Source organism: Spermophilus citellus (genome assembly GCF_964194105.1).
Source record: "Spermophilus citellus genome assembly, chromosome: 4".
NCBI classification, from domain to species: domain Eukaryota; kingdom Metazoa; phylum Chordata; class Mammalia; order Rodentia; family Sciuridae; genus Spermophilus; species Spermophilus citellus.
In genome coordinates this window covers 13,963,423-14,106,313 of record NC_138185.1, presented here as the reverse complement: position 1 = coordinate 14,106,313, position 142,891 = coordinate 13,963,423, and the positions used below count along the sequence as shown (strand labels likewise).

General features: G+C 49.1%; 2 protein-coding genes across 7 annotated transcripts; both read right to left on the bottom strand.

Moving 5' to 3' along the window:
• Positions 1-32,561: 32,561 nt before the first annotated feature.
• Positions 32,562-49,526, bottom strand: NPEPL1 (aminopeptidase like 1). The gene is made up of 12 exons (XM_081291055.1): positions 49,280-49,526; positions 48,650-48,835; positions 48,057-48,227; positions 45,433-45,522; positions 44,934-45,015; positions 43,315-43,457; positions 37,452-37,529; positions 35,045-35,145; positions 34,458-34,581; positions 33,960-34,136; positions 33,348-33,458; positions 32,562-32,812 (listed from the first exon to the last, which is right to left on the bottom strand). The coding sequence occupies exons 1-12, from the start codon at positions 49,427-49,429 to the stop codon at positions 32,654-32,656; spliced, it is 1,572 nt and encodes a 523-aa protein (XP_081147181.1). The 5' UTR covers positions 49,430-49,526; the 3' UTR covers positions 32,562-32,653.
• Positions 49,527-58,812: 9,286 nt separating this feature from the next.
• On the bottom strand, positions 58,813-83,970 carry STX16 (syntaxin 16). Of its 6 annotated transcripts, none has more exons than XM_081290693.1 (9): positions 82,800-83,970; positions 75,244-75,255; positions 68,666-68,773; positions 67,967-68,107; positions 66,879-67,044; positions 65,779-65,870; positions 65,127-65,270; positions 63,872-63,952; positions 58,813-61,692 (listed from the first exon to the last, which is right to left on the bottom strand). In XM_081290693.1, exons 1-9 carry the CDS (start codon positions 82,929-82,931, stop codon positions 61,588-61,590), a joined length of 981 nt encoding a protein of 326 aa, XP_081146819.1. In that variant the 5' UTR covers positions 82,932-83,970; the 3' UTR covers positions 58,813-61,587. The 6 variants fall into 6 exon arrangements, with proteins under 6 accessions (XP_081146819.1, XP_081146821.1, XP_081146824.1 ...); XM_081290695.1 differs by having other exon boundaries at positions 82,851-83,970; XM_081290698.1 differs by lacking the exon at positions 75,244-75,255 and adding an exon at positions 68,896-69,011 and having other exon boundaries at positions 82,851-83,938.
• Positions 83,971-142,891: the final 58,921 nt, after the last annotated feature.

Genomic DNA, 142,891 nt, shown 5'->3' with positions numbered 1-142,891 from the left:
TAGCTTGGCATTGCCTCCTCTCCACCTGGCTCCCCCGTGCCCCCAGCATGGGCTTTGCTGGCCGAAGTCCTTGTTCTGAGCCTCCTAGAAAGTCTCACCAGCCCTCAGGTGCTATCCGCAGAGCCCTGGGGCTGTAGTGAGTCTTTTTGCAGTCATGTCCAGGCACTGCCTGCCCCGCTCTGTCATGGCACATCTCTGTGTGCCCCTGTGTCCGTGGCCTCAGTAAGACCCTTATTTTCCCTTGTCTGAGGAGTAAGTCTTCCTTACCTCCGGCCCCTCCTCAGTCTACTCTTGATCCCTGGCTCATCCCAAACCTTCTCTCGTCACCCATTGGGTTCTCCAACGGCTTTGCCAACCCCTTCAAATGGAATCTCAACTCTCAGCCTGGAAGGGAGGTCCTTGGTAAACTGACAGGCTTTCAAGCACTCTGAGCTCCAGTGCTCTTTGAATTCCCCATGATGTAACTTGGACCTGGAATGTGCGTGCTCCAGGCTTCTCGGCCTATTCTTACAGAGTTTCCACTCATCTGGAGACCTAATCCAGCTGTACAGCCTGAAGCTGCCTCTGACCTGCCACATCCTTGAAGTGACTAAGCCCTAGGTGCTGGGCCCTGACTCTGCCTTCCTTGGGGCTTCTCCGGTCTCCCCTCCTGTGGTTACAGGAGGATGGAACATGCTGGATCTCTCTTTGGGTCTCTGCAGTCTAGGCCAAGGTCTAGGGTCTAGTACACAGCAGGCTCAGCCTCTGCTGGTAGACTTGCTAAACAAATCAATGCCGTCTTCATTGATCATGTGGGAATAAATCTTAGACCATCCCTAATGACTGCAAATTCCAGATGGGAAGACTGTGGAATCAAAATTCATGAGGTCTTTTTAAAAAATTTAGAATGCTCTTTGATGCAAATGTAATCGATTGGTCATCAAAGGTTTTAAAAAATGATGTCCTTGAGGTCTAGGGAGGTCACCGAGATGGTAATGCATAGTTGCTGTGGGCTGACCAGGGGGGGGGGTAGACACAGGCAGAAAGATGAGAAGGGCCGGCCTGGGAAAGAGGCCTGGAATGGTAGCTTCCCCTACAGATAGTGGGCTGTCAATGTCAAGTGGCCCCCAACACCAACAGCATCCCACCTGCTCTATACCGGCCATTCAAAGAACCAAGAAAACTGCAGCTCCAGCAGAAAAGCTCCCTTCAAGATGTTGCCAACTAGCAATCTGTTCCTTAAAAGGCAAGAATGATCTGTAACCCAGCTTCGGCACCAGCACATTTTTCTTGTTCAATTCGGCAGCCCAAATTGCTGTACTTGGGTTAGCAAGTTAAGCTAAAAGGTGTTATGTTAGACACTCTAGGAGAGAAAGCAATTGGTTCTTTGAATTTGATTACTTGTTTGAAAATACTTTACTCAATAGAGAAATTGTGAGCAATTGAGCTTTTTTGCAAATCACATATATTTTTTTAAATGCATCTAGGGAGTGCCCGTTAAATGGAAAACCTTGTGGCTGAGTGCTTTGGGAAAGTGAAAAATTGCTCCCTGTGCAGAGTTTGGAAAAATGGACTTTTTTTTTTTTTAACCTATTGGTTTTAGTCAAGGCAGGTCCACATCCGCCCCGTCCAAGGCTGTCAGACAGTTTTTCCCAGGCTCAGGTCCGTCTCTTCCTCCCCTCAGGATGCCTCAGGATGATGGGCTGGAGCGTCCTCTGACGGGGACCCTTCACACCTGTTGCAGCTGCCTTTGCCTTCACCAGGGAGCCACTGCCAGGACTAGGTGCTCTGCCACTCAATAGTCCCTCTGGACCCTGTGTCCTCTCAGGGGCTTTCCCCATCTTATCTTTCTTCTTGGGTCATGCTTTAGAACCAAGGGATGGACATGGCGGAGGAGCCGTGGAGCAGAAGGCTTAACATTGTCACCTCCAGCACCCAAACTCTGGATTTTGGAGAGTGATCTTGCACATAGTAGGTCCATAGTAAATTCTTGTGGGTTTATCCCAGGGACTCTGGCAATGTGTGCTTCTTTTTTTTAATTTCCATTTTTTTCTTTTTCTTTTATATTTGCATTGTAGATATGATTTAGCACCAGCTCTGGAGCTTTCTGACTTCAGTGCAACATTTGTAAACTTGATGACAGCCTGTCCATGAAATTAATTAGAGCAAAAGTTAAGTATCAGTCCATGGACTCTGCCACAACATTTTCACAAGGCCATCAGGATGAACTATTCCCCCTGGGGCAGTCACTGCTCCCTCCTGCTCCTGAGAGCTCTGACGGGGAGGAGAGAAAACCTCCTGGCTCTGGGTCCTTCTTCGGGATCACCAAAAGTGACCCGGAGACAGGTAGCCTCCCACAATTTGGCTTCTTTTGAGTTCAGATACTCAGCCTCACAGTTAAAAAGAAATATTTGTGTTGAAAAACACCATCAACAGCAATAACCGCCATTATAAAGAAGATTTTAACCCACTGGAAGTAACACACATTGAAGTCTATGCTGCATTTTTTGATGTAAGTAGATTCTCCTAATTACAAATGAAACAGGCCTGTTTTGATTTACTGCTGATACCCGAGTTCAGTAAAATTTGATTTCCTTGAAAGCATTTCTAAAACTTGACTTTTAGTTCTTATCACTGCACAGTAGAGGATTCCATTTGGAGAATCCATGGGCTCCATCTCCCATGGGCTTCATCTTATAGGGCCCCTTTGGAGGCCAGGCCAGGCCTTGTCCCAGACTGCAAAGAGAGGGAGACTGGAGTTACATTTCCCATCTCCAGTTTGTTCTACATCAGGAAAGAACACTCTGTGGTACACACACGGTCTCTTCTCAGTCATTGTGCATGGCAGACATTACCAACCCACCCAGGCCCTCTTCCCAAGAGGCCAGGTGACAGAGTCATGCCCAAGTTTGTTCTCAAGATGAAACCCACTTGTTCTCTTTGCCTCAAGCCTTTGGGGCTCCTGTCTCTGTCTGCAGGGGAGGTTTTGAGGTACATTACAGACAGGTTTGACAGAGAACCATAGTCACAAGAGTCTGCGTGGGTTCCTTCGTTTGATGTGGAGCTGGGCTGGCTTTTCAACGGTCGAGACAGCTGTGGCTTGAATGTCAGAACTTTACCTACATGGCTGGCCCTCCTCAGTTCACATTGACTAGCAAAATATGTTTTTCTGCTTAAAGAATAGAGAGAGTGAAGTTGGAAAGACCATTGAGTCCAACACTCTAATTTTACAAACAGGCAAACCAAGAAGGCCTGGATTTGAGGCAGAATTGCAGACTCAAGCCCCACACCTGGCCCCTCCTGCACAAGGAAACAAGGATTCTCCCTGGATCAGTCCATACTCGCTGCCAGTGTTCCTGTGGTGGATGTGCATGGACACATTGCCCTTACCCGGGCTGGGGTTGGCTCCCTACCTCTGCCCCTCCAGTCTTGTAGCCTTCTAATGGCTTCTAAAAAGAAGCAGTAGCAGCCGGCCCTGAGGGTCTCTCTTGGCACCAGGTTACATATCCGGCAGCAGAACTTGTGCCTCTGGAGTCCGTGAAATGGAGCAGCGCTGCCTGAACAGAAGCAAAGCAACCCTGCATAGGACTGCACAACCTGCAGTTCACTTCTTGGGTTTGGAAAGCCTCCACTCTCCCTGAAGTTTGATAATCTATCAACATTAAAAGGATGGAACTTTGGATGACCTTTCCCTCTTGCCAAAAGAAACAAAGCCATTTTTGAGCACTTTCAGCATAAAAAAGACAATCTCTTAGGATCACTATCCAGTGACTCACTTGTGAGAAGGGGCTGGCTGGGAGAGCCATCTTAATCTGCCTGCCATGCATCAAATTGATTTAGCAGGCAACAAATGTCAGGAGAAATTAAAAAGGGAGTAATCACTCAAAGAAATTAAAAAAGGTTGACCAGTGTTCAGCAGCATCATATAGGGGCCAGCTTCTGCATTCATGGTGGTTTCTGAGGTTTTATTTTCTTTTAATCTCTGTCAGCGACCAAATAATCCCTTATATTTGTGAAGCACATCAGCATGTACAAAAGCACTTTTCTGAGCATTGACTTTTATTAGGAATGTGTGCACATGTGTGTTCATTAACATTTGCAATGACTTGTCCTGTCCCCTCTCTTCTTTAAACCACTGTCATGATCGAATATTTTTCACAGTTTGGATTCTTTCCCTGGATTGCAAAGTGATGTGCTGGCAACATAGGGAAAGGCCATTTTCTCTGCTGCCCATAACCAAGATTGAAAAAGAGGGTGGCTATGTCCTCTGTGGCCTCTACAGTTACCCAGGCTGGCCTCCTTCTGCTCCACCAGGAGGTACATCAACCCCCAAGAGAGAACCAAAAATTTTATGTTCATGCCCTATGTGACATCATTTACTAGTTCTTTATCATTTTTAATTACAAGGAGAAGTTGGAGCAACTGTCTCATTTGTCCAGATGTGGAAACTGAGATTTCCCATTGCCGCTAGAGTCTCTTCCTTGCCCAAGGATATCACATGGAAAGAAACTGGCAAATAAAATGTCCTCACTATTTTGTTCTCAGTTTGAGGGTTATTAGCCTGTTTTTCATTACCATAATTAAACGCCTGAGGCTGGGTGCCTTTCTAAGTGAAGAGCAAATAATTATGGAAGTATGCCCTTCTCCCCTCAGCCAGCCTCAGGGACAGCTCCTTCTCCTCTTGCCCCATGTTGCACAAATCTGTCCCACATCACCTCTCTGGCCTTCCCAGACATCCTGTATGCTCCTTTGCTGTTCTCCTTTCTTCTCATGGAAGGCTGGAGGGCCATGATCTAGGCTGAGGCTCGAGGCGTCAGTTTGTCCAATGCCATCTCACAGAAAACTGTGGGTCAAATTGATTTAGCAGGCAACAAATGTCAGGAAACTAAAGAGAGAGTAATCACTCGAAGACATTTTAAAAAGGTTGATCAGCCTTTATAACTATCACATGGGAGTTATCCCTCTTTTCTGAAAGGTAGACTGCAGAAGGGTCAGCTCTTGGCCAGGTCCTCCTGGCCAGGTCTCATCTGGCTTGCTCCTGTGTCCTTTTGCTTTTGCTAAGCACTCACTGGCCACTCCTCTGCACAAGTGCAGTTCTAGGCACTAGGAGTGTCCAGTGAGTGCCACTAACCCTCTGCTCTGAGGGTACAGAGGGTTAATCTCAAGATTGGACTGGCCAATCTTGAGATTAAGAATGGAGAGTGATCACACAATCTTCTACCCTGTTCACTTCCTGTGGCCCAATGCGCCCTTTGGTGTAGGAGTGACCTCTGGTCAACACATTTTAGAATATTGTTAGTTTTTGCTCTAACAATACCAGGCCCTTTAGGAGTGGGCTCTGTGGCAGCCAGAGAAGGAGGTAGCCCCCAGGCTCAGTTCTATCTATCAGCCCCTCTGTTTTGCAAGGTCTGCCTCCTAAAATGGTGTCAGAGCCTCAAGCTGGACCCCAGGCCTGGGGAGGCTGTGCACACTTTTGGCTGATGCTCCTCCTCCTGCCATCTGTAGGATCTAGTACCTCCCATCCCCACCCTCCTGCTGGCTAAGGGATAGGCGTGAGATGGTGGAAGCTGTGCAGGGATGGGGGTGTTGGGCAGAAACTCCTCAGGCCACTTCTCACTGCCTACTTCCTCCCTCCAGGACTTGGAGCTGTGGGAGCAGCTGCTGCCTGACCAGGTTCATTGTGACAGGATGATAAAAAGCAAGAGGCAGAGAAGAAAAGCAAGCAGAATGGCTTTAGGTGGTGAGTGACCACCCAGCAAGGCAGGCCTAGCTGAATCCCCACTCCCAGGAGTTGTAGTTACAACTGCCAGCCCACTCCAGGCGCTCTAGAAGTGGCAGAGGTGCAAGGCACAGAGGCAGGCTGAACCCACTTGACCTGGGCCCAAAGATCTGGCCCCATCCGGGAGACTCACATTAGTCCCAAATTGACTGCAGAGCCCAGAAAAGTGTAGGCCATTGAGGCCCTCAGATCTCTGCACTGGGAGGTGACCTGTTGGTCCTTGTTCCTAAGTCCATCACACACTCCCTCCCAACCCATGCATGGCTGCTTGTCCCCACCCCATTAGGCCTTCCTTTCTGGGGTTCTAGAACTTGCACTTTGGGATCAGGGACACTATAGAGCAAGTTGCTAGCCTGGGCCAACACATTGACAAATACCACACGGAGCCAGTTTCCTCCATCCCCGGTCTGGGGTGGAGGAAGGGAATCAGCTAGGGGAGGGAAGGGTGGTCCCAATCAAAATACCTTCCAGAAGAAAAGTCAAGGGGAGGCCTGTATCATTGTGTATTACCAGAGGTTCCCAAGACCCAGGATCCGGAGAAGACAGACGGAGTCTACTCAGGAAATTCCCATTCAACCCAAAGCCATTCAGCAAAAAGAATGGGAGAAACAGCTGGAGAAAGCCAGGAAGCTGGTCGTTAAAGGGTAATTAAGGGACCCTCATTCAGTAGCAGTGGCCTGGGAGAGCCAGGGAGGAAGCTGAGGAGGTGGTGGTGCCCCTCCCCCACCTGCTCAGACAAACTCTGGGCTGCAGGCAGAGCTGTTAGGAACAGCAGCGCCACATGGAGACTGGATCCATGTACTCCTGCATGGAAGACATGGGTGCACACCACAGGACTGGAGCTGGCCCATGTGGGAGCCAAGTCCCACAGAGGTCTGCTACTTACTTGCTGGTCCATACCTGGGACTGCAGGAGATCCTGGAGCTTTGCTTTTGCCCAAGAATTTTTCACTTCATGCTTTGGTCTCTCCTTTTTATCTACCCAATCCTTCATCTGCCTAACAACCTTTGTCTCTATACAACCAAGCCTCCTTCCATCTTTTCATGCTTCACTTATTCCATTCTTCCTTTTCCCCTTCATATCGTCCATCATGTCTTGGTCCAATCACCCTTCCTTCCTTCTTTCATCCACCCATCCACCTATCCATCCACCCATGAACCCATCCATCCATTCACCCACCCCCACCTCCCCACCTACCCCCGTCCTGCCCATCCATAGGATCCACTGTCTATCACATATAATCAACATGTACTTTGTGCTTCTCAGATAACTGCTGCTTCACATCTATAGCATTTTCTCTCACAGTCACAGGGTTAGGGATAGGGTTAGGCTGGGGCTCAGGACCACTATTTAGTAGGTGAAGAATCTGAGACTCAGAAGTAGAGGGCTTCCTGATCATTACAGGTTGAACCCTAGACCCTGTACCTGTCCTATTGTGCCACTCTCTTCTCTAGTCTGCACCCATCTTGCCTTAGGTGAGACCCTCAAGAATTTGTGGTTGTGTTGGAGATGGAGCATTTGGTCACCATGGCCAGTGCTCATGGAGCTGGAGATTCATCAGGGAGCCAGCCATTCACCTGGAGACATAGAGTAGCTTCCCCTATGTTCTTTGCAAATGTAGATTTGGAAGGAAGTAGACATGTGTGCTGTCCCCAGTTACCCCATCTGTCAAACCAGGGAGTCAGCCATGACATCCTTCCAGATCCTTCCAACTGGCACTGAGGTGTGTTCCAAACAGGAGGGTGGCCACAATACTCCCCGGCCCTTACAGGACACTGAAGAACTGCCACCCCACCCACCAGTTCTTCCACAGCTCCCCCACCCCAGCCAGCCAGGATGTGGCACATATGTCCTCCGGTTCCCAGGGTAGGTGCTGGGATTTCACATGGGTGCTAGGCCTTTGGAGTGAGTGAGAGGCCCTGGCTCTCACGTCTTTCCTCAAACTGCCAAGCTCAGCACTTTGTTTCCTGGGAACCACTGCCCAGGACTCTGGATTCGTGGAAATGCAATTTCCCTCTGCTGTTGGGGGCGGGGCGGCCATCAGTTATCCCTAATAACTGGGCAGACGACAGCATAGCACTGCCCTCGGCCGTCTTAATAGCACAGAGTGGTCACTCTCTCTCTTTTTAGAATAGCAATTCCACTGACTCCATTACCGAAATGGCTCTTGCCTTCCGTGCCCTGTCCAAGTTGCTCTGTCGTTGTTTTATTGCTTCTCTGAAAAATCTACTAATTAAGGTGAAAGCCGGATACAAACAGGGCTGGGGCTGTGGTGCAAAGGACAGAGCCTTCACTAAGCTGGCTATAGGCTCTGCTCAAGGCCCTGCTGCCACGGCCTCCTCTGTCTAGGACTGGCAAGGCCTGGGCCCTCCCCCCCCCAAGAACCCAGATGCCCATCAGCTTGGGTGGGACTGGAAGGAAGGACCCTTGCTCTAGTCTGTGCTCAACGGTTAGGGGAGGGGCAGTGGCAGTAGATGACCAGGGGCCCTCCAGCGAGGGCCTCAGGGAGCAGAATCCTGCCTATATGGAAGGGTCAAAGACAACCTCAGCCCTCCAGGGACTGAGAACTTAGCTGCACACAGGACATACATGGGGACAACAAACCACTCTCCCAGGTCCTAGAGACCTGGGGCGGCAGGTAGATAACCATCCACTGGGGCAGGGTGGGAGTCAGGAGGGATTTCTGGAGTCCAGAGACATTAGAACAAAGACTTGAAGGCCAGGTCAAGGGAGAGGCAGAGACAGGCACGCTCGCGAGACAGAGGACGGGCAGAGAGAGCAGTAAGTGAGGGCAGCTCAGCCCCTCGGGGCCTCACCCACATTTCTGCCCAGGAAGAGAGATGGCAGCCACCTAGCAGGGGCCTCAGCTCCTCTGTGCCCTCCTTCCTGCCGCCTCCCAAGACAAGGTCTCCCTTGACCTTCAGAAGAAGATTTAGGGCCAATCTTAACAACGAATCGGTCACCAAGCAGCAGACAGCTGAAGAGTAAGATTTTACCTCTGCCTTGTGGCTTTGGCCCCTTTGTCTTGCATGGATGAAGGAAAAGAAAGAAACTCACTTTTTCCAGTTAAGTCCAGAGGCCACCTGCAAATCAGATCATTAGGGAAATGGTGGCTTTATTTATTTTTTTCTTCCTTTCACCCCTAAGTGACAATTATTCTTGATAGAATAACACAGTTTTTCTCTCATCTTTGGGGTCCCAGACAGGTGAGTCCCACCATGCCCTGGTGGCCCGCTAGGGCTGGAGCGATCATTCATCCTGGGCTCTGTGGGATGTTTAATCCCAACAGTGTGGCTCAGATCTGGCACCTGGGGAAACACCTCTGTTTTGCCCTTGTCTGCCTCAGATCAAGTGTGGCTACCCAAACCCCACCCTTGGCAATTTCCTGACTAAACACTTTAACCTTCTCAAACTCAACTTGTCCCCAAGTGAATGAAAAGCTGACATCAGGGTTTACGTGGCCTTTCCAGAGCAAGCTTTGGAGAGGATTTGGAGGTTGGCAAGAAGAACTAGAATGTTCCTCTATGTGTAAAAAGCCAGACAGTGCTGTGACTCATGAGAGCTCCAGAGTCGGCCCCTGCCCACATCTCCTCACAGCCCTCTCCAGCTACCTGTGCTCCTGGAAGTCTTACTACATCCCCGCCTGGATGTGTTTCAAAAGTCATCCTACTGCCTGCCTTTGAAATGGGGATCAAGTAGACACAACCTTCCTCCGTCTTCTTATCCCTCTTCTCTTTCCCAAAACAATCCTATGCTGAGAGTATCCACTGTTTCACTATGGTTGCTTTTCCAGGGTTAATTTGGTCTTTTAAAATTGTATACAAGTCTCGGGGAGAAAGCACCCAGGAAAACAATACCACAGCATACATGTGTGCGCACCCGAGCGCAGGTGCTCTGGGCTTGCTGCCTTCCGACAGCACAGACACAGAAGTGTGTCTACCACGCAAACCAAGAAACGAGCCTTGCCCAGGCCATCCTGCCCGTGCTGTGGCCCCAACTCCCCAGGGAAGCAGGTGTCCTGACTTCCAACAGCAAGGACCAGGTGTCCCTTTTTTTTTAAATCAGTTGCTCTGTTTTGCTTGTTTCAGGAGACAGAACACCAGAATAAAACAAATAGCATTTGTTTTATTTCCAATTACATGGCTAGAAAGAACATGTTTTAAAAATGGACTTTCTAAAGGGGCAAACAATATGTTACTTTTCCAAAAATGTTTTGGCATTATGTTAATAGACTTTTTGTTTATTATCTTTTTGCTTTTTGATTTATTTTGTTTCGTTGCAGATTTTTTTTTTTTAGGAGCAAATTTGGAACATTCAATGGAGTGTATGAGGCTGTAATTACGTTAACTGGAGGCTGAAAAACAATGTGTGTATCGTGATTACTTCTTTAGGGAAGCAAAATTTACATGCAGGAAATTTACAGATAAGTGTACAATTTTATGAGTTTTGAGTAATGTAAATACCCACGTAACCACCACCCTAATGAAGACAGACAGAATTTCTATTCCCCCAGAAAGATCCCCTGTGCCTCTTCCAGTCCCTGCTTGCTAGGCTGGACCATTCTAATTGTAACCACCATCTATCCAGGAACTGACCTTGAACTTTATACCTATGAAGTCAGAGAAGATGTATTCATTTGTGCAAAATAACGTTTTCGAGATTCATCTGTGTGTGGTGTGGTTTTCTGTTTTTTCCTTTCCGTGCCAAGGGGTATCTCGTTGTATAAACACACACGGCCATTTCCTTTCCATCTAGGAAGAGATGCTTAGCTTGTGCCTGTTTTTGTGCACACACGTTCTCTTTTCTCTTGGGTAAACAGCTGGGATGAGCACCATTTTATGGCATGACCACGCTCTTTTGCATTGTTTCCAGCAATGCAGGACAATTCCTGGCGCTCCACGCCCGGTGGGCACCAGCATTTTGAAGTTCAACCGGATGAGCACCAAGTGGTATCTCCTTGTGCTTTCAGTTTGCAGGTCCCTGATAACAAGTGACACTGACCAACTTTAAATGGGCTTCCTGTCCATTTGTACATCTTTTGTCAAGTGTCTATTCAAATCTTGTTCTGGTACTTGTTTGCTATTTCGTGTATTATTGAATTGTAGGAGTTCTTTAAACACTCCAGATGTGAGGTCTCTGTTGGATGGAAGGATTGCGAATCTTTTCTCTCAGACAATGACTTACCTTGTCATATTTTTAATGTTGATTTTCTGTGAGCGAAAGTTTTTAAGCTTGTTGAAGTCAAATTTGTCAACATTTCTTTTTGTGATTAGTGCTTTTGGGGTCCTTTCTAAGAAATTTTTACCTGCCTTAAATTCGTGGAGATAAGATATTCTTCTATGTATTCTGCAAGAAGCTTTCTGTTCTAGATTTTATATTAGGTCTGTATCCATCTAACTCAAATTAATTTTTATGTGCAGTATGAAGTAGGATTCAAGGCTCATTTTTAAAAAACACATTTTCCTCATTTTTTCCAGTCCATTAGCTTAAAAGATGTTTCTTTCTCATCAAGTTGCCTTCACACCTTTATTAAAAAAAAAAAAAGCAATTGACTGAATATATATGAATCTGCTTTTGGATTCTCCATTAAATTCCTTTGGTCCCCTTGTCTATGATTTTATCTGCACCACACTTTCCTGATTGTACCTTTGCTTACATTCTGAAATCAGTGAGTTCTCCAACTTTGTAGTTTATTTTCAAGATCGTTTCTGCTATTCTGAAAGCTTTGCATTTCCATTTTTTAAAAAAACATTTTTTTTTGGTGGTACTGGGAATCAAACCCTAAGGCACTCCACTACTGAACTACATCCTCAGTTCTTTTTATTTTTTATTTTGAGACAGAGTGTCACTAAACTGCCCAGCCTGGCCTCAAATTTATGATCCTCTTGCCTCAGCCTCCCACATCTCTGGGATTACAGGTGGGTACCACCATATCCAGCTTCCATTTACGTTTTAGAAATCATTTGTCAATTCTATAAACCTCTTACTGGTATTTGGATTGGATTGGGAGTGTGCTGAAATTATATACATATAAAACAAACAAACAAACATGTAGTCCTGTCTGGGGAGAACTTGCATCTTAACAACGTGTTTCTCCAAAGCATGTTCATGCCTTGTCTACTACTTACAGAGATCTCTAATTTCTCTTAGCAATATGTTCTACTTTTCTATATACTGATCTTGTGCATCTTTAAAGTTATTTCTAAGTAGTTTATGGTTTTGATGCTGTTAGAAATGAAATTGTCCTAAATTTTTATTTCCAATTATTTGCTGTTAGAATAAAAAATGCAATTGATTTTATATTTATTCTTACATTTAATGTTTTCATGCAAACAGCCATGTCATCTAAAAGTATAAGGAGGTTTATTCTTTCTTATCTATCTGAATGCCTTTTGCTTTTCTTGACTTATTGCACTAGAATGTTCATATAGTAGTGAAGAATGATGGTGAGGACAGACATTCTTGCCTTGTTCCCAATCATAGGAACAAAAGACTTCCATGTTTCACCTATAAACATGGTTTACTAGGATTTTAATAAACATCCCTTAACAGGCTGAAGGAATTTTTTAGAGCCCAAGTTTGCTGAGAGTTTTGGTCATGAATGGGCATTTGAAATCATGCATGGATCATGAAGTCAAACATTTTGCTGTGTCTTTTGAAATGATCCTCTGTTTTTGCCCATTTATTTTGTTGGTAAATTATATTGGTTGGTTTTTTATTATCAATTTTTTTAATTTTCATAGCAATGTGACTTAAAGCAAGTCTTTCTAGCAATAGAATAAAAGCTATTTAAGTTTTGGGAAATAACTCTTCTTCCCATTTGAACTTTCGGCACATTAACAGAATCAAACAATAAAAATCAAAGGACACAGGGCTGGGGCTGGGGCTCAGAGGTAGAGCACTTGCCTAGCATGTGTGAGGCTCTGAGTTCGTTGGATCCTCAGCACAACATAAAGTAAAATAAAGATATTGTATCCACCTATAACTAAAAATAAATATTTAAAAAAATCAAAGGGCATAATGCTGGACACATGACATTATGCATTTATCAAACCCTCCCAAAGTTGAACAATACAAAGATTGAAACCTAAATATCAGTTGGTTTTTAAATGTTATGCCACACTTGAATTCCTTGGGTGGGAAACATTTACTAATGATACAGTATCATTTTAGATATCACTGGATCCAACTTGCTAATGTTATATTAGGGAATTTTTGTTTTTGTTTCATGAGGCCAGATATCTTGTGATTTTCTGTACGTCAGTTTTCTTTATCTGGGTTTTACTGGTTTTTCCAAGGTGACCTGAGCAGTATTTCCTCTGTTTTCTGGAACTGTTTGTGTTAGAATTGTACTATTTTTCTCTTTGTTGTTTGATACTACTCAACAGTAAAGCGCTTGGGGCCTGAAATTTCCTTGTGGGAAGGATTCAATAAAAATTCAGTCTCTTTAATAGACATTGGACCACTCTGAATCTCTTGTCAGTTTTGGTAAGTTGTTTTTTTCAAGGAATTTTCTTGATCTAAATGATTGAATTTATTGGCATAGAGTCTCTTACATTCCCTTATTATCCTTTCAGTGTCTATAACATCTAAAATATATCTATCTCCTCTTTAATTTTTTATATTGATAATTTGTGGACTTTTCCCTTTTTTCTTAATCAATCCTACCAGGGATTTTTACAGAGATTTATTGAAGCACTCTTGGCATATAATAAACTGCACATATATAAAGTATACAGTTTGATAAATGCTGACATATGGTGACTGCTGACAACTGCGAAACTGTCACCACTCAAGATAATTCACCCACAAAAAGTTCACTCACGTCTCACGAAAATTTCATTCTCCCTCCACCCCCGTTTCCATCCAGCCGTCGATCTGTACTCTGCAACTAGAGGTGTGCGTTCTCTAGGTACTTTGGCTGTTCTGGAAATTTCCGTAGATCAATTTATGTACTGTGTAGTATATTATTTGATCAGGCTTCTACTCGCCATAGTGATTCTGGGATGCATCCATATTATTTCAGATATCACAAGTTCTTTCTTACGACTGCAGAGTTGCAGTTGAAGAGATACCCACAAGTGTTTCATTTGCCTGGTCTTGGAGGCTGGCATTGTTCCCAGCTTTTGCCCATTAGAAATAAAACTGATGTGAACACTCATGTGTGGATAAATGCTTTCATTTCTCTTGAGTGATTACCCAGTAGCGGGATGATTGGATTGCATGGTAGATTTTTGTTTAACTTTTAAAAAAAATCCTATCCAACTGTTTCCAAAGTAATTGTAAACTTTCATATGGTCATACAGTGGACGAGGATTCCAGCTGCTCTACATCTTCTCCTGCATGTCATGGACAGCTTAAAATTTTTTAGCCACTCTATCAGATGTGTAATGGTATCATGTTACAATTTTAATTTGCAATGACCTGCGGACAAAAGATATTGAGCGGCTTTTCGTGGGCTTATTTGGCACCTAAATATGTTTTTCAGAGAAGTGTCCACTCAAATATTTAGGTGGAGCTCTAAGTTCTCTGCTTTATTATTGACGGAGTGCACAGGTTTGTGTGTTGTGGAGAACAGTGCTCTTGCAGTTATGCGTTCTGCAGATATTTTCTCCCAGGTTGTGGGTTCCCTTTGCCATTTTTTTTTATTTCGTTCTTTGATTTTTAAAAGTTTTTTTAATTTTATTTTTAATTGAAAAATAACTGTTGTATATACTTCTGGGGTTCAATGTGATGTCACAACACATGTGCATGACGTTGAACTGTGGAGTCAGGCTGATTGACATAGCCACTATCTCACACATTCATCATTTCTTTGTGGTAACAATGTCCAAAATCTACTCTTAGCAATTTTGAAATCTATAACCTATTTCTATTAACCATAGTCTCCATGCTGTGCTGTAGATGACTAGAGCCTTTTTCTCCATCTAACTGGAGCTTTGGGCCCCACCCCCGCCACTGTGAGCACCTCCCTCCTCCGCACCCACTCACCCACTCTCCAACCCCCGGGGTCCCCCTTTCTGCTTGTCACTGCTGTGCGTTTGAATCGTGCCTGGGCTCTCCCTGTATCCTCCAGCAAGCAGAATGTGTGTCCCTGCCTCCCTTTGCCCGCATTCTAATGGGATTATTTATTTTCTACTGTTGAAAATTCTCCATGTATACTAGTCCTTTGTCAAATATGTGATTTGTCTATATATTCTCATAGCTGGTCTTTTTATTCTCTCAACATGGTCTTTGACAGGGCAAACATTTTACATCTGGACAAGTTTCAATTTCATCGATATTTTTCTTATTTGAATATGCTTTGGGTATCAAGTCTAAGGACTCTGCTCAGATCCTAAAAATTTTTTTTCCTGTGTTTTTCTAAAAGTCTTTGCTTGTTTGATCTGAAGCCTCTAATCCACTTTGAGTTAATTTTTGAAAAGCAGTGTAAGATTTAGGTAGATGATCACTTTTTTGCCCATGGATAATCAATTGCTCCAACACCCATTGTCAGAAAAGCTACAGGCTGGCTCCACTGAACAGCTTTCGTGCCATTGTTAATGTCGGGTTTGGGCCAGTTTTATTTGTACACCCTGCCTTTAATGGGCATTTGGACTGCTGCCAGTTTGACCACTCTGATGAGCAATACTTCTGTAAACACTATAATGCATAAAAATCATTTGTGGGCACATTTGCATGGCCCCCTTCTGGGTTCTCTGTTCTGCTGCATTGGTCTGTGCTTGTCCCCTACCAATTACATACTGCCTTGTGACTGCAGCTATAGTGCAGACCTCAATATTGGGCAGAATGATTTCTTGCACTTTATTTTTCTTTGTTATTGTAGCTTTTCTCAGGTGGGTACCTTTCCATATACATTTTAGAATAAGCTTATCTACGTGTTTAAAATCTTGCTGGTATTTTGGTAAGAATTCCAGGGATCGGGGCTAGGGGTGTAGCTCAGTGGCACAGTATGTACTTAGCATCTACTCAGCCCTGGGTTTAATCCTGAGCACCAAAAACCAAACACAAACCCAAAACTATTATGTCCATTAATATGGTATGTCTCTCCATCTAATTAGGTCTCTGGTGTCTTCCCTCCGCTATAATACTTTTCAGCATATTCTCCACGTGTTTTGTTATCCGGATCCTTTTCTTTCTTTCTTTCTTTCTTTCTTTCTTTCTTTCTTTCTTTCTTTCTTTCTTTCTTTCTTTCTTTCTTTCTTTCTTTCTTTCTTTCTCTCTCTCTCTCTCTCTCTCTCTCTCCCTCCCTCCCTCCCCCTCCCTCTTTCTTTCTTTCTTTCTTCTCTCTCTCTCTCTCTCTCTCTCTCTCTCTCTCTCTCTCTCTCTCTCTTTCTTTCTTTCTTTCTTTCCCTTGCTTTACTGCAGTGGCTGGAACTTCCAGGACTCGGTTGCAGAAGACTGGTGAGAGTGGATGCCTTTGCTGTTGTCTTAAACTTGAGAAGGAAGTGTTCTGCCTGTACCATAAATTATGAAGTTGGCTCAAGATCTTTATAGTTGCTCACTGTTCGTTTGAAGAAGTTCCCTTCTATTCCTAATTCACTTAAAAAATTTTGTGATGGGCACTGAATTTTGTCAAAGCCTTTTCCTGTACCTGTTGAGAAGATCACATGTCTTCTGTTCAATAGCCTGTAAATGCTAATTTCAATTTGATAGAGTTGATTCAGCCGTTTTGAATTCCCAGGATAAATTCCTCTTGATCATCTTTACATATACTTACATACACATGCACACAGACACACATGTGTGCATGCGTTTTTAGAAATATGCACATATACATGTTTATATTTACTATATGTATTTTTAAATATACATATTTTAATTTTTTTTTGCAATTTGTAAGTGCTTCGTTGAAGATATTTGTGTCTATTGTTTGCATCTACTGTTCTGGAATTTGATGCTCCTGTAATGTGCTGGTCTGGTTTTGGTCTGGGGTAATGCAGGCTTCATCAAATGCATTTGGGAGTTCAGTCTCTCATATTTTCTGGAGGAGCTAGCCTGGAATTGCATTTCTTGTTCCTCAGATGTTTGATAGAATTCATCACCAAAGCAACCTGGGCCTGGAGTTGTGTTTGTGACAAAATTTTAAAGTACAAATTCAGTTCCAAATTCTTCAAATTCAATTTCCTTAATAGTTATAGCGGTATTCAGGTTATAAATTGCATCTTGAGTTTCTGTGGTTTGTGTCTTTTAGGGAATTTATACATTCCATCTCAGTTGCTGAATTTATTGACAAAAAGTTCACAGTATTCACTCATCATCCTTTTCACATCTATATAATCTTTAGTGGTATTCTCTAATTCTTTCCCCACTTTTGCATAACCAGGAATTGAATCCAAGGGCACTCTTATCACTGAGCTATATTCCCAGCCTCCACCTTTTTTTTTTTTTTTTGAGGCAGTTCCTCCCATGTTGGTGAGGCTGGCCTCAAGCTTATGATCCTCCTGCCTCAGCCTCCTGAGTGGCCCTGATTATAGGTGTGCCCCACCACACCTGGCCCCTCTCTAATTCTGATGGTGATAATTTATATCTTTATTTTCTCCCTGAAAAAAAATCTGGCCAGAGATTTATCAATTCTATTGATATAATAAAAATATTAGCTCTTGCTTTGAGGGGTATTTCTACATTAATTTTCTGTTTTCTCTAGTACGTGGGGTTTTCCTATGTTTCTAACACAAGCATTTAATGTTTGACATTTCCTTTTAAGCTTTAACTGCATCTGGCCAACTTAAGTCATGTTTTAATTCTTATTTAGTTGAAATGTTTTATCTTTCATCTTGTAGTTTCTTCTGTAACCCATGGATTATTTAAAAGGATTCCCTTTAGTTTTCACATATTTGGGGAATTTCCAAATATTTTTATTACTAATTTCAAAATTAAGGACCATTGTACTCAGAGAACATTTTTTTTTCCTATTTCAATCCTTTTATGTTTAATGAAGATAGTTTTATGGTCCAGACTATGAGCTATCTCAAATGTTTCGTATGCCCTTGAAAGGGAGGTGTATTCTGCTGTTATTGTTGATGTTGTTGTCCAAGTTCTCTGTGGCTTAACTGACTTTATATCTACTTGTTGTATCAATTATGGAGAAATGGGGTTTTTGTTTTGTTTTGTGGTGCTGGGATTGAACCCAGGGCCATGCAAGGCAAGCCTTCTACCAAGAGCCACATCCCCAGGCCGAGGGATGGATATGGAGAACTGCGACTTCATGGCTTTTGAAGCAAGATGATTCTGTGCACAAATATTTGGGGTGACTTGGTCCTCTCAAGGAATTGCCCTTTGTTGTTATAAAATGACCCTCCTTATCCTGGTAGCATCTTTTGCTCTTAACCCATGTGATCTTTTTTTTAAATATTTATTTATTTATTAGGTGTAGATGGACACAACACAATGCCTTTATTTTTATGTGGTGCTGAGGACCCAACCCGGGTCCCGCCCGCGCTAGGCCAGCGCTCTACCGCTGAGCCACAATACCAGCCCCTCCATGTGATCTTATACTCACGTTGCAGCCCCTAGTTTTTCCTGGTGTTGGTACTGTGACCTCTCTGTCCTTTACCCTTGCTCCCGCCTTTGAAGTGGATTCTCGTGGACAGTGTGGAGCTGGGTATTGTTTCTGTATTCAAGCTTCCAACCGCCTCTTATTTTTAACTTGCGTGTTTGGACTACTTACATGTTTTTAGATTCCTAATTTATTTTTCCTTTGTCTTTCCCTCTTTTTTTGTGCCTGGAGAGAGTTTCGAGGCCACAGCATGGTGAGTGGGAAGACAAAGAGTCCAGGATCTCTGTGGGCCGACAGGCTGAGTGTGGAGGTTAGGGAGGCCGGGATGGTGAGAGCATGTGAGTTGGAGTTTCCTACTGAACCGTTCACTTAAAATAGAACCCTTCCCATAGAAGGGTTCTCTTCTCCCCTCCACACCATCCTCTACCCCATGGTTGTCGAATGGTCCACGTATGCCTCTGTCATACACCCACAGTACAATATTCTAAGTTTTGGTTAAACAGCCAGTTATGGTTGTTTTTTTTAAAAAAAATACATTTATTTTTATGTGGTGCTGAGGATGGAACCCAGGGCCTTGCCCGTGTCAGGAGAAGGCTCTACCGCTGAGCACAACCCCAGCCCCCAAAGGACAAAACATTTTAAGCCACCTGTGTGTCTACCATCTTGTCTGCCTTTGGGACCTTCCCTCAGCCTTGGTCTCGCCCATTGTCGTCACCTCCAGCCAGATCACACTTTCAGAAAACCCTGTAAGGCAGGTCCGAGGCCGTGAATTCTGTTTTTGTTGTCGTGGTTACTTTCAACATCCAGAAATGTCCCTGATTTATATTCACGGCTGTTCTCTTATCTCCTGGTCTTTGTTGCTCCTGAGGACATAGTGCTGCTGGCATCACTGTCCCCCGATGGTGACATGTCTCTCACCTTTAGCTGCTTTCCACATCTCTTCATTTTGGCATTTCAGCAACACCCCTGAGTTTCGCTTGTTTCCGTCCCAGTTGTTTGGATGATCATTTTGGACCTCCCAATTCTGGGAAGTTTCTGGCTATTTTTTCTTCCACCTTTTTTCCCCCTGTTCTTTTCTCTCCCTTTAATTATATATATGCTAATCCAATTGCAATTGTCTGGCTGGTTGCTAAGGCTCCTCTCATTCTCTCGGGTTTCTCTTCTGTGTCACGCTGTTCACCTTTAACTCCACCGACCCTTTCTTTTGTTGTCTGGGCCATGGAAGTCCATTCAGTGAATTTTCCATGTGGAGATGTTTTTTCACAGCTTTTCAGCTCTGTAGCTTCCATTTACATCTTTTTTAAAATTTTAAGCTGTGGTAAAACACACATATGAGATATACCATCTTACCACGTGTAGGTGCAATCTGAGTGGCGGTGAGCACATTCACGCCGCTGTGCTGCTAACACCACCATCCACCCACCACCCACCCACAGAGGTTTTTTTTTTTTTTCATCTTGCAAAACCAAAACTGTGTTAAACATGAGCTCTCACCCCTCTCCCTCCCATTCTCTTTCTGTCTCTGTGAACCTAACTGCTTTAGGCCCCTGACATAAGTGGAATCCTAGTGGCGTTGGTACTGTTGTGATTTATTTATGTCACTTAGCATCTTGTGCTCAAGGTTCATGCATATTGAAGCATGTGCAGAATCCCTTCCTCTTTAGGCTGCCCGTACACACACTGCAAGCACATATCACATTTTATCGGTCCATTCCCCTGTTGGTGGACAAGTGAGTTGCTTTCATCTTTTGGCCATGACAAGCAAGGCTGCGACGAACACGAGTGTGACACTGATTTTTAAAATTTGCATTTCAAATGCTGTTGTTAATACATAAAAATCAACCCATTTATGTCTGTTGGCTTTGGGTCCTGTAACCTTTGTAAAATCATTTGGCATGCTAGGGGCTTTTCCATGAACTCCAACAGACATCAGAGTTTTCTATGTAAACAGTCTTGTCAGCTGCCATAAGCACAGTTTTATTTCTTCCTTGTTAATTCTGTTGCATTTCTTTGTCATGCTTTAGAGAGTCTCTGGGGGCTTTCAGCATGGGGCTGGGTAGAAGTGAGGAGGAGATGCCCTTGCTCTGCTTCTGATCTTGCGGGGAACTCGGTGTCAGCTCTGGTTTGTGTGCTGGTTCTCTGCAGGTTAAGGAAGCACCTTGTGGTTTGCTGGGGTGTTGAATTTTGTCAAGTGCTTTCCTCTCACATGAAGAAACGACCATATGATTTTTCTTCTGTTTGCTAATGTGGAGAGTCGAGGTGATCTATTTTCTATGAACCAGCCTTGCATTCCAAAGATAAACCCCACTGGTCATGATGGGCTACATTTTCATGTATTGTGAGGTTTTTTTTTTAACTACTATTTTCTTGAGGATTTTTTTTTTGCACATATATTCATGGGGTGTGTTGATTTTTAGTCTTCTATTCTTCTGATGTTTTGGGTTTTGGTATCAGACTGATGCTGGCCTCATGAAGAGGGCTAGAAAGTGTTCAATTCTGTGGAGGATCTTGAGTAGAATTGATATTATCACTTCCTTAAATGCTTAGTAGGATTTGCCTGGGAAATCATCTGGGCCTGGAGCTTTGTGGAAGGTCTTAAAACTAAGAATGTGATTTCTTTAGTAGATGCAGCCACATTTAGGTTATCGCTTTCTTTCTGAGTAAAGTTTGTGACGTTGTATCTTTCAATAGACTGGTCCAGGGCTGGGGATGTGGCTCAAGCGGTAGCGCGCTCACCTGGCATGCGTGCGGCCCGGGTTCGATCCTCAGCACCACATACCAACAAAGATGTTGTGTCCGCCGAGAACTAAAAAATAAATATTAAAAATTCTCTCTCTCTCTCTCTCCTCTCTCACTCTCTCTTTAAAAAAAAAAAAAAATAGACTGGTCCATTTAACACAAACTGTGAATTTTTGGCCATAGAGTTGTTTGTACTGTCACCTTATACTTATTAATATTTGTATGTAGCATCTGTGGTAATATCCTCATTTTCATTTATGATATTTATAATCTGAAACATCTCTTTCTTTTAGTTAGGATGCCAGAGTCAGAGAGTTCCCAGGAGTATAGATTTTTTTTTTTCCAAAGAGCTACCTTTGGGGTGAATATATTTTTCTGTTTTCAATTATACTAATTTCTGCTCTTTATTATTTCTTTCCTTCTGTTTTCTTTGGGTTTAATTAGCTCTTGTTTCCAGTTTCTTAAAATGGAAGCCGAGGTTGTTAATTTGGTATTTCCTCTTTGGTCCATCAGTTGCTAGAGGTGCGTTGTTTAACTTCCAAATATTAGTGGACTTTCCAGATATCTTTCTGTGTTTTATCCCTCGTCCAAGTCCATAAAAATATGCATTTTTATAATCTATATGCATTTTATAATTTATAGTTAACTTTTAATGGCACAGAATGTGGTGTCCTTTGGGGAGTGTTCCATGTGCACTTGGAAAGAGTACACATTCTCTTTGTTCTGTCACAGGCGAATGTAAGTGTAAAAAGTCCTCAAGAAAATAGTCAAAGAGCAGAGCTGGCGTGGTTGATGAACGGCGATGAGGTTTAGCTGGTTGTGTTCAGCTCTTCTCTGTCGTTGCTGATTTTCTGCCTACTTATTCTATTGATTACTAAGAAAAAAGTGAAGCTCCAAATATAATTGTGTGTTTCTTCCTTTAATTCTGTTTTTGTCTTGTGTCATTTAAAGCTCTCTCATTGGAGAAAACACTGAGGGCTGCTATGTCTCCTCAGCAAACCGCTTATCTTGTCATTGTGGAATGGCCCTGCCTGTAACTGGTGATTTTCTTGGTTCTGAAGGATATTAACATAGCCCACTTCTGCTTTGCTTTGATAACTATCTGCTTGGCCTATCTTGTCTGCTCTCTGACTTTAATCCATCAAGACAAGAGGCCAGCAAACTTTTTCCACAAAGGGCCAGCAAGTAAGTATTTTTGGCTTTGTGAACCACATTTGATCTCAGCTGCCTCCTCCTTCTCTTCACAACCTTTAAAACATGTAACATCCATTTTTTAAAAACAGGTTGTGGGCTCAATTTGGCCTTTGCATCATAGTTGACTAATCCCTAATCTACACAAATAAATTTGAAGTGCATATTCTATAGACAGCATCTGTTAGGTCTTATTTTTTTTTTTCAATCCAATGTGATTATCTTTGTTTTTTACTTTTTAAAATTTTGTTCTTTTTAGATATACATGACAGTAGAGTGTATTTTGAAGTATTATACATACATGGAGTATAACTTTTCTAATTCTTTGTTTTTTAATTGCCATATTTAGACCATTTGTGTTTAATATGATCATTGATGTAGTTGGATTTAGGTCTACTATTTTATTTTTTCTATCTTTCTCATTTTTCTCTGTTACTTTTTCTATCTCTTTTTAAATTGTTTGAATTTTTTTAGTGTTGCATTGATTCATTCTATCTGCTTTGTCTTTTTTGCTTTATCTCTTTGCATTACCTGTTAATTGTTGCTTTAAGGATCATATGTATATGTAGATTTTTGGAATGTATTTAGAGTTAGTATTTTACCATTGCATATAAAACATAGAAGTCTTATAACTAAATAATTATCTTTATGTTGTTTATGTCATATTTCACCTTCTCCAAGTTGTAATCATCATGTGTATGACATTTACGTACATTGATCTTTCGTGACAATATTATAATGCTTACTTTTTACAGTTTATACGTGTTTGAAGGTACTGTAGAGAAGAAAAGTAGTCCATTATTGCTTATCCAGATATTTACCCTTTCCCGTGATGCTTCTTTTGTTCCTGAAGCTCCGGGTTTTATTTTGGGATAATGTTCCCTTTGTGTGGATAACATCCTCCATATGTTTTTTAGAGAAGATTCCCCACGGTCATAAATGGTTTTCATGCTTTTCTTCCAAGTATGTCTTTATTTTGCTTTTCCTCATGGAAGAGATGTTTGCTAGCTATAGAATTCTAAGTTGACAGTTCTTTTGTTTCGTATGTTTATAGGTGTTTTTTCCTAGTCTTGACAACCATTGTTTCTGATAAGATATCTTCAGTCATTGTTCCCCCCACCTCGTAAAGTGTCCTTTTCCTCTGGCTTGTTCTTTTTTTTTTTTTTTTATTGGATGTTCACAACATTACAAAGCTCTTGACAAATCATATTTCATACATTAGAATCAAGTGGGTTATGAACTCCCATTTTTACCCCAAATACAGATTGCAGAATCACATCGGTTACACATCACATTTTTACATACTGCCATATTAGTGACTGTTGTATTCTGCTACCTTTCCTATCCTCTATTATCCCCCCTCCCCTCCCCTCCCATCTTCTCTCTCTACCCCATCTACTGTAATTCATTTCCCTCCATGTTTGTTATCCCATTCCCCTCATAACCTCTTATACGTAATTCTTTTCTGGCTTGTTCTTTACCTTTGTTTTCCCATGGTTTGATCATGATGTGTCTGCAAGTGGTTTCTTTGCATTTATCTGTTGGAGGTTTGAAGGGCCTCTAAGCTTTTCAAACCTACCAATCTATGTCTTTTACATATCTGGGAATGTTTAGCCATTATTCTTTCAGAACTTTTTTCCTGTACCACTCTCCCTTTTCTTTCAGGGATTTCCATGACGAGATAGGTATTTAGGTATCGCCCCAGAAATTCCTGAGGTGCTGGTCTCCCCCTCAGTCTTCACCTGGGATCTCTGCTGCTATCCAGTCGGCCTCTTCCCTTTGTCTCTTCCCTGTTTCTCTGGGCGCCTACCCAGGGAATTCTTATTTCAGGTAGTTAAAGAAATTTGCAAAGTTAATATAGAGCATTTCTGTGTGCTCCTCACCCAGCTTTCCCTCAGGTGAGCATCTGTGCCACCGTGTACCAGGGTATATTTGTCAAAACCAAGAAGCCCACGTTGCTGTTGCTACTGATTACCTCCAGACTGTCACCAGGTTTACACCTGGGGCCTCCCTCCCTGCTTTTCTAGGGTACCACATCACTTTTAGTGATTCCTTTTTATAATTTCTTTTTCTTTCTCAAACATTGATTTTTTTTTCTATTTCATTACTTTATTTTTTATTTGTTTTAATTAGTTATACATAAAAGTAGAATGCTTTTATGCACTTTGATGTATCATACATAGGTGGGATATAATTTCTCATTTTTCTGAGTGTACATGTTGCACATTGGTCATGCAGTCACATTTATACATACAGTAATAATGTTTCATTCTACTATCTTTCCTATCCCCACATCCCCTTCCCTCCCCTCCCATCACATCCCTCTAACTAATCTAAGGTAACTCTATTTTTCCCTAGTGCCCCCCCCCACACCTTATTGTGGATTAGCATCTGCATATTAGAGAAAATATTTGGCCTTTGTTTTTTGTGGGATTGGCTTATTTCCCTTACCTTGATAGTCTCCAGCTCTGTCCATTTACTGGCAAACTCCATAATTTTGCTCTTCTTTAAAGCTGAGTAATATTTCATTGAGTATATATACCACATTTTCTTTATTCATCTATTGAGGGACACCTAAGTTGGTTCCATAGTCTAGCTACTGTGAATTGAGCTGCTAAAAAAATTGATGTGGCTGTGTCACTGTAGTATGCTGATTTAAGTCCTTTGGGTATAAACCAAGGAGTAGGATAGCTGGATCAAATGGTGGTTCCATTCCCAATTTTCTGAGGCATTTCCATACTGCTTTCCATAGTGGTTGCATCAATTTGCAGTCCCACAAGCAATGTATGAGTGTGCCTTTTCCCCCACATCCTCACCCACATTTGTTGTTGCCTCTATTTTTGATGATTGCCGTTCTGACAGGAGTGAGATGAAATCTTAGTTTTGATTTGCATTTTCTAATTGCCAGGGATGTTGAACACTTTTTCATATATTTGTTGATCAATTGTATTCCTTCTTCTGTGAAGTGTCTATTCAGTTCCTTAGCCCATTTATTGATTGGGTTATTTGGGGTTTTTTGTGTGTGTGTGTGTGTGTGTATTAAGTTTTTGAGTTCTTTATTTATCCTAGAGATTAATGCTTTACTGGAGATGGATGTGGTAAAGATTTTCTCCCAATCTGTAGGCTCTCTCCTCACATACTACAGAGCTGTAGTAACAAAAATGGCATGGTATTGGCACCAACATAGACTTGTAGACCAATGGTTCAGAATAGAGGACACAGAGAAAAACCCACATAAATATGGTTATGTCATACTAGACAAAGGTGCCAAAAACATTCACTGGAGAAAAGATAGTCTATTCAATAAATGGTGCTGGCAAAGCTGGAAATCCATATGTAGCAAAATGAAATTAAACCTCTATCTCTCACCCTGCATAAAAATCAATTCAAAGTGGATCAAAGTCTTAGGCACTAGAACAGAGATCCTGCGCCTAATAGAAGAAAAGATAGGCCCAAATCTTCACTACGTTGGCCTCAGATCTGACTTCCTTAACAAGACTCCCAAAGCACGAGAAGTAAAATCAAGAATCAATAAATGGGATGGATTTGAATTAAGAAGGTTTATCTCAAACATTGATTTTTATTTTCCATTTATTTCAAGGTTCTTCAGTGCTATCTCATTAAGGGTGATTATAATAGCTGCTTTAATGTCCTTATCTGATCATTCCAGCACCTGGATCACCTCGGAGTTGCCATCTTTTGATCGATTTTCCCTTGAGAATTGCTCAAGTTCTCCTGGTTCTGGGTATGCCAAGGGATATCGAGTTTTTATCCTGGACATTTTGTTTGTTTTGTTATGTTAGAAGACTGGGTGGTGTTCCTATGCTCTCCCTCCCCTTCCTTCTCCCCTTCCTCCTCCTTCTCCTCCTTCTATTGAGTAGGCCACAGGTCCAGCCAGGTCTCTTCTCCTTCTGTGGGGAGTGACCCAGGGTCAAGCCAGCACCTGGAGCTTTGGCCATGCTGTTTCATGTGCCACCCAGGGGTTTGCCTGCATCTGGAGTGGTGGTATGTGTGACGTCACCTGTCCCAGCAGCTGAATTCCATGCCCTCCTGCCGCCTGCATCCCTCTGTGGACCTCCAGCCAGCCTGCAAGGCCTGGGGCACTTCAGCAACGTGGCTGTCCCCTCAAGCTTCCCTGCCAGGCTGGGGCCCCCGCAGCTCCCGCAGCAGCACTAGCTGGTGCCTTTGGTGCTGGTTTTGTGTTGGTTGAGAGTCTGTCCCTTCTGTCTGGGTCTTTCCATGGCACTGGCCCTCCTAGCCTCCTGATAGGTGGACATTAGTACCATTTTCTCTATTTTTACCAGTGAAAGAGCTGAAGCTGGGAATGGTTAAGTCACTGGGCATAGTGGCACGCCGAGGGGCATGGCCAGGTCAGAGCTGTTGCTGGGTGGCAAAGCCACGTCTCACATCTTCACTGCAGTCGTGGGGAGCTGTGTTTTCAGGGTCAGATGCCCGGGAACCTCAGCCTGGGAACCGCAGCCCGGGCAGGCTTGCCCTCACCGACCTTCTCCTAGAGCCAGGGACACTGGCTGGGGTTTGACTTCATCTCAGCTGCTCTGCACACGAAAGTGGGATCCCCGGGGATATGTGAGGGAGGCACTGGCCTCTGGAGAGCCACAGCCAGGGGCTCCTGAAGGTGCAGATCCTGCTCTTGTCTGCTCAAGAATCCTCAATGGCTCCTGCTGTTCCTACACCGAAACAACTCCCTCGGCAGCCTGCCAGGCTCCCGTCCACAAGCCAACCTACTTCCCATCCCTTCATCCCTCTCTTCTCCAATGAAAGTGGCTTCTTTGCTGTTTGTGGCCTATCCACCCCAGGCCATTTACACGTGAAATTCCCTCTGCCCAGGTTGATCTCTGCCATCTCCAGCACCACTTGATCCTCATCATTGCCCTCTGGGCTGGGCTGTCTACTCCGCAAGGGAAGATTTCCCAGCTGGCCTCCCTGCCACCCCCAGTCAGGCCAGGCCTCTCCTCAAATTGTTCCCATTTTAGGGTATGCCTGTGTTTCATGGTGGTTGTCACGGTTTGTAGTGTATTGTTGGGGGTGGTAATTTGAAGAGCACCTGTGCTCTGGGCAGATTACAAGCCCTGTGGGAGAGGGCCATCTCTTCCTGCCATTGTCTCTTGGCATCTGACAGAGGAGGAAAACAGTGGATGTTTGTTGGACGGATGGGCTAATAAAGAAATGCTTTACAGCTGTGAGGTGGGCACCTGCAGCTGCCCCTGCCTGGAGGCACATGGGGGCTCTTCATTAGGGTTGGGGTTAGAGTTAGGGTTAGGGTAGGCAGGCGTCTTCCAGTCTTGGGAGGCCATGATGTCTTTGTTTGGGGCCCTTAAATTAGCAACAGGAGCCACACGTGCGTGTCCTGTTTGGAATTCTCAGGCCCAAGTGAGGGTTGGGTGGAGGAAACAGAGCAGAGGGGCAGAGCAGGGCGCAGGCTGGGAGAGGCAGGAAGAGGGCCCTAGACGCCGATCTGTGGCAGCCTTTGTTTCCCAGGGTCTGGGCTTCGATTTCCCTACCCCCTCAGGAATGTGCCTCTGGTCAAGAATGTGGAGGCATCCGGCAGGCACATGGTATCTGACACAGAGAAGGAAACGACCGACCAACTGGTCCAAACGCTCACCCATACAGGAGAGAGCCTTGTACCTGTCCCCTCCTGGCTCTGGAGGTGCCTTAACCACGGTTTGCTGCCAGCACAAGTCTTGAAGGTGGGACGTTAGCATATGTCCAAAAGGCTCAGTTTCTCTGTGCAGGCAGCATTTCACAAGCACGTCAGGGTGCCCACCGTGCAGGGAAGGGGGCTTGCTGGCTGGCTGCAGGCCACAAAGCTGCAAGGGTGGTGGAGTCAGGGTCTGAACCCAGATCTGCTGAGCCCTGGCCTGGGCTCCCACCACACCCTATGTACTCATTGTTTCGTAGACACCCGGCTCGCTGCCACAGGTTAGCCATGTGGACAGTGCTGCTGTGGCTCTGGGTACACAAAACGCTCTTTGAGACCTCGCTTTCCGTCCCTGGGCGATGTGTGTAGAGGGCTTGCTGCTCCCTGAGGTGATTCTGTTTTCAACGTTTTGAGGACCATTCCTCAACCCCAACCCCACCCAAGGGTCCCTACTTGTTTCCTCACTGGTGTTTGTTGTGTTGTCTCCCTCTTTTCTTTTTTCACAGTGGCCATCCTAATGGGCGTGAGGTTGTCCCTCGCCATCGTTTTGACTTGTGTTTTTCTGGCAGTTAGTGACGCTGAGCTTTCTTTCATGTCTTGTTGACTATTTGTGTATCTTTTTCCAAGAAATGTCTGTTCCCATCCTTCGCCCATTTTTAAATCAAGTGTTTATTGTGTTGTTGTTGTTGGGGTTTATGAGTTTATGTATTCTGATTTGCAAATGTGTCCTATTCTGCGATTACCTTCTCCCTCTCTCGATAGTGTCTTGATGCACCATTTTTTTATGAAGTCCAACTTCCCTGTCTTTTTGTTGTCGTCTATGCCTTTGGAGCCACACTCAAGAAATCCCTGCCAAGTCCGATGTCATGAGGTTTTGTGGGGCCCGTGCATTTCACGGATGAGGAAACTGAGGCCCTAGCTGGGGCCACATACAGCTCTCTAGGTGTTTGAGTGGTGACGAGCTCTCCAGAACTGGCTCCTACATCCACCAAGACACACTCACCTGCCCAACGCTGCATGTGCCCTGTCCTGACCCAGGGCTGGGTGGGCAGTCTCCAAGGGCAGAGTGTGGGAGAGAAGACAGAAGTCACACAGAGCTCAGGCCATCCAAGATGGAAGGCCCCGTCTCCCCTTGAGAGTCTGTTCTGGCCTGTGGCCTCAAGCCTGTGCCTCTGTTGCACGGGAGCAGTGTCACGGTGTGTGGCCCAGGGTTCCCTGCACTAGCAGACCGCTGGTGCAGCATTAGCTCTCCTGGGATTCCTGAGGACACCACGGGTACAAGAAAGCCTGCCCTGAGATGCGTCTGGGAGTTCTCACGCCTTCTCCAAGGGGGATGCTCTGACTTCTCCTGGGAGCTGAGTTTCCAGCCATAGACTTGTTGCCATAAGACAGATCTGCATCTCAGGGGATGCATGCAGGTGGCACCTAATAAATACGGTTGCATGAGGGCCAGCTCAGGCCATCACTATTGGGCCAGGCCCAGTATTGGATCTCAAGGAAATCCGCTCAACTTGCAAGAAGAAAGGGCGCACCTGGGAGGAGGGTGAAGCGGCTTCCCTGGTCACTCCTGCATCTAGTGCAGGGCGAGGAAGGAGGGCCCCAGGCAGCCTGAGCCTCTTTCAAGCCAACGAGGGCCGGCTGGAGGCTACCTGTGCTCATGCTGAATGAAACCAGGCTTTGAACCTTTAAATTTGGGGGGTTTGTTCTCCTGACTGGAGTGCTCCCTTGATGGACCCCAAAGCCCTCAGGGCCACAACAGGATGGAAAGCAGCAGAAATGGCTCATAGGATGGATGCGGGTAGGCGTGGTCACATCCCGGAGGAGTGCTGGCTTTTCCCCTGCCCCCTAAGCCCTGGGCATGGTCAAAGAGACCCCACACCTTGGGGGTGGACAGCCTGGGCTTTGGGGACCAATTTAGCAACAGAGGAACATAAAGGACACCCACTTCCCTCCCGGACCCTCCCCAGGGCCACATGGAAGACTCTTTTCTGGACCCAGAGTGGGGGTGGCGAGCCACAGGCCTTGTATTCTGAGAGCCCCGCAATGACAGTGTCCTCTGTATGCATGGGGCTGGTATTTTTCCAAGGGCTTTTAAACGCATTATCTTGTTGGAGGCTCATCTGAGGCAAGGACTTGAAGCAGACTGCAAAACAACTAATTTACTGAGTCCTGAATGGAGAGGAAGCTGAATGCAGTGTCTGTTTTTGCTGAATCTCAAACCAAAACAATCTTTTGTTAAAGAACAAACAAATAAACAAAAAAGCCAAACACTAATTCACCAGGGTACACAGTCTGATCGGAGGCTCTGGGTGGAGCCTGGCAGTCATTCGGCAGTGCTTCCTGGGTGGTGGGGGCCCGTGGGGATGGCAGACCAGCTCCTGAGCGAGGGCTTTGGGGGCAAGACAGGTCCTTCCCAGCAGCCCTCAAGCCCTGGACCACAAGAGATGCTGGTGGGAGGGTGGGGGAAGGGCCCAGGTGAGCAGGTGGTGAAGAGGGGCACTTTGGGGGGCTGGGGGCATAGGGCGCCCGCTGTGCCGGTGGAGGCGCTGTGTTGAGAACAGCCTGCAGGGCCTGGAGGCACCTTCATCTACAGCATAAACTGGGGTTTTGTTCTCTAGATGATTGAGAGGCCCATCCTCAGCACTCTCTGGTAAAATCACTCTGTCTGAGTCGCTTCTTTGAAATAATTCTGTCTCCTCCATTTTCGGTGGCACAGAAAAATGAAGGGGAATCAATGGGCTCTTAAGCGCCCTAGGGAGGGACACAGTGTGCGGAGGCGAGAGGAGTAAGAACAGGTGGTGGGCTGCTCTTGCTGGTGATGATGGGTATGGCCTGGTTCACCCAGGGGCACTTCCCTGGCACCCCTCACCCCCATGAGAATTTCTGTGGAGTGTGGACGGCCTGCTCGGTCGACTGGCTGGAATCCAGTCAAGTGGACCCGAGAGGGCGTCCATGCTCCCACCAGCGGCCCAACTGCTGTGACCCTGTTGCCAGGGCTCCAGGGGAGCCAGGGCAAGCAGCCGTCGCATCCTAAAGCCTTTTGGCCCCCAGGAAAGTAAGGCCTTTGGCTGGCTCCCACTTTCCCCGACACGGGCACGCAGGCCAGACCCTGGGCCTGCAGCTGGTCCCCAGCTGGGTCCCGGCCCTGAGGCTGCCTTTGTGTCCACACAAGGGAGACTGAGTTCCTCCCCTGCTCCTTGACCCTACATCCTGTATCCATGCAGAAGCAGCCCCCTGGCGGGGGGAGCGGATGGTGCCAGCTGCCCCAGAGAAGGAGCCAGACCACCTCGGTGACCTCTGCCTCCTCTGGGGTGTCTCAGGAAAGCCGGGCAAGAGCTGCTTATTGCAAGCCATTAAGCAAGCTAATGACCCGTGAAGGCTCCCAGCCCCTCCAGCCACTGGCTGTGCCTCCCCAGTGCTCAGGAGCCTGCTGTCTCCCCCTCACGTGGCCGCTGCCCACAACTACTATTATTGTGGGGGTGCGTTTTCTCAGACAGGATTGGGCCTTGGAGCTAGGGCAGTGTATACAGCAGGCAGTTAATAAATATTTGCTTGAGGCCAGGTCCAGAGTCACCTTGATTTCCAGAGCTGTGGAGGGACCTGGGGTCCAGGGACGATTGGAGCAAGGTGGCCTGTGGGCTCAGGACACAGCCAGAGATGTGAGCCCTCCAGACCTGCAGCCAGGTTCCTCATTCCCACAACCCCCATGGAAAAGGTGGCTGCCACCTGGGGAGGACCTAAGTTCTAATATCTTCCCCAGCTCCACTGGGATGGAAGACAAAAGGTAGCAGAGACTTTGTCATCCAAACTTGTGGGAACCTGGCTTCCATACCTGCTTTACTTGGGCCCCAGGTATGAGGAACAGACTCTGAATCCAGGATGGGTTTCCAGGAGTCCAGCCTACATTGCTTAGGATTCTGCTCAGAGTGAGGTTAGAGCCAAGGAAACACAGCCTGGGATGTGCAGGGAGCCAGAACAGCCCTCCCTATAGGCTGCGGGACCCTGGAAGAGCCCTAAAAGCTCATAGAGCCTCCACATTAGTGTGTGCTGTGCACTCTCAGACAACCTGAACAGCTGAGCTGGACCTGACAGCCGCCATCTTCCACCCCAGACTCCAGGGCTCTTGTCTGCAAAAAGAACTTGATTGGCTGGATCTCAAAAGCCAGAACTAATGGAAGAAGCTGGTGGTGGCCTGAGCCTCCCTACCACAGTAGACACCAGGTCTGTTTTTAAGACATAGGTGTAGGGGAAAGAATGAGACAAAGCCAGGATGTGGTGTGGTCATATTTATTTAAAATTCAAGTGAATTCCACAGGGCCAGGGAGGACTCCTCTTACCCCACAGAGTGGGGTCCCTGGCAGCCAGTCACATCTTTCTGGGGGTGGGCTGGCTGAATGCCCCTGAGGCGTCACTTGGAGCGAGGGCCTGAGCTTTCAGCATGGAGCTGCCATGAGCAGGATCTGGGCCAGAGACAGCACAGGCAGAGGTGGGCAGCCTTTGGGCTCAGGTGGTGCTAGGGCCCCAGGGTGCAGGGGAAGCACAGTTTGCAGAAGCGGACAGAGGAGACCTGCAGATAGCTCAAACAGAAACAAACCCCAATGCTTCCACCCCAGCCCCTCCCTGGACCCCACCAAGCCCCAAGCTATCTTCTAAGACGTGGGAAGGAGCTGTTTCCGTTGCCACCCGGTCACACACAAAAACCAACCAAGGCGCATCTTAAGGTCTGATCTTTAAATTGCTTAAAATTAATCAGTGCAAAGTGAGGTAAAAAGCCTGGCCTCCAGGCCAAGGCGGGAGGCTGGTCTTACACGAGCCTGCGTCTCTTGGAGTCCCGACCCACGGTACCCTCCTGTGTCTCTGCCTCACAGCCCAGTGGGGACACCAGGTTCAGCAGGGGGTCCTCAGAGGCTCCACCGAAGAGTGCCAGCAGAAGAGCCACTCCAAAGCCAGTGGCTCGCTCACCCTGTGGCAGAGGGGGGAGAAACCCTGAGCTCCCACAGCCTCCTCCTGGCCCTGGCCGGCCAGCCTACCGAGGCAGGTTCCCCCAGGCCTTTTCTTGGGGAGGGGATCCTGGAGCACAGCCAGAGTCCTGGGCCTCCCAGTCTTGTCCTGCCACCCTCAGGGCCAACAAATGGGTGAGGCCCTGGGCACAACCCCAGGTGCTGTTCCTGAACCCCCAGATCTGCTCAGGATGGGGAGAAATCAGAAGGAGAGTCCTGGGCCCCCTGCTGAGGATGGGGTAGCTAGGAGGGACAACACAAGGCAACCACTCTATTCCCAGGGATGAAGAGACCAGAGGTGGGGGGTATCACAGCTGTCCGGAGGCTGGGCCATGGACAATGTGACCCTTGACACAGACTGAGCTCGGTCAACAGCTCTGGAGACAGAGAGGCTCCATAAGGACAAGAGGAGGGGCTGGCCCAGGCCAGCAAGGAGGGGTGAGGCAGGGGAGTATCCTAGCAGGAGGCAAGGACACCGGGGTGGTCCAAGGCACTTACTGCATGCACTGGTGCGGCGATGTCCAGGTGGACCCAGACCCCAGGCCAGTCGAAGCCGATGTGTGAGGCAATGAAGAGGCCCGCGCAGGAGCTGGGACTGTTGTCACGGTCCTGCAGAGGCCAGATGCACAGTGATCTCCTGCTCCCAGCAGCAGGAGGGTTTGGGTAGCTCCCAGGTGCCTGTGGGGTCTCCCGCCCTGTCTGCCCTGTCCCATCATCCCTCGATTGAGCCTCACCATGGCTGTGAGGAGCCCATGTGGCCAGCAGCACATGTGAGGGGAGGCTGAGGTCAAGCTGGAGGGCCTTAGCCACGGGCTGAGGAGTCAGCTCCACTCCAGGACAGGGGGAGCAGTGGGGGGACCCAATGTGGCAACTGACTCAGACCCAGGAGTGAGTATAGAGCCCCAGATAAGTGGCAGGGAGGCCAGCGAGAGGCCTGTCTGCCTTGCGAACTGAACAGGCTCTTCCTGGACGTGCAACTGTACCCTGACCCACCTCACAAGAGCCCCAGCATTGCTGCTGCAGCTCCGGGCACAGTCTCCAGGGAGCATGAACCCCGTGGGGGTATGGCCTGCCCACCTGTCTGGGCACAGCCCCTAGCCTCAGACCTACCGCCACCGAGTTCTTCATGTCAGCCACGGCCGAGGTAAACTCGCTGAAGTGCAGCTCCGGGCAGTAGACCAGGGGGTGCACCAGGTCCCCGCACTTCCGGCCGGCCTTCACACAGGCCGCTTCCCACTCTGCGCTGTTGGTGAGCACGGCTGCATGGTACTTCCCTGTGGCGATGCCCTGGGTCAGTGTCACACAGGAGCAACCAGGAGGAGGGCAGGAGAGAAACACAAAAGACAAAAGAGGGACAGAGAGGCAGACAGGGAAACAAAGAAACCAACAGAAAGGTGTGAGAACCCAAAAGAAAGAAACCACACTGTGAGCTGGAGCCTGTGGAGGACAGGCTAGGGGTCAGGGTCCCAGCTCACCTTTTTACCTGCGTGGCACAAACCCCTCCTGCCACCTCAGCTGAAGGTGAGAAGTTTGATGCCAGCATCCCCATCCCACCTGCCTTCCCCACCTCAGCCTCTCAGCAGCTACAGCTAAGCCTGGGGCACCCACCTGAGCCCCGGTCAGCGTGGCCATGTCAAGGATAATGTCTGCTCCAAGGTCTTTGCAGGCGTAGGACACGCCATCAGCAAGCACCAGCCTGCCCTCTGCGTCTGTGTTGTTGATCTCCACTGTCCTGGGGGTCAGCAGAGAGCCCACTCAGGAATGCAGCTCTCCGGGGTGACGAGAGGGACTCCCCTCTGGGACCACAGAGACTCCATTTATTTTTTCAATATTGTTTTAGTTGTAGATGGACATAATACCTTTATTTTCTTTAATTATTTTTATTGATACTGAGGATTGAACCCAGTGCCTCACACATGCTAGGCAAGTGCTCTACTACTGATCCACACCCCAGTTCCACAGAGACTTCATTTAGAGCTCCTGGTCCCTCAAGATTCCTGACCATCCCCATCCTTCCCTAGGAGGCAGGGACACCCTGTCCCCCTACAGGGCAGCACAGATGGCATCATGGTGGAGTTCCTCCCACCCTGGGCTGAATTTAGGGCTGACTTGGCCTGACCCTGGGAAGAAGGCCACAAGTGCACACTATAGGGTAAAGGCAGCAAGGGATCAGGGAAGGGGAAGTCCAGCCTTACTTTCCCGAGTACAGCAGGTGGATGTCATCAGGCCTCGTGGCATTGGGCCCCACTGAGTTCTCAGCCAAGCAGAACACAGCATGGAGGTTGTCTTTGAAACCCTGGAGGGAGAAGTGGGCAGAAGCTTCAGATACAGCTGGAGGCTTAGGAGGGATAAGGCCAGCCAGGAGCTCTCAGACTCAAAGATGGACAGACAGAAGCTCCCAGGTGCACAGCAGGCAGCTCCAGGCAAGACCTGATGGGATGCCACCTGCTCCACCAGTGCACTCATGGGTGCGTCTCCTGAGCCCCTGTCCTCTGGAACCTGTGCGGTCTGGCACTTTAAATCCGGGGTTTGGGGTGGGTTTCCTCATGAATACGTTGTGGTCATGTGTTCTAGCAGGACTCCCACCGGAGAGCTGTGTCCTTCCCGGAGCACAGTATCAGGAGGCACACCTCGACTGTGCCCCTGTTCTGGAGTTGCGCATGGCTACAGCAAGTGCCATGCTCCAATGAGCACGGGCCTCTAACCAGCCTGCTTCCCACCTGCTTCCTCGCTCCACTCTTAACACCTGTTGATCATTTGTACCTGAAAGAATGATCACTGTGGTGTTGGCCAGATGACTTCCTATTCCCATTGTCCCCTCTATGGTTAGTGATCAGAATCCCACTGTAAGAAATGGTCCCTGGTTATTCTCCATTCATTTGCTGATCCCCACCAGGGTGGGTATGGGGCTTCCGAGGCTGCTCTGTGGGCTGAGTCACTACGTCATTATTTATCTTGTGGCTCTCATTGAGGCACATTCCTTCTTGAGGCCCGCAGGAGACTGCAAACAAGGTGGATGGCAGTGTCCACATGGAGCCTGTGGCCAGGGCGCCTGTGGGAGGGGGATTTTTATCTACAGCAGGGCCCTTGGTACCCCTTAGGTCACTGGCTATGGCCCTGCAGGCAGAGGGGAACTGACACCCCTCATGGCTGCCCACTAATGCATCAGTGTGAACTGCCAAGGGGCTTCCTGTGAAAAGGGAATTCAAACTGGAAAGAGTCTACCTGCGGCATTTTCCAGCCAGCCTGTCCCATGTGCCAGAGGGCACCCTGCTGGAGCAGCAGTCAGGGTAAATGGCCCTATGATCCCTCCAACTCTCCCACAGTGAGCACCCTACAGCTGGGCCGGCTCCCTGAGCTCCCTTCTGATACACATATCTTCCAGGGAAGTGAGGTCTGGATGTGCCAGTGAGGTCCTGGGGGGGAGGAAGGGAAGGGCCAGGCAGTAGGAGTCTGGTGTCACTACCTGCAGCCCAGCAGCTCCGCCAGGCAAGGGCCTTATTGAATGCTGGCCGCTTCCCTTGTTAGTCTCCAGCCAGCAAGGAGCACAGACACCTGCTCCTTCTCCAAATGCCCCCACCTGGGCTCTGAGGGACAGCAGTGCTCACCCTGTCCACGTGAGGCACTAGCAGGGCACAGGCAAGAGCCAGCCTGACAGTGGAGCAGGGACTCTGGGATGTTCCAGCCTCTGGCATCCTGTACCTCCCATGTACCCACGGACCCGACTGCAACGACTGTTAGAGGGAGCCACCTAAGCCATATGGGAGGCACACAGAAAACCAGGAGGCCCCACACTGGCCTCTGGTCCTCTCCCATGCAGGCTACAGGTGGAACACCTGACCAGTCTGAGCCACAACTGTGTCAAGACCTTCTGGGTTTTTGTTTTTCAATTTTAAGTTTACCCCAAGGAACCAGCCTTCTCGGGTAGTGCCTAAGGGAGAAGAACATCCTGTATCTAGTAACACTAAAGGGCTCAGACTCTCAAAAGCTGCCTTGGAAAAGCTGCAATAAGGAGCTTATGGCTTAGGACACCCAGGGCACACTCTGTTAAATAAGCATGTTTTACTGCTCTGGGACTTCTGGGCTTCCCAGGATGTCACCCAAGAGTGATCACAGCCAACAGGCAAGGTCAAGTCTTGAGTTTCTACCAAAGTGAGGGAAGAAGCAGGCTGGGCATGGGAGTGGGGGAGTCAATCCTGGGAGACATTTCCTAGAAGAGTGTCGATGCCCAGAAGGCTGTGGGTGGAATGACTGGAACACTTGGGCGGGGGGCTCAGCCCAGGGTCCGTTCTTTGGGATCATGCTTACTGCATGCCATGTGGCTTTAGGCCAGCCTCCCTCAATCCAAGCCAGGCCTTGAGTAGTGGGCAGGGTGGACCTGCCCTCAGGCTCTCACAGTCTGATGAAGACATGGTCATCCAGAGCAGCCCTGATAAAAGAAGAGAAGCTCTGGGACCAATGAAGGACCCAAGTGCAGAGAAGGGATGGGCCCAGCTGTGCAGACACAGGAGGGACCCTGGCTGGGGCTGGAGTGGAAAGGGCAGGGCAGAGCCCACAGGAAAGCCCAGAATGAGCACCTGCAGAGGATGGGGTCTCACTCACCTGCTTGACAGCAGCTCTGAAGGCCCCCAGGACAGCTGCGGCACCCCCACAGTCCCGCTTCATCCCAGGCATGGTGGTCTGCAGAAGCACAACAGTGGGGCAGGAGAGTGACTCATGGGGACATGCAGTCCAGCTGGCAGCTGCCCCTGCAGCCCCCACCCCACCTGCACAGCCCCACACAGGGCTCCCAGCCCAAGAGGACCTGAGGCCAGGCCCTGGAGCGCGCCCAGGATGCATGACACTGACTCTCGAAGGAGCTATTCTCTAAGCAGTGGGAGGAAACAGCCAAGGACAGGGGCACCCTTTGGTTTCAGTAGAGTTTGGAACTGCCAAGTGGTAACTGTGTGGTAGGGAGAGCGAGAGCCACCCAGAGCTCTGGATTCGCCATGTGGAGCATCACGAACACCAACACCACACTGATCCAGCCACCCAGCCCCCATGTCAGCCTGGGTCTATCAGCAGGGCCTCTTCATATCCACTTCTCCACCTGAATTGTGAGGAAGAAACCAAGGTGCGGGAAGCTTCTGTGGTTCCCCCGGGGATACCGGTCAGCATGGAGGGTCTGGACCAGGCTTCCAGGTGGCCATCAGAATTATGGTCCCTCCTGGACTCGGAATCCTGAGGTGATGAGCTCACCAACGAGCCAACTCGCTTGTGTTCTCCACACCTTGCAGGTTCCTGCCCCACACACTTAGGGTAGGGAAGGCTGCTGCCCAGCCAGCACCCCGTACAACAGCCTGGCAGTTGGCATTTGCATGGCTCTGGCTCCCAGCAGCAGAGCCCTGCAGAGTAAGCCTCAAGGCTGCAGAAGGCTCCCCTGGGGGTTCTCCCTCTCTAGGCACAGCTTGGGGTACACGGCAGCCTGTCCACTTGTCCTGAGCAGGGCCCCACCCTGGTTTCTGACCTGCCAGCCTGGCACACTCTCACACTCCTCTCAATTCCTGCCCCTACCCGCCACCAGCACCTTCCCGGAGCCACCTCCACCTGGCTGTCTGCCCTTTTCTGCTGCTTCTCTGGGTGGGTGCCTCCTGTCCCTGGTCCCCACCTCTAGCTGTCAGCACAACCTGGTCACCCTAATGTCAGTGCATCCCATCAGAAAGGGCCAGCTCCACCTTCCTCCACAGTTCAACATCTCCTGACTAAGCTGGGTCCTGGAGCCCTAGGTAGAGACACGCCCTCTGAGGATGGAAGAGCCATCTTCCATAAACTACAACCGCGAGAGTGCTTACACACGTCTACATTTTATAGGTTCCCAGCTGTAACTGACAAGTTCATATTTTAAATTAACAACAGGTGCTCAGACATAAAGATTTGAACTTCAAATTCACTGAGTGATTCTTGAGCCCTGACTGTATTACATGAGTCTTCAATTTTGGTGGAAAGTATTTTTAGATATAAACTGAGCTGCTTTTATAATTGAGTGGAAATGATCCATCTAGCACTACTGAAAACAAACTGTCTTTCCGCCCTAATTGTTGGGCAGGCATGGGGCTGTATAAATGGAAAAACGGGGCCTTGGGTCTGGAATCTAACTATTTCAAAATGATCTGCACAGAAACCGTCTCCAGACGGCTGTTCTCGGAACATCGCATATCCTCGGAACATCACATGTCCTTGTCACAGGTGCCACTGTGCCACCTCCCAATCATAGGCAGAAAACTGCCAGGTTCACGAATATAGCTTGATTGATTGCACAAAGTTCCACCAGCCCCTGAGTGTCCTTTCCATCTTTATAAAAGAAGCGATGTTCCTGGTGATGCTTAGAGTCATTCACCCTTTTTGTTCATTATCTAATGGTGCAGAAGTCCAGGGGGGTGAAAGAGCTGGAGCCCCCCACAGGATCACAGCCACAGCCCAAGAGAATGAGGAGTCACTGGGTTCCTCCCCAGGCCATCCAGGAAAAGAAATTTCACTGAGGAAGTCCTGATTTTCGAGACCTCGACCCCAAGTGTAAGCACTATCACTGTTCTGTGTGGCCAAGGCTCTGCTGCTATGTCTGCCAGGGTGGCTGGTCCCAGTAGAAGCTCTGTGGCCTCTGTTTGAGAGAAGGGCTCTACCAGTCACTCTGCCTAGGGGCAACAGACAAGGGAGGCACTCACATGGAGGTATCTGGCAGGTATTTTCTAAAGTGAACAAAGTGAGCTTCTCATCTCCAGCAAGCAGCCAACACTGGTTATCACCAATGGTAACTCTTGAGCTCTCAAGCACAGATCAGAACCTTGGAAAACGTCCACGTACCACCTGATGGGCTCCCCCTGACACAAGGATTTTTCTGATGAGCTGGGCAATGACATCAGCAAATCTGAGCTTTTGAAAGTATATAGTTAGATGTGTTAAAATGTGGGGTTTCTGCCTCCCTCTGTGAACCCATATTCTCCAAATGACCCATGCATGATATGACAAACACACATCTAAGGCTCAACAACTAGTAGACGAGAGCACAGAAGTGCACTGATGGCTTCAGATTTCATGTCATAACCAACCTTTAAGAAAATACCACTTGTCGAGTTTTGGTGTAATAGCAAAGAATGACTATGATTATCCGACATATTTCTCCCTGTTCCAATCATAAAATGTGTGAAGCCAGATTTTCTTAATATATTATGAATGAAACATATTGCAATAGACTGGACACAGAGGCAGATACAGACCCCAGCTAACTTCTATTAAGCAGATACTAGCGAGTTGCCAAAAATGTACGATGCTACCCTTCTCATTATATTTTTTAAAAATTTTGGAGTTTTTTCATAAAATTATTCTGCTTATGTTAATGTGTAACAGATTTGTGTTGTTTTCAGATGAATTATAAAGATCTTTTACACATCTCAGTTTTAATTTCTAGCACAGTGATATTAATAAGTATTAATAGGTGTCACTATCAATGTCAATAGTGTGCTCTACCAAAAAGTCCACTGGTTCTTGAGTTTCAGATACATGATAAACAAAGCCTCTTTGGTATTAATACTTTTTAAGAGTATAAAGGGGTCCAGAGTAACATCTGAGACTTGCTATTCCATGCTGATCCTGATTTGCCTTTGAAATCTCTGCAAATGAAATTGCAACGGTTCTTGCAAACTTGGGAGCTCTGCTGGCCCCAACCAGCTTGCTTTTTGAGAAGGGCAACTGCTGCACCATTTGCTCTTGAGATGGCCACTATGTTTCTCCCTGTGTTGAGTTTTGTACCAGTCCTTAGGTGAGGTTGTGAGTACCTTCAGGTCCTGACTTGAATCTGCCAACCTCTGGCGGGGGGGGGGGGGGGCTCAGTGAGTAGCCCAGAGCCCAGCCTAGTAAGGCTCAGGAAAGCCCGACTCATTAACAGTTCTAAGTGCAGGGGACAGGTGGACAAGTTCAAAGTGGATGGTCCTGGGCACTGGGCCATTCCATGTAGCACAGGGCCTGCACAGTACTCTGACCTTAGATGGAGGCTGGGGCTGTCTCATTTTTGGAGAATGACCTGGAGCCATGGAAGGTACCCCATGATGTTTTCTCTTCTAGCTCTCCCGAGACCAAGGCCTCCCTGGAGCCACCTGTCTGAGACCAAACAGGTGAGTTAGGTGCCCAAGGGAGCAAAGTTAGAGCCATGGGCAGGAGATGTTCCCAGGAAGAAACCCTGCGTCTTCCTCTGGCCCTCCAACAAGCCAACCTTAAGAATGAGCATCGGATCCCAGGAGAAGAGAGGCCACCCTCTGCAGGCCAGGAAGCAGCTGCCCAGGGCAATAGCAAGGGAGTGTGGGTGCAGGGCAGGCAGCCAGTACCCGGTGGGGGCGCACGGCTTGTGCAGGATTTAAAAGTATTTGTGAGGGGCTCACGGTGGGCCTCCTTGTTAGTATAACTGGGCACTGGTGTCTCTAAGGTGTCAGTAATCAAAGATTTCTTTCAAAGAACACCCGTGGCTGGTGGAAACGTGAACAACTGCTTTGGCGTCTGCCGCATCTTAACCATGTCTGTGAAGCTTTGTGCCCGTCTCTTCTTCACTCATCCCTGGGCAGTGCCCTCCTACAGGAGGACATGCTGGCCAGCTGCACCCCTGCCCACCTGCCAGCCACTGGCAAGGGTTTTAGGGACTGGCTCTGCTGACTGGGGCCCCGGCTGGTCCCCTCTCCTTCTGCCATTCTGTCCACACATGAAAGCCGTTAGAGTGGATCCTGGGGAACCGAGAGCATGGCCAGCACTGCAGTTTGTGGAATGTCCTGTGGGACAGGATGTCCAGAAATCTCCGCGGAGTCCTGTGGTGAGGACCTCAGTATCTGCACCTCCATCACCTCATGTGACCCAAACGCCTCACAATCTAATTAGCAGCATCGTTGCACCAGCGGTGACTAAAGACAGACAGGAGCTGGGGCTGCCTGTCAGACACGGATGAGTGGAGAAGGCTGATGTGAGGAAGGTAAGCCCGGAAAAGCCGAGGCCCAAACACTCGAGCACGGCGTCCATTACAACAAACCAACATGGAGGCTTAAGTTTTTTTTCTATTAAAAAATCCATTAATGAGAGGCTGGGGATGTAGCTCCGTTGGTAGAATGCTCACCTCACATGCACAAGGCCTTGGGTTCAATCCCCAGCACCACCAAAAAAATTAAAAAAATACACTAATGATATTTAAAGTATTGTGCAATGCTGTTTTCTTTACTTGTACTGGGATATTTATTTTCTTTTTAATTTCTTTACTAGCATATTAATATGTATGGAATTCAATAAAAGAGTGTTCACTATTGGTGGGGCTATTTTTAAACCTTTATTATTAGTTTCATTTCCTGATTAGTCCTGAAAATAATTTCATGTTTTTTAGAGGAGGGACATTAAAAAACGATCATCCACTCCAGGTATTAAATACTTTAGGTATGCAGGAAGTACTCAACACAGCAGCACAAGTCGCTACCCTAAACACCAACCAACACTGGATCAATGTCAGGGAGGCAACAGGGAGTGGAGGGGCCTGCGGCAAACCAGGGATCAAGGCTGTGCTCACGAGGTAGCCACCACTCAGCCCCGGAGGAATGTACCAGGTGAGAATCCAGAACTTCTGAGTTTACAAATGATGAAGAATCCAGTCTTTTAGAGAACTTTTCCTGTTTTGAAGTGTTCGACTTCTAAACCATATGGGTCTAGGGGATGCATGTGTGGGCCCTCTGGCTGTGGCCAGCTCCTGAGGCCTTCTCTGGATGAGCGGAGCTTGTTCTCTCCCCACTGTCCTTTTCCCTCCTAGGCCCTCTTCTGGGTCTCCTAGGGAGTCGAGGTACTCCCTTCCCAGTTGGCTCCTTCCCAGACCTTCCCTGAGAGCCCAGCCCAGGCCTGGGCACAGTGGCTGCTCCACAGTGTGCCAAGTCAGCTGCCCAGATGGACACCCGTGTGGAGAGTGCTGGCCACACAGGTGAAGGTCAGCGCTGACATTCCTCAGGCATCCGGAGATGCCCTCGAGAAGCCATATCACAGGTTCTCCGTGGACAGCCACTTAGCACATCCCCATAAGAAGCGCTTCCCTCGCATTGGTGGAGCACCTGTTTCTGAGAGGCCCTGTTCAGCCCCGCCACACAGCATTCCTTCATGGAAACCTGGGGTGGACCAGGAGACCCGCCAGCTCTTCAGCCTGATCTCCCTGGCCCTGCTTCTCACCCTTTCACCATTTCTGTGGCTCCCCTCTGGCGATTGTCCAGGGTTTGCTGTTCCTGTGTCCTGTACCAAGTGTGAGCGTGAGCTCCAAGTGTCCCCACAAAACTGCTCCTTCTCAGAAAAGGAAAAGACTCATGGACTCCCTCCCTAAATCAGCCCAACTCTGAGCTCTGGGGAACCTGGCTATCTCCCTACGGCCGCTCTGGGGGAGCAGGATGAGCTGGCCTTGACCCAACCCTTGGACCCACCTCACCTTCCCTTTGATGCTGAGGCCCCCGGTGTCATAGACGATGCCCTTGCCTACCCACGCAATGGTCTGCGTGGCTCCATCCGGGCTGTGGCTGAGGACTGCCAGAGCTGGGGGGTGCAGGGCAGCTTTGCCTACCCCATAGATCCCTGTAGAAGTAGGGAGAGGAGGGTGAGGTGCAAGCTGCACAGGCAGGGACTCCAGAAGGCCCTGGGCACATCCACCCCGGATACTGGCTCACAGATACTCTCCTGGACAGCTGTGCTGCCCTAGCCCTGGCCCAGCTCCCTCCTGCCCCAGCCTGCGTGGAACCTGGGAGTGCAAATTAGTTCCAATGTCTGAGGCTGCGAGTGATCCTGTGCAAAGTATCATCAGGCAAGAAAATCTACTGAGCAAAAAAACACTGTATCATTTCCAAAAGGAAACGAACAGGCTCCCAGAGTAAAATGATTCTTGGATGACGCTTCAAGGCCACCCGGCCCACACTCATCCCCCAGCCCTGAGCCTGCCTGCCTGGGAAGCCTGTACTGCCTGCCGCAGCCCACTCCCACAACCCATGGCTTGCTCATCCCCCAGGTTTACATGCCACTTTTCCCAAGAAAAACAGAACTTCCCAGGGCAGAGGCCACACCCCCTGGTGCCTGGGCCACTGAGTCAAGAGGTCATGGTGGCTGCCGGACAAGCTCCTGCAGAACCCAAGGCAAACACCACCTCTGAGAAACTTTCCCCAACCTAAGAGGCTTCTACCTCCTGGTTTATGTGTCTGTGGGTGCGCTTAGTGACCCCTCCACTGGGTATTCACGTCCTGTACAGTATGGGCAAGTCCTAACCAAGAGCACAGCAGAGGTGACAAGATGCCTCCCCTAGGATGAGATGACAAAAAAGCGGGCTCCCACCTCTCCCTAGAGCCCAGCTCTGAGGGCAGCTGCCGTGCTGTGAGCTACCCGTGGAGAGGCACAGGGCACAGCAGGGAGAGGCCCTGGGCCACGGAGGCATCCCCAAGTCCCCATGGAGGTGTGGGAAGCTGTCTATTGCCTCCAGCTGCCAGCTACCTTGGGGCTAATCTGTTTGGCAGCCACAGGTAACTACAGCACCGGAACCCCAGCCCCCAGCCCTGGGCAAGCCCACGGGCAGCCCAGGCACATGCCTTTCTCTGGTTCCCAGTGGGAGGATGGCCTGAGCAGTCAGGAGAGGCCTCTGAGGAAGTGCTCCCACAAGCGAGGCAGGACCGAGACAGAGGTGAAGCAGGACAGCCCCCACCGCAGGATGTCCTGTGTGGAAGATTCCCACTGGAGAGCCACCCACACAAAGGTCCTGACTGGGATGTGAACTTGTGTATTCGAGGAACAGAGAGGCCCTGCTGAGCTGGCCTGGGAGTGGGATGCACAGGGTGTGGAGGCTGCTAGAGGGAAGGACTTGGGCCTAGCGGCTTCCAGAATGTGCATCAGAACCTGGACGGCTGCCCCTCCCTCCCCCAGAGATGGTCTGCTTCCCAGGTTCTGGCCTGGGCTTAGACACAGGATGCAGTTTGGGACAATTCACCATGTGATCGCTGTCCCCCTGCCACCAAGGGGCTCTGGCTACCCACACCAGGCCCAAACCTGGGGGCTCCAGCCCGCACCCACCTCCAAACCCTCTTGTCTTCAGCTCCTCATCGCGGATGATGGTTGGGGTGATCCCCAGCTCTTTTCCGACTCTGTTGATCTCCTGGACACGTTCACGGAAAAAGCAACAGAGACCATGAGGAGGCTGGCCTTAAAGCGAGGCTGGGGCCTGCAATGAGCCAACACCCATGTGGTGGGAGAGGAGCCAGCCTTGGAGGCCAGCGGCTGGGACTCTTGTGATGAAGGCGCACCCTCCACCCTCGCCAGCTCCCTGCAGTTCATGGCTGTGGGCCTGCTGGGGTCTCAAGGCAGGCCTTGTCCTCCCAGTGCCCTTTGCTGAGGCTGCGCGGCCTCGGAGCTGGGTGGACAGCATAATAACCTCATGGGAAACAGCCTCAGGATTCCAGGGCCAGGTCAGAGAGTGTGGACAGCCCCAGGTTTCGCTGCTTCTGCTTGGGGTCTGCAACACCCACCCCAGTTGCCCCCCTGCCCCCACCGTTTGCAAAGGCCAGGGACAAACCTCCAAGAAGGCATCGGTGTTCATCTCATTGCAGGGCGTGTCCACAATGCAGGCAGCCAGCCGCACACCTTCAGTGGCATTTGTTAAGCACTAGGAAAAATGAAAAAGACTGTCACAGGGGCTGGGGACCTGGGGGGATGGGGGGAGAGGATACCCTCTCCTCATCCATTTCCCCAGGAGCCCAAAGGCACCAGAGGTTCCCAGGCACAGGAGACAGGTGGGAGACAGAGGAAGGCCCATCTGCTCTCCCTTGAGACTGGGACCCACAAATGGAGAGTTCTACATGGTGACCACCCAGACCCCTAGCACTGCACAGCCCGGAGGCCCAACGCCCTGATTTCCTATTCAGGGTCCTTTCCAAAACTTCCATCCTCCGGCCGCCACCCTGCCACATCTGAAGGACACTGAATGCACGCTGGGCACAGCCACCTCTGGCCTCATTGGGTTCAGTACCCTTCCTTCACCTTCAAACCCTGGCCACCCTCCTCCTGTACCCACTCCCCAGTCACTGGAGGTGCTACCCCCACAGGGACCCCATGTGAGTGTCACAGGCTCCTGGGGGCATGCAGCTCCGACTGCCCTGTTCTCCTTGTCACTGGACAGCATGCTCTGGGTACAGGGTTTGGGAGAGAGGAACTGGACTGAGCTCTACCACAGGGACCTTATGTGTCCACCCAGCACCCAAGAAAGCACTGGGAGGGGCCGTGAGGAACCCAGAAGCAGAGGTCATAGGGCCCAGAGACCTGCTGCTCCCCCACCTGCACCCGCCTGCTCACTCTTGTCTGCCCACAGCAGACTCTGGAGGACCCCTGCCCCACAGTGGTTCCCACTGCCCACCCCAAGCCTCAGAAGCTTCAGGAAGCTGGCTGCATCAGGGCCTCCTCGCTGGCCGCAAGGAAAGGATATTAAGAGAAAAGCAGCACAGTGCCTGCGGGGGCGCGGGCCACGGAGTTCATCATCAGCTCCCCCAGGCCCTGCACGTCGCAGAGGGCAGGCGCGAGGTCGATTCCAATAGCCTGGCCACCGCCCCCGCCCTGTCTGCTTGCTGCTTGAGCCACTGCCTGTCCCAGGTAATTAAACCCCGAAGCCTCAAAGGTAGAGACCTGGGACTTGACAGCTCGGATATGAGGTGTGCGGCCCCTGACGCCTGTCAGCAGCTCTTGTCCTGTCTGGGAAGTGCGTCAGTGCAGTAGCACTGGCCTCAAGGGAGGCAGCCGTGACCTTGCAGGCCCCACCAAGCTCAGCTCTGGCGCAAAGCAAGGGATGGCAGGGCACAGCACGCAGGCCTGTCTCCTTATCACCAGAGCAGGGCCATTCATTCATTCTTTCCACACTTATGTAAGGACCTACTATGTGCCAGGCATCATCCTAGACTTTGGGGGTCCAAAGATGCCTGAGGGACTCAAGAGCAGCACATCAGGTGACCACACACTAATCCATGAAAGCATCAGACAAGTGGGCAACCACAGGACTCAGAGCCCAGGGGTGAGGGTCGGGGGTCCTTGAGGAGGTTCCCTGGTGAGGAGAAAGGAGAAGGCTGTGTAAAGGCTACAGAGTGTCACTCCCTGAATACATTTGACAGCTGAGGGACAGTTGAGCAGGAGGCAGATGGGGGTGTGGGGCACAGGATCAGGGTGGGCGAGAGGCGGAGGGAAAGGGGAATCCAGCCTGAGGTCTGCGGAATGGTGGGCCTGGAGCTCAGAAGAACTCCCTAGAGACAGAGGGAGCAGGGAGCAGGGGGGGCCCAGAGGTGCCTGACACCACCCAGCATGGAGAAGGTGGGCTTGGAGAGGCTGGAAAGGGGGCACGAGAGGTTGTGGCAGGTTGGGAGAAATGGGAAGCTGGCTCCCAACAGGTTGGGGCCTCAAGGACAAGGGACAAGGCTCTGGTCCAGCAGGCAGGACCCTTAAAAACAGTGGCAAGGGGGCAAAACCCAGGTTTGGGTGGTGGGTAAATAAAGGGAATTAAGAAAAACAATTGGACTATGTCATTTAAAATTCTGGAGATGAAGAGAAATAAGAGTTGATTCAATGGCAGAGACAGAAGCACGTTCCCTCCTTCTATGGCAAGGAATTCCATTGGAGGGGGACGTTACAGGGCTCAGAGAGGAGCTGCAGACAAAGTGGGGGGCCGAGAGGGAGTCTCACCAGGCTGAAGGCGATGGCCTTCCTGAGACAGAAGTGAAGGGGAAGCTCTGGAGCAGGAGGCAGGTGACTGGGTCTGGCTGCTGAAGCAGGGTGGCCCAGTGAGGCGAGGCCACAGCAGTGGTGTCAGGGCAGCTATGAGGGACCAGGGGCTTCAGGTCAGGCCCATACACAGGCTCAGAGGCTGGAAGTGCTTCCAGCTTGGCCTGCAAAGGACCATCCTCGGGACCAAGTGGAATAACATCTGTATAAGTGCTCTGGGAAGGGTGACGCCGTACAGGCATAAAGGGGTGGTTGTGTAAATCCAGCCAGAACAGAATCCTGAAAACAGTGTTTCCCATGTTGGACTCCCAGTGACTGCCCCCTGGGGACTCCCAGGAATGGCAGCAGCCCTACTGTCCTCCCCTGGGAGGGGGCGGCATCTCTCAGGTGGAGAGCTCCTGGGGCCCAGGGACAGGGTATGCACCTCCAGACACCCACTTGCAGAGTGGACAATTCCACTGGCCCGTTGTCCTGTCCCACTAGGAAAAATTCCACTGTGACAGTCCTCTTCTCTGTGCGACGAGAAGCCCCTGAGCGGTGGCTGAACAGAGGGAAGGCTCGGGCCAGGGCACAGGCAGAGGCGAAGACATCTGGTTGCTCACAGACCATCTGCAGCACAGGGAGAGAGGCAGGTGGGGCCCAGGACCAGGGGGCTCCATGGGGCCACCCATAGCTGCTTTCTAGAGCAGCCCCAACATCAGCTCCAGATAAAGTCCTGCAGAATGGGTGCCCCAGTGATCCCATTCCTCAGGTGCCTTCAGAGTGACTTGAAGCACTTCTCGCTCCATAAGCAAGAGGATGTTGGCCACCAGCTTGCCAGACACAGGGAAGCATGGACATGAGGCTTAGCCTCAGGAAATCTAGGCTGGAGCCTCTGTTTGGCCACTATCACTGACCTGGGGTAAATCACTTGGTCTCTTGGGACCTTTTACAAGGCAGGGACTGTGATATGAGGTCCCAGGGGCCAGAATGCCCTGCTGTCCATAGAGGGCCCTGAGCTCCCAGAGCAGCCCTTTCTCAGAGGCACTCACCAGAATGCAACGATGGGTTCCAGGTGGCAGGCAGGTCCGCACAAGCCTGGTGATGAAGTGGGCCGCGGAGGGGCTGTTGTGTCTGCTCACCCTGGAGGGCAGGGCTGCCACGGTGGCGCAATTCAGGTAGAGGGGGCAGCTGTCCGTGGGGTTGGGGTTGAGTGTGGCCAGAGCGGCCTGCCACAGCTAGATCATAAGGGAGACAAGAGAGACCAGACTTCAAACAGCCACGGGAGCAGGCCCTGCCTGCCTCACCAGCACTTCCTAGGCGCCCCACCCTGCAAGTGAGAGCTGTGTGTCCCTGGCTGGCACCTCCCACCCTCCTGGGATCAAGCCTGGGCCTGAGAGATGGTCAGGGGCCTCTCTGATTCAACACTTGGACACCAACTCGGTGGGGCTTGGCCAGTTTCCACTGAACGGGGTCAGGGGCCAGATGCCACGAGGAAGGCCGGCTCTGCAAGCCAGGCCTGCGCGTCCGTCCGGGAGACTAGGCCGGGAGGCGCGGGCGCAGCAGGCCAGGCCGGCGCGGGCGTCCGGGACCGCGGGGCCCGGGGCGGGCCGTGTCCGCGGGCGGGGCCTGCGCGCCGCCAGGCCTGGCTCCCAGGCGCATGGCGGCCGCGGCCCGCTCACCTCCTCGGTGACCCGGGGCTGCAGCTTCCCGCGGACGTGGCTCCAGGGCACGCGGTGCAGGTGGTGCAGTTGCCCGAGCAGCAGCAGGGGCCGGCTCTGCGGGTCCGCGTCCCCCGCGCTCGCCTGGAACTGCAGCCCCACGCTCGCCATCTTCCCCGCGCCGGCCGCCGGCCGCCTCGCCCCGCTCCGGCCCGCTCGGCGCCGCCCCGGCCCGCGCCCGCCCCGCCTCCCCCGCCGCGGGCCGCGCGAGACGTGCAGGGCCCGCCCGGGGCGCGAGGGGGCGCGAGGGGCGCGGGCCGGGGCGCCGAGGTTCCGGGAGGGCCTGGCCAGGCCCCGGGAGCGCGGACGCGCGGCCCTCGGCGGGGCGGCCCACCGCGGTCTTGGCCCCAGGCCAGCGCCCAACTGCTCGCGAGGCCTTGCCCTCCAAACAGAGGGTTCCTCGACGGTGACCAGACCCCATTTTGCCAGTCACACCCATGCACGTGAGAGGGGCGGCGTGGACCTGGGTTCCCTTCCAGGCCGCTGCTTCTAAATGGCCAAGGAGAAATGCAGGTTCGCCCTGCCTGCTGGGGGCCCTTCCTCAGCCCACCACTTGTGACAGTGGGAGCAAGCTGCCTCTCCAGCCTTCTACCCCACTTGGGCAGAGGAGACCCACACCTGAGTCACCTCTCTGGGAAGGAAAGGCCCCCTGCATGGGTTGGGAGCATTTGCTGAGTGGTGGAAGGGACACTGGTGACGGAAGAGGAAGACCTGGTGGAGGCGGGTGTCCTGACTTCTACACGGTTCAGGGTTTTTTGAAAATAGCCATCTGTTACCCCCTCTTCCCTCCCCTGGTTGCTCAGGGCTGTGGGCACCCTTCTCAGTTCTGTACATCACTCCTCTTATTTTGAATTTCTTCTTCATCCATCTTGAAAACAAAAAAGCAAAGGCAACTGGGTACATGATATTCCACCACTGATCTCCCAGCTGCCCCACCCCTCTTGTCATGGCCCAGGAGCCACCTTCCATCTTCCCTGTCTGCACCCTCTTGTCCTACTTCCCAGGAGGCTGGGCCACCTCCTAGCAGCTACTGAGGCTGGAGTGGCAGCAGCCTGAAGCCAGGCCTTTGTGTCTGCTTTTGTCCTACAGTGCCCAGCTCAGAGCAGGCATCCCCAAATAGCTGTGGAATGAGTGAAAGGAATTCCTTTGAAACCCGGGCTTTTCTGACATAAAAGTCAACACTAATTGGGTCTTATTTTCTTCAAACGATTCTAGAGCAGCCGAATGTTTTCACACATTTGTAAAGGGTACTAAGAACCATGAAGATCTATCACTCTTTTTTTCTGTTTGCAAATACACTGCAGACAGGCACATGGCACTCCAGAGGGGGCTGAGACAGCTGGGGGATCTGCCTAGAGGGTGACAGACCAGAGTGTGTCCCCATGAGCGAGGCAGGACTTTCCACAGGCCAGGCTTCTGGAAACCCCATGAGAAAACACAAAGGCAGAGTATGTCCAGGGGCTATGAAGCCAGAAGGCAGAGCTGGAGCCGGGGGTGGAGGTGGGTGCGGGGGTCTGGTTCACTCTAACGACTTTTGCAAACAGAGGAGGGATCCCAGAAGCAATTCAGAAAGCCAGGTCTGGCAGTTTTTCTGCACAGGGAGTTGGGAGAAGAGAGAAGCTGTCAGTAGAGATCAGGTTGGAGAATTTTCCTTCTAGAATTCTCCCATATTTAAGAATAGACTGGATAACCTCAATGCCCCCAGGCAAGAAGGAACAAGATGATTCAATTCAACCAATATTTGTCGAACACTTATTACACACAATGCAAGAGGAAAATGTTGTACGATGGTTAGAAGAAACTATTTCTGATTCTCGTTTTAAGCCACTCCTGAATTGAAGAAATCCAAACCAAACAGAACGCTAAGGAATTATTCCACTTCAAATGCCTGCCAATTCCTCAAGATGCAGCTTGTGACAGATACAAATAGATTCCAGGAAAGTACTTGCCCCTTCTCCCTGCAGACTTCACAGGCTCTAACATAAACAAGACAGGCAGCACGTTGTTTAGATAATTTTTTATGAAGGTATAATCCACGACTTAGTATATATTTCACTGTCAATGAAAAATTTACCTCTATTTAATTTTCTTTGAAAAATGAAAGTTTAAAATAAATGAGCAGATCTTTAACACAACCCAAGGAGCAACTTAGGTTTCTGATGACTTGGGACCCATTCCATAGTCTACTGGGTGTTCAGACCTAACTTAGAAACAGAGGAAAAGATTGGAAACTTCTAGAAGAAATCAGAGCACGGTTTCCGGGACTTATTAGGAAGTGTTTTTGGTATAGCTCTAGGACAGGTTTCTGCAATCACATCATGTAAGATGGCTCCAGGTATCTGAAATGTGTATTTATATGCTAATTTCATGCCAGAGTCCACCCACATAGAATCTAATGCCTGCTTAGACACCGCTGAGCTCCAGGAGGTTCCCAGTTCCATTATATCCAATATGAGAAAAGGTTTCATGATTTCTAGCATTTTCATTCATCTCTTCTTACACTTAACATACATTTATTGAACATGAGTTTTGAATAGCTCCAGGCCTGATCAAACTTTGGGGGGGGTCACATGTACGTGTGTGTGTGTGTATGTACCCCCTCCCCAACACACACAGCAAACAGTGATAAAAATCCAGAAACTCAGCCACTAAGAGAAGGCCGCCAGAGAAGGCCCCATGGACTAGGATGAGACCTCTGACTTGGGTCTTAATTAGTTCAAGTGTACCAAGCATCTGACTCTGACCCCTGCCTATGGAAACATTCACACAAAGTCCTGAAGTGGAAAAGGATGTCATGCATTGGGCACTGTCCAAAGCTCACATGGCAGGATATAAAGTGCACCCAAGCACCTAAGATATACACTGAGCTGTAAAGTTTGCACTTGACCTTTCGGGTAACTGAAAGCCAGTAGCACCTCAGTCAAAACTAATGTGAAATGAGGGCAGGTCTCATTCCTGGTTGACAATCACCTGCTACCTCGTGAGCACAGAGGAAGCAGAGGCTGGGTCTCTCCGATGACCTCCCTCCATCACACTGTGCGGAGCCGCAGGCCTGGAACTGAGTCCCGACCAGCCAACCGGGACACGCGTGTGAACCTTCTGAGCACTGCCCTGGGCAGTGGAGGTTTGCACCTTCCCACACCACGTACAGGGTTCCTGGACATCAGGAAGTGCCTTGGTTACATTTTGTAACTGGTGGTGCCAGACGTGCCACCTAGATTTGCACTAAATGTTCCCTGAGGGAAGGAAAAAGAACTCACTGCCATGAAAAGCACATTTCCCTAAAAAGGTTTTTGAAAAATTCATTAACTTATGGAAAAGCTGAAAAACTAGTATAATGAGCACTCGCATGCCCTTCGGCTAGATTCATTCATATACATATATATTCACCGGCACATGTGTATGTGTGCACATATATTTAAAGTAAGTTGCATACAGTCACCCCTAAGTGGCTCAGTGCATCTCTTAGGAACAAGGACACTGCCCACACATTTACAGTAATGTCCCAATCATACCCATGGAGATTTGACATTGACCTAACTCTATCATAGTATACACCCACACTGAAATTTCCTTAATTGTTCCCAGATGTCCTGGATTCTTTAAATCCAGAATCCAAATAGAGATAAGGCGTTCCATTGGATGGCCAGGCCTCTGGTCTTCTTCAGTCCAGCACAATCCCTGCTTTTGTCCTTCCTGGCATTGACATGTCTTATAGGAAGTCTCACACTCAGGATTCCTCTGTTCCCTCCTGGTTAGATTCGGGTTCAATGTTTTTGGTGCGTTTCCCACCGTGCCTCATTAGTCATGGGTCCCCCATCACTGGCTGAGGCTGGTTTCTTGGTGTTAATGGGGACTGCCAGATCTCTATAAGATAAAAGTGATTTCCCCTCTTTATAATGGGTAGGACAAAAATCAATGTTCTGTTTATAACCTGTGGGGCGACAGCTGGAGACCATTAGAATGTTCTGGTTTCCAGCGATCTTTATCTACTCTTGATGATGACCTGGGCCTGGATCAAGTGATGGCTGCAACATGGTGGTTTTCTATTGTCATCCCTTCTACATTATTACCCTAGGTTTCCTTAGCAAAGACCACTCTGCTTCCCCAGGGCTGGAGAGCTGATTCATGGAGTTCAGTGTAAAATGAAAACCAAAGAGAATTAAAGATGGCCCCAGTAGGGCATTAAACCAAGCCCAGGGCCACATAACTGCAGTGGCTGCACACCCACGAAGCAGGCCCTGCCCTGGGATGCAACTCTGAACCCATGTGGAAATGCATAGTGCCCTTCAGTGCCTCTGCTCTAGCGTCCCCATGCCAACAACCAGGCTGGCCCCCTGTCACCTTGACACCTTCTAATGGGTTTTGAGGACTTTGTTCCTTTCTGCAATAATAAGATTTGTTCCTGCCCTGGCCCAAATCTAGTCACCCATTTCTCCGGAGTGGGGAGTGCTTGGTCAGAAAGCGAGGGTACGGGAATGCTAGCTGCTTCTGCTCCTCCTGGGGGCCCAAGGTCCAATGACAGCATGAGCTCATGATGACTCCTTTTATCCAACCCCACACAGGGCTCTTCCTCGCCTGCCCACCTCCCCTGCTTGTACCTGGGAGACGACAGGCTCCCAACCACCCTCTGAGTTAACACCGGTCCACGAGACAATCCTGCAACTTTATCCTGGGAATGTATCCACTGGTGAGAACCTCATTTTCATGTAGCTTATCAAATACATTTAGGCCCTCTGTTTGTATTCCATATTAATGTTTTGCCATTTTCCTTCTTTTTCCATTTTCTTTTTTGAATACAAAAGAACATTCACATAGCTCAAGACCGGACAAAGGAGTGTGCTACTTGCCCTCACTTCACCACTTGCTCTTCACAGGCGACCACTGGATGAGCTTTTGGTTTATCTTTCTCTGTCTCTTTTTGGGAAAAATAAGATTCTACACATTCAGGGAGCTTCCACCAAAGGCAGACTGCTGCTTGTGCCCTTTGGCATTTGGCTTGACAAGCGCATTTTGTGACCTCATCAGCAAGCTCTGTGTCTTCACTCCTCGCTCTCATGGCGGGAGGAGAGCGCACAGGTTAATAAAAATGTACTAGCAGAACCATCTATTAACAACAAAAAGCGCTCCTTCAGACATCAGTTTTTAGGACTTCTTGATAAAATGAGGGGCTGAAGCCACGCTCTCAGAGTCCCCTGCCCTCCCAGCAGCCTAAATTATTCTCCCAGGAAGGGCACAGTGTAAAACAGCAATAATCCTCCTGTCTCGGGAACTGAATTCCTATTTACTTCTGAACACCAGCAAAATTATTTTTTAGTTGCAAAAGTTTTCAAGGGCGTATTGAAGACCTGGAGCCTTGGGATGCAGAGGCTGCAAGAAGGAAAAGAGAAATAATTAACAGACCAGACATGGCTCCACATTCCTTCCAGCGTACTCAACCTGGAGACAGACGGAAAAGCCAAAGCAGGGGGGAAACGTTTATTTGGATCGTGAAATCTTTGTCAAAGGAAAACCTTCACTTATAGATCCTGCTAAACAGTACGTTTCCGCGGTGCATTGAAAGTGATTCAATCTTCAGTTTGCGTCACATTTTTCCCAGAAACACCCCTGTGTTTATTACATGTCTATCTGTGGTATCTGAAGTAGATCTTTTAAAAAGAATCGTAAATCTGTTGCTGAGGATTTTGGCAGCTGAACAGTATAAGGAAAGGGTGGGGAGGCAGAAACGAACCAGAAATTGTTGGGTTTTTTTTTTTTTTTTTGAGATGCAAAGGAAATTCTATATTTTTTCTTACTGAATCTGGAAGGTGCCTCATTTTGGTTATGGATGCAAAGTGCTATAATACACAAACCTTATGTTACAATGCAGGTTAAAATGCTAGCTTTGAGGTAAGATCACTTGTCCCTTCCCAGTAATTTACAAAACATGAGTGACATTACAGCTCACACAGAGTAAAAAGCATTCCAATCAGGCTCGTGGTTTTCCCAACATCTTCATAAATTCAGTAATACTTAAAGATTACCTACAAAAACCATAAAAAGGCATTTTGAAGTCTTGTTCTTAACCTGTTAGAAGCACATAGTAAATATGTGCTATAAAAAGCACCATTTTAAAAGCTGAATTTGTTTTATTATAAACTAGGTAGCACACACAACCAGGTGGTGTCTACGTCTTTCTTTTCCCTTTAACCAAGGGTGACTTTCCATGTCTCAATATTCTTGGGACCATAGAAAGGAGAGTAGGTAGCCGTCTGCTGAGGTTCACACACTCATGGGTGGGTGCTGGGAATCAGATGGGCAGCCAGCTGGGGGTCCCTGCTTTGCTGGTATAGCTAGTGCGTGGCTGGGGACATGGGTGGCTCACAGTTGTGCAAAGGTACAAAATGTGAGCCTCTGCAAGGCACCATGCCAGTGCTGAGGCTCTGAGCAAATCTAATTATTAGCGTGAACGGAAGGTACTGTCATTGTTTAACTCATCCGACCTTTTAAATGGATAACCAACCTTGAGGCTTAATTGGATTTAAAAAAAATCAATTTCTAGCCATTGCGTAGTGTTGAAATGAAGTGCTACATTCTCAGGCAAATATTAAATCAGTTTTGCTCAAGACTATTTCTTATTATTTACAACTTCATGATGACATTATCCATCTTGGTAAGCGTTTTGTGTACATATACCCCTTTTATAAACAACCCCAAGCTCACGTGTATGTACACCAAGTCATGTCACAAAAGAATCATTATTTTCTGTCCAGCAGCAGGCTGACTCATCGGCAGCAATCTCTTCACACCAATTACACAAAAAACTGAACTGGGATAATGACACACCACTGTTTGCAAATCTCTCTTAGCTGCAGCCTGGCCTCATCTTTGTAATAAGAAAAAAAAAATCCTTGAGGAAGCTTTTTACCAAATCACATCTTGACCATTAAATCTTTCTTGAAGAAGGTCATTTAATTTTATGGAAAGAAATGAACAATTAAAATGGCATAAGCAGAAATAGTGCTGGTCTGCAAATTAGACAGCTGATGATTCTAGTTCCAGCTCTGAGTTACACTTTCCGCGTGACCTTGGTGAGTCCTGCTGCAGGCCTCAGTTTCCCCATCTGGAAAAGGGAGAGGCTTGGGGGTTTGAGTTGATGAAAATGGAGATCTAGGGCTGGGGATATAGCTCAATTGGTAGAGTGCTTGCCTTGCGTGCACTAAGCCCTGGGCTCAATCCCCAGCACCACAGGGAAAAAAAAAAAAAAAAGAAAAAGAAAAAGAAAATGGAGGTCTGTACTGGTGACCCATAGCTAAAGATCAGGCTAAAACATAAACAATTAAGAAAAAAATGTTTGATTTCCTTGCACCTACTTTGAGAAAAAGACCCAATAGCGCATACCATAGCCCTTTGCCTCTGTGAGGACATCTATAAAATGAGAAATCTAGTGATTACTAATGGTAGAATCTTGATGATTAGTTAAAAGCAATTATAGGATTACAGTTGACAAACAGAAAGTGCTAAACCCAGTGGTCTATTTTAACTGAGTCTGATTTCAATGTGCATTGTGTTGAATGGAGCCTCATCTAAAATGGTCCATTTTAGCCAGATTATGGAACAAAAGTGGAGGACCACACAATTATCCTGAGCATTCAGGACAGTCCAGAGAGCTAATTTGGACAATTGGACAAATGATTATTTTCCTTTGCCTCAATTGACCAGATAATTGTGTGTGCAAGTCTCTGCCATTTGGCTCTGTGGAATGTCTCTTTGTGTGGTAAGAAAACCCAGAGACTGGTACAATGACAACCATCTGAGGTGTTGTGGAGTTGGGGACAAGATGCACACAGTTGGTGCCCACCATCTAACTCTGAGTCCTAAACGGAAACCTCTGTGTGCCCACCCAGGGCCTTCATTAGCTCATTTTGATACCCATCAACTTGAAGGGGGCTGTTTTCCCTCAGTTTCAAAACAGAACTAAACAAAAACACCAGGCACAAGGTTAAAGGTGCCATCTGGGTGGTCGAGAGGATTTGCAGATAGAAAAGCTAGGGGTTTCAAAGGTGGGTGTGCATAAGGAGAGCTGCAAGGCTGACACTGGAGTGTGTGCACAGTGCCAAGTTCCAGGGTGCAGCTAACATCTGCCTCCCCAGTCTTAGAAGAAATCGAAACTTCCCGTACTCATCAGTGATGTGCACCACCAAGAAGCAGGCATTCTTCCCTGCACCCAACTAATGACCGTCCCCTTCCCAGCAAAGGTCTTTCTGTATGGTTCCCATATGGTTTGATGAGAAAGAGAGACCCTGATGACCTGAGGCAGCATGTGGAGAAACACACTGGCCATCGTGTGTGGATTCAGGTCATGCTGGACAAGGGCACTTGTTTCTCTGCGACTACACAGTGGTAGCCATCCAGGGAAGACTGCGCTAACTTTGGGTTGACTGGACAACTAAACATGTAGGCTGTTTGCTACACTTGGCAGAGTAAATCTACATCCAGCCTTGCTCCCACGGTCAAGGTGAGCATTCAGAGGGGATGAGTCAATGCTCCACCACCTTCAGGCCAGGGCCTAAATCTTTGGAGTTCTCTGCTCAAGAGCAACCTTCTGGGTTTTATCTGACTGGGCGGGCAAGGACTCCATTGGGAACATAACCCAAGAGGTTGCCACTCAGGAAGCACACACGCAGCCGAGCCTGCAGCCACCTTCCTGCCATGTCAGAATGGATGACTTCTTTAATGTGATCACCATTAGTTTGGACATCCTCAAATCTAGAGCAGAAGTCTGTCCTTTGAGAGTGGATCTTACTCTCAGGCAGAGACATGGCTGACAAGCAAATTGGGCGAACTCTAATTTCTAGTCAAAGAACAGGGCAAGGGTACGGGGATGGCAGCTGCTGCTTCTTTGGTCTCAGGATGAAATGCCCAGTACCAAGGACACTACCTGGACTGTGATATTAAAGCAGCTCATACCCCATCCTGATTCACTGGCAAACCTTCTGCCAGCAGTATCCATGTTGTAAGCCAGTACTTCCTGACAAAGGGCTACCCAGCCTTGCAAGGACCAAACAGTCTCGGCTTTGAGTCCAACTGACAGTGTCCCTCAAGTTTTCAGTACAGCAGGATGGGAAAGGCGCAAGGCCATTTAGAAAATCAAGTGTCCCTAATCCTGTGTTTTAAGAATTACTTCAGGAACACTAGAGTTTCATGTGAAAATTTCCAAATGGTTCTTGGTATGTGTATAAAATGTTTTCAAAAGAAAAATAATTAACTCCTTTTAAGGAAGTTTCCCTTTTTGTATATTGGACAGCAAATAGATTGGTCCCTTTGAAAGCTTTCATTAGATAGACAGATTGACTTTCCGACACTCAGGCAAAGGCCTCAGGCACAAGATAAACAGTCACTAGCCCCAAAGATCACAGACCAGACCAGGCCAGGCGCTCCCCTGACACAAATGCATCTGAAGGAAACGGTAAACCCGCCATTAAAATTAATTCCAGGACTGCAGGATGTTCTTTAATCTACACAACTGCTTTATTGTACAAAAAGTTTCCAGTGACAGTAAATTAGTTCTTAAAAAAGGACAAAAAAAGTCATTTTGGATAGAAGCATTTCACTAATTGCTTTATTTAAGCATACAAGAAAAAAAGTCTTATCTGACCAATTAGGTTGAAGGGTTTTATTACCTTTAAGAAGCCATTAGCTGGGATAAAACACTGCAAGCACTTGTGTCAAAACAAATAAATAATGCTCTCTCAATTAGCAGAGAGAGTGGTAAATCCGTTAAATTAGAGACACGTACTGCTTCACGTGGCATGGCCCAGCCAGCACCCACCACCACCACCAGAACCAGACAAACAAGAACAGACAGCAGTTTTCAGTTACAATCTCAGGGAAGACCATAAGCTTGGAGAATGGACACAACCACTTCCATTTGAACTGGCCCTGGACACTTGGAAGAGGGCATGTATCCAGGTTAGGCCTGAGGGTCCCACAGGGCCCTTCCCAGGCCAGGGGAGAGTGGCCTTGGCAATCGACACCCCCAAGGCCCAACCACTGACAGGAGCTGTGGCCAGTTAAAGGTCCACCTCTTTGCAAGGCAAAGTGCTGCCCTGAGGTACCAGGCCATAACAACTGGTTTTCTCTTAACTTCCTCAAATGTACTCATCCCCCTCCCCCCCCCCCCGCCCCCCAACAGGCTCAACAAAAAACAGTGGTTTGAGAACCAACAGTCAGTGCACAAGCTCTGGGGCTAGCACCTGGCTGGGCCTGTCCGCCTCTGCCTCCAGGACCCCAGTCACAGCAGCAGACAGCGGGGCTTGGCCAGCACTGCCCTGGCTGCAGGCAGAAGGGGACAGTTTCCCCTTCTCCAGGAGGTCCTGAAAATAAGTTCTAATCAGGTCCACTATGGTTTACGGGAGAATCCAAATTACCCTATTCAGGGCAATAAATATTTATAAATAAGTGGAGAGCCTTTCTAAAAGGGTCAATTTGCTTCAAGGGTTGCAAAGACCCTACCTTTTTAAAAACTTTAACAATCATCAAGCACAGCCTCTGTGGATTGCTTCTGAGGCAAGACCCCTAACTGGGAGAGTCACCCCACCCCACCCTGCCACCATCTGACTGTGGGGTCCCAGAGGTCTCTAGAGTCCCACACCTTGGAGATGCGGGGGAGGCACCCATTCCTCTTCCTTCGTAAACATCTGCCTGGGAATGGCAGGCACACCTGTGGCAGCCCCTCACTCCACCCTGCCTCAGAAAGAGGAAACCGGAGGCCGCCTGGAGGCAGACACAATGAGAGAAGGGGAGGCCAGGCCGTGGCTGGGTGGTAAGCCCACGATTTGTTTGGATGACTGGAGTCTATAGCTTTGAGTGTATATTTCTGGAAACCACTTCAAAGTCAATTCTAGAGAGGCATTTTATGTGACTGGTTCAAGTAAAATGTAATATATTTAATGGGGTCATGCTCTTCTTAAAAATTTTAAGAGAAGCAAAAACAATGAAAAAGCTATAAAAAAATTACACAAAGGCCAGTAAAATTACACTGGTATCAATTAAAACTGGGCAAGTAAAACTCAAATAGCCTCAGTTTTCAGAATTATCACTGCCCCCCCCCCCCACCGGCCCCAGTTCCTGGAACACAGAGGGAGACACTACAATGACACAGCGAGGGAAACCAAGTCCCACTCCCACGGGTGAGGGTTTCCCAGTTGCCGCCCTCGGGAACAGGACTACTTTCCCAGCATTGCTGAGTGGCAGCAGAAGAGCCCATAAATCAAACCACTAGTGGAAGATTTTACTTTGAAATGGAGTGATGTTTGGTTAATAATTTGAGATCCACTAATCCTAAATGGGGTGACCCATTTAAAATGGCCTCTGTGTAAATTCACAGTTCATTAGATGGAGTCTGGTTTGAACAGGTCATTATGTGGTTAGTATGTAAGTGATGGAGTGAGGACGGCCAGGGACAACCAGGACACACCGGCTCAGTCTGTGACATTCATGACACAGTCAAGCTTCCTCTTAATGGGAGGTTGGTTCAAATCACCAACTTTTCAACTGAGGTGGTTTTGCTTAGTAACCCCTTTTGATTTACAGTAGAAATGTGCAAAAATTTTAAATGAGGAATATTCTATTTACAATTAATTTAAACTTATGAAGCTGTTTTAACTGGCCCATCTAAATGTGTTAATTAACATCAATGATGGTTTCTTATTTTTCACACTTTGTTACTCTGATCATTAGCAGTGATGGAAAAGCTAAATTAAGTTAATGGGGAACAGATTATAAATTCTTAAAGGACTTCTTGGTTTGTTTCAACTGGAAAATATAGAGAGAAAGATGAAAAGGCATTTTTGCCTCTACTCATAAATTTTTGGTACCAAATTTCTTAAAAACCACATGGTTTAAAAAAAATTTTTCCAAAAATTATTTTAACATGCTGCTCAGACCTGACTGCTAAAAAAATAGCACGTAGACGTACCACACTGAGCAGCCACAGCAGTGCCAGAAACATTCAACTCACCTTCACTTTGTAAAAAATATGAATTATAACTGAGCACAGAACCAACCTCCACCCTGTCACAAGAGTAAAGGTCCTCGCACCCTGAAAGAGATGAAAACAAAGGCCCACTGCCTCCACGCGGGGCGCCAGTGCAGGAGGAGCAGCAGCAGAGGTGGACCCTGCACCTGGTGCCCGTACAGTCCACGGATGCAGCTCTGCAGTAGCCGGGGGTGCGGGCTGAGCCCCCACACCCAGGAAATCAGCACAGTGGTGTGAGAACCCTACACTGCTAGCGAGACTTCACACCCACGAGGACAACAATGAGGACGATGGTGACGACAAAGAGTATCAGGATCACCAACATCTTCCGGTTCTTCTTTTGGTACTGCTCTGCCTACAGGGAGAGGAGGAAAGAGACAGTCATTTCCCCAGAACCCAAACCCAGTAGCCTTGCTTTCTGGAGAGGCTTCTGACACTTTCTGCCTAGCAAGTAGCAATGTGTCTGCTAAAGACCAGGCCACATTAGTCAACCATCCCTTGGTTTAATCGTGGACTCGGGGAAACATTGTTGGGAATCTGCTGTTAAGACAAAAGCTGTAGAGATGCCAAAGACTGTGCTTCTGGATCTGGGTGCACCTGATTTCCCCCAACTCTGGCTTCCTCAGCCTCATAGAAAGTCCCATGTCTAGACACAGGTGCATATTGCCTTTCCTGTGAAAGAGAATAGAACGTACAGTTCCCATAACCAGGAGGTACAGAACAGACGGCAACAGACGGCTGAGGCTTATTTTCAACCTCCCCTAAACTTAGAAATAAAAAACATTCATCCTCTGAAACAGAAATGGGTTAAATGTGCCCCATGGCTGTTGTGAGTAGAGCCCACCTGAGGCGAGCCCTCCCAGTGCCAGGTGCTACTCAGAAAAACGGAGGAGCTCCCAAAAACCCAGCCTGGGGAGGCCCATCTGGGAGAGCTCAGAGGGAGCACTACATAACCCAACATGCCAGAGGTGCAGAAATGCCAGCACGTCCCATGCCACTGCCCCTGACAGCCCCTGAGAAAACCTCTTCCTATGCAGGATAGGAAGGCAAGGGGCCAACATGCACTCCAGGGAGTACAGGCCCCCTCCAGATCTGCAATCCCAGGTGGATGAGGAGAACTAACGAGGACATAGTTTTTTCTGTCCCACCTCCATGCCCCCTGCCTTCTTCCTTGGTGAGCCCCCCATCCACTGGTGGAGCCCCTTCTCAACTGAGAGGAAATGGCAGGACAGTGAAGTGACTACTAAGGCTCAGTCATCCTCAGAGGAGCCATGTGCCAGGACATAGCTGCCTGATCCCACTGCCCACATGAGGCCTGAGGGACCAGGGTGCACCACTACTGTCCTAATGAGTACACCCAAGCCTAGGGCCAATACCCAAAACATACCAGAAGGCCTCTTGCAATGAGGCAGACAATACAACCCATGAGGACATTGCTAGTCCCCCTAGGTCTGTTTATTCCTGAGGGGAGGTTCCCCCCCCCATCCTTTTTAGAATGCAAAACATGCCCCACTCGTTGTTATTTAAGAAACTTCAAAACCAATGCATAATGCAGCAGCGTATCAGAACCTGGTATCACACTGTGAAGAACTAAAGTTGATTTTCACTTTAATACACAGGGCTTGGCAACTGGGTTAATCTAAATACTTAAACAGCCTCCGCAAGGGCAGGGCATGCCTCCCTCTCATTGGGTGCTGCTTTCAGTCCCTCCTGTGCCAGCCATGGCTAGCACCTGAGGCAGACTATAGACTGGGCACTCTGTGAACCTGTCATTCGTGTTAGGTGGTCATCTGGGCTGTCTGGCAACTGGTTTTAGAACAGTAATATCGTATTGTGTTAGTGAATTGGGAAAAGGCTCATTGTGTGGCTAGGAACACTACTGGGTCTCATAATACAAGGAAGTGGACACAATTTGTTTTATCTGTGAAGCACTATTATATTTCTTTAAAAGAAAACATGTGCACGTAGTATTCGTGGCATGAGACTTCTAAGATGTTTCCCACTGATTTTTAACAGAAAGAAATGAACAAATATCATGAAAACATCCTGAAACAGGCACCTCATCAGCAAAGAATGAAAGCACCAGCGCTTACACTCCCACAAACTCCCTCTTCTCCAGGTAATGCACAGACTTGGCGTGGTCAGCGGAGAGAAAGTGAGACCTCTGTTCTCTCCAGAGGGACTCTCCACCAGCAAGGGGGCTGGAGTCAGTAGCTGCTCCCAGGCAGATACCCCCACAGAGAATAAGAGATGACTCAGGAAAGGAAAACCAAGTCCCTTCAGGATTTACTGTCACAGCAACATGTAACCCCAGACTGCAGCACATCTGGATCAGTTAACTGCAGCAAAATGGCAACAGCACCCCGCAAGGCAGCTGGAATGAAATGGTGGTGTACGTTGACACAATCACAGAGAGCTGGCCATGCACTGGAATGCCAACGGTAGCCATGGTGGACATCTGTGAATTCTCTCACAAACTCTCCAGAGTTGCTGACATTTCCTAAAAACTCCCAACCAACGGAAGATGATATTACCTTGTGAAGCTGTTTCAATCCATCTTCGGTTTTGATACAGGACTGTTCAACATTATAGTCAATTCTATCAAGGACCGTACCCTGAGTAACAAAGGACACACACGCAGGATCAACAGTCGCAGTGGGGGAACTGAACTTTGAATACAAGACATGCAAATTTATAGAAAGAATCCACCCTGCATGTTCTGACCACCTAACTGTGTGGCTAGGGGGCTCAAATGGAAGTGCAGGAGTCGATCCTCAAGCAACATCAGGTACTCCAGCCCAGAGTGCAGGGTTAGTTTCAATGAAGACTAGCTCATGGAAAAGAAAGACTTGACAACTTGACGTTTTTGTTTTTGATTTTATTTTTTTTGGATTTAGCCAATGTCTGATACACTGTATTCAGACTTACTAGGGATTTAAAAAATATAGAGTTCAATGGAAATAAGCTCTGTGCAGCAAAGAGACAACTTTGTTGCTCAACCTAGTCATGACTAGATCTGCTCATTGACCATTACATCTACAAAAGTGAACAAGATTCTCCACAGGTCAGAGCAGAATATGGAAAGCTCCAATCTACCAACTAAAATTTAAAATCTAGTCTCAAAAAAAAGTGTTTTTAATTGTTTAATTTCCGGGGTTCCTATAGGAAGAAGGGGACACTGGGCTGTAGGGAGGGCAGGACTCTTATTGGAAACATGCTAGATCAGGAGAGATGGAGGTTCACTGGGAAGCACGGGAGTAATTAATGTAACTGGATCTCGTGTAGCCTGAACACTCCATTCTGCAGTTGGTTTCAGGGGGATCAGGACCCAAATCCCTGCTGGCAAGATAATAAAATGCCCTAATCAGATTTTAACGGTGAACAACAATTTAATTCTACTTGGAAGCTGGTGATTCTAAGCGCCATCACACAATAACCCGCCAAAATCTGAGAGGAAATCTTCTCTATTGCCAGAGTTAGGGCTGGGCTTGCTCGGTCCCCACAGTAGTGGGCTCATATCAATGCCCTGGGGCAGAGGCAGGGAATATTACAACTTCTACTTATTTCTTTTTATCTGAAAAAAAGTTTATTAATATTTTTATAGAGAAAGACAGCAGCCAATGTAAATCACTTGTAAGTATATACCTACTATGTATATTTCTGTACACATGTACACACAGAGCACAGTTCAAATCTTTCCCTGATTGAAATACAGGATTCAAAGGACTTCAAAGAAGGATGCACATCACAGCAGGAAACTTCACAGATGGGGAAGGAGGACCTGCATACCTGTTCTACAATCATGGCTCCTAAGTCCCTAAAGATCTCATTGAGGTCAGAGATGGACTGCACGATCTGACGTATATCTCGCTCCCGCTCCTCCACCATCAGCGTGTTCTGCTCCACCAGCACCAGCTGGTCGTCTGTGAAGCCCTAGCGAAACAACAGCATGGAATTTCCCCACTGGGAAAGCTATGGCACGCCAGCTCAGATATTATTTAAAGAAAACGAATTCTGAAAATATTTCTATAAAGCACACGACAATAAGCACTTATTTTTCCATAATAGGAAAGATCCAAATTCCCCCAAGCAGCGGGATCTATGGTACTGTCACCAAAGCAGGGGACATAGAAAGAAGCCCAGTCTGTAGCCATGCAAGGGCTCAGGGATGACCCTGTGCTTCCTTGGGTTCTTCCTGAGAAAGCGGGGTAAGACTGCTTTCCTAACAGTTCTGGAAAGCAGACTACAAGGTCTCTCTGCAGGTTCTGGAAAGGAAGAAACAGTGTGGCTGTTCTTCCGCCTGCTGCAAAGGCTACCTGGTGGACATGGGAGTCAAGAGCACACTGCATCTGCACTGCACTGCACAGGAGTCGAGGTCTAGGACAGGAGGAAACCGAGGAGTGCCTATCACAGCAGTCACTTTTGCAGCCCCTTCACGTACCCGATCATACAGAGTATTATCGTCTCCATCATCCATTAGTGGTACTGATGTATCAAAAAAATGCTGGGATCTTTCCTCTCGATTCTTCATGCCTATCATAGATAGGAATCCACTTTACTCGAATATGTAAACCATTCTGGTTACTGTTCCACCATTAAAAAGGGGAAATCTAGAGTAAAACTCAACAGTCAAAGTGGAGATCTCCTAGAAGCTTCAGAGAAGCAGCTCTAGGGAGGGGAGGAGGGCATTAATACATGCGAGGGTGTGCCAGCCTTGAGAGACCTTCAAGACAAGTCCCACTCTAGCTGTGCACAGCTCACCTGATGCCAAGACAAAACGACACAACCATCTGAGAATCTCTGAGTGAAACAGAAATGGTCACTCAGAGATTGTAACTGCTATTACAAAACATTAACAACAACAACAAATCAATATTTTCTCTAGGAGCATTTCTATTGAGAATCTCAAATAACCCTAATCAAATTTCAGAGGCAATACAATTAAAATACAAATATTGTCAGTTGTCAGAGGGAAGGGAAAAGAGGTGTTTTTTTTTTTTTTTTTTAAGCATGTGGGGACTTTATTGGCTGGTTGCAATGGCAAAGTAAAAACCCCATTTCCAAGGTAAGTAGAATGAGGATATGACTGTTTGGCTTTGAACTGTTTGGGAAGAAAAGGTACGCTGAACAAAGTGGTGGTGAAGGCAGGAAGTACTTATAAGCTATTCTCAGAAGGTTTGTTAGGCATTCTCAAATACTTCAGTTGTTATGTAAATATGTGGCTTCATGTGATGACAACTATTTTTTTTACCTATTTATGAGCAGTTCCCAAGCTTCAACAGCTAGAAAATAGCAATTTTTTTTCAACACGCTAGGATGATTTTCAAATTCCTCAAGTTTGAGATGGAATAAACATATGCTTAGATGTCAACTACTCTAGGATCCTCTGGTTAACCTGGGGAGGGGACCTCCTTTTGTTACAAAAAACATGAATGGAAAAGGTACAAGGAATAAATAGAGAAAGAGTTGCAAAAAAGAAACAAAGAGAACAAAAAGTAATTCTTTTCTCTAAGTCCCTTTAGTAGGGCAGGCAGCACTCACGTTTGAGGTAGCCCGACTGTGCATGCCGGAAGCTGGTGGACAGCTCCTGCAGGGCCTGTGCCAGGGAGGCAACCACATTGCGCAGCAGCCGCTCCTCCTGCTCCGAGCAGGCCCTGCGGGCCCGGCTGGGCAGGGCCTGCACAGCACGCTGGCACCTGTGGAAGAGCTGAGAGAATGGCCATGCTCAGGGCAAGAAGGCCTCTGCCACATAAAAGTGGGGGAGGGCAGTGCTGTGCCATGTAGCAGTGCAGGGAAAGCTGCCGGGATGGAAACCACCTGCAGCTTCACTTGTACACCCAGGAGGATGCAACTGGGTTCCCCTTCCCACATCCCTGTGCCTGTAGTGCTCCCCACACTGCATGTGACCTCATGCCATTTTTACCAGCTACCCTGCTATCACTGCCCTCTTCTCCTTTAATTCCCATGCACACACCGGAAGGCAGGTACTAGCATTGCTGTCATTCCCACTTTTATAGGAGAATGCTGGAGTTAGAGGGATTCATGGAGAAACCAGTGTTCCCACATTAGGATACTTCTTCTCTGAAGACAGGCATGCAAGAGATTCAAACAAATAAAAATACAAACACTAATGCTTAAACATAGCCCATGGTAGTTAAAAATTATTCAGATTCAACATTTTATAATGAATCCCACTATTGTGTATAATTATATATACCAATTTTTTTAACATTTATAAAAAAAATTCAGCATGCTGTTTTTTTCAATTATGAGAACTGTATTTTAACATAAATTTTTAAAGCACTAGTATATAAAAGAAATTGTATATTTAAAAATAAAGATTGAATTCCACACTATTCTGAATTTAATTTTTATTTAACTAATACATAGTAGCACCTACTAACAATTAAAAAATAGTCCCCACATCTCCAGGTCACTGCACCCATATGTTGCTACCTGGTGGGCCTCAGGACCACTATAATAAGTTCCTTTGAGAACTTCAGGCTTGGAAGTGAAACTCTAGAATGGTCCACCAACTGGTTTAGAGTGGCAATACTGTGTGGCTTTTGAGATGGCTTCAAGGAGACTTGGCCTGGCCATCAACTTCCCAGAATCCTCTGTGGTCTCACCTGTGTGATCTCTTGGGTGGTTATTTCAATGGCGTGTTCCTCCTCACTGCTGTCATCCAGGGTGGGTCTGTTTAAATGCTTATCGTGAAGGCTGGCTAATTCCTTCATCTTCTGTTTAATCCGGCCAACATCATATTGTATCTGAATAAATGAAGTCACCAGAGCTCCATGATGCCTGGCAGGTGTCTAGGTCACTGAGACAACTACACTCAGAACAGAGCTGGGCCTTCAAGTTACCCCGAAATTAAACATCGTCCTTGAATAACATTTCAATTTCTTTCTATAATTCAGGTGGTTACCACTAACATGAAAACTGAAGCCAAGGGCTAGGGCTATACTTCAGTGGCAGAGTGCTTGCCTCACACCTATAAGGCACTGGGTTCAATCCTTAGCACCACATAAAAATAAACAAAATAAAGTCATTCTGTCCTCCTACAATTACAACTACAAAAAAAAAAAAAAAAAAAAAAAAAACCCCAAACCAAAAAACAACAAAACAAACAAACAACAACAACAACAACAAAAAAAACTAAAGCCAAATCATTAACACATACTTTTCTTGTGTGGTATGTAAAATGAATAAACCCAATTCTTAAGTATTTCATCTACAGTCACAGTAGTTTACATGGCAGATATCTTAAAACATATTATTATTACTTTAAAAAAAATGAGATACTGAGAAACTCTCATTCAACTTACTTCATCCACTCCATCCACCCATTTCGGAGGTGACCTCTTTGTCACACCAATTGCTGCTTCTGGGTCTAAGCTAATGCCTGACACCAGTGCCATACGGTCATCAGCAAGCTACAGAAAAATAAATGGACATTAAAAATTTTTTTGGATTCAGTTTAGGTAAGGAAACTCTTCCTCCCTTTTAAATGTGGCTCCCTAAAGAGCTATAAAAACATAGGAGTAAATGCACTTGCCTGTATTATAAACTTGCTTTTGACACTTAGGATTTGGAACTGTGTTCCTATCTTTTCATGCATCAGTTCTTAATTTCCTTGGGCATACTTGTGAACATGAATCTGACTTGATCTGGCTATAGAAATGTAATGAAAAAGTCAACAGAAGATCCTTAAAAGAAAGGTCTCTTAGTACCAATCTACAATAGAACGGCATGAACCTCAGCAATTAATGTGAACAGATACAAGTAAAAAGAAATCCTAGGCTATAAACGGAATACAAAATTTTAATAGTAGCAAGGTTTATTTACATCCACTCAGCTTATTTTGTAAATAGTATTGATCCAGTTATCTCAGTCACGAGATCATCAACCATGTGCTAAAGCATGTGAAAGAGCTGCCTGATCCAGGCAGTCACCCACAGGCCAGAGCGACGCTCGACACCCGCAGTGCAGTCTCACCGGTCATTTCTCTCTCCACTTAGAAACCCAGAGGCAACATTCTCCCTTATTTTGAAATGATAGCGATATTCCTTTTCTTCTCTCTCTCTCTTGCTCACTTTTTAAGAATGGGAAAAAATCGCAGATTTGCAAGGTTAAGCTTTTTTTGGGGGGGGGAGCTGGAGGCAGTGACTGGGTTGAAAAGATTTGGAGGTGACCTCTGGAGCTCAGAATTTTTAAATGGCAATTTCAGAAGATCCCAATGAAAATCAAAATATTGGAAAATGGTCTATAAAAGCCCTTTATAGATAATACTCTTGTAAATTTCTAAATCATACTGTAGAACTAGGTGAGGAATTTCTATTCCTTTCTCTCTTCCCTTCAATTATCTAAATTCATTTTTTTTATTCATCTGGCAAAAACTTATTTGCTTACCTAACAATAAAGAAGTAAAGACAAAATTTTAAAAACCCATAGGTAAAAGAAAACAAATATCACATAAGAAAAAAATCTAGATTAAAAGAACTCTTCAAGTAATAAGCCCTAAATACAGAACAGGGCTCACAGCAAAATGCCTAAAAGCAAACTGGTGTCTTCGCCTTCCAAACCCCCATGCCTCTCCAACCTGGCAGCCAGGCCCTGCCTTGCTCTGCACTGGGTATCCTCTGTACCACGGGCACCGCATCCACTCAGGAAATGAGTCTTGTGCAAGGACCACACACAGACAGGACCAGACCCCAGGACTAGCCCAGAAGGCCAGGGAGCAAGGATTCAGTCTACTGCATTGATCCGAGGCCTAGAGCCACAGGCCCAGGGTTGCCTCCATTCCTAAACAAATGGTGCATTACCCAAACCTGCACTGTCTGGGGTTGAAGTGGTGGACTCTCCATCACCTCCATTACCACCTTTTGTTTGTTTTTAAGAGTTCACTAATAGAAATTTCACATTCTTTTTATTATTTCAATCCTCACAAAAACTAGGTGAGCTAGGAACTATTATTCCAATCTATAAATACAGAAATTGAAACTCAGAAAAGTAGCTTGCCCAAGGCCACAGAGCTATTATGTGACAGATTAAAACCTGGGTCAGCTGAATCCAGAAGACCCTTCCACCCTACAAGCTGCCAATCACTCTGGCAAGTCCATGAAACATAACTGCAATTTGCTAAGAAAATGAATCAGGACAAGCCATCAGATTAAAGCTCAACAAAACCCAGAACTTTGATTCATTCCCCAGCAACTGCACAGGCTCCATAACTGTTAGGAAAAAAATGGTTTCTTCTACCGACAGGCTGTGGAGCAGACACAAAGGTGGCCTGCCTGCAGACAATCAGGGGCAGTGCTGGTGACTGCTCCACGTTCCTGATCCAGGGCCACAGAGGGGCACATCCAACTTTGTGAAAGACACACTGTCTAAGACAGAGGGACAAACCACATGGTCACTTAACGGCACACTGCCAGTGTGTGCTGAATAGGGAATAACTTATAATAATAACCTGAACTTATACTCCAGCTTTTTATACTAGCAAAATCTAAAATTGCCATACCTTTTGATAAGCCACAGATTTTCCACTATACCACTTATCTAATCTACCATATGTTATTATTATGCCATATTTCAATACAGCAATAATGATTTATGTATAATGATTGTTTCTATAATGATTTATAATGAACAAAATAAGTTGACCTGTTCACACTTTAGCTTGATATACATCAAGCTAAAATTTACCTGTACTGTGACTAATACTGTTTTATCTAAACAAAATATTGTAAACCACACATAACAGCTAAAGTGGATCCAATTCTTTTAAGCAGTATTTATACAAGAAATGTGTTCTCCCCAAGTTAGATGTAAATCAAACCTGGGGCAAATGTACTTTTCTAAGGGTCCTAAAGAAGCTGGCTAATGAGGCAGTCCCTCCAGGAAAGCTTGGTCACCAACCCACCCAGTTGGATGTGAGTGTTCCTGCACACCACATCAGTAGTTTGCCAATGAGAGAACAGCTCATTCTTTGGGACAGCAAACTTCAAATGGCCAACAATTTGTCCCCTTTTTGATAGCATCTACAGCCATAACTCACCATGATAGAAATGCTGCCCTACTGAGAAGAAATGTATCATTTCTTTTATCAGTACCAATTGGTAATGTACTATTATAAAAGAAGACAGGATATTTTGGGAAGGGAAACAATTGAGAATAAATGTCAATTACTTGAAACAAATATGAACATAAAAATACATTTTAAGTCTCAAATAGTCACCCTTTCAACTTCTAAAAATCTCACTTGCCACTTAACACGTTTTCTTGTTTGCTGAAATTCCAGCATACATATCCACTTTCAGTTGGCATCCTATTCCACACAGACCTTAAAAAACTGTAATTTTCATTTTATTTATTCTTGCCTAATTTCAACATGATCCCCCTCTCTAAAAATTCGGTGTTGGTTATTAAAGCTTTTCTTAATTAACTTGTGCTTCTTAAGTAAAAAAAAAAAAAAAAACCTTTCCTTATTTTTTAAATAAGAAAAAATTGTTACAAAAGCTGTAGAGCAGGGTGTGGTGGTACATGCCTATGATCCCAGCTAATCTGGAGATTGAGAGCATTGAGAGTTCAAGGTCAGCTTGGGCCACTTAGCAAGATTCTGCCTCAAAACAAAATAAAAAGGGCCAGGGATGTGGCTTAATGGTTAGGAATATTCCTAGCATGCTCAAGGTCCTAGATTTAAACACCAGTATGAAGGTGGGGGGAAGAGCTGTACTTAAGACAATTAAGAATTTAAGAATGCTTATCTCTTCAACTTGGGGTTGTCCTCCAAGAACCATGCAGTATACTACCCTAACCTGTAGAAATGCAGAAAAACTCCAGCAGAGGCTCAGACAGCACACTTAAGTGACTTTCTTGCTAGTCTCATCTTTTGCCCTTGATCCACTTCAGATGTGGACATTAGCTCTGTTAAAGAGCACAGTGTAGACAACTTCCTGATCTATGGAAGGAGAATGCTCACTTCCTCTCTAAATCCCACTTGTGCGTGCAGGCTGACTTAGTATGCTATAAGATTAAGGACACAGCACAGCCTCCTAGGGATAGGGAAAGTCAGTAAGCTAAAAACTAAACCAAGCCCAGCCACGATGTACTGGGATGAGGACAACACTGACAACTCTGAGCTGCCCGGAAGAGGGCCATTTACCAAGCACAGAAGGACACTAAAGACTGCAGCCCAGACACTCAGCTTGCAGGAGGCGTGCACACTGCAGAGCGGCAGCACCATCCTGAAACTCCAAAGCTAAAAGCCTGGCTTCTTGGAGGGGTGAAAAAGCAGAGGGATGAGAGAATTGAGTGTCAGCACTGTGTATTTTCAACATGTGCTGATTTAAAAACAATACTGTTCCAGATTATGAAATGACAAAATACTTTTTAAACTATAAAAATATAGAAATAAAAAAGTTGGGAATCACCCACCCTGACATTAAACATCATTAGTTTCACTGATTCTTTTTTCTTAACTAACCCTTAACCCTTGAGGAGCGGGGTTGGGGGTGGGGAATGGACCAGCCTGGGTGCAGGGACTTTCTCAAGGCCACACAGACATGACCAGAGACCTGACCCAGACACCAATACACCACCTGCCCCTCCCCAAGCTATGTGGTTTGGGGGCCTGACATTTATATCTTGTGATTTTTTTTTAAAGTTTCTCTATTTTGAATTTTAAAAACCCAGCCATTTGGGAGATGACTTGTCATAAACAGATGAGAGGAGGAGGACAAAACAGAGGCCAGGCACTTCCCTGGCAGAGAGAATGGCAGTACTGGATCTCTTCCTCAGAGGACATCTTGCTGAGCATTTTCTGAGAATGAAGGTGGTGTCTCCAGGGTTCTTGATTTAAGTAGTAGAGTGACCAACTGTCAGAGTGACCTACAGAAAGAAGGAACAGGCTCTGATAGACAGAGGCCTTTTCTGTGGGGGCTCAGGCAGAGAGACACCAGGGTGAAGCCTACCCTAGCCCAGGAGGAGTCTGAGTAGACCATCCCAGTACATCCCAGCTCCTGGTTCAGCACCTGGCACTTCACAGTGATGAACACACAATTAGCTGGATGAATCAGCAGTAAATGAATGGGATGAATGGAAGAGGTAAATAAAACAAGTCATACAATTCTGGAAGCTACACTCCATGAAAAAACCTAATGGTGCTGGAGGAGGAGAAAAAGTGGCAAGTGAGACACACAAGGGGGTAAAGTAGCCACAGGCACCCCAGGTAGACAGACAGGAAGAGTTTGTCACACTTGCACTTCCGTCCATGAACAGAGAAAGGGCACTTGGGATCTCTGGTCACCAAAGGCTGAGCCTGGGAAAGGAAAAGGGCCCGCTAGCTCAGAGGGCACACAGGCAGTCTCTGAACTTACTGATTGAAGAGGAAGTGGGAAAGGGAAGATGGGTTCAGAGGGCTGACCCTTTGGCAACCAGGGCCACTGTGTGCCTCCCATGCAAATGCCCCTTCACCCAGAGTCCTTCCTGTATTTGCTTTTGTCCCTCATCAGACATTGCCCTTTGAAGGTCACAGGTTTTAACCTTACCAACTGCTCAGTAAGGAGTAACATCTATTTTATATGACACTTATTTTAAAACTGCCTGCACTATATGCCTCAGAGCCTTAACAGTGCTGGAGTTTGGTCAGCAAAACCATCCATGTCCACTGCACCCCAGATATCCTTAACTTCATTGTGACCTTTCCCCTCTGCAGACCCAGGCTGGGTGCTAGCAGGGAAGCTCTTGAACAAGGCAGGAAACTCCCACCAAGGACTGGCGGCACCTGCTCAAGGAGCTTCCAGCTGAGAGTATGCTTTAACAACTGACAAAAGTCACCTGTGCACGTGTTGAATGCATTCTCCGCCAGAAAAAAAGGGTGTGCAGTAGAAATGGAATGTCCCTTCCAGTCCCAGCTTCTCTTGGGAGATATTCACTGCTAGTGGTTTTGTGTGTATCTTTTCAGTTTTTTAAAGTACATGCAAGCATAAATGTGAGTTATTTTCCTTAAAAAAAAGTGTGTGGGGTGGGGGTGAAAGGTAAGATTCACATTACCCACACTGCTTTGCCTGTGGCTTCCTTTCCACTAAGCAGTGTGGCCAGGAAGACAACTTGGGGACTGAGGACATTGTAGGATTTATTTAATGGGCTCCTAATGAAGGATATTTCAGTTGTGTACTAGCAACTAGTTAAGGTTTTCTGAATTTTTACATAAATCTTAGTCTATCAGGACCCCACATGTTCTGAAGGCAGTGGTCCTGTTCGAAGCTCACTGTACAAGTCTATAACTAAAACCAAAGAGCCCTTCCCTGCAGTCACTCATTGCAAGAGTCATCCCTGGTAAGAAGTGCCAAGATGGATGGGTGGCAGCAGTGTCATCTCATTTCCCTCGACCTTTCTAGGAGAGCTAGAAGGAAGGTGCCTGAGCACACACTCCCTCCACCTGCTGGGCGAGATGTAGTGCCCAGCTCCAGAAACGCATTCCACATGTCATCCCAGACACAACAAAGTAGGAAGACGTTGGAAGACCCTCTGGGGGCTTCAGTCCCACCTCCTTGGGCTTCTGTCAGGCAGCATGTCCTCCTGTGCTCTACTTGAGCCATAGTATCACTCCCCTCTAACTTCACATTTCAAAAAACACTCAACTTTCGCTGCTTCCAATGGTGAGACACCTCCCAAGGGGTGCAAATGCTGCCTCACACCTCCTTCTAATCACCAGCTCATGCAGGGTGAAGACACTCAACAAATCTAAGCATCACTTTTATTAGACATATTATAATCAAAACAAATGCTAAAACATATATAATGTCCACTAGCATTTTATATATGAGCAAAGACTTTAGGAAAAAGAGGTACTTTATAAACTAAAATCACCTCACATGCAAAAATATCCAAAACACAGTACCTCATCCAGCTCCTGCAGATGTGTTGTTGCCGTCAGGTGGGTCCAGGTAGGGAGAGCAGGAAGAAAGGCATGGGGCAGACAGACAAGGCACCGGCAGGTGAGAAAACAGGTGTTAAGCAACTCTAAATTGACTAAAAACAAAGATCCACTAGTCAAGGCATTTAAAACTGTTCCCTTCTGATTCTTGCTTTCTAAAAAATAAAAGCTGCTTTAAGATATATTTTTATTTTTATTAACTGTGGTTGCTTTGTTAAAGGAAATAGGATACAAGAAACAAATAGTTGTAAAAATTAAAATACAATGGAAATAAACACTTTGTTTTCACTAAAGTATACTAGTTAAACTGTTTCATAAATATCAAATATCACATACCATGCCACATTCTAAATTTTCTTCGGAAGATTAAATAAGAGAACAAGCTAAGATGTAATGTTACTGTGTCAAATAAATGCATATGTTAACATATAAATCAGCCCTGCAAATGCAACAAAATTAAAAAAATGAACAACTCTCAAAATTGTCTACTGCATTCAGCTATCTGAGCGACCCCATGTGTAAGAGCTCTACAAACAAAATCCCACAGACATGGCTTGATCCGTGGTCATGGAGAGCCGAGAAACCACTCTTTCCCGGGAAAACACAGGTGGGAAAATAAAAGAAAAATTCTCAACACTTGCTTGGTATGTATTATTATCAGTCTAGAAAGCACACAGTCATCTATAAGGCTATTATAAAAGCAAGCAAATAAGACAAAACAAAAGATAAAGAGAGCTGTGAGGGGGATCGGGGAGGGGGAGTTGAGCTTCTATTTCTAATAAAGATTCTTTTTAGATCAATGTGGAACTCTATCTTCTGAATAGACAGTTACTAATGACAGATAATCTAAACAACTAGGTCTTTTTTTTTTACAGTATTGATCATGGAAATAATTAGTGGTGAATTGCAATAATCAACTGTGTTGATTTTCTTGTTTAGCAATAAATTTAGAAAATTAAAAAAACACACAAAATGTTCTCACTTAAAAATTAATAGTGCAAATGAAGTTGGTCTATCAGGATCAAAACACGACTACACAATGATAGCAATAAGATGTACTCAACCCACACTTCTTAGGTGGAACTTCAAGACATTCTAGAAACCTGAAAACCTTCCTCACTCCTACAATTTGCTGGGGGCAAAGGAGAACGGTATTTATAAATACATGCCCCTCACAGTAGTGCCAGAAGATACCGGGAGAAGAAAGTGTCAATGGAAATCTGATCTTATTTCCTTTTACTTTAAAAAGGAAAAATGTTTGTTTTATAGTTTAACATTTCCAGCAAGAAAGCATGACACCTTTTATCAATAAAACTAGATGCAAGCCAAAACCCTAACCATGGCTGCTCCGACCTCTTCCCGCTTTGCAGCGTTTAATCTTTGAACAAAATATCATCGCAAACCCCGGTCAGGATCTCTGCTGTGCACTACAGCCTTTGATGCTGGAGAACACACCCCCTGCTCTTTTGATTTCTACAATTACTAGATGAGAAGAGGTAAAACTGCAACCTGAGATTCTAGGGCTACACACAACTCTTTTCTTATAAATAAGAAAACTAAGCTTCAAAATGCATTGCCTAAGGTCACAGAGCTTGCTGATGGTTAGGATGGGGACAGCCCCAGTGTCCAGACCTCTTTCCATGCCACCCTCGGCCTCCCTAATTTTATTAACAATTCAGGACTTATTGTAACAGCCAGCTGCCACAGCACAGGGATTAAATTCAGAAGGCCCTCTTTTCATAGACCCTCCCCCCGCCATTTTGCTACTTAAAAACAGAAGGCTTTCAAAACCCCCAGTCACAAAATTACCAGAACATTTAGTGAAGATCTGAATGAAAACATTGAGAATCACCATCAGGAAAAAACAAAATACAGCCGAATGAATACATGTTTCTACATATCTACACCTTCTAAATCTTTATAATGTCTAAATCTTAAGTTTCTGACCTACCAATGGCATGAAATCAAGCAAATATTGAAAACTCCAAGTAGCATGTGGAATTTATAGTCTAAAAAACGTTCTACATAAAACTGAAAAATAAGTGGAAACCCATCTGTGTTTACTCAGGAAGTCTGGAAAAGTTGAGCAAAATGAGTTGGAAATACAGGTCTATGCTATAGTGATATTTACTTTATTTCCATTACTGCCAAAATAAAAGCTTGCTTCACTTTTATCCAACAAAGTACCCTTATTCTCAAGTAAGCCTCACTGCTCAAATGGAACCTTTAAAAGCAGAAAAGCAAATAGATCTAAAGAGAAATATACAATGATTTCATACTTGGATTCTAAAGACAGAGAACTGATTTTCCAACAGACAGCCTGAATAGGGCTCAGAACCTTCACTCTGCAAGTTGGAACTGACTAGGGAAGGCCACAGAGATGAAGAAAGACTCCAGCCTACTGCAAGGAAAGAAATGCACCTTAACAACAAATCTTTACATTTTCCAGGGTCTGCAACCCGTGTTCTAGAAAACAGCCAGCACCAGTGTGGTCCAGGAGGTAAGAGCATGGGGCTCTAGCCACAAGAGCTCAGTTCCACCCATCATGAGATGGGTGATGCTCGGCCAACTTCCAACCCCTCTATACCTATACCCATACCTGTATCACAAGCACCTAGGAGGTGGGGCACTGTGAGGATGACATGAGGTTACTCAAGGAGAGGGTTCAGTGCAATGAAGGGCACACAGTAAGCACTCAATAAAATCTTAGCTAATGTTATAGTCAACACTGAATAAGGAGCTTAGATTTCTTTTACCTAGAGTTAATCCTTATTTTCTTTTCTTCTTAAAGCACATATTTTATTAAAAATAATGAGCTAGTTTCAAACTAAGACCAATTAACTCAAGCTTCCATTTATAGATTATGCATTATTTTAAAGCAGAGCATAGATTATGTGGTAAACCCTACCAATGTAGATCCAGCCCTGCATTAGATTCATTACAGGAGATCAAAGAAAACAAAAATCCATACAGCATCTCATCAAATGAACAGCAGCTCAACTTCCACTTTTCATTCATTCATTCATTCATTCAAGACTTTACACTTTTTAATGATTCTTGAACTTGTACATCTGTTTCAGTTTCCTGAAGCCAAACTGTCTGGAACTGCTTGTATGAGTGGCTATCTTAAAGCTTACACTTAGCCGATACCACATCAAAAAGTTATTTCTGCACGGTATCAGGGCTACTTCTCAGGATTTTTGTCAATAAACATGAACGGACAGCCACAATACTGTTGTTGACTATGGGTTTTTCCCTTTTCAAAATACTAGTTGCCTTGGTTGGGAGAAACAAACAAACAAAAAAAAAGCTATGTGCTTTGGTTGGGAGAAACAACATATTCAAAAAGAACTCAAGAAAACAACTGTTGAATACACAGGACTACTATTAATTCAAACTTCTCAATTTACAAATGAGGCAAAAGAGTAAGTCTGCAACAGAGTGGGACTCCCCTGAGTTCCCAGACTAACCATCCACAGCTTTTTCCTTTATTTCATGCTGCCTTGAGGCACAAACATGACTGGGTGCCCAAAAATGCAAGAGAACGACCCAACAAGTGTGTTTTCCTGAGACTAAAATCAAACCCCAGTCTGCTTTTAACAATTAGTTTTACTAATATTAATGCAACAAAATGCACTAATAAGTAGAATCTTGTTCAGTTTTGGGCACTGAAATTTAAGAAAGATACAGAAAAACTAGACCTTATTTCTAGGAAAGAAATTAAACCATGCGTCTGAGCCGGGACTTCTAAACCTAGGGTAAAAAAAAAAAAAAAAAACCAACACACCGGGGAACAAGGCTTCAGGGTCTTCATGCAGAAGGAGAAAGAGCCTTCCTGTGACATAGACCCTAGGGGAAAAAAAGTAAAACTAGGACTACAGGCTGGGAGACGTAGACATAATTGAAGTCAATAAAGGAAAAGACCTTCAGTAGTAAAAGGTATGGAATGCCGAGCCCCGCTGTCACAGAAAGTGATGGGGCGAAGGCGGGCAGTTGTCAACAATTGGGAGATATTGGGCCAAATGACTTTTTAGTCCCTTCTGGCCCTTGAAGATTTTCATTTTGACATGGTAACAAAAGGTTTAAATTCCTGCTTATCTGTGACATATTTAAATTCCTGCTTATTTGTAACATACTTGCCTGAATGCTATAAAAAATCTCAATGTATATATAGGTACCTACAATAACCCCCACTACCAATGAACTTCTAGCTTTTTCTTCAAATTAGTATTCAAAGAAATGTGGATTTAAATTTTGGGGATAAGTATTAGATGTGCTTTGTTTTGAGTTGTGTGTGAAACCACATACACACAGATGCCACTTTGCAATCAATTTCTGCAGTTTTCCCCTCAAACAGGGTTGTAAAAATCCAGCATTACATTTTTTAAAAAAAATCAATTATTTGAAGTAATTCATTTTTAATTGTGCATAAGACAACAAATGCACCAAAATTAACTTCTACAGTTTTTATTCTAGGTAGGAACTTAAAATTTCATGTTACAATTTCAATTTTTTAAATTAAATCTTGTGTTTGATTACTTCCCTTTTTAATTATCTAAGTTTAGATATATTTATAAATTGTCTCTTTAATTGTTTTATTTTTCTATGATAAACATATTTCTTTTAAGTTTTTATTTATTACTTTTCAAACAAAGTATGTAAAAATGGTAAAATATCCTCTTACATATTCATCTGTAGACTTCACAATTAACAGCATTTTGCTTTATTGGCTTCCTCTATTTTTGAGGGAAATTAAGTATTTAAATAAGTAACAGCCGTTTTGACATTTCACTTGGAAACATTTCAGTAGGCATCTCTACTAAAATTAACAATTTTAATTATTAGTTATAATTCATCAGTATTTCTTAGTATCTCGGAAAACCTAGCCCATATCAAATCCGACAGATATAGTTTTGCTTTGATATATGGCTTTAAAATTATCAAGTCAGAAATGAGGTTTTAAAATATTTGAGCTAGATGTGCAGTGAGGAACACTGAAAATCATAGTTTTTAAAAATCACATTAGCCATGTCTTTTTCTCCAAAATATTTATAATTTTTCAAATGTCCAGAAAAGGTAAAAAACGGCAGTCTCTACATATATTCACACCTGGTTATATTTGATTCTGTGTGCGCAGAAATGGTTTCTGTGAAATCACCCGTAAGCAAACAGAAGGTGTAATACTTCGCCCTAAACACTTCAGAAATTGATGGCACGAAGTGTCTAATGTACACAATCAAAATTCACAAATGTGCTTTGTTTTAAAATTCTAACTTAGGCAAACTAATTTTGTTAGACTTCAAGATCTATTTTTTAGACTCTGAATTGACTACACAGATATTTGAAATGATCTGATTGTTTTTAAGGATCAGAAAAAGATTTTAAATGCTCCCACTAATATAGGCATATAACATTTTCAATGGTGTGACATAAAAATATTTTTAATGTTCTGACTTAAAACATGTGTTTTTGTTAGATTTAGAAATCTACTTTCAAGAAACTGAATTAGCTAAATATATCTATACATTTCCCGACATATCTATTTTCCCAAAATTGTACACTTCAGTAATTTATTTTTAATTATTTTAGTTAGTTTACATATTTTTAAAAAAAATGAAATTAGAAAAGCATTTTAAAATGTGGTTTGACTCAGAAATGTACTTTTAAAAAGCACCCGTCTCAGACACCAGGTTTTTAAATCATCTGACTTAAAGATTAAAAAAAGAAAGAAAAAATTCTCAAGTTACACAAAGGTTCAGGGTGTGTTGAATTTTATAACTGAAAAATTTAAAATGATGTTTTATTAATTAAAAGTGAGACCCCAGAAGCATTAACACGGGTTTTAGTTCCGTGTTTTCCCCCTACAAAGAAGCATAAAATCAAATCATTTAAGGAGCATGCAATTCTTCCTATTTAACATAACTAAAGACCCATTGAGGAATTTCATTCCTTCAGTTTCTGCACTCTATTTCTTGGCTTATTTCAGGACACTGTTTTCAAAATTAGCGCTAGACATAGCCTGTTTCTGTGCTTGACAGCTTTACGTTTATTTCTGTATAATACCATTTCTTTCCTTTTATAAATGTAAAATGCCTTCAAATTCTCATGTAAATAAATAGAAACCCAATATATCCAGTCCCTGCTTTCTATGCTTTTTGACCAAAGTTTACATCCTTTTATTCCTGAAAGTGCACACATGGCTTAAAATCGCTTTTCAATGAGTAATATGGCTAAAGATATTTTTCCACCACGACTTACAAAAACGAAAAACTGTATTGGTAGACATGTCAATAATTACAACATTTGCCATAATTTTTCTATTTAGTATTATGGATAAATAATAAAGAAAAAAATTAAAAGGCAGTACAGCTACTATGAGGTGAAATAAACATTGGATTTCAAAGCTCTCTTTCAAGCATAATCCCCAAGAATCAGATCTTGGGGGTACTGTTCCCCCATGTTCCAGTTGTTTCCATTCAAATCTAGCCTGGCTAGAGCAGGAAGCCCCCTACTAACATGAGCTTTGTATCTTCACTTTCCAATTAAAGATATTACAGAGCTTATAATCAACATTATTGTTTGAATCACCCTGACCCGCCCCCTTATTTAAAAGAGCAGTAAACTGAGGCTCAGAAAAGGAAAGTAAGCCCCATTAAAAGCAACCCTAAAACAGTAATCTTTCTAAGACCTTGCTTTAAAAAAAAAAAAAAAAAAAAAAAAAAAAAAAAAAAAAAACTCTCCTGTTAGGCTAAGTGAAGGTTCTGGTTAATAAAAATTTAAAAAGAACATGTTCTATTTTGAGGGGTTAATTTTCACATACACATCATGTTTTTTAAAAAAGTTCAATGCAGGGGAAAGCTTAATTTCCTGTCTGGGAAATGGAAAATGAAGAGCCTCGCACCTCACAGTCGCACAAACATGAGCCCCCAGGAAAAACAGTTAAGCAATTATTCATAGGGAACATGGCCACACAGAGGGCTGCGAGGCCATTAAAAGAAAAGGGGTGGAAAACACACACACAACAACAACAACACAACTCCTTCCTCTTTGGGGGAAGGGAACTGTTCACTTGCAAAGATTTGGGTCTGCGATCCCGCAACTCAAGTCATTAGGGCCCAAGTGAAGCCCACCATGAGGGCGGGGGGGAGCTTCAAACAAAACAAAACAAAAAGAAGTCTTCAGAAAAGCCCAACGCTTCCAAATCCAAGTGTTAAAACATATGTAAATTGGAAGCCACCGGTCTTACAGTGACGAAGGCGGGAGGGGGGAGGACTGGGAGGGCTGCGGAAGTGAGAGGGCGAGGCAGAGGTGGGGCAGGGGCCTAGGACGGTTTCCCCAGCCAGGGTTATAGAGGCCCTCTGACCCTAGCCACGACACCTTGCATTTCCGTATTATTCTTAGTCTTATTTTTCTTCTTCTTCTTCTTATTTTTTTAAACAGAGAGACAGACAGAGACAGACAGACAGGCGGAGCCGCAGTGCACACGGTGCGTGTGTCGGAGAGGCCGCCAGGAGACTCACCGCAGCAATGCTACGTGAATGCAGAGGGCTGGAGGTGGTGTGACTACTCACTTGCTCGGCTAACAGCTGCCGGTTTTGGATGGAATTATTCCGCAACAACAAGAAAGCGTCGGTTAAACGCCTGGTGGCCATGTCTCACCCTTTGTGACCCCCCACTCAGGGTCCCCCCGCCCACTGATAGTCCTGATTGATTCACTTTCTCTTGGTCTGGCCTAGCCGGCCCACCCTTTCACAGAAGCCTCTCTTCACGAGGCCCAAAGCCGAAAAGCGCAGCTTTGCGCTCCGCCAAAGCGCAAAGACCCCTCCCCAAATAACCACCTAGGCTTTCCAATTGTCTGACTCCCCCTACCCAAGACCTGACTTCGATCTCTAAGCACTTGAATCCCCCCAATCCTTGCTTAGCGGGCCAACGTCCCAGAGACCCCACCCCAATCCAACCTTCGATCTACAAGCGTCTAACTCGCCAATCCAGCTCGGAAGTGGGAGGGCCTGAAGCCCCCTACCACTCTCAGTTGCTGAGACCCCCAAAGGTCCTGGCCCCCGGGCCCTAGCGCGGGTACTGCGCTAGGCCCCGCCCTGACGCCAGGCGCCTCGCCCCCCCACCCGCGCGAGGCCCGCTCTAGGTTTCTGTGTGGACAACCCGAAGCAGGCCCGAGCCCTGAACTACAGAGCGCCTGCAGCTCCCTACTCGGCAGACCGAGCTTGCCAACGCTCAGCCCGACCTCCTGACCCCTTCCTTTCCTGAGTGGCCTGGTCCTCCACTGCCAGCAGGCTGCCGGCCTCCAGGAGGTCAGCAGGGCCTGCCTCCCCGGCCTTTTCACGCCTCTTCTCCGGCTCCCTCCATCCCCGGATCTGACTGTAGCCCAGCCCCGGGCCGTTTCCGTGCCGTGGTCCCGGGTTCTGGCGTCCCCCCTGGCCCTCTTCCTGTCCGTCCCTCGCGAGTGCCCCCCTGCGACGCTCGCAAGCTTTGCTTGCAACGTTCCGGGAGCGGGAGCTCTTTGCCCCCCTGTCCCTTGCCCCCCTGCCCCGGCGCGGGAGCGCTCCGCCCTCTCCCGGGGTTCTCTCGGGGCGCCCGGTTTCCCTTTCTCTAAGTAGGTTCTGTTGCTGAGACCGAAGAGCCGGCCAGTCCGAGCCTCGGCAAAGTGGCCCCCACGCTGCGAACCGCCGCCAGGGGCCTTGGCGCCCTCATTAGAGTGGAAGTTGTGCGGCAGGCAAATTTGGGCTCCAGCAGGGCCGCGCTGGCTGCGCGGAGCGGGGGCGGGAGAGGAAAAGTGGGAGACGACTGCCTCTGCAGGCCGAGCACGCTCCACTGCAGGCGGCGGCGCGACTCGCTCGCTCGCGCGCGCTCTCTCTCTCTCTCTCTCTCTCTCTCTCTCTCTCTCTCTCACTTTTTTTTTTTTAACTCTGGAAAAAAAAAAAGATGTATCAGAAAAACAACCAGAGGGAAAAAAAGGAAGCGCGTGCTCCAGGCCGCCCCGGCCGCGCCTTCCGCAGCAGTCGGGGGTCGTGGGGGCACCCACCCTCCCAGCTGCGCTTTCTGTAGGGGGCACTGCTGGGTTGTGGTTCTCAAGTGGAAAAGTTCGCAGAAAACTTTGACTGCCCCCTGCGAAATAAAGCCCACTTTGTCATCTGACTGTGCCCGCCCGCCGGTGCCCTCCCGCCGGTGCCCGCCCAGCCGGATTCCAGGGCTCCGCGGGGCCCATCGAGTCCCAGCCACTGGCGCCCGAGCGCGGTGACTCAGGCAGGCTACGGCCAAGCCCGGGGTGGTGCGGCCTCGCTGTTGCGTACGTTGAAAACTTTCTCCCGCATGCGCAGGTGTCCCTAGCCTTCCCGCGGGAAAGGAGACCCGCAGCCAGCGTCCGCAGCTTCCGCCGGCCTGCAGGGAACGCGCGGGAACCGGAGTTTTTCCTCTAAAGGAGACTGTTCTGTGCGTAACTAAAAATTATGTAACAAGTATCTTTGAGGCAAATAACACAATGCATAAAAGAAAACCGAGAGTGCCAGCGAACAGGGTTGAGCGCATCGATGGCCAGGACAGGCTCCAGCCGAGCGCCGCGCGCCAGCGCGCACAGGGCGCACAAGGCACTGGCTCCCGGACCTTTAGCAAAGGTAAATCCGCCCATGGCCCGCGGCAGTTCCTGCAGCGCCCGCCCAGCTGGAACTCGCAGGGCGTGAAGAGGCGCCCCTGCAAAGCACTGGCTTCGCAAAAGGCAAGCGGGGAGCCCTGCGTGGACCCCTGGGATTAACGGACACCGGGGGAAATACCTGCCCATCAAGGAAGTGTTTGGTTGATTTCCCCACCAAGATCTGACCCTAGTCACATGGCCAAGCCTCCTCCCTCTTCAGGGGACTGGTATTGGTAAATAACAGCTGGCCTTCTGCATGAACATCAGATTCGAGCCATGGTCCCCATTCTGCTTCATTCTCTCCAGCTCTTGTCCCCTTGCAAAGAATGGGCTTGTTTACTTGTGCCTAGAACGAGGCCTTCCGCCTACGCAGCACTGTGTTTTAGTCATCTTTGTACCCGCTGCCATCTCGTCCGGTTTGCTACAGGCTTGGGATAAATGCCTTTTAAATATGTACATGAATGAATGACAGAACCGAGATGTAGTCCCCAGACTCCCTGACCTTTACCAATGACTCTAAACCTGTATAGACCTTTTTTGTTAAGAAGGTTGGGGTGGGGGGAGAAATGTTGTGTTTTCATAATCCCTGCAATCCATGCCCTGCCTGCCTCTCTGGGGTTATTGTGAAGATCAAATAAGATAAGTGAAAACACTGTGTAAACTATCAGGTGCTGAACAAATATTACATAGGATGGTTATTCATTCATTCCCTCCATTCGGGAAGCTTAACTAAGTAATTCCTGGTATTGTGTTTCAGTAGATGGCGGTCATCCTTCCTGGTCAGTCTTAAATATTTATTGTGGGACAGTCTCGCTCGCACATTTGGGAAATCAATCAAGCTTCATTTCTTTGAGAGAAACGAACAGTGTTTGCACACATAAATAATGAAAGAGAAATCCTTTGTTCCCCCAATATCCACCCCAAGCAACCCAAGAGCCCCAGAGCAGAGAGAGGGGGAATTGTCCACAAGATAGGCATAGCACCCTGAAGGCCACATCCAGGCAAGGGGCTATGTGCATGAGATAATGCTAAGTGAGAAAAGGGGCGCCCCTGAGTGGGTATGCACACTGCGGTCACATCCATGTACGCCTAGACCCACGTTGGACAGGAGCCGTGGAAGGATGTAAATCATTATATTTGAATGTTTCTTGGCTGTTTTATTTTCCTGTCAAGTGGCTTAAGCTTGATTTTTTTTTTTTTTAAGCATTCCCTCATGGCCAAGTATGTGTTTCCTTGGAATTGAAATCTAGGTTGATGGTTTTATATTTTAAAAGCTTTCATTGTGACTCATTCCTGGCCTGGGCTAGGATTCTGTAATACTCCCCAAGCTCACAGAGCCTCGGTGTCCTGTTTCTTGGGCTTTGTACCCACTTTCTAACATTTTGCTAATGGATCCAAGAAGTCACTTTTGGGGACAAGTGTTTTATTGTGTGTTTGTCATTCTAATCAGTGCAGAAAGAGACCATAAACATGCACTTTTCCCAAAGAAGCCAGATAACAGGGGCAGGGGAAGGTTTTTGAGTGCTAACAGGCCAGTGGTTAGACAATGACTGGGCAGTGGGAGACTCCTACCTATGGTGAGCAAGTGTCAGTGGGCCCATACAGGCTGAGCACAGAGTAAGCCCTCCAGCAATAGCCATGTGATTTATGCCACAGCAGGCTTGCTGTAGGAAGCTCAGGAGGGCGCTCCTCTTCCTCAAAGACATTGCACACTCCAAAGAGGAGAGCATGGTGGTGGGAACAATATCAGAGCACATTTTTGAGATCCTTATTCATGGCTTGGGAATCCAGATGTGTCTTCAAAGTACTCTCATGTAGAAGAGGGCTTTGGATGGTCCCAAATGGACATCTTTTAACTTTGGCCTTTTTGGTGCCTGTAGAAGGAGAGATGGTTATTCTTTTATCAGAATGAGCAACAAAAGCCCCCAAGCCTCAGAAATGTCTCATTTGCACAGAGCCGACCCAACAAGCAGATTCAGAAGCAGGAGTTTTGTAGTCTGTCTACCGAAATAGTTCTTCAAACCTTGAGGGTTTCAACTTCAGAATGCACTTCTGTGCTGTCTTCAGCTTTGACTACCCCTCTCCCAAGCAGGGACTAGAAAGAGACATCAGTTTTGTTTTGTGTAGATCCCATTAACTTTTTACCCCAGACAATTTGAGTGTGTAAGGACAAAATCTAGTGGTGACTGCATCTTGGTCTTGCTCAGAGACAGACCTGAACTCTTACCCTCAAGAAACTGCCCAGCCCCTCCCTTTGCCCCAATTATGGTTCTCATCATGTGTGCTTTTCCAGCAGCTTCCAAACCACCAGCCGGCTCTTCCCCTCCATCCATCCTCTACCCTGCAGCCGCAGTGACCTTTCCAAGGCACAAATCTGATCATGTCACTGCCTGATGGAGGCCCCAGAACAGCTCCCTCTGGCCATAGCAGCTGATCTCCGTCAGTGCTCAGTAGAAAGCCAGGTGCTCCCCAAGCCACTCCACACTGGGCGGTTGCTAATGTGAACTGATGATGTTCTTCTCTTGGTTGGCAGACAACATTAAGCTAAATGATGGAATGGTCTTCATCTTCAGTGTTTCTCCTTTACTCTCCTGAACCGTTGGTCCCTGCTACTTCATGGGTATATTAGAATACAGTATAGGACCAGCTTTGATTCATCCCAGGTGCGAGCATTTCCTCAGGCTTTTCTTGGATCCACCCTTGCTGGTATTCTGCACGCAGATGTTCCATTCTCTCCCATGACAGACAGATGGAGGGTTGGCATCCACAGCTCTTCCCAACAGGCCTCACCCCTGTGGATTGCTTTCTCTCCAGGATGTGGCTCAAAGACCCTTCTCTGCAAGGGTGTGCCCTTCCCCTTCTGCTTGGGGAACACTTCTTTCCAGACTTCCCCCCCCCCCGAAAAAAAAAGTCTGTGGAATGGGTTATGCATGGACTGATAGGTCGAGAGCTGAGATTGGATGTATTAAGTACCATAGAACACTGGACAGACAAGACTTGAAGTGGGTGGCATGGACAGAGAGTGGTTCTGTCACCCTCTCTGTGTAGTTCTTCAACCACACCAGGATTCTTGCTGTTTAGGAGTTCACCTTAGCACTCATTGCCTCTTCCTTCCTGGGGTCTTCATGGGGTTCCTTATCACCACTCAGGTCCACTCTATGCAAGGCAGGCCCCTACCTTGTTCAGCATACAGCGGGGACTCTTGTTCCAAGGCCCATGCTTGGTCAACCTTGAGATTCAAGTAGTGTCTAACATTCTGGCTTTCTGTCTCTGAGGCCAAGAAAGAGGCCTCTTTGGTAATAACACATGCCAGCAGGCATATCTGCATTCTCCCTTTTTGCTTTTTTTTCCAGGATGATGTTGACACATATGTACTCAAATAAATCAGCCTCCCATCTTAACCATCTCCCTTGGCAGGAACACTAAGTTGCTGTGCCAAGCCAGGGCTGGCCAGTATGACCCAACCCTTGAAATATAAAGGAAATCGTTGTGTTTTCATGCTAGCAGTTATTGACATGAGGCCAGCTCCTCAGTTTCTAGGTTTTTTTTCCCATGGTCATAACCGCTGACCTGCTCATGGTAATTTGTGTGATCCTTCAGTCCAGGGCTGGACTCTAGCCTTCTCCAGATGCTACTTTGTCACCAGAAGCCGCTCATTAGTCACATGGACATGCGTGGGTCAGGACACCTTTAGTTGCAAATGACAGAACTCAAATTAAATTGGCTTAAGTTTAAAAGCTAATGCTTTGGCACAAGTAAATAAAGAAATCTAGGCATGGCAGGATCCAGAGAGTCAACAGTACCAACGAATCTGCCTCATCTCTTCCTGTTTGGGGTGGATTCCTCCTCAGGCCGACTCTCAGGTTGGTATGAGGAAGTGCCACGCTGGCATTACACACAGTAGCACCTTGCAGGAAGAGTGCTTCTCCTGCCCAGTGGTTTCAAAAAAAGTCCTAGAATTGACTCTCATTGCCCTGTCTTGGGTCACATCCCTGTCCCTGCCCCCTAAACTGTCACCAGAAAGGATTGACCAACAGACTGGTCAGGTCTTGGTTACATGGCCATTCAGCACTCAGGTCAGCGAGGGTCCAGCATCAGATCTACTCTAACAATATGAACCACAGCTGGCTTTTTCTGAAATCAGGGTGTTACAGCCCAGAAAGGGCTGTGGGTTGTTCAAATGCAACAGATTTCTGCCTCCAGCCAGTGCTCAATCTACCCTGTCCTCTGCACATTGCCATAGGTCTCTCCTTAAAATGTATCACCCTGGCTTCCAGAACTTTGTAACTTGTTCTCCTTCTGGATCTCGGTAGCTCACCCACCAAATGCTGACTTTATACAAGGTTTTATCCCAGCTATTTTGCTGTTACCGACCATGATTTCAGGGACCACCTGCCTCTGGCCTTCCCCTCCAAACTCCACCCTCAGCCCTCACCTTCTCTCTGTGGACCTTGAGCTTCCAGCTGGCTGCCTGCACAGAGCTGCCTGGTTGTCCTGCATGTCCAGCATGAGCCGCTGGATTCTGACCAGAGTGTGCTCCCCTCCTCAGTTCCTGATTGGTCACAGTGGTCCCCTAAGTGGAGCCTTCAGGACCATCTGTGGTCCTCGGTCCTCTTGGCTCCTGCTACCTGCTGACATCCATGACCAGATTGCAAAGGATTCTGCACTCTCACTGTGGCCCACATCCCCTCCTGCTCCTCCTCACTGCCACTGCATGGCTCTTGTCACCTCTGTGGACCAGCTAGCTGGTCTCCACGTCTCCAGAGTCAGCTCCTGGCTCAGGAGGAGCTCTAAACCGTCACCTTTCTGAAAAGGTCACTATTGGTATTTTCTGCTGAGAAAAGGTCTGCCTTGTCTCCCAGCTGTCTCCTGGGAGAAACTGGCCCAGGCTTCACCTCCACAAACTGGAATACGCTCCCCCACAGTCCCCTGCCCAGCCCACCTCTGACACCATAGCCCTTCCCCAGAGAAGCCGCTGGCCTTGGGGGGTTATCCTGGATTCCCTGACAAGCCCTTCCCACCCTCAGCCATGGCAGCACCTTTCCTTGGAGCACCTGTGTGGTGATCCCACCTGGACCTGTGTGTTGCTCTACTTTCTCTTCTCCAGCTGGGGAGCTGGTGGGGGCAGGCGTGTTGGTGAGAGTGGGCCTGCCCCCCTAACCAGGAGCCATCCCTGAGCTCAAAGGCCTGGAGGGGCTTTGGGTTAATGAGAGGGTTGTGGACACCCAGGGCAGCAATTCTGACTTTGTGTCCCCTCTTGGCTAGTTCCCCCTCCCTTCAAAAGGCCAACTCCTCCTTAGCTGATGTCTAAGTCAGTTTGCACCTCCAAGTGAGATTGTCGGTGAAAAGCATGTCTCTGGTTCCTTCTTTCCCTTTTTTCCTTCCTAAGTTCAGTTCTAAACTTCGGTCAGTGTTTCCTTTGGCTCCATCAGATATGACCTACCCACGCCACCTAAGGGGCTCCACAGCATGCTTCCAGTCTTTTTGATGGAAATAAAAGTTGATTGAGCCAGACTGTATCCAGTCTTGTCAGGAAACATGGCTGGCTATGGGGTCTGGGTGCTCCATTTCCTCTGGGAAGCAGTGGTTCCAGAATCTGGGGAGGTAAGTCACACGCCGGGTGTCTTCTGAAGGAGTGACTTCCTGGGGGAGATGCTTCAGTCTAGGAATTAGGGTGACAGGACATGATGTGACTGAGAGTCACTTGCAGAAGTCCAAGACTAAGGGGGCAGGGCAAGAGAAAAGCCTCCGTGAGTTCCCTGTGTGACACATCTCCCACCATGGCAGTTAGCAGGACGGTGACTTTTAAGCCCTTGCTGATTCCCTGGGGACAATATCCAGCAGCCAATGAAAGAACCAATCGACCCCTTCAGACAGGAGCATCAAACAAGCCCCACATGGTGGGAGACACTAGCGCTGAGAAAGATGCTCTGCACTCAGAGAACGCGCGTCTAGCCAGGACACAAACCAACAGATGGGAAACAATCAGTGAGCAATGGGGCTTGAAGAAATATGCCCAAGTGCCTACAGAGGTGGCGGCAGTCCAGAGAGGGAGAGGCGGTGTCTCAGGGAACGCTGCGTTCGTGGAGCTGTGAGGAAGACCTATGCCTTGAAGGACAGGAAAAGGAGGGAGGGACCCCAGACTGGGACAGTGCAGTAAAGCTGGAGAAGCAGGACTCTGAAGAAGGCTGGAGGGCCAGCAAGCAGCGATGCCTCTGGAGGGGAGGGTGGTGTGTAAAGTAAGCGTGTGGGATTTGGAGCCTTGAAGAAGAGATCAGCATCTTAAGTCTGTTGTTCTTTGGATACACAGACATCTGTTGAGTACCTGACTGTGCGTCAGGTACTGCAAATTGTCTTGGTGACTCAGATGAACTTTAGGACACAGGGATAGCAGACACATCAATATCTTATGGCGAGTCTAAGTGCAGTGTGCCTAGAAGCCAAAGAAAGGCATCCAACCTGTGTGAATCAGGTTTCTGTCACTGTGACAAAACACCTGAAACCATCAACTCATATGGAGGAAAAGGTTGATTTTGGATCACAATTTCATGGTTGGTTGGCTCCTGCTTTGGGCCTGGAGCAAGGCAGCACATCATGGTGAGAGAACATGGTGAAGCAGGACCAATTACAGAAAGAGCAGAGGCCAGGGACCCAAGAGCTTCTTCCAGGACATGCCCCAACAACCTTACTTCCTTCTATTAGCCCCACCTCCTTAAGATGCCACTGCTTCCTAATAGCCTCACAGACTGATAACCAAGCCTTTGGCTTTGGAGGGTCATTTAAAATCCAAACCATAACACAACTAACTTCTAAAGATTTAGGTGAATATCCTGGAGGAGGTGGCATCTCTGCTGAACTACAGATCAGCCAGGCATAGATCTTGGCGTGTAAAAGGATCTTCACTGCAGTGCTGTTTATCTCCATGAAAACGGAAGCCATCTAAACATCCAACTGAAAGCAACCAGTCAAACAAATTGTGGCCCATGCCTGTGGAATCCCATGCAGCCATTAAAAAAATAAATCATTCTATATATTTTAATTTGGAAAGATATCCAAGATACAGTGTTAAAAGAAAAAAAACCCACAAAATCCAGAATTTCACATAAGGAAGTAAAAAATATATATTTTGTTGGTGAGTGATTAGGCCATCTCTGAAAAGAGACATAAGGAACGCAGTATAATAGCTGTTTCTCCAGTGAAGGGAGCTGGGAGGGAAGGATGGACAAGGCTGTGATTCAGCCTTCTCATGAAACAGCTTCCAGAGGTGTTGTGCAAGGCTGGAGTCTTTCACGGTGCTAAGGGTTCCTGCGGGAAGGTGGTGGCAAGGCTCAGGGTTCTGGACTAAGGGGTCAGCCCCAATGGGCCTGGGCTGTTTGGGGAGGGAGGTGGGGACTTGGAATAAGGATGAGGGGCAGCAGAGGCTGGACTTCACAGAGATGGATGTGCCAGTCTCAGGAGGTCCTGCTGGATCCCAGAGCCACCCCAACACTCCATCAATCCTGGCTGCTGTGGACCTGCGATGACGGCTGGGGAATGTTCTCACTTGGCCAGCCCGGCTGCATTTCTTGGAATTCTCTTTCTTGTGTATTTACAGTTCGGATGGGCCTCAAGGGAGCTTCTTGCAAGATGCAGAAGGCAAGGGAGACAGCAGCCATTTTTTGTGGCTGACACAATTGTTGCTGATCTGCTGACCTGGCTTCGTTGGTGTGAGGCAGCTTGAAGCTCTGCCTGCACCTGGGCCTGGCACCCCTCCTGCTGTCTGACCCCTGGCCAGGTGCATGTGCTCAGCTCTATGACGATGGGCTCAGTGCCCACAGTGCTAGGTGCCCTTGCCACTGTGGTCAGGGGCATCAGTAATAGCCACAGAGTCCAGCGTGTTGTCCTAGAGCTCCAGCTCATGCATTCCTCGTGACAGACAGTCCTGGGAACCTCAGGCCCCAGCAGCAGCCTCGAGATTACTCCTTAAGGAGGTCCCTACACAGCTCCACAGATGTCTCAGCCAGTGTCCCTGCCGCAGCCCCTCACATATTCACACCCACGGAGCTCCTGATTCTGCCTTTCTGGTGGATAGGCCCGTCGTAGGCCAGGTGCTCTTCCTGATTCTGAGAAGACAACGACAAAACCAATGCCTTCCCACCCTTCATTTTCTAAGAGAAGGATCCAGAAGGCAAGCCACAGATACTGTGGTCTCTGAGAGGGATAAGTCCCGGAGGACAGGAAAGAACAGACCGCTTTGATAGGCTTGGGGTGGAGGGGTAGTTCAGGGAGGCCTCTCAGAGCCAGTGACATCATGCCCCAAAGGGCCGTGGGGCACAGCCATGGAAGAGCCCTGGGTAGAGAGTGCTGTGAGGGCAAAGCCCCGTGGTGGCCTGGACCCAGAGTCTTTGAGGAGCAGAAAGGAGCCAGGTAGGCAGGAGGAGATCAGAGGAGGGAGAGCTGCCAGCCGAGCTGAGGACCAAAGGCTGGCTCTGATCTTATTGGGCTTGGATGCCAAAGTGGGCCTGGATTCAATTCTCAGAGCATCCTGGAGTTCAGGCATCTTTCAAAGTTGGCCAGTTGGAAGACCACACTCGGTTTTCCTTTGAGCACCATGGATACAACACAGTCTTGTGTGTGCTCTCTTGAGAGAATGACTCCAAATGGAGGTGCAGTGTGAAGCTTCCATCTTAAAGGGTAGGATTCCCAGGGCAGATGGGTGAGGCTCAGGATCTTGGGACAGAAAGAGAGAGAGACTGTTCTCCGGGATTGCCTTGGCTTGACTTACAGGCCTTTCCAGCCTCCCGCGTGCCAGGAGGGCCCAGCTTCCTGCTGGCCTGGCCAGAATTCCATCTTTCCAAGGAAACCAGACTTGTTCCCACTAGAAAACTCTTTCCAGGACCTCTGATAAAAACATCATGTGAAGTGGAATAGCTCACTTGGCCTTTCCTTGGGATGCCATTAGCAACCTCAAACACTTCTGTCTTGATTCAACACAATTTCCTACCCTGATGTGCCTGGAACCAAAGCAAAAGGAAAAACAGAAGAAAGCAAAAAAGAAAGGTGTTAGGAGTTGGGTTGGAAGCAAGGGAGCAGCCAGGTAGGGTGGGGTTTCTGGAGTCCAGCAGAGAGGAAACGGGGCAGGAGACAGCCATGCCCAGGAGCTCACTGGTCAGCCCACACGCTCCGACCTCTACTCCATGCCTCCTGGCCTCAGCATCTCTTGGAAATAAAAAGTTTATTAGTTCGTTATTATGCCTAGAGATCATATAGCCCAAAAAAAGGGAAGCTATTTGCCCCAGGCCACACAGCTAAGCAGGGGCATTTTGGCCTTGAAGCTAGTTCTTTACACTCCTGAGTGCACCACAAACATTGCCATCTTCCCCAAGTCCCTGAGAAGAGCAGGACCTTATCCTATATTTGGTTGATGGGACAATGTTGGTGTTCTTTCTGTCTTTAGGTTAAGAGCACTTAGATCTAGGTCCAGTTCAGAAATGGGGTGGACAGGTGTGGCAGGCCAGCTGAAGGGGACCACGTACACATGGAGGAAGGACTCAGGTCTGTGTGGAACTGTGCATTACCGCTTAGCAGACAACGGTCAGCAGGTGGACAAGGCCTGGTCTGCCTGCCAGCTGTGCTCTCCGCTCATTTTAAGACATGAAGCTCTGCCTTCAGGAAGCCTTCCGAAGAATGAGTAGATGCTTTGGTAAGCATCGTTGCAACTTGCTCTATTACTGGACTCATGGTCGTCCCAGCAAAGGTCTCAGAACCGAGTCTCAGTGGCCTGAATTGGGTGACCAGTCATCAATGGCTATCTCCAGGGGACTGAGCCTCTGCCTGGCCTGAGCAACAGCTGGGCCAGGCTCTCAACACAAGGGGTGCTTTCTCAGGGAAAATTGGGGCGTTGTCACCAGCACACCCTGGTAGGCAAGGAACAGTGAGCCCCACGGACCTCAGATGTAGCTTTTCTTATCTTCCTTTCAGAACCACGAAGAGCTGCAGAATTGTGTGTACCTAATTCATTTCTGTGCTCTCCTCACCCAGAGTGAGGGCTTTGTAAATATTTGTTGGGTGAATGAAAGAATAAATGAATAGTAAATGGATGAATGAACCTCTTGGGAGATAAAGGCAATCCTCTCTGGGGGGGGCGGATGAAGCAGCAACCCCCGTGCAGTGCGGTCAGGGGTGGCTGTAAGCTTCGTGCTGTGGTGTGATTGGCCTGTGCTACAATCTCTGGTGGCCAGGCTGTTTGGACAGTGTGCAGGGTGGCAGCAGGCAGCACCCCTGCCAAAGGCGCTTAGGCCTGAAGTTAAAGAGGGTGACTGTGTGAGCCGGCATGCTAAGGACGGGGCTGTGAGCTCAGGGTGCAGCTTGGTGTGAAATGAGGGACTATTCCTCTCAGACGTGTCAGCCTTGGCCAGGGGCCCTGGTCCCGGAGAAACTTTGGGGCGGCAGATGGCTATGGGCTGACAGGAGAGAGCCCGGAGCAGGGCAATTTCCTCCTTGGGAGCTGAGGCTTCCGCCATCCAGAGTGGAGCACTGACAGCCTGTTCTTGGAGTCAGGGGTCTGGGTGGGCTCCTGAAAGTGGTGAGGACCTGAGGAGAGCTTTTCGGGCAGCCACCTTTCCCCACCTAGCATGCGTGGGGCACTGGATTAGGTCCCTGCCCGGCTGGTGTCCCAGCCTGTCCTTAGTCTAGCAATCTGGGTTCTGGCACGCAGTGCTGGGCGTGTGTTGATGGCCACGGGACCAGCCAGGCTTCTTTGGTTTCCACACAGGAGGCCCCAGCAGGCCTTCTTCACTGGGACCACCCTGGCAGAGGGGCCACCATGTTGAAGTCCAAACAGGGCCGCTCTGGGAAGCTTTTGATGCAAATCCCACAGCCAAAGGCTCCACATGCAGAAGCAGAGTTTTCACCACTCCATGGTCCTTCAAGATGAGAGGCACATGGGAGGTAACAACATGGTGTCCCAAAGGACCAACTGGGAAAGAAACACCCAGGTCTTGGCACTCTGATTGAGGAAATGGCTCAGCCATGCTTCTCATTACAACTGCTCAGCACCAGAAACAGGTGGAATTCTCTCCTGCCTGCCTGTCCCACAGAGAGGAAATTTCAGAGCTCCTGAGACTGACCTGAGGTCACACAGAGGCACAGTCAACATGAAACTCATGCCCAGCTGGTTCCAGGGCCAACCTCCTCATCCCTTGATCATGTTGATTTGGGTGGGGGATACTAGCATCACCCATGATGGTCTTAGGTCAGAGTCCCCAGGAGTAGCTCAGCAGAAGCACTGCGATGTTGGCAGAGCTGCTACTGTATGCCAGGCATCAAGCTGGCTGCTGGGGACATCACGGCCAACAAGACACAGGGTCCTGCCTCATGGCAGACAACAGACACACAGGAGGGGTGCCAGGGAAGGCCTCTGGGAAGAGGTAATGCTGGAGCAGAAACCAGGAGTTAAGTTGTGCAGCTATCCAGGGGACGAGGTCACAGGGAGAGGTACAGCAGGAAGGGAAGGGTGAGGTCTCCTGGGCGACACAGCTTCCTGGGGTAAGTGCTCATGGGCGTCTTGGGGCTCCAGCTCTGACTCAGAGCCTAAAGACTGAGGTTCCTGGGGGCAGAAGTTCCTCCAGGTTGGAAGCACTGATGTAGCCCTTCCAAGCTGCAGCCATGAGAAGGTTCTGGGGCGGCCTTTCCTTTCAGGGGCAGGCTGGCGGGCTCCCACCAACTGGGTGGTCTCAGTCCCACATCCCCGTGGCCGCCTGCCCTGGCCACTGCTTGGAATGGAAGGATTGCAAAGCCCCTCTCCAGAAGTCTCTACAGAGCCTCTCCATGTGAGGCAGGCACAGAGGGCCTGTCAGGGGGGTCTACCAGGGTGAAGCCTCCCTCCCTCTTTCCTTCCTTCCTTTTTGATTTTTTGGCCTCTCTGGGATGGGCCTCCAGTCGGGTTCACTTCTTTCCTCTAGTGGGGACAGATTGCAGAGACACCCAGGGCTTTCTCTTCATCCATTTTTATTTGAAAGGTGTACCAGGGGGCTGGGGCTGTAGTGCTTGCCTAGCATGCGTGAGGCACTGGATTAGGTCCCTAGCACCACCCAAAATAAACAAATAGAGCAAAGGCAGGCTGTCCATCTACAACTACAATTACAAAAAAAAAAAAAAAAAAAAGAAAGAAAGAAAGCAAAAAAGAAAGTCCACCAGGCCTCCCATCACAGAAGAGGACAGGAAAGAGAGGAGGAGTGAGCTCAGTGAGTGGCTGTCAGATAACTGCCCCGCCTTGGGAAAAGTCTCCCCCTTGGCCCCTGGCTGGCCTGAGCTCCAGAAGGGCATGCCCACCCCATGGGGAGCCCTGGGGACAGAGAACACCCCAGTGGCCTCAGTGACAACAAGGGACTCGAGGCAGCATTCTTTGGCCCTGGGCACAGGTGGCACTTGGGCCATCCTGTCACTCCCTGCAGGGTGCTGAGCAGCATCCTGACCTCTGTTGCCAGATGTCCTCAGCAGCCTCCCCCATACAATGCAGCCAACACTGGCTCCAGATATGGCCAATGTCCCCTGGAGACCTGGTTGAGAACTGCTGGTCTTCTCATGCAGAGGCCCTAGAAGATGTCCCCTTTCTGCTCTGGTGGCCCTCCAGAGGCTCTGGTGTCTCAGGATGGAGCATGCTTACCCTGCCAGGAGCAACATCCTCCATGCCACCTCTGACCTCAGACCACAGCCACAGAGCAGTGAGGGTGAGCTGCCACTCACCTGGACCAGGCACAGGTCACCCATGAGCCTTTTCTGGTTCCTCAGACAGGCAAGCAGAGGGAGGGAAGTATTGGAAGCCTTGGTGGCTGCTGTATTGTTCCTGTGGTACACAGGTGTGTTTGTGAGAGTCTTGGGGACAGAGGGGTCTGAACATTCCCAGCACACCAGGGAGCACATGGGCCTAGGGAGGGCCAGTGGGACCAGCATCCTTCAAGAAAGCACTCTCTTAAGGCCACCCCAATGTGGTGGACATGGCCTGAACTTTACTTTCCTTACTTTTTCATTTTCTAGCTTTTCCCTTGGTTCTTGGCTCTGGAAAAAGTGGAAAAACATCTACAGAGAACATGCTGTGGCTGTCTGGCTTGCAAGATGGAAGACCCCACAGAAACGGGAACCAGGGCTGACGTGGGGCCCACATAGCACACCCTTATCCTTTGCAGGTGGGGCTCCGTATGATATTTCCTCATCTTAAGAGAGTTTAAGCTCTGGACACTGGGACCAGGACCCAGGGTCTTTCTCTGGCCTGCCAAGGGCACTTTCATAGGAGTGCTTGTCAAATGGCACCAGAGCCCTCTTTCTCTGCTGAGTTAGGAGGCAGGAGCTGCCACCAGGGCATCTCAGCTCTAGAATCCTGCCTCTCGAGGAGGCCAGCAGGATTTCTTGCATAAAGCTCATGAGCTTAGACAGGTGTCTTCCTGGGCAGGGGTCCTGGCACTCCCAGCATCTAAGACAGTGCCGGGCGCTGTGCAGGCCCACAGGCTTGGAGAGAGCAGCCCCTCTTGCTCCATTGGCAAGATGGTCTCCTTGTCTGGCAGGCGTCTCTCAACCCCCATCTGGCAGCCAGATTCTCCTACCCCTCCCCTCTCTTATCTCTTCATCTAGCTTGCGGTCACCAGGCTATAAAATAACTGTGGAATAAACTGTATTGATCAAACAGCAAATATTTTTTAAACATCTATCAAGTATATGCCACTGAACCTAGAAAGTGTTTGGGGCTTTGAGAGAGGAACAAGAAGCTCAGTTATGAAGGATGGCAAATACATGGCACTCCTGACCCTCTCCTCGCCCATGTTCCTAGCAGACACTGCTAATCAATCACTGCACATGTAGCTTCAGAACACTGATTGACATAGAGCTCTGGACTGCTCCTCCTTGGGAAGGTCTTTTGGAAGTGGCTCTGGGAGATAAAAGGCCACCCCCTAGACCAGCCAGATGTGTCACATCTGTCACTATGGTGACCAGTGGCATAACAGACATCATGGACTGATCACTTATTCTCTTGTCCTTCCAGTTGCAGCCTGAATGGCTTCACCTGGAGCTCTCCAGCCACATTCTCTGGAAGTCTTCCCAAAAGCTTGGCACCTTTCATTTCTTTTATGTTTATCTCTTCCCACAGGACATTACAGAAGCTGCCTGCTCACAGGGTGGCTCCAATCTTCAGCCAGGCATATTTAGGTACTTGATAAATATCTGTCCAAAGAATGCATAGTGAATAAGGCTGCAGTGGCTGGGGGTGGGCCAGGAAGGAGGGAAAGATGGCAAGAGGCCACACAAAGTCCTCCAGGGAGTGGCACCTGGTCTCAGGTACTGTGGAAACCTGCTCACGACTCTCAGTTGCCCTTAACTCTTGCTTCAGGGGAATCCTCATGGCAACCTGCATCCCTGCAAATGCTGGTGGCCTTTGCTGAGGCTGCGTCTGCATCTCCCCAACCCTGCTGCCGCACCACTTCCCCAGAGAGGTGGTGGTAAGCACTAATGGGCCATCCGGGGGCAACAGAAAGCAATCAAGAAATCTCCTACCTGGACATGGGAGGATATACCGCTGTTCTGCTCATACCGGCCAAGGCCTGTCCTGCAGAAGTTGAGTCCAGGTGTGGCCGGCTCCCTGAGCAGGCTTGAGGGGAGGATCCTTCCTGCCTCTTCCAGTCTCTGGTGGCTCCTGGTGACCTTGGCCCATGGCTGCACCCTTCATGTCTGCTCTGTGGCCACATGAGCCTCTTCCTCTGAGTCTCCCATTCTCCCCTCTTGTCATGAGGACTTGGGGCCCCTTCCATCCCGGATGATCTGAAGATCTGTAGGTGATCAGTCTGCAAAGTGCCGATTTTCATACAAGGCCACTCTCAGGCCCCAGCTGGATATGGGCTTACCCTGGTTAGCACCAAGTGCCCTACAGACAGCTCAGAGAGTCCAGCTTTGCTGTTTTCCTTGGGGGGCATTTGGAGCCAGTGTCACCTTGGATTCCCTCCTCTTCCTCCTCTTTAGTTTCTACGTGTGTGTGTGTGTGTGTGTGTGTGTGTGTGTGTGTGTTTCAAAAATTTGTTCTGTGTTCTCAAAGGCTCACCAGGGCAAGGAGAGTGACTTTTCGGATCTTATGACATTCACTACAGGCTGACAGATGGGCCATTGTCCCTGGAGTGGTGGCCCTAGGGGGAGATGTAGGTCTCTTTCCTTCTGGGACCTGGGGCTAGTCTCAGCTGCCCCCAACTCAGGCTTTTGCTGGGAAGGAAGCTATAGAACAGACCCCGTGAGAGTCACAGCCTCAGGCAGGAATGAGACATGACTCCAAATGCTCAGATTTGAATGAAATCATATGCAGCCTAGGAGATAAGCCTTGTCTCCTCATCCCGGAGTCTGGCTCAGTGTCATGGAGCCGTCGACGGGATTTCTGTGAAGACTGAACCAGAAAGGGACACAGTGACCCACCTGCTCTGCTTCCTTCTGGTGTTCAGTGAGCAGAGACCACTAAGCCAGGGCTCATCTGCACAGAGCCCTATTCACAGCTGACAAACCAGCTGGAAGCCCTGACACAGGCTGAGGAGGAACTGGGCGGTGAGGGGAGGGTGTTGGGCAGGGGCAGGGAAGCCAGGCTGGAAGAGGACCAGAAGGAAGCCTCCTCTCCCCGTTCTACCTCCTAGTCCAAGCCACACTCCTCTGGATGACCGTGACACCCCTGGTGGGCTTCCCCTGTAGCCGTAGACATTTGCCATAGGAACCAGAAGAAGCTTCTGAAAATAATGTGCAGGAGATGGCACAGGTAGCATGGTACCTGCGGTCCAGTGGTAGCTGTCCTATTTGAAATGACCACGGCATAGATCATATAAACACCTCTTGAATTTACCTGGACTCCTAGCCCCCCAACCTTCTGTGCTTATTCACCCCATCCTTTGGCCAGGGAGAGGCATTGCTGGGACATGGGTGACACTTTCCAGCAGTCATCCAGCACAGATGGGTCTTTCCTTGCTGCCTGTGGATAGATACGTCTCCCTCTGCTCCGAAAGTCACACTGCTCTTGAGATCAAAACAACCACCTTCGCCCAGACATGGAGGGCTTTGAGGAAAGACAACCTCTCCCAGAGGGAATCAGTGCATCCCTCAGTAGGGAGTGGAGTCTACAGTTGCCAACCCAATTCCAGATGGTTTCGAGGAAGTCCGTGGGCACCCCTCTTGGGTGGCTGGTGAAGCCCCTGCCTCTCCTAGCATGCTGAACATGCTCAGTAACAGCATGGTAAGCCAGACAGCATTAGCGATAATGGTGCCAGTACCAGTGGTCCTTTCTCAGGCACTTAGAAGGCACCAGTCTCTGTGCTAATTTCCCTACGAACCAACGCTTTACCACCTGGGAGATGCAGCCTCCTCTGAGGGTGGTAAGATCAGGCATATCCAGGCAATGGATATGGGGACGGGGAGGGGTGGACATTTGTCCAGCTCTCTGGAAGCTCATGATGAGTTAAAAAGACAAGATATGGGAAGCCTCCTGGCTGATAAGGGCTAAGCAGCGTTCGATACAACAACCGAAGAGAGATTCCAGGCAGTGTGTGATTAATTGCGCACATCGCAGGGATGATAAATGTTTTAGCAACTCCAAGGAGGGAGCCATTTCCCCAAGTCAGGCACCTGCGGGCTGACTGTGCCCTCTCAGAGGGGGACTCCAGAGGAGGTACATGTCCCTCAGCTGGGGTTGGGAGAGAGCCTTTTTCTGTTTAAGGAACGGGCTTGACAATGGTTGTATACTTGGTTCTGGGGAGCCTGCTATTTCTAGGAGACGAGAGGCCAGTGGAAGGTGAATACTTACCCCTTCAGCTGCCCAGACTGCTCCAGAATGTGCCGTTTATCTGACATCTTCCCTCTAGAAGGGGGAATTGGAATGCAGTGCTAACATTATGTGAAAAAAGACTGAAGACACTGGCTTTGAGCCCCCAAAGCAGCTGGGGCATCTCTCCCTTGGCAAAAGGGTCCCATAGAATATTACAAAAACATATCACATTCATGGAAGTGATAAGACTGACAACTGCCTGGATTTTGCCCCAATTTCAAGAGGCAAAGGCTGAGAAGTTTCACTGAAGCTCTCAGGCTCTGGATTGTGTTCAGTTGGGGTGTCTATTAGGAAAACGAGCCGTTTCATCTCGGCTGATACCATAAATTGGTTCGTGGATGCCCAAGGCTTTATCCCATTCAATCGTGTTGCTCTCTAAGTAGTGTTAAGGCTGTGTCTCTGTGAGCAGGCTTATCTGACTCAAGAAACTCCAGCCTGGATGGTGAGGAGCTGTATCTGCAGACCTGGATGAGATGACAGATGGACATTTCCAATCTAGGATGATCCAGGAAGGCGCACACCTTCCTGGGCCATGGTGGAGCAGGGTGCAGCTGCCACCCAGTTTAGTAGGGCCTGCTCTGGGCTCTGGCTGTCCCCAATGGTGGGAAACCAGATGGCTAATGATAAATGACAGAGTGGGCATTTGTAGGGGCAGGCTGGCAACATCCAGAAACCCAGGGGGTTTCTGGAGCCAGGAGTGGCCCACAGATACATGTGTTGGGTTGGGGGCTGAATGAGTCATATGTCTCCTCTCTCCCCCCTTTTTCTGTCTCCCCATCTTCCCAGGAGTTTGAGGGTTTGGGAGCAGGGGAGTCTGTTGTTCCTTTAAATTAAATATAAGCTGCATACTTAATGGTCCCCATGGAGGGCAGCCCCAGCAGTCACTCAAAGACAGGCTCTTCAGGGGATGGGGCTTGTGGAGAATGTATTACCAAGCATTTCATCAGATGTTTGAGTTGTTTGAGGGCCACGACATGTTGTGGGTCCCACCGGCAAGGAAGCCATCAGGACAGGAGCCTGGAAGGAAGAGGAGGAGCACCTTTCAGAGCCCTCTTCATGCTGCTACCCAATGATGGAGCCACCGTGACAGACAAGTTCCCAGAAGCAAGAATGGCGGCAGTCCCTTAGCAGCCCCCAAGGTCTCACTCTGCTGCGTGAGACTTGTCCAGGCCACACAGACACACCTGGAGCTGCCCGTCCCTTTCCTTCCATGCAGGATGGAGTCCAAAGCCAAGAGCCTGGCCTCAAAGTCCTTCATTCCACAGGTAGGTGGTGACATAGCAAGGAAGAGCATGGTTATGGAGTGAGATGACTGGCAGGATACCAGCTGCCCATGCTCACTGCCCCTCTCTCTGGTGCCCACTGCTTCTTCAGCTGTGTGAGCAGCTGGATGGTGAGTACTTTCCACAAATTCCTTATCCCGAGGCCGCATGGCCCCTGGGACCATCCATGGCACCTAGTGAGACTGAGTAGCCCGGGTTCTTAGGTTCCCTTTCCAGCCAGTTCTGCACCCAGGGACATGGGACTTCTTAGCTCTGCTGCAGGTTCATAAGGAGCATCCTGAGAGCCAGGCCTCAATGACCAAGTCTCCCGTCACACTCTCCTGTCCCTCTTTATCAGCAAACAGAGTCCAAAAGTGGAAGAGGTTGACCAAGAAAGCAGTGTTGAGACAAGATTTGAGCCTCATTCTCTGTCTTCTGACCCGCCTTACTTTTTTGTCTCCTAAAATACCTCACTCTCCCAGGACCTCTGCCACATGGTGGCACCTGGCCCATCCCACTGTCATGGCCCACTCCATAGCCACCTCCATCCAATGCCATCTGTGTCCCCACACTGGACCCAAGCTGTCCTCCCCAGCTCTTCCACTGGCCTTGTCATGGGACAGGCTGGGGATGGGTCTGGATTCTCTCCCAGGGACTGAGCCCCACCCAGGGCTGACACCAGACCATAGTGTCAGGTGGCATCAGGACCTCAGGGAGCCTCGTCATCTTGGGTCATGCAAGTGTACCCCACAGACTCCCAAAGCAGCTGCAGCTGCAGCTGCAGCAGATGCCCTGGGCCTTCAGAAGAAACCCAGTCCTCAGGATGACTGGGGTGGCCACAGCAGGGCATCCGCAGCAGCCTGTTCTTCTGGTGTCTGTGGAGCGTCTTGGATTCCTGCAAGGGAGAGAAGGAAGGAAGGTACCAGGGAGATGCCAGGAGGAGGACCAGAAAGGCAAGGAAGAAGGTGAGGGAGAGGAGAGTCAAAGCGGGGTGGGGTCAGCAGCGGGACGACAAACAGGGAGACAACTGGAGAGATGCACATGTCCCCAAGGTACACGCTCCATCTCACAAGCATGCTGGGATACCAACACCCAACCCCAGACAGGCCAGCCCCAGCCAGCGTCCTGGGAGGCCATGGGTCGGCTGTAGAAGGACAAACTGCCCAAGTTCTCCGTCAAGTGAGCAGGAAGGCCCAAGCCAGTGGGTGGCTTCCGCATCAAGAGCACTGGGAGGACACAGGGTGCATTTATTCCCAGCACGGCGTCCCCACCAGAATGCCCACCAGCCGAACCTTTTAGAGCTTCTGCCGCTAATAGCATGATTTCTTTCTCTGCCGTCAGTGGTAACAAACTGATCCATAAAAGGTTTTAAAAGTGCTACAAATATCTCCTCCAGTCCCCCGAAGTCAAGCTCATTGGGAGAAATGGCTGGTTTCATTCTCCCTGCACATTTGGGTGTTTGGATGTGGTTGAGGGAGTGAGCTCACCTTGAGGCTTAGGGCAGGATGGGCACCGACCCAGAGAGGGTGTGGGGAGGGCAGGGCAGGAGGCCAGCCAGCAGCGGTGGGTCCCAATGTGAGCTGGGACAGAGGCGGAGCAAGCGAGGCCCCAAATTTAAGTGGCACTCACTCCTTGGCATCTGAGGGCCAGGGCCTCCTCGAACTTTGCACCCTGAGCATCTCACTCTGGTCCTGATCCTGGGTAGGAGGCAATGGGCATAGGCCCCCACCAGGCACCTGCCTCACTCTTCTCCTCTGTAAAATGGGATCACCTGCCCTCCTCAGGCAGCTACTTATAGATGGCACACATTGCACCCAGCACCATGCCGGGCACCTGCTCTTGGGGAAATTATGACCCAGAGGATGGAGGAGTCACAGAAGACCCACTGTGTTGCATAGGAACTCAAATTTCATAGGTGATCTCTGCTGGGTGGCCAGGGACACAGGCTGGTGCCAACATCTGCTGAGCTGTGTAAAGGTGAGGACCCTGCGCCTGCTGACAGGAGGGCAGGACAGAGGTGAGACTTGAGCCATGGCAGAATGCTAGTGAGAAGGGTGGGCAGAGGTGACACAGCCCAGGCAGGTGGTCCAGGACCCTCCCCACCCCCTGCAGCCCACAGAGTCTGGACGTTTTCTGAACCACATCTCGTCCTAACCTATTCCCCAATGTCCCTTGGGCACCCTGTTCCCTGCTAAGTGATGACAACAATTTTTTTTACCCAAGCTAAAGAGTCATGCTGCTATTTCCTCTAGAAAATACGAGACCCTTTCCAACCCAGCAGACACTCTGCTGTGTCTAGAAGAAGGTCCTGATGACGGGATGTGAGTCAGTCCCCTTCACCTGCTGAGATCCCTCTGCTCCCTTCCATTGCCTTGAGGAGATCCCGCCTCTTTTTCTCACCTCCCTCCTCTTTGCCCTAGTGCTCAACACATTCCTGCCCCAGTGCCTTTGCACTAGCTAGTCTCTCTGCTTGCAAGGTCCTCCTATCAGTACCTGCCCCAGGTGCTTCTTTCATCATCCCGCTCACTCCCCTGCCTCGCGGTGCATCCAGCCTCTGACCACAGCACATTTCTTGGCTCCCACGCTATGCTAAGCCCTGTGCCAGACGTGGAGGTGCAAGGTAGCGTGAGTTTGTGTTCCAGTGCACAAACACCTGTGGAGGGCCACTGCCGGCAGCCCCACGACAGCGACAAGACACTCTGAGCCCTGCCTCCCTTGGTGTGGCCTGGCTTTTGTTATTCATCTCGATCCACTGGACACTCAGCCTCATGGGCCCTGGGGCTGGTGTGATGTGACGGAAGGTTAGGATCATACCCATAAGAGTGACCTGCTGTGTAGGAGGGGATGGCCCTGGTGGCAATAGTGGGGGGCTGCCCCTGAGGAGCACAGGTGCCTGGGGTCCTGGTGCAGGCATGCAGGAGCCACCCCACAGACATGGATTCATCTCCATGGGATCTGGGCTGCTCCTCACAGGGCTTCTGAGGGAGATGGCCCTGGGGGCAGCCACTGCCCTCCGACCTTGCTTTCAGCTGGGGAGACTGACTGCGGCTCTCCCCTCCCCCCTGGAGATGGCAGGTCCGACAGCACCCAGCCGCAGGGGCAGGCGTGGGCGCTGGTGCGGGGGCTGAGCAGAGGCCAGCAGGGATTCTGTGCCCAGCGAGCGAGCACAGCCCCCACAGTCTGCAGCTCAGCCAGTGACTCACTCGGCTCCGGCTCGGACGCCCTCTGCACACTGATGAGACTCCAGAGTGACAGACGCACAGGGAGAATGGGGGAACAGACAGAGACACAGCAGGGTGCTCTGTGCGCACACACACGCACACACTCACATGCACACTTACACTCCTGCGTGTCCCCTCCCTCCCCTCCCTTCCCTTCACAGGAGTGAGGGCTAAGGCCACAGGCTTGAGCTTGGGTGACCAGGGTGGATTGGGGGCATGGTCTTGGTGCTCCCTGAGAACCTGGGACAGGAGCAGATTCGAGGGGTGAGGTGGAGTTCTCAAAGGATCCAATTCTGGGGTGACAAGGGGGCTTTCAAAGGGATGGAGTACAGCTGTGGTGGAGGGGAGGCCGGGCCCAGAGACAGCCGTGGCTCTGTGCTGGTTTCCAGCCCATGACGGGAGGCCCCCAGAACTTCCCAAAAGCAGTGTTTACCATGGCACAACCGAGCCACAGAATGAAACCCTACACTGAGACTGACCCTCATGGGGCCCCAGCCTTCATTTCCTCAAGCTCGACTTGGTGGTCTAGTCAGCAGTCCAAGACCACCTTGTGAAGCCCAGGGGTGTGACAAAGGCCGCCCACAGGGCTCCGGGAAACCCTGGGCCTTGGCCCCAGAACAACCCATCCAAACTCCCCAGGACCAGGGAAGAAAGGGGGAAAGGACTCTGATGAGGAGAAGCCTCACGTGGAGGTCTCAGATGCCCAAATCCAGGCCTCCTCCCCATGGTTGGCTGGCCAAACAGGCTCTTGGTTCACTGGGACTGTTCTTGCTCACGGATGCTAAGAGGGTTGGAGGGAACTCTTTCAAGGGCCACCCACAAGTGGGCCAGGTTTAGTAGTTGGATTTACTAAATAGAAAAACACACTCACACATATGCATACACTAAGCTTAGTTCCTATTCATGGGAGAGACAGCAAGAGGAAAGAAATGGAGGGGAAGGAAAGACAGGAATGAAAAGGAGGAGAGAGGACAGAGAAGTTCCTGAGGTAAGGCCACAGCAAGCCCACCTCTCTGATTGAGCACCATCTGCCGCTCCTGAACTCCACTTGCCCCTCTCTGCTCTGTCCCACCTTGGCCTTCCCTGTCCTCTGATGGGAAGAGAGGACTGTTGCCAAGAGTACTAAAAAAAGGAGGTTTGTGACGAATATCCTCCAGGCCCAACAAAATGGAGTACCTGCATGACCCAGAGACACCACTGTCTTCTGCCTGGGCTTAAAGTCTTACAGACCATGCTCTCAAAACACACACACGCACAGCAAGACCAAAATGCAGCCCTCCCTCTGGACCTGCAATGGGTAAGAACCAGGAACCTGTGAAACCAGTCAGAGCCTGTGGTATCTGCACTTAGTATGAGCTAATTGGGCCAGGTGTGGTGGCACCCACCTATAATCCCAGCGGCTTGGGAAGTGGAGGCAGGAGGATCACAAGTTCAAAGCCAGCCTCAGCAATTAAGCGAGGCTCTAAGAAATTCAGAGAGAACTTGTCTCTAAATAAAATACAAAAATTGGTCTGGGGATGTGGCTCAGTGGTTGAGTGCCCCTGAGTTCAATCCCCAGTGTATATATATATATATATGAGCTAAATGAACTCATCCTGTTTATAAATGAGGAAATTGCCAAAAGCCAGCATCATGCTTAATGAGAAAAAAAATGGAAAGCATTTCCTCAAAAATTAAAGAACAAGATCATGATGTCCACTTCTATTTAACATAATCCTTGAAATTTTAGCCAGAACAATTATACAAGAGAAGAAAAGAATCAGGGTACAAATAGGAAAGGAATAAGTCAAATTATCACAGTTTGCAGATGAGCTGGTCCTATACTTAGAAGATCTCAAAAGCTCCATCAGAAGATTTCTAAAGCTAATAAACAGATACAGTAAAGTAGCTGGATTCAAGATCAACATACAAAAATCAATAGCTTGCCTAGACACTGATAATGAATCTGCTGGAAAAGAAATAAGGAAAACAATTCCATTCACAAGGGTCTCAAAAAGAAAATAAGAAAAAGGAGTGCTTAGGAATAAATCTAACCAAGGAGGTGAAAGACCTACACAGAAAATTATAGAGGACTGAAGAGAGAAGTTGAAGAAGACACTAGAAGACGGAAAGACTTCCCATGTTCATGGATAGGCAGAATTAATATTGCTAAAATTGCCATATTAACAAAAGAAATCTACAGATTCAATACAATCCTCATTATAATATCAATGACATTGTTCACAGAACTAGAAAGAACAGACCTAAAAATCATATGGAGAAATAAAAGACTCAGACTAGTCAACTTTTTTTTTTTTACTAAGCAAAAAAAAGCCATGCTGATGGTATTACAATACGTGACTTCAAATGATACTACAAAGCTAAAGAAACAAAAGCTGTATGGCTCTGGCATAAGAATGGAGACACAGACTAATGGAATAGAATAGAATACACAGAGACAAACCCATACCGATGCAATCATCTGATTTTTGACAAGGTACCAAAAATATATATTGGAGAAAAGACAGACTTTTTAAAAAATGGTACTGGGAAAACTGGTAATCCACATGCAGATGAATGAAACTAGAGCTCACTCTGCACAAAAATCAATTCAAAATGAATCAAAGACCCGAGAATTAGACCAGAAACCATGCAAGTCCTAGAAGAGAATGTAGGGTCAACACACCCAGCTTTCAGGCATAGTCAACAGCTTTCTCAATAGGACCCTTAAAGCTCAGGAAATCATGCCAGGAATTAACAAATGGGTGGCATCAAATTAAAAAGCTTCTGCACAGCCGAGGACGCAATCAGAAATGTGAAGAGAGAACCTAGAGAATGGGAGAAAATCTTTGCTAGTTACTCTTCTGACAGAGGATTAATATCTAATGTATAAAGAACTCAAAAACCTTTACACCAAAAAACTCCCAAATAGCCCAATTACTAAATGGGCAAGTGAATTAAACAGACGCTTCTCAAAAGAAGACATACAAGTGGCCAACACATATATGAAAACTGTTCAAAATCATTAGCAATCAGGGGACTGCAAATCAAAACTACCCTGAGATTTCGTCTCACTCCAGCCAGAATGGCAGCCATCGAGAATATAAACAATAATACATGCTGGGGAGGGTGCAGAGAAGAAGGAACACTTTCACACTGTAGGTTGGACTGTAAGTTAGTACGAGCACTATGGAGATCAGTATGGAGGCTCCTCAAAAGACTAGGCATGGAACCACCATGTGACCAGCTGTACCACTCCTCAGTATTTAACCTGAAGAATTAAAGTCATCTTGTTACAGTGATCCATGAAAGCCCATGGTTATAGCAGCACAATTCACAATAGCCCAACTATGGAATCATCCTGGGTGTCCATCAATGGATGAATGGATAGAGAAAATGTGTTCTGTATACACAGTGGAGTTTTATTCAGCCATAAGGAAAAATGAAATTATGTCACTTGCAAAAAAAATGGATGGAACTTGAAAGCATTGTATTAGATGAAATAAGCCAAACTCTGAAAGTCAAGGATGGTATGTTTTCTCTCATGGGTGGAAGCCGGAGAGGCAAAAGGAAATAAATGGGGAGAATCGCACAGAAGGAAGACGGGGGAGTGGAGCAAGAGAACTGGGGAGGGAGGGCAAGGGAAAGAGGAGGTACTGGGGAGTGAAATTGACTGAATTATGCCATGTGCATTTACGAATATGTAACAATGAGTCCCACTATTATGTATAATTATAATGCTCTAATTAAAAAAAAAAAAAGAGGAAATTGAAGTGAGGGAGCTGCTGGCTCAAATCCAGACGGCCACCACGTCCTGAAGCCAAGACACAGGCCAGTTCTGTTGGCTCTGGGCCAGCTGCGTTGGCTTCTCTGGCTGTAACAGATTACCACCAACCTGTGGCTCAAAACTGCACACATCTATTATCTTCCAGTGTTGGGGTCGGAAGTCAACACGCACATCGCTGGATAAAGTCAAGGCGCTGCCAGGACTTCACTCTCAGGAGGCTCCAAGGAAGGTCGGCTTCCTCACTCCTAGAGGCCTGAGCATGCCCTGGCTGGGGGCCCCTAGAACTCCCCCCAGGAACCCACTCCCTTGAATGCCTGCTTTGCTTTGCTAGATGAAAAATCCCTAGGGTCTTGGCTCTGAATGTCACTGGGTGACCCAGTGGTGCCCAGAACAGAAACCCCCATCCCACCCCCAGGAAGGAGGGAGAAGAAGGGAAGGGCACAGAGACATCTTGTTCCAAGCCTGCCCTTCATGAGAGGCAAGCTGAACTCGGAACCAACACTGACCTTGGAGGCCCCTCTCACTTCATCCACATTCGGCCCAATCTCATGCACTCCGTTTTTAACTCCAACTCGACGCAGTCCCAAACCCTGCCAGTCTGACTGCTGTGGCTTGGACATGAAGTGTCCCCAAAGTTTCGTGTGTGGAAGAAATGGTCCCAACCTTTAACCCTGACCCAACCCAACCCAATTATAATCCGAACCCTAACCGTAGTTGCACCCCAGGGTCAACCCAATCCAGACTCCACCGGCTCTAGCTCCAGGAGGCCCCAGCTTGCCTTTCCCTTCGTCCCTCTCTTACTCTTCCTTTTTGTTCTTTTCTAGGAAATGACTGTGATTGTGACCCTCCGAGGGTAGGAAGGGGAAGAAAGCCCTGAACCACATTAATGGGACTTCTTAGGTTTGGAATTTGGGGGAAGCCCACGCCTTCCAAATGTGCCATGCACTACATTGTAGAGGAGTGGGAGCGTGGCCACCCAGCCCCTCCTGCACAGGTCGGGTGGCGCTTGGCACACTCGAGTTCCCGCATTGATAGAATGCAGGTCTCCAGACAACAGGAGCATTTACCTTGGCAGCGGCCCTGTGGAGAGGAGGCATTATCCACACAACAGGAACCACGGGGAAAGACGGGTGCCCCCTGCTCCGATGGCAAGCACGTGGAACCTGTGCGGGACTCTGTCCAGGGTGCCAGAGTCAAGGCCAAGTCAGTTGGGCTCCCTGCCCTGCCCACTGCCTTCCTGTCACCGCTTCGGGGGCCTGCCACACACTCCTGTCCAACTCGCAGAGTTCAAAGCTATGCCACCAGAGAGCCAGCACAGGGGCCTCAAGTGAATCCCCTCAGCCTGCCACTGGCTTCTGCTGGGACATTGTCCAGTGTTGGGACCGAAGTAATCTGGTTAATGGACTAGGTCAACTAGTCCATTAACCAGATGACTTTTAACTAGAAAAGGGGGAAAGGGAGGAAGAAGGAGTGGGGGAAGGGCTCCTCCAAGACACCTGGATAAACAAAGCAAGGGACCAGTGAGAAATACTGGTGGGAACAGTGGGAACTCTGGAACCAACCTGCCATGTCTAAGCATGAGGCCTCAGGTGGTCTTCTAATTTAGCTGGCCTTGGTTGACCCTGGTTTATAGGTCGTGGGAAGGCTGCAGGAGCACCTGCCTGCACATACACGCTCAGCTAAGCACCAGCACAGTGGTTGTTGCAATGTGGAAGGAAGCCAGGAAGGCATGGCAGGCAGGTGGCTCTGCTGGCACCTGAGGGATATCGCCAATTCTTGGGGAAGGGATGTGCCCCCCGACCCCGCCAGAAGAGCTCTGTCCAACTAAGTTGGGCAGAGCAGGGTCCTGGCCCCTGCCTGTCTGCAATACAGAGCATTTTCTAGGACCTCAGATCTGAGCCCAGGCTTACAGCAGTCTCCACTGGAGATGGGACAACTGGAGCTCAGAGAAGATAATCACTGTGCCAGTGTACTCCCATCATCCCACATGGACTGGAGGTATGTCTTTCTTCCTTGACTAGCCCTTCTACTTGGAGGTCCAGTGGGGGTAACACACATTGGAGTGGTCTCTGTGAACTTGCTGTGTCCAATCCGGGGTGCTGGCTCTGGCCAGTCCCCCAAGGGGTCTACCTATGGGAGGCCTGGGAAGAGGAAAGTTTCCATAGATGCACTCTGGCTCATGGAGCCTAAGGGACTCTCAGGCCTTGCCCACACATCTGCTGTGATTACAGCCACCTGCTCTGTTCACCCGGATCTTTCTGCCTAATCAAATAGTGGGTCTCTCCACAATCCTACGTACATGTCCTGAGGTGACAGGGAAATGTTAGGACAATGCTCCTTTAGGAGAAGTGTAAAAGCTGGGGCCTAGAGGTCTCTGATTCTTGCGGCCTCTGAGGCTTCTTGCAAAATTCTTCCCTGGGTCCTAGGTAGAGGTTCTGGAAGCTTCCCTGGAATATTGCACACATAAGGAATCCCTGCTCTCAAGGGTGCAAAAGGAGATGGCCCTGGGACACATGGCAGAGCAGTGAAGGGCCAGGGGGGCTGTTTCCACAAGCAGGTCCTGAGGGTCTGTGGGCCCAGACCTGGCTGGGGAACTGGCAGGGCAGGTGGGGAATGAGCTAAAGAATTTTCCACGTGGAGCTTGTGATCCTACGTGGGGAGAGGGGCAAGACACAAAAGCAAATATGCACAAGGAATTATTGTTTGTGATGAGAGCAATGTAAAATTGAAACAGGACACAGGGACAAGGGGAACTGGGAGGGTGTCCACCTCAGACCTGGTGGTCTGGACGCCCTCTTTGGGGAGAGGGTGGGCTGTGACTTGGAGACTGAGAAGGAGCCTGCCCGGTGAGTTCTAGGCAGAAGTACAGTGTGTGCAGAGGCCCTGAGGCAGGGTGCCTGGGGTACTGTGGGCAGTGGGTGGCCGTGGCATCCTGGGAGAGATGAGGGAGGAAGCTGGGCCCGTGGGCTTCTAAGATCTTGTTCTCCTAAATTAGCCTCCATGTGGCATGGGGGTCCAGATAGGAAAGTCAGGGCTGACCATCTGCCTGAGAAGCCCAGTGAAGGCTGTAACTCCCTCCCTCATTGTGTGGATCAAGTAGGAGTGGAGAGGGTGGGGGCTGGTGGGGGTGGCCCTGCTCGGGGTGCATGAAGGCTGGTTTTTTATCATGGATACCTTGCTAGGAGGCCAGGATTCACTCAGGGCTGTTTCTGGGGTGCCCAAGAGCACCCAGCTGCCCCCAAACAACTCAAGATGCAGATTCCTATGTGCAAATGTGTCACCTGCTGGCTCAATGCTCCTGCCCCAGCTGCAACCAACCCCTCCCCCAGTGCCGAGGACAGTCCCTAGAGGTTGAATCATTGGGCCCAAGTTCCTGTGCAAGTAATAATTAACAATTTCAGTAATAATAGTAGTAGCTCAGGTTTATTGAGTGCATGGAATTACATATACTACACAAATCAATTAATCTAATCTACATAGCAATTGCATAAAATAGGCGTTCTAATTAGCTCTGTTGGTGAGGAAATGGAGGCACAGAGAAGTTAAGAAATTTGCCCAAGTTCACACAGCTGGAAAGTGGCAGTCAGGAGTGTGGATCCTAATCCCAACATTAACCATTGCTCTAAGACACCTGCTGTCAGAAATAACAGCACAATGGAAAGTCTCCTGAACCCCCAGTGCTGGAGTGTATTCTCTCTCCCAAGGTGCACACAGGAGGGGCTCCAGGGAATTTGCTGAATGGGGCCTTACATGCGGGCACCTTCCTGATAAAGGGACAGCTCTTGTCAACAGGAAAAAGCCAACATGTGGCCTGAGCACCCTGTGCCAGGGGCCAAGGGCCACCAGAGTGGCTCCATCATGTCCATGGGGCAGAGGGTTCTGCTGTGGCCAAAGAAGGGAGGAGGAGGAGAACAAGGATTCTCTGAGTTAATGACAGCGGAACTTGTGGGCACCCCAGGCACAGGGAGTGCTCAGCGTTAGCAAGGACTGTTATTGCTGCTCCCTGACCAGTATTAATCACCATGGCGTCCGGGTGCTGCACTCAGCACTTTCCACGTGTGGTCTCCATTCATCCTCGTGGCAATCTTCGAAGTGCTGGCCTCTCTTTTCATCTCTCTATAGGAAGCTGAAGACCAGAGGGGCTCCGGGACTTGCTCCAGGTCATACAGGCAGTGAGCAGAAGATGGATCTGAACCCAGCCATCACCCTTCCCTACGTGCAGGGCTTTAAACCAGGACAGTGAGCTGCCCCACGGTGCTGCTCACACCACTGCCTCACCTCAGGCCTCCTGGACAGGGAGTAACATGTCTGCTTTGCAAACAAGAGGTGAGGGAAGGCCCCATCTTCCATCCCTTCTCAATTCTGGTCTGCAGCAAGACACTGCCTGTTTCTACATGTGTGGGTGGAAGACCCTGCACACCCAGCTGCCCCCAAACAACTCAAGATGCAGATTCCTGGGCTCATGCTCACCAATGCTGAATTCTGAGCAGCTGGTGCCTTCCCAGGTAGGGATTTAGCCAGTTAAAATGCAGGACACCAGTTAAATTTGAATTTCAGATGAAAAGCAATTCTATAGCATAAGTATATCCCCAATATCTCATGGAATATCCTTATATACTAATAAGAGATTATTTCTTGCTTATATGAAATTTAGATGCAACTGGGTGTCGGGCATATGTCCTGGCCACCCTTCCCCCAGGTGCTGTGGGGGCCCAAAGAACCAGAACTCTTCCTAGACCTGGACGGCCCTTTGGGTGTCCGCATTGGACAGGTCCTTATGGAGCCACATCCGGATGCAGACCCCTGCAGGCTCCTGGCTGCCGCATGAGAACACAGCGAGTCCCTCCTGGCGTCCACTCGGTCCAGCGGCACCATCTGGGGTCACTGCTGGCTTTGCACAGGTGCAGAAACTAGGCGCATTGGAGCAGGCCTGTGGGGCCCCTGGGAGAGGTTGGTGGAGGGCGGGCGGAAACCCAGGCGGAGCCCACGCACCAGGCAGGCCTTCCCGGTAGGCCCTGGCCATCTGGGCTCAGGAGCAGACACCTGGCATCTCCGAGCGGGAAACCGCTCACCCTGCCCCGGTGGGACGGCTTCCCGCCCGCGCTGGCATATGGCCGGAGGAGCAGGGCACGGGCGGCAGCCCAGCAGGGCAGTTTCTGGGAAGGGGACACAACACAGACCCACGCTCCGCACTCACAGCCCTGGGGCTGTTTCATCTCAAGGAAACCTCAGGTTGGGGAATCTAATTAAGATCCCTCCGGGCCTGTCTTGCAGGAAGCGTCATCTGAGCAGCCTGCTCACCCCCCAGGCGCCAGGCTGGGGTCTTCCTCCAGGCCCTCAGCACCCAGCTCCACCAATGCCCTCCTTGGGGCTGAGGGGCCGCCAATGTCCCTGGGTCCTGAGTCTGGAGGTCCTCAGCAGCTGCAAGGCCCAGGCATGGCACGTCTTTGGCACCCTTTGATCGGCTAGGTCTGCGAGCTGGAGGGTAGCGCCGCAGGTCCATCCTGGGTGCGCTCAGTCACCCGCTGTTCTGATGAACCCAGGCCTCCTCGCGTGGCTCTGGGTCTGCTTCCTCCCCAAGAAGCCCCACGAAGGCAGCTGTCACGAGTATTTAGCTCTGGAACAGCTGGAGGAAGCTTCTCTGCAAATGAATTGAAGGAGAGGATGAAGGGCCTGGGGGAGCCTGAAGCAAGGCCCCTCTCAGATGCCTTCAAAGAGATCACCTCCTCCATAAAGAGGCCATCCCCTTTTCAGATAAGGTGACTGAGGCTCAGACGGCTGCTCTCACAACACAAGTGACCAGGCGGCTGGCTCCTTGAAAGTTGTGGTTAAGGAGATGAAGATAGGTGGTCACCACTCAGGTGGTCCTGCCTCTATTCTTTCACTGCCTGTATGATCTACTCCCAGAGGGCAGAGGGCTGATCTGTGTAGGTTTTTGTAGAAATGACCACGTGTGGCCTCTGAGTGAGATGGAGGACCCCAGCCTTGCCTGACTTCCTCAGAGGACTCCCTGGGAAAGCCAGCAGCCATGTTGGGAGGACACCCAGGTGGCACCTGGCCTCTGCAGAGCTGTTACCCCCGGCCAGCCCCACCAACCACCAGCCAGAGACTACAGCCCTGCCTAAGACCTTAACCACAAATGCCTGAGAGACCCCAAGGCAGGACGACCCCACTGAGTTACTTCCAAATGCACGGCCCACAGAGATGGGGTGAGATAATAAATGTTTATCATTTTAATTGCCAAGTTTGGAAGCCATTTGTCATGTGGCAATGGGTGATTAATACAATTGGGAGGAAATGGTTGCCAGACACATACCTGACAGCACAAATGTCCAGAATATATGAGGTGCTCTCACAACACAGTAATCAAAAAACAAAAAGCTCAAAAAAATGGGCAAAAGATTTGAACCAGCATTTCACAAAAGATAAATGAGTAGACAATAAACACATGCTTAACATCATTAGTCATTTGAGAAATCCAAATTAAAACCATATTGAGATATATCTGCATGCCTATTAGAATAGAAAAAATAATTTAAATCTGACAATGCCAAATGCCGACAGAGAGAGCCACCAGAACTCTCCCTTATTGCAGGTGGGAATGCGAAATGTTGCAGCCTCTTTGGAAAAACCATTGGGCAGCTTCTCATAAACTTATTCACTCCATGATCCCGCATTCCCACACTAACCCAAGGGATCTGAAAATTCACCTTCATGCGAGCGACCTACAATTGAGTGCGCAGAGTGGCCCATTTGCGATCACAGAGGCTGGAAGCAGCCCACGTTCCTCGGTCAGTGGTGGCGTGGCCTTAGGGGAACGCACTGCCCACACACACGGTGTAGAGGGACATCAGATGCACTCGGCTGGCTGAAAGAAGTGGACACAAAAGTCCATGCACTAAGTGGATCTGTTTACATGTCATTCTGGAAAAGGCAAAACTGTCAGAACAGAAGACAGACCATGGCTCCTAGGGGCCAGACTGGTAGACAGGGAGAGCTCGAGGACAAAGAGGTGGGAGGGAACCTTTTGTACTGTGATCATATACAATTTGCTGAGAAAATAACTGCAAATTGTATATCTGATAAAAGACTTGCAGCTAGACGACATAAAGAACTCTTACGAGTCAATAATGAAAATCTAAAAATGGGCAAAAATGGGCAAAAGGACATTTTTTTATGGAAGATACACAAATGGCCGATGAGCACACAAAGAGGTGGTCATCACCATGAGACGCTGCACAGCATACCTGATGGCTAGCATCAAATGTTAAATAATGACAGATGATGGCTCTCAGAGGAGGTGGGTAAATCAGAGCCCTTATGGACCGCTGGTGGTAATTTAAAATGCTGCTGCTATTTTGGAAAACAGTGTAGCAGGTCCTCAAATGATTAAACAGAGTTACCACATGACCCAGCAATTCCAGTCCTAGGTATATACTCAAGAGAAATAAAAACATATGTCCAAACAGAAACTTGTACATGAATGTTTATAGCAACATTATTCACAATAGCTGAAAAGAACCTGAATTTCCAAGAACTGACAACCAGATAAACAAAATGTGGTCTATCCAAACAATGGAATATTCATTATTCAGCCATAAACAGAAATGAGTACTGATACCTTCAACAACATGGCTAGACCTTGAAAACACTGGCCAGTGAAAGAAGCCAGACCACATATGGTATGAGCCCTCCAAAAACAAAAGCAGATTAGTGAGCATCTCGGGTTGGGGCTGGGAGATGTGGGAGAGCTCGGTGCCATGGGGTTTCTTTTTTGAGGTGATGAATATGTTTTGAAATTGACTGTGATGATGGTTTCACCTGCCTGTAAATATATTAAAAACCACTGAATAGTGCAACTCATCATGGGTATATGTGGATTCCATCTCAAAGCAACTATTTTTTACAAAAAGAAAAGGGAAGGAGGAAAGGAGGGAGGGTGGGAGGAAGGCCTCAGGTTCTGCTGGGCTGAGAGCAAGGGGCCCAGCTCAGGCTGTGCCTGGGAAGAGCCCCTAACAACCCTGAGTCTTCCTGGCTAATCATCCATTTTAATGGCAGTGCTTTCAAGATATCTTCATCCTGTGCTTCTTTCTCTGTGGAACAAGCAGCCCAGAACCCATAAATTTTATTTTGGGGGTGAATCTTGACCTCCACTGGGCCCCCTGGAGAGAACCTGCAAGACCATCCACTCAGGCCCCACTGCCCCCTGCAGACGACACTGTGGGCCTGCGGGTCAACAGCTCTGGGAGTGGGTCCACCCAGCAGCTTGTGTTCTAAGAATCCCTCCAGAAGAGGCTGGTGCAAGTGGGCTCATGGAGTCAACCGTATTCAATCAACATGTATTTATTGGGCGCTCTCAGAAATGCCTGGGACTGCCACAGACCCCAGGGTAAAATGCAGAGGAGAGCAAGCTACAGGGGGGTTGAATGGTGGCCCCTAAAAGACATGGCCCCAGAAGCCTGGACTATGGCTTTATGGAACAAAGGTTGTTTTCAGTCATGATTAAGTTAAGGGTCTCAAGATGAGATTATCCTGGATTAAAAACCAAGGAAGGTCCAGAGCTACCAAACTGGAGGGCACAGGAGACTCTGACCAAGACCCTTCAGAAGGCAGATACCTCCAGCCTCTGGTTTTCTGTGAGCGAATGAATTTCTGTTGTTATAAACCACCTAGTGTGTGGTGCTTTGTTACAGCAGCAACCAGAGGCTAGTACACATGACAAATAACAGCTCTGACCTCACAGGGCTCACGTCTTGAGTGGGAGAGAGAGGCCCACAGGGCCACAGGGCCTCTCCATCCTCACAGTGAGAATGTGAGAGAAGCCAGAGAAAGAGCAAGGTAGAAGTCACAGTTGGAACCCAATCTAAACCATCACTTTGGCCACAGGGGACAGCTGGGAAGTGCAGCAGGCGTAGCCACACTCACGGGGAGGGATCTGCACTTAAGCAGGACAGCCCTAGCCATGTTCGAAGCTGCCAGCCACCCTGGGGGAAACCAAAGCTGCATTTAGGTTGTGAGTTTTAGGTGCTCTGAGCAATCAAGTCAGATGGTGGCATGACGGAGGGAGGTCATTGAACGGATGAACTTCGAGGGGGTGGCTGACAAAGGGTGGCTGGGCCACTGCTAAGGGCTGGTCCTACCAGCATCTCTTAGAAGGCCCCTGGCCCTCTCCCCCAGGGGTAAGCTCTTTCTGAAACAGTGGCCACTTGCCCTAGGGCAGACCTTCCCCCACCCCCACCAGACCTCTCCCTGCTGCCTGCCTGGATCTAGCTTCTAGAACACAGCTCAGAGGGGTTTTCCACCCACCAGATGGAAACTCGGGCTCCTACCCCACTAGAGGAACAGGACCGTGTGCTGGTTGTGGAGGGAACCGCGCTGGCTTGCAGAGCTTCTGGGAGATCATGGAATTCCAGCGGCCACAGCAACATCTCCAAGCCAACAAGTTGAATTATGACAGAGGGATTAGAAGCCCGTGGAAACTTGGAGGTCACTCGTAAAGACACTGGAGCATTTGTTTTGCAGCCCGGCCTCCCTTCCAGCTGTGTGGTACACTTGATCCAACACAAAGTGGTGCATATTCAGGTTTCTCCCCGGTTATAGTCCTTCTTGTTCTCGAATGATCTCTGACACCCAGTGGGCACTTTCCTGATGGCTGGGGGGGGGGGGGCAAGTGGCTGTGTGGGGTGAAGGCTGAAGCTTTTGTATCCTGCGATTTGTTTTCTCTGGGGAAATCTGGGCTGGGACGCTGGCTAGGTGGTGAGTGGAGAGCGGGGAGCTAGGCCCACCCCTTGCCTGTCAGCTAAGTGGCCAGGCAGGCTGCGGAGACAGGTCCCTCTGCAGGAGCGGGAGCCTGAGATAATTGGCATGGGGAGGGCTGGCAGAGCCTTTTCAGATTAGCCCAGCTACGGGGGGCGAAGACGCTGAGCTTCAGAAGCAGCCTCCCAAACTTAAGGCTATTAAGTTATTATGGCTGATCACATTCGAGGGGCCTCGGCTGGCAGGGCTCTAATTGGCAGCGCTCCTATGATTTTATGGGAACGGGGCTGGGACGCCTAGGGAAGGCTGAGATCACGGAGCAGAGCGCCCCGCCCGCCTGCAGAGGCCAAATGAGCCAGGCCGTGAATGATTATGCTGACATCGCAGTAGGCCCATCTGCAATCCCTGACAGTCTTTTGTTCCCAGCGGCCCCTCAGTGCAGCTGACCCGGGGTTCTTTGCAGGCTGCCTCCATTCGCAGGGAGGGGGGAGGCCAAGGAGAAGGTCAGGGGGCTGCGGAGGACTAAGTCTCCATCGGCCTCGCTGGCAGAACCCCCGCTTCCCCCCTCCCCCAGTCCTTCCTCCAGCTCAGAGATGGTGTGGGCGATGGCGTGGGCGGCAGCAGAAGCAGCAGGGTGGAGAAGCCCTCCCCGGCAGAGGGGGAGGCAGCCGCCATGCTGGCCCTGTATGGGAGCAGCCCGCTGGACCCAGAGTTCCCAAGTGGGAGAAGCCAAGGGGGCTTCACTTGGGTAGCATCCCTGCTGTCTCATCTGGGTTGAATGTTTACATGGAGCCCTTGCTGGGGCTTATATGTTTGGCTGTTGCAACAGAGATCCAAAATAATAGTGGCTCAAACAACACAGAAACCCATTTTTCTCTCCTATAAAGCTTTTAGTTCACAGACCAGAGTTGATGGTGAAGGACTCAGTACCCTTCTGTCTTGTTTATCTGTATCCCACCCAGCACATAGCTTCCAATTGAAGATACAAAATGGCTGCTCTTGTCCCTACCATTACATCTTCATTCCAGCAAGTGAGAGGGAATAAAGGGGCAAGGAGGTGAGAGCACAATTTGGAAATGGTTCACATCACTCCCATTCCTATCCCATCAGCCAAAATCTACACAAGTCCACATCTAGCTGCAAAAGAAGTTGGGAAATATGGTCTTTTATTCTGGGTGATGGTATGTCTGGGTGTATTTTGGGGTATGGAATAAGGAATGAGCTGTTGATTCCACAAAGGAGGTGGGGTGAGGACCAGAGTTTCCAACCCCAGCCATTGGGTCAGGTCCTGGAGCTGCAGGGATGAGCAGCTGACTGGTTGAGCTCATCCCTGACCCCTTCTCTCTTGCGGATGCTTGGCTGTGGGGAGTATCCTCAGAAAACTGCACTTCCTATGCCAGGGATCCCATTTGCTCTTTGGAGTACCAAATCCTCACCTGTGGACACCCAGGGTGAGAGCCCTGGTCAGTTTAGAAGATGCCCTCAGCCTGTGTGGAGAGCTCTGCATCTTGTTGGCTGCCCTGGCCCTAGGGCCTGCTTGTGTCTCAGTGCAGAGGCCCTCAGTGAGCAATTGCTAAAGGACTCAAGATGTTTCTGGGTCACGACCGTGGTGTGACTGTCACTGCGCTTGATATCTCCTGAGGCCTCCTGAGGGCTAAGCAAACACCGTGTGGCAGTCCCCAAAGACAATGGATGGTGGACCCAGAGAAAACAGGGCCAGATGGTAGTGTTCTTGACACTGTGGGCCAGAAGAGCCCTGTCACCTCTGGTCCACTGTAGCTCAAAAGCAAACTTGGGTGGTAGCAGATGAGCTAGGAAACCCCAGGAAATGTCATTACAAAGGGAGGTGCAGTTCTAACGTGGCCGCCCCTTCACCTGGAAGCCAGAGTTGTGCTGGGGGTGGAGAGGTGCAGAGCACCCTTGCAGACTGAGGTAGGCACCTGGGAGACACTGCAGGGGAGGACGTGCCTGGATAGCCCTCTGGGGTGTGGTCTGCTCAGTCCTCCTCTCCACGGAGAGGGATTCAGCAGAGCTAAGGGTGGCCATGGCTAATGGGACCAGGGTGGACGCTGACCTGAGGGGGCACTTGGAATAGGGACTTGGTTCTTGTTTTAAAATCTTAAACTGAGCGCACAAGGACACACACGGAGCTGGGCGGGCGGGAGAGGCTGGCCATAGGGAGCCCCGAATGACTGGCGAGTGGGGAGGGGCCCCAGCTCCCTGAGACCTGCTGGGACCCTTCTGCAGGCAGTGACACTTCCTGGGGACCAATCATCCTTCTGGGGCTCTCAGGCTCACACTCCAAGGGCTCATTTTTCTGAAGGCGCTCAGGACTTCTCCCGGCTCCATGAAGAATGTGGAATACTTGAAATTTCCACTCACACACTCCAGGAAAAAACACATTAACCTTTAAGAAGGGAATAATGGCTTCGTTTTCAAGTGACCTTATGGATTAACCCTCGACAAGCCCTTCTGGAGGAAGGGTGGCCCACGGCATGGACCTAGTGGGTGCAGAAGATAATAAAGTGGTGAAAACTGTGGGACCTTCTGGCTCTTCTGAACTAAGGCAGGTCACCAGGGACAAACAGTGATAGCAGCACCTCTCCTTATGACTGCAGGGCTCCGAGGCTGTCCATCAAGGACCTCTGCTGCAGGCAGAGTCAGGGCCAGCTTCCCGGGGCCAGCAGAGGCTGAGCTGTTGGTCAGTAGGGCCATGCTCTCTGATGTGTTGCTCTCCCACCAGCCGGAGGCTCCTTCCACCTTACAGCAGCCTTCTCAGCCTGTTCCACGGACCCCCGCCCTGAAGACGGACCCCTGGTCAATAAGTTGGAGGAAAGGGCGTCACTGATGCTCCTGGATCTGCAAGGCTGATTAGCATAGAAGGCTCTGAGAAGCCCCATCAGGAGATCTGTCTAACTTGGCAGAATACCATGATTTTCCAGACAATTCTGGCCAGAGGGGCACCCCCACACACACCAATTTCCTTTTTCAAATGTCTTGAATGACACATCTGGCAGAACTGCTAAGCCACAGAGTAGGGTTAGCAAATGCAGACACAGAACATACCTGCTCCAAGACCATTTGAACTGCAGAGAAGACCAGGCTCACTGACTGCTCTCCAGCTCCCCTGTCCGTTGGTCACACTTATGTCACTCCTTCACCCGCCCAGCATTCACTCATCAACACGGGTTTCTGAGGCCAGGCACTGCGGAGGAGCACCTCGGCTTCTGCCCAGCTTCCCGGTAGCAAGGCCCACGGGTTACAGAATACAAAAGGCACCTATGCCGTGCTCCTGGACATCAAAGGCCCAATTTGCAAAGATGCTTTTTGAAAATAATTATAGAGCAATTTTAAAAGCCTACCAAAAAGTGTCAACATTAAGGTATTGAGAAGCAGCTTGAAAGAGGCCTGGGAGGAGGGCACGGGAAGACTGGCAGCAGGTGGGTTGGGGCCTGGCTGCACCCCCCCATCCAGCTTTAGCCATGAGCTGCTTCTGCCCAGGCTCTGCGCTCGGAGCTGGGCCTCCCATGTGCCTCCTTCACTTAACAGACATTTAGAAGGTGCTTCCCTGGACCAGGTGCTGGGGACACCAAGATGGACATGGCCTAGCTGACATCTGGAAGAGCTGGGGAGACTGATTGTCCCCTCGTATCCCACGGGAGGGCTATGGTTCTGAGAGCCAGGCTCAGAGGTTGCTTCTGCCACCAGGCTAGCAGAAGACAGCACCTAGTATCCAATGCAGGTCCCCAACCCTCAAGCCTATGCTCTCCCCGCTGAGCCACTGGGCAGAGGGACAAGTTTCAAACACAACTGATCCCATTGGGAAATCAAAGACATGCCCAAGAGAGATCCGTGCTGGCCAGGGGCAAGCTAGATGGTCGTGTGGTACAGAGGAAGGGGACAGCGAGGAGGGCACTGTGGTGGCACTGCCTACCAGTAGCTGGATGGCAGCAGCTCCACCCTGCCCGCTTTGCAAAGTGAGGCTCTGAGCAGCTCTGGGAAAGACCACCCCCCTCAAGTTCTCTCCCACTCTTTTTCCAGAAAGCACTGTACCTTGGTCACTGTGCAGGAGCACAGGCAGCCCAAAGGCTTCAGGGGCCAGAGCTGCTCCTGTTGGCAGCTGCCTGGGTGGGGGTGGCCAAGAGCAGTGCAGATGGTGGCTCAGGTGTGGCCCCAGAGCTGCGGTCAGTCCTCACACCTCCTGATTCCTCCAGCATACCCAGAGCCCCACGGAAGACCCACATGAGGTCAGTTGGATGTTTTTACAGATCAGTTCATATGGGTTTGCTCTGGCTGCAGTGATAAATCTCCACAAGTTCAGTGGCTTAAAGCAATACAGATTCTTCTTTTTTTTTAAACGAAGTTTTTAATAGCAAAATTTGATCATGTTTTGTCATTTAGTATATTACAGATAGCAATTTATTTTTTCAATTTTTATTATTTGCTCTAATTAGTTATACATGACAGTAGAAAGCATTTTGACACATCATATATGAGTATAACTTCTCATTATTCTGGTTGTACATGATGTGGAGTTACACAGGTCACATATTAATATATGCATATAGGGTAATGATGTCTGATTCATTGTACTATTATTTCTATCCCCATAGCCCCCCCCCGCCCCTTCATTTTCCTCTGTCTATTCCAAAGTACCTCTCTCTATTCTGTCCAACCCCCCATTGTGAATTAGCATCTGAAAATATTCAGCCTTTGGTTTGGGGGGATTGGCTTACTTCACTTACCATAATACACTCCAGCTCCATCCATTTATATGCAAATGCCTTAATTCTGTTCTTCTTTAAGGCTGAGTAATAATCCATTTTGTATATGTACCATAATTATTTATCCATTCATCTGTTGAAGGGCACCTCTGTTGGTTCCATAGTTTAGCTATTGTGAGTTGAGCTGCTATAAATTGATGTGGCTGCGTCACTGTATTAGGCTGATTTTAAGTCCTTTGGGTATAAACCTAGGAGTAGGGTAGCTGGGTTAAATGGTGGTTCCATTCCAAGTTTTCTGAGGAACTTCCATATTGCTTTCTAGAGTGGTTGCACCAATTTGCAGTTCCACCAGCAGTTTATGAGTGTACCTTTCCCCCCACATCCTCACCAACATTTATTGTTATTTGTATTCTTGATAATTACCATTCTGACAGGACTGAGATGAAATCTTAGAGTAGTTTTGATTTGCATTTCTCTAGTTGCTAGAGATGTTGAACATTTTTCCATATGTTTGTTGATCAATTGTATTTCTTCTTTCGTGAAGTGTCTGTTCAGTTCCTTAGCCCATTTATTGATTGGTTATTTGTTTTTTCAGTGTTAAGTTTTTTTAATTCTTTACATATCCTGGAGATTAATGCTCTATCTGAGGTGCATGTGGTAAAGATTTTCTCCCATTCTATAGGCTCTCTCTTCACGTTCTTGATGGTTTCCTTTGCTGTGAAGAAGCTTTTTAGTTTAATTCCTTCCCATTTATTGATTCCTGATTTTACTTCTTGTGCTTCAGGAGTCTTGTTAAGGAAGTCAGGTCCTAAGCCAACATGGTGAAGATTGGGCCTACTTTTTCTTCTATTTGGCACAGGGTCTCTGTTCTAGTGCCTAAGTCTTTGATCCACTTTGAGTTGATTTTTGTTCAGGGTAAGAGATAGGGGTTTAATTTCATTTTGCTGCATATGGATTTCCAGTTTTCCCAGCACCATTTGTTGAAGAAGCTATCTTTTTTCCAATGTACGTTTTTGGCACCTTTGTCTAGCAAAAGATGACTGTATTTATATGGGTTTGTCTCTGTGTCCTCTATTCTGTACCATTGGTCTACGTATCTGTTTTAGGGCCAGTCCCATGTCATTTTTGTTACTATAGCTCTGTGGTATAGTTTAAGGTCTGGTATTGTGATGCCTCCTACTTCACTTTTCTGGATAAAGATTGCTTTGGCTATTATTTGCTATTATTATTACTGCTTTTGGCTATCTCTTATTTTTCCAAGTGAATTTCATGATTGTAAAGCAATACAGATCCTTTAGCTTACAGTTAGAAGTCAGAAGTCCTAAACTGACGTGTCGACAGGACTGCTCCCTTATGCAGGCTCCAGGAGAGATTCTTTCTTTTGGCCTTTTTCAGCTTCTAGAAGCTACCTTCACCCCTCAGCTCATGGCCCCATCCTCTATTTTCAAAGTTAGCAGCATGGCCTCTTCTAGTCCCTCTCTGATTCTGCCCTCCTCCCTCCCTCTTCCAAGGCCCTGTGCCCCAGAGATAATCCAGATGATTCCCCATTGCAAGATCTTTCATCACATCTGAAAGTCTCTTTTGCTGGACCAGGTATTATATTCACAGGTTCCAGACTGGAGGCCATTCCTCAGCCACCAGTCTCCCCCTCAGGCTCTGTCCCATGACTATGGACCTTAGCCAGGGCCTGGGGGTCTGGAGAGATGCAGCTGAGGGCTGATGCTGTAGAAGTGAAAGAGGAATTTGCCCCTCACCAGTTGCCCAGAGCTCAGGGGATCTCCTGGCCATGCAGACGCTACAGGTTGCCTGGCTCCTCTTGCCTTGGACTCAGTTTCTGATCTGCAGATGGGGCTCATGACAGCAGCTACCTCAACAGCAGCTGGGAGGTAGGAAGGGGATGGGAGGAGCCACCACAGACATTGGCTGGGTGTGCAAACTGTCCTGTGCTGAGCAGTGGTTGCCCCCAGAGCAAAACCCTTCCCTGTGAGCTCCACGTCCTGATCCATAGACTGGGGTACTCATCCTGCCCCCCTCTGCAGGGCTATGGAAGGCCCCGGCCTGGCAGAGCTGAGGAGAAGCTCAGGATGGCTCCTCAGTGCCCCTGTGATGGTGGTACTTTTGCCCAGGGGCCCTGGGAGGTGTCCCCTCCTTCATCCCCAAACCACTGCCAGCCCCTTCTCCATCCATAATGACAGCAGCAGTAACCTGGCTGGGTATTCTGAGCAGCTGAGCAGTTGCCCGTGCCAGCTCCGCTGCCAGCCCTGCTGCCCCCACTAAGTGCTTGACCAGATATCACATTCAGTTCTCAGTCCAAACTGGAAAGGGGAGGCAGAGTCACTCCACTTCACATGCAGGGTCTGTCTCGAGAAACAGAGTGACATGGTGGGGTGGGGAGCGGTGAAATGGCCCTGTGGGGATTTGAGCTCAGGCTTTGGCTTTTTTTTTTTTTAATATTTATTTTTTAGTTCTCGGCAGACACAACATCTTTGTTGGTATGTGGTGCTGAGGATCGAACCCGGGCCGCACGCATGCGAGGCGAGCGCGCTACCGCTTGAGCCACATCCCCAGCCCCAGGCTTTGGCTTTTGATCCTGTGTGTTCCATACACATGCAGTGCCCCAGCCAGCACGGAGGCCCATGGCCCCCTGGCATGGGTACGGCCGCGCTCTCACATTCTGCACATGTATTATGGACAGCCTGCTGCATCCTGCTGGGGGCTGGGGTGCTGATGAGGGGCTGGGAGTCAGGGGTGTGACAATGGCATCCAGAAGGGTCCACTAAGCACAGGCACTGCCTGGGAGCCCTCTGCACAGCCGGCTTGCCCTGTGCACTCCAGGACTAGTGAGGGCAACAGCTCAGGGCAGGGGCAGGAGGGGAAAGCTGAGCCCAGCAGCCCACACGAGGAGCTGGGTAGCCAGCCTCTCGCCTTAGTCTTGCCTGGCTTGTTCCTCCCCCACCCGGCGCTATGGCCCTGACACCACGGGGCAGCTCTGCAGGCCACTTCTACCGCTCTCCGCCTTGAGCTGCATAAACACTGCAGCCCCCAAAGGCCAATCAATTGTGTCCGCGGCCCTTTGCCTAGCAACCCAGGCTGCTTGGAGCCTCGCTAGCGACCTGCCTTGATTCTCTGGCTGCCCCAGAAACATGCTCTAGTGTGCCCCAGTGTCTCAGCTGGTATCTTTTTGTACAAAAAAGAATCACCCTTTCCTCTCCTGGGCCCTTCTTGTCTCCTGTCTGCCCAGGACTGTATGAGACACAGCCAGGCCTCCCAGTCCCCCAGAGAGACTCCTCAGGTGGAGGTGTTTATCACAGGCCTCCAGCCACTTGCCCTCTGCCATCGGCCCAGCAGACCTTGGTGCCTGCTGGCTCGCTGTGGGCAGCTGCTGAGCACTAAAAGCACGATGCACACCAGGGAGCAAATGCCTGGCTCTGTTGTGCCTCTCAACAAGGGAAGACACACAGCCACCACTGCCATCCCCCGAGTCCCTTCCCTTGGCTTCGGGACAAGCACATGTAGACCAAAGTGCTCAGGGCCAAGCCACACATAGATGCGCATGTGCTCCGCCAGGCGGCAAAGCCTCCTAGGTCTCTTGGACCTCACTGCCCACCCTCCTTATAATCCTGGGCCTTGTAGGGACTATAGCTTGAAGCTCAGAGAAATTCAGTGACTTTCCCTGGACTCCACAGCTAGTAAGCAGTTAAGTAGACTCCAGCTCAGGATACCTGATTCTAGAAATTTATGGTCTTAATCACTTAGTACATGGCCTCCAGATTCTAGCAGACTCAGGAGAGACCGTGCCTGCCCACAGACCAGGGGCCAGAGCAGCAAAGAGACCTGAACAGTGGGGCCCTGGTCTCCAAAGACTCCACAGTGCTCAAGGCAAGCAGCAACAAAGACCCGGGGCAGCTGGAGGATGCTGAGTGGAGTCGCCACCTTGACGCAGACCCCAGCTGCACAGGTGCCCACACAGGTGCCTGCAGCGAGACCAGCCCTCGGCAGCGAGCGTGCGCTCCTCAGTGGTCTCTCACCCAGCCTGATGGTCAGGGCCACCTCCCAACTGATGGGACCCTGTCTACCAGTCTCCACCACACCTCTCTCTTCCCAACAGAATTGGAGGTAAAAATCACCCAATGGGTGTCGTTTTATTGATGGAAGCTACCAAGCATCATTAAGATCCATCGAAAGCGTTTTTTAAAACATTAAAACAATCATTTTTTTAAGGCACTTGCTCTTCGACTCAGCCCTTCCACCTTCGAGAATCGGTTCTAAAGAAATCATTAGGGCTGTTCCCAAAGGCCAAGCCCAGAGACGGCCACCGCAGCATCGTTTACAATAATGAAAAATTGGAAGCCGCCTGAACGTCCCAAGGAAAATCAGTTAAACAAATGACCACACATTCACACGAGGCAATTCCATCCTGCCCGCAAGAAGGGGGGCAGGAGAGTCGGGTTTATTGACAAGGAGCAGTGGTTATAATGGATTGTTGAGGGGAGCGGGAGTTACGAGGCAGCTTGTCCAGGAGGATCTTGTTCTCACTGAGAACATGGGTGGACAGACAGATAGATAAAGGAGGACAGATGGCAGGGCCATTATTGATAGCTGGATAGATGATAAGAGAGATGATTGATTGACAAGGGATGGATGACGATACTTATGATAAGTAGAGGGTAGTAGATAGAGGAAGGGTCCATAGTGTTAAGACAGGTAGGCAGGTAGATAACTGACCAACCAGAGAGGTCATAGGTAAATAGAGATGATAGGTAGCTGACAAATGAAAGGAAGATAATTGACAGATGGTAGAGATTATAGATGATTTACAGATAAATTATAGATTAATAGGTGATAGATAGGCAAATAGATCCAACAAATATCATTGTCCTATGTGTTGGGAACGTGAGAGGCAGTCCTACGGAGCCTGATCTGTCAGGGAAGTGCTGCCGGAAGACATTCTACTTCCCTAGAGTGGGACCACGGAGCCCCAGGAGCACAGCCCTGAGACCCCCTGAGCTGTTTCTAGATTCATGGTGTGAGGTCTGGGGCGGGCTTCCCACCACGTGGTTGTCACCATCAGTGAAGGGTGTGGGTGGGGTGACCGGGTTCTGAGAGGAGTGGGGGGGCGCAGCCAGACCTCTAGTCAAAGCCCGTGCTCCCACCGGCCAGCCAGGTGAGCGAGCCTCTCCTTGGTTCCACCCTCCCCACTGCAGGTTGTGATGGGGACACCAAATGAGCCCTCATGAAGGGCAGGCGGGCCGGGGGTCATTTTCCTTGCAGAAGCCAAGAGCAGAAGAGTGCTCACGATGCAGAGCCAGGCAGCCTGGGCCTGGGTGCTGAGCCTTCAGCACTGCCGTCAGCGACCCGAGAAACCCTGCAGAGGTGCCTGTCCCGGGTCCTCCATCCTCCCCAGCCACACTACAGTCACGTGGGGACAGGCCGGGAAGTCCAGGGCTGGCTGGGGCTTTGGCACAAGGTCCCCACCCACCCCCAGACCTGGGGAAGGACCAAGGCCTTGCCAGAGCCCAGCTTTGGGGGAATCACTGGGTCCCTCAAGCCTTCCAGCCTCACCCAGGAAATACAGGAAGCTGGGCGCTGGGGATGGGGAGGCTCCAGGTCACCCTGAGGATCTGTGGTGGGCATACAGAGACCCCTCGAGGACCCCATGCAGACCTGGGGGCATGGAAGTCCTGGAGAAGGGTTCATTGAGGGTGGCATGGGCTTTGGAGTCCAAAGACCCTCATCTGAAGTCTCAATGCCAACTTTCTATTTCCCCTCTGTGTGACCTCAGAGTCCACGTCCCTCCCACCCAACCAGGTATCCAGAGCAGCTCTGTGAGGGGTTCTCCTCCCTCCAAGTGTTCCAGGATGACAATATGTGAGCATCGAGTCAAGGCTCTGACAAGTCCTGCAGCAGCATCGGCAGCTTTCTAACTCGGCTTGACCCAGGGCGGAGAGCCCCTCTGCCAAGCCCCCAGCCTCTGAAAGGAATATCCCCAGCACACAGGCTCACAGACTTCCCCTCCATCATCATTCACGCTCGGCCTATGCTAATCTTGTCTGCGCCGCTGCGAGTTCCGTAAGGGCAGAACACGAGGCCTGCTTCCTGCCTCCTGTGTCCTCCAGGCCTGGCGTCCCCACGGAGGGGAGGCAAAGCTCTCTGAGAAGCAAATGAATCAATTCACCACCTCTGGAAGCTGGAGTTGTATAGCTGGCTTGGGGCAAGTGGGGAAAGAACCATCCTCTCCTTGCAAGACGCGAGGCGCATGAATATTTAATGCACACAAACTTTAGGTACCGATGAAACATCAACCAATGACGTCAACAGAGCTGCTCATTAGAGCTGCGCGCCCCTGCGGCACCGGCACCGGAGACCTGGTGCTCGGAGGCAGAGCCCTGCAGCCCCCACGCAGCCCGGATCGGCTGGCAGGTCACGAGCTCAGGTCCCCAAGGGCCTCGGGCCGCTGCAGCCCCGCATCTCACCTTCACCGGTCTATTATTATGGTCAACCGGCCTGGGTGTGGTGGGCTCCCTACGTGACAGGCATGTCCAAGAAGAACTTCCCTGGATTCCGGCTCTGCTCTAACCTGCAGAGTCAGACTCCTCGCGCCTCCCCACCCGTGGGGTTTACCTGCCTTGAGCCTCCACCCTCTGCTCAGCCCCTCCGCTCCAGCCCGCCTGCACCTCTGCCCTTGCCGGCCATCCAGGGAGACCCTTCTCACCCCTCAGGCCTCTGCACCCGTCCTGCCTTGGGTACACACCCTCCTCGTGGGGTTGTTCCTGGGTTTTCCTGAGCCCAGCCTGATGGGCCTCCAGGGGGGGCAGCGCCACACCTGTCTGCCCACCTGTCACCAGGTGCAAAGGAAATTCTGGGCGCACACCTGAGATGGAGGGGCAGACCTCTCTGATTCTGCCTCCACTTCTTAGGTGACGAGGATAGGTCAGGAGTCAGTGAGTCAAAATTACAAAAATGATCCTTATGGGAGTGCGTGTTCCTGAAAAGTAAAAGAGCACAACTATAGCAAAGAGGGGGTACGTTCTCCTGAACCGCTGGGCCCTATTCTGAGCCCCTTGGGTATGTTTTAGTAATTCACATAATCATCCCAGCAGCCCTCTGGAATGGGTATTATTACTATCATGCCAACTGCAGATGAGGAAGGGGAAGCACAGAGAAGTTGGTGTCTCCCCTGAGGTCACACAGCCAGGGCAGCTGGCCACAACTCAGAGGGGAGTCTCCCCACTTTCACACCCTGGGACCCTCAGCCAGCTGAGCACAAAGCCTACATTTATAGCCCAATGACCAGGAGTGAAATATGTCACCTGGCTCTGGGACCCCGCCTGTGTGCCCGCCACAGCTCTGGCCTCATTTCTCCAGGACTTTACGACCTGGCACGGGAACTGTCTTTGCTCCGGGGAGGCTGAGGCCTGCAGTTTGTAAACGAGCAAAACGAGGGAAGGCCAGCTCAAGAGCAGGGGCATCTGCAGGAAGCAGATTCCTGGGGCGCCAGACACACGGGTCACCCGCTGCCACCTGGGCTCAGCCCCTCTGCACCACGGGGCACACTCGGGTCACCTGTGTGGCCTCCTCGGGCCTGTGGCACCCCAAGGGTTAAGCCCTCGCCAGTGCCCCGGCCCTCCCTCAGGTAATGAGAGCAATGTCAGCAGAAGCGACTGCAGGGACCCCACAGAGAAACTGCCCTGTTGAGCTTTTTAAATTAAATCTATTTATAATTTATACCCTGCCTGCTTCCAAAAAGGATTTGAGGTGGTTTACGATAAACGACATGTAAAATGAAAAAGGCTGTGAACTAGCAAGAGAAAAATCGTGATCACCGCGAGGAGGGGGAGAAACCACCCAACACTCAGGCACAGGGAAGTGGCAATGGATTCCGTGCTCAAGCTTGGCTCCCTGCATCCTGGCAGCTGAGGCAAAAAGGGAAACCACTGTGGTGGCCGAAGGGAATCCTTGGTGCTTCTGCAGAGGAGCAGTTACCTGGTGGGCAAAGGGAGGGGCTGGACGTGGAGCGGGGCTGCCCTCCCCAAACCGGTCTGTGTTGCTTCTCGTGGTCCCCAGGGGATGGCCCTCCCTGACCTGCAGCACCAGCTACTGCTGATGCCCAGTCCCTGGGTCGCCCCGTATGGGAGATACCATGCCCAGCAGCCAGGCCTCCATTCCTCTGGAAAGCACCCTAATTTTATCACCTTCACCTGCTCTCAGTGCGCACGGCAAGGGTCAGACTCAGCCGTATCCTCCGACACCAGGAGTGGGCACGTGACCCAAGACGACCAAATCCAAGTCAGCCCTGGAACTTTCACTGGAACCCTTAGGGAAGAGATTCTGGCCTAGGGTTTGCCAAGCTGGGGGACAAGAGCAGGGAGTTGCTATGGTCATCTCTGTCACCGATCAAAGAGTGTGAGTTCAACATAGAAGAAAGCAGAATAGGAGACGCAAGAGGGTCCAATTCCTAATGACAGCTCTTAAGCACTTGGATCTAGCTATACCTGAAGCTGTCATTTCTGGCCTCTTCTGGTTAAGGAGCTATCAGTGTCCCTTTCCAGTGTGGACCTATTTGAGTTGCATTCTAACACCTTGTAAATAAAAGCCACACGATGAACTCGGTACCTCCCACCTCCAGAGCGTTGAGGCCTCTCCATCGCCCACCCTCCCAGCTAACTCCTACTCCTTTAAGTATATGGCCATACCAGTTACAATGACAGGCAGTGGCATGCTGCACCCTGAGACTGGCAGAGACTGCCAATAGCGATCGTGTTCCATATGGACAAGGAGAGGAAGAGAGACGCCTCACTGCATGTGTCAGGGATCATGGTGACAATATCCCTGACACTCAATGTGCACCCCTGGCACCCAGCACTGTGATCTACAGAGCTCTCTCTGCAGAAGCGATGGGCCCACTATGGCAAGAACTTCAACAGCACCAGTTTCCATCAGTAGCAGGGCCCAGCAAGTTCAAGTGGAGCTGCCCTGAGACCTGGTGATCCCACTCCCCGATGATTGATGCCCAGGGGAATTTGTGTCCAGACAAAAACATGCACACTGATGTTCACAGGGGTCCCATTCCAACCGTTCTAAGGTGAAAACCCAAACGAGACCACAAACAAAATGTGGTCTCTCCCCACAATGGAATATCATTCAGCCATGAAAAGGAGTGAAGGACTGATACCTGTGCCAACATGGTGAACCTCACATGCTGAGAGCAAAAAATCACCTGCCAAAGTACACACACTATAAGATTCAATCTGCACAAAAGACCGGGAACAGTAAATCCCTGGAGGCAGGTGTGTGGCTACCGGGCAGGGTGGGGCGGGTGGGGGCTGCCTACAGTGCAGTTCCCCTTCACAAGGATGAGGAATTCTGGAACTGGAAGCGGTGCTGATTGCCCAGTAGTCTGAGGGCACCCAACACCATTGAGCTGCACACTTCAACGTGGTTGAAAGGGCCCACGTGTGGTGTCTGCTTCACCACCATTAAAAAGTGATGCGGGATGGAACTTTAAAAACTAGAGCACTTTGTTTAGAAAAAGGGATGTGGCCTCTGGATACAGACTCAGAGAGACCTTTGGGACACATGGTCGAGTGGCAGAGGCCAGCTGCGGAGGAGCGGTGTGATCCTGTTTACAGGAGAAAGCAATTCAAACCCAGGATTCATTGGGACCATTTTTCTGGAGGGCAGAGGGGCTGCAGGGGAGTGGAGGGCGACCTTCCCTGGACCTCCGCCTGAGTGTCTCGTGACCCGCCTGCCCACAGGTGCTCCTTGAGCACATTTTGTCCTGTTCTCCCCATTTCCCCACCTCCACCCGGCTTCCTCCATGTCTCCTGGCCTTCTCTGGTACTGTGGGGTCCTTTCTAGGGAAATTTCTCCTTCTCCCCATCCTCCCCTTCCTCTGGGTCCTTTAATTGGTTTATTCCAGGATCAGCCCTTCAAATACCAGAGTCCCAGGGCTGAGCCCAGATCTGCTGAGTCAGAATCTACAGCCAGGTGATCTTCCCCCAGGTAAGTGTGGGGAGCCCCGATGCCAGTCACCAGGCTCCCCAGCAGCACATGGTCGTGTGGACCTCTCTGCCCAAAGCAAGCCAAGCTGCCTGCTCATCCACGGCCCTCCTGACGCGCAGCTTGGACCAGGCGTCGCGGTAACTCATGCTGCACACTGGCTTTCCAGGCCCCTGGAAAAGTACCACAGAGGTACTTGAGAAATATTAATGCCGCAAGTTGAGAAACTTTTGAGCCAGATGAGGAGCCTCTGCATCAAAGCCAGAGCACGCTCCTCAACAGGGATCAATAACCTGTAGCGGGGAATGATTTGGGTTGGGGAGATGAGCGTGACATCAAATCCGAGGTGCCAATTAGCTGGTAGCTTGGGCCCCTGCCGGCAGGCCTGTGTGCTGGAGATGGTCTGTGGCAGACGGTGCGAGCTTTTATGTGCCAACCCGCACCCTCCTGGCCTCTCGGCCGGGCCATTTAGCTGTCTAAATCAAGACATCTCTGTCCACAGCGACTGTCAGGTATTCGCGCACTGGGCCGTCTTGCTTCTCCTTGTAATCTAAATCTAATTTATTGGCCGAGGGACATAGGAACAGCAGGCACCCGAAGCTGGTGTGCGGGAGGCTGTAACATCCCAGGTCCCTCTGTCATAGGGCTCTTTATAGAAGGCATTGAGGGGAGTCTGGCTTGGAGCACCAGCAAGCCCTGATTAGTTCCTGCCAGAAAACATTGAGGTGGCAGCCCTTGGAAGTCTCCTGGGGACAGGGCAGGCTTGGCACCTGAACCCCTGAGCTGGCTTCCCATCTGGGTGGTTTATAGGATCGGTGCTTTTGCTCCCTGAGGGCAGGAGCTCTGGTTTATAGGCACCTGTCACTGGCCAACCGTGATGGAAGATGTTCAATAAATGTTTGTTGAACTCATCTGGACGGAATCGAAGCTGGAGATTGCTCTCCTGGCACAGGCTGTGACACAGGATCTCTGTCTCTGGAAGCCCCCGGAGTTGGCACCTTGCCTCTGAGAGAACCACTGGGGCTGGTTCCCTCACTCTGGGGACTCCGTTTCCACTTATCTCCTGTGGGACCAGGTAGTCCCCTGGGTATGAGTCACTAGAGGACATTCAGGGACCTCCCTGCCAGTGTTGGTCTTCCCGCCAGTGCCCAGGTGCACATGAAGTCCTTCACTTTCCCACCCACGAGTATCCCATCTCCTGTGTCCAAAGATGACACGAACATCCGGGATCTCTCCCAACACACTGACATGCGCCAAGGCCATCAACAGAGGCCCTTGGCCCAAATCCTACCCACCCAGCGACTGTAACAGTGTCCTCAGAGCCCGCGGTGCCCACTCATCTCTGAGCTGCCTGCAGCTGCCTCTGTACTCCAGCAGCAGAGCCATGTAACAGTGACACACAGTAGGGCCCACAGAGCCACAGTGTTTATTACCTGGCCTACAGTGGGGTTGGCCAGGAGAGGAAAACAAAGGCAAAGAGGTGCAGCCTGGTAGAGGACTCCTGCGTCCGGGTGCCTGGAGGTAGCACCTGAAGTTGCCAAGTGGCATTCTAACATGACCTCAGGAAACTTCGGGCAGGCCAGATCAAAGTTGTGACCTTCGTGTTGTGGTTTTCGTTGGGTAAACAAGGGAGGCTATCATAGAGGGATGAGTCTTGGCCACCTGGCCAGGCTTAGCAGTTTCCTATAGCTGAGGGGACAGAAACAGAAAAGAGCATCACTTGCCCACGGCCTCTTGGGCACCCTGGGGGGTGGGGACTGTGCTCCAAAGCCAGTGTCAGGTGTCTTCTCAGAACTCAGGCCACCTTCCTCCAAAGCATGTGGTGGTAATTTCTCGTATGTGTGTGGGCACCCTGTTGTCCCCATTTTGCAGGAGAATTAGCTAAGGCTGAGAAACAGGGCCTTCTCCCATGACCACAGAGCTAGCAAGAGGGACAGGAGAGGCTGAGAAGCCCCAGGCCACAATTGCACCTGGTGCTGGCCATAATCACCCTGGCCGCAGGCAGCAGCCCAGAGATAGGTAGACAGGCCCTTCAGAAGCCTGAGTGTCTGCATGGGGACCCCACTTGGCCTGGTGATGCTCTTATAAGGGGCCAGACCACGAGGCGGTGAGGCAGAGGCTCGGCACTCGCCTGCAGGTCCTACAAGCCGTCTGCACATATCTGCTTTCACGAGGCTCCTTGGATAGCCTTGCAGAATTGATGGAGGTAGAGGCGAGGCCAGCCGTGTGTGCAGGAAGATGAACCTCCAACCTGAAGTGGTCGGAGGGGAGCAGCTGCCCTGGCTCTGCAGGAGCAGCGTAGGAATTGAGCAAGAGCAAGAGACTGCCTCTCCCAGGGTCTCTCCAGGGAGGCTCACCCCGGGCCCCTTACTGAGCACACACTGGAGGCCAGCCCTGTGCTGGGGGCAGAGGCTGGAGAAGGGAGAGATGAGCAGGTGGCTTCCTGCCCTCGGCAGCCTCGAGGTGGAGGGAGGGGGCATCACAGTGGTAGTCCAGGTGCCAGCCAGGCCAGGGTGCTCCGCACACACCTGGTCCTGGCTCCACAGGTAGACTGACTCAAAGATGCACAGCCCATGGCCGAAGCTCATCTAGGAAGCACAAGGGACCCTCCCCTACAGCTGGCATTGTTGACAGAACAACCAAAGCAGCATTAAAAGCCCCCCCCCTTCCCCATCTCAGTGCCAAAAAACACCTCTTACACCCAACTTCCTCTCCCCTGTCTGCTCACCTCCCTTGGAGACTGAGCCACTTCACCTCCACCCCCAAAGCTTCCTCCCAGTGACCCACACATCCCTCTCCTCCGCCTCGTTCCTTCCTCTCCTGATTCTATGCCAGGAAGGTTCACAGCCTCTCTCCAGGGAAGGGAAGGGGCCTTCTCGCCTCCCACTCTCCCTCTCTCAGCTCAGCCTCCGAGCCCTGGTTCACAGGAGGTGACCATGCCTCAGTTTACCAGGCCAGTCCTGGTTAGTGGCCTTGCCCTAGCATAACTTTGAGTGGCTCCCCATCACCCACAGATCAAGGTTCACAATGTGGACTCTCTCTACCATATATCACCTCCCTGCTGAGGCCCATTGGCCCCCAAACCCTCTCTGATGTCGCTCTCTTTCAAGACAGGCTCCCCTCCCCCACATCCATGGGACTTCTTACTTTGAAATTCTCTGGGGACAGAGAAGCTGATTTTTTCCACTTATGCTAGGCTTACACAGTGCTTGGGTCACAGCAACCAGTGAACACATGTATGGTAGGAGGGCACAGAGACGCTCAGATGACGGTGGCCAGGATGGCAGGGGGGAGGGAGGGATAAACACTGGGTGGGGTTTGCTGAGATTGATAAGTGGATGTGTGGATGGCTGGGTCGGGGGGTAGATGAGTGGACAGATCAGTGGCTGGGTTCTAGGGAAAACAGAAAACTATACAGCCATACAAATAAGGGAAGGTGGCGACCTGGGGTGGTGGGGGTGATGACTGCCTGATCTCTTCAGAGGTAGACGCCAGTGGCCTGGACATGCTGAGTGAGGAAGAGAGACAAGCCTGTGTCCCCTGTTTGAGTTACTGGCCTGAGTTTTTGCTCCTTCCCTGAGGGATGAAGTCCTCGCTGCTTCTGGAGGTTAACAGCCTGCTCTCAGGAAAGCAGGCTCAGAGCAGGAGGAGGGGAATGACCCAGGCCAGTCCCAGAACCTGTGCGCTGTGAAAGGCGAGTCCTGCCAGCCCCCTTGGCTCCTTAACCCAGGCCCAGGACGTACCATGTAAAGGCAACTGGAAAGTCTGGGCAGGTGGAGAGGAGCCAGCCTCTAACATGCTTGGCCCTGAGTGGAGAGGAACTGGGCTGCTGTGCTGCTTCATGGGACATGCATGACTGGGCCCCACTGAGCCTCCGTTCTCTTATGTGTGAGGCAGAGATCTCAACAGTACCTGCCTCCCAGCCTGTGCAGAAGATAATGTGAGACAACGGAATACTCTTCAGCCATAAAGAAGAATGACATTATGGCATTTCCCTGTGAAAGGATGGAACTGGAGACTATCACGCTAAGTGAAATAAGCCAGTCCCCAAAAACCAAACACTGAATGTTCTCTCGGATGTGTGGATGGTAATGTGGGGAGGAGGGAAGAATCGAAATACATTGGATTAGACAAAGGGGAACAAAGGGAAGGAGAGGGAATGCGAATGGGAAAGACAGTAGAATGAATTGGACATAACCTTCTTATGTTCATATATAAATACGCGACCAGGGTAACTGCACAATTATGCTCAACCACTGAATGCTCTGTGTGTGTGTAATATGTCAAAACACACTCTACTGTCTTGTATATCTAAAAAGAACAAATAAAAAATATTTAAAAAATAAAAAAAAGAGAAGACAACGCGAAAGAGCAATTGAATGTGGCCCCTGGCCACCCTTCCACATGAAGAGGGCAGTCCGGGCTTGCAGTAGCCAGAGCTTGTGTTGATCTCAAGTGCATCTTTCCTTCACCTCATCCATCTCAATGCTGTGCGCTTTGTCTGTCTGTCTATCTGTCTCTCTTTCTCTGGTTTGCTGAGCCAGGGGACCTGCACGTCTTGCCTGGTTTGTGTAGCCAGCAGAAGTGGGTGTGGGCGGGTCCCCTGCCATCCGACACGCTTCCACCCTGCCCTGGGTGGACCTGACAGGTTTCACTTTCTGAGTTCACTCAGGACAGAGCTCAGCACACTTTTTCCTGTGGAGGGCCAAGCAGTGAATTCTTTCAGCTTCGTAGACCAGACAGTCTCCATTGTAACTAGAGATGTACCTCAACTAAGATGGGACTCTGTCCCGACAAATCTCTCCTAATTTGAAAATATTCTGAGTCAGTGATTCACTGAATACACTTGACGCAGGGGGCACGGGTGGGCATTCTGCAGCATGAGGGATGGGGAAGCAAAACACAATATCCCAAATCCCTGGTTACACAGTGTCTGTGGCTATTCCTGGCAACTGGTGGTGACAGGGAGCTGCAGCTCACAGCACATCATTCAACATCATGAGAAAATATTCCTATTTTTATGCACAGCCTGGAAATAGATCAAAATTCAGAATTAGAAGTATGATTTCTATTAAAGGCAAATTGGTCTCGTGTCATCACGAAGTCAAGAAATGGAAGCAAGACATGCCAAGGAAGCCAGCCCTGGGCGCAGAGGACGCCAGGGACAAGGCGTGACCCGATGAGCGTGGCTGTTCCAATAAAACTTTATTCACAAAGCAGGCATAGGCCAACCCTCCTCTAAAGAACGGAAGTCCTTAGCTGATGTCTGGCCTCACCCAGGTCGCTGGATTTGTACATCTCTGAGGGTTGATGTGGGCAGGGGTAGCAGCCTGTGATCCAGGGCTGTCCACGGGAAGTGTGAGGAACCCCAGGTTCCCCGTGGGGGGTTCCTGAGCTGGGCTCTGTGACAGGCCAGTCTCTCCACCCTGCCATGTCCAGAGAGGTTTCCGTCCTTCTCTCAGCGCCTCTTAGGAAACATGAGCCATTCTCCTCGTGTCAGCAAGGAGCACAGTGGCTGAGGACTGAGGGAGGCTGGCCAGCTCCAGGCTCCCGCCAGCCACCATCTCCAGGAAAGCCTCGATCATGGGAACAAACTTGATTTTCAGTGGAAAGCAGGGGGGGGCATGTGTCCAGGGGGGTGCGTTGCTTCTGGGCGTCAACACTGGGGCTTCTTGTTCATACTCTCTGGAAGGTGGGGCCGGGGTGAGGAGGCCACTCCACCACTGTGCCTTCCATATCTGCCCTTGCTCTACTGAGCTGGTGGCTTCCAAAGTCACCAGTGTAGGAAGGAAGGGGCGGGGGAGGGGCACAGAAAATGGCTTTTTTTTTTTTTTTAAACTGTGGGCACATTTATAACAGGATTGTAACTGTATAATGTTATGGTATCATTTAACTGACATGTCTACTTTGGAATGTTTATAACTACCGTAAATCAAGAGACCGCCAAGCTGGGGCAGCGGCCACACGTAGACATTCCAAGGAAAACGTATAAAATAAATAAAACATTCACACAGTATCAACATTCCATTCCCAGCTAGAAAACGGAAAATGTAACAGCCCCTGCGCAGGAACAGGCGCCCAAAAATGAGTTTGCTAGGAGCGGCCATGGCCAGGGCCTCCTTGCTAGCCCTCAGTAAAGATGCCCAGGGGGAGGAGGTTGCTTGGCCCCTCCAGAGGAGATGACTGACCCCAAAGAGCAGTCTCGGCCCGGCCAGGGCACTCTGCCTCACGGTCTGATGGCAAGCCCGTTCCAAGTGTGACTTTCTGTGCTGGAGTTGAGGACAGAATCATGACAGGATTGTTATTTCCCTAGTTAGGACTTCTGTCCAATGAACTTATATCTAAAGAAAAATAAAAGATCGGCCGTCTCCCAAGGCATAAACTTTCATAGATTTACAAACTTCTTTGTGACTCCTTTCTGACCTCAGTGATTTTGGGGGCATAAGCCACATTATGTCTTAACCAGTGGCTTGAGAGATGCACATCAAAAAGAATTCTGGCTGGGCAAACATCTGCCCCGGAACTCCTCGGCCTGGGGTAGAGACAGCGGCTCTGTCTCTTCAGGGTCCCTGGTGATTTTCTTAAATCCGCACCCCAGCTGCCTAACCACAGAATGAGAGCAATGAACCCTAAAACCAAGGGATTTTGGGTTTTGCTTTTGTTTTCTTTACATGTTTGCAAAACTGTTTGGAGCCGTCTCTTGAGCCTTAGGTACCTTTGAGGTAGAGTGGACAAGCTTGGGTACTAAAAATGATCAAAAGTTAAAAAATTGGGCTGGGGATGTCACTCCGTTGGTAGAGTGCTTCCCTCGCATGCACAAGGCTGTGGGTTCCATCCCCCGCAACACATACACACAGTTAAAAATTAATAACCACCAAGGATTAGTCACGTCTTGGAGGAGTCAGAGGCAGATTTCCCTCGTCCCAGGGGAGCATCTTTGCTTTCTAACAGCACTGGAAGAAAACGTCCCCGACATTTCCCCCAGAACATTCCAGAAGATGGTTTCAAGGAATATTACAGGCGTTCCCCTTTGTCTCTTTCAGTTTAGTTCTTCCTTGTTCATCGGCTCAGGTACATGGACAGACTGTGGATTTTCTGGAACTTGGATTTGTAAGGAAGAAGGGAGGGAAATGTATCCCCCCCACCTCTTTGATGTCCTGAGAAGGATTTTCAAGGTTTAAATTTTAAAAAGCCTCCAAGCCCACAGCAGTGAGGCTTTGTGAAGGTCCGGCGGGGGGAACAGACACGCTGATCACACCCGGCCCTCTCCGCCTCCTGGCGAGCGGAGCTTCTTTCCCTGGACTCACTTTCAGAAAAAATAATGTCTTCAAACTCGTGGTCTAGAATTCATATTTTTAGCCCAGATGGAAATGCAGAGGACAAGTGTAGATGTTCAATAAGCCTGCCTTCTTTCTTGTGCTCTCCACCCTGGCTGGCCCTGAGAGTGTTTTTTCTAGGCCTTTGTGGTTCGGGTTTCTTTGGACTGTCAGTCGCTGGAGGGCAGGGGTGTGATTGATGGCCTCACCCTGGGGGTCCTCAGATGACCACTCCTCACCAGGACTGACAGAAGGCTTCTCCCCTCCAGCCTTGTGCTGGAGTGCCTTGTTCTCCCACGGAAGGGGGAGAGAGCCTGATTAGCATTCCGTTTCTGAACAGAACCGACAGGGATTTAGAATGCAGAATTCCAGATGTTGATATTTGTATTATTGGATCATAATTACATTTCAGAAAAATTACTGCCAAAGAAGAAGAAGAAGAAGAAGAAGAAGAAGAAGAAGAAGAAGACGACGACGACGACGACTGCCCCCTAGAAGTTAGATTCATTGTCCCTCCTTTGTCCTTTGTCTGCCTCCTTGCCTGGCCTCATCTCTCACTGATCCTCTGGTGATTTATTATTTTGGGGACCCCAGAGGGGACACAGCACTGCCTCTCTGTAAAGGTCGGAGGGTGAGTGAAGACTTTATCCGGGTCAAGAGTTGCCCTCGGACCCTAAGGGGAAGCCCCTGAGAAGTCAATCCACGGCCAGCTCGAGAGGGTGGGTGGCTGAGCTGGGGATGGGGGAGGGGTCTGGCCACATGGGATCCCTCCAGATGCAGAAAGTTGTGTTTTCATAACATTTAGAGTTCGGATATGGTCCTCATCCTCAGAAAAGTCCTGGAAATTCAATCTCCATGGAATAATGCCTTATTAAAAAAAATTATCTTCACAGGTGGAGGAGGCACCTCAAATACATACACAGTGCCAAGGAGCATCCGTCCATCCCCAGGGGCTGGGTTGGAGCTCAGGGGCCGTGCAGAATGGCCAGCCACTTGGCTGTAATAGGTAAGAAAGAAGCCCAAAGGCAAACTCCATATTGTCACCTTCAGGTTTCCAGAAAGTGTTCTGTGGGCACTCAGGAGCCCACAGGGGTTGTTGGAGG

Coding starts and splice junctions, on each gene's coding strand:
- STX16 (XM_081290693.1), bottom strand. CDS start 82,931: ATGGCCACCAGGCGTTTAACCGACGCTTTCTTGTTGTTGCGGAATAAT. Junction 67,045..67,966: donor CCACCCAAGAGATCACACAG/GTGAGACCACAG, acceptor CCATTCTCTCAG/CTCTTCCACAGGTGCCAGCG. Junction 61,693..63,871: donor GATTGAAACAGCTTCACAAG/GTAATATCATCT, acceptor CTCTCCCTGTAG/GCAGAGCAGTACCAAAAGAA.
- NPEPL1 (XM_081291055.1), bottom strand. CDS start 49,429: ATGGCGAGCGTGGGGCTGCAGTTCCAGGCGAGCGCGGGGGACGCGGAC. Junction 34,582..35,044: donor CACCTGCTGTACTCGGGAAA/GTAAGGCTGGAC, acceptor GCTGACCCCCAG/GACAGTGGAGATCAACAACA. Junction 33,459..33,959: donor ACATGAAGAACTCGGTGGCG/GTAGGTCTGAGG, acceptor TGGCCTCTGCAG/GACCGTGACAACAGTCCCAG.